Source organism: Manihot esculenta, chromosome 1 (genome assembly GCF_001659605.2).
Source record: "Manihot esculenta cultivar AM560-2 chromosome 1, M.esculenta_v8, whole genome shotgun sequence".
Taxonomy (NCBI): Eukaryota; Viridiplantae; Streptophyta; class Magnoliopsida; order Malpighiales; family Euphorbiaceae; genus Manihot; species Manihot esculenta.
In genome coordinates this window covers 28,953,054-29,095,899 of record NC_035161.2, presented here as the reverse complement: position 1 = coordinate 29,095,899, position 142,846 = coordinate 28,953,054, and the positions used below count along the sequence as shown (strand labels likewise).

Below are 142,846 nucleotides of genomic sequence, written 5' to 3'. Positions count from 1 at the left end.
CTGGGACTGCTGTTCCATCTGAGCGCAATGCAGCTTCTGAAGTGGAAGGCGTAGTAAATACAATGGATCGTGCAGCTATTGTACAGCAGAAAGGACGGACGCCGAACTGAACGATGGTAAACTTCTCGGCGGAATTTTTAGCCTTGAGGTACCGAACACCAAATCGGTCGAATTTGAAGGACTCGCCCATGAAGCACTGGTGACGCCGGTCATCTCAAGATCGATGGCCACGAGATCGGCAACACCGACATCGTTTATTTCCATGCCGACCTCACTTGTTGGAGCTCGACCAGACCAGCGACTTCCTCCTCAGGTCGGCGCATCTTTGGCAGCTCGATCTCCTTCCATTTTTGTTATTTTAACCATCCGACCTGCTTTTTCCTCGCGGACTCCTCTTATCTAACCTGTTACCTGGGAGTTCACAATAGATCTGCCCATCCAATCTCTACATATGTGTATTGTGGATCTCACAGTTTTTAACAAAGATATTCATCATCTGAAATTTCACTTGTTAAATATCAAAGAAAAGATTAGTAGTAATAAAATTTAATAAATATTAAAAATAAATTATCTAAAAGATTATCAAAATATTCTTGAACCAGCTGGGTCTTTCTTTTCAGCTGGGTTGTCTTCCCCGTCCTCGAGGTGACCGAGCTTTCTCTATTGTTGCAACGCACGGTTTCGGGCTTCGCCGGTAACACCCATGGCTGGACGCGACATTGGATCGTCACCTTGTCTTTGAGCTGGACGGCATACCGCGTCGGAGCTTATCCACCTTGCCTGGATATTTGATTATTTCCTATTATCTCCAGGTTGCTCTGATACTTGAGGGGCGTTGCTCTGCAACAGAGTTGGATGGCTATGAATCGTGTATCCTCTGACCTCATGTCCTATCCGACCTGAAATGTTAGTCCGACCTTGTCTATTTTTCATTTATTAATCTTCTCCTTAACTTGCTAACCTGGGAAGAAAATGCCGACCTCACAACTTCAACAAATATATATATATACTTCTCATTCTTCTTTCCTTTTACAGAAAAGATTAAAATCTACATTCAGAGACAAGCCTTTCGATCTGAAGTTTCACCTCATCAGATCTCAAAGAAAAAGTTAGTAGTAATAAAATTCAATAAATAATAAACAACGAGGGTAGGAAAATGAAGATTAAGAGACTGTCAAGATATTCTTAAACCAGCTGGGTCTTTCTTTTCAGCTGGGTTATCCGCTCAAACTTTCATACCTCATGTGGATCTCAATGGGTGGATCTAGAAACTTCAGAGATAGTAAAATCTCTTTCGTTTCCCACAGACGGCGCCATTTGATAAATATTTTCCTCTTCCTGGTCCATGATAGATCTGGTTTTCTTCTGGGTCCCTTCTTGCTGGGCTCCCTAGTGGATCTCTCCATGTTCTTCCTGGTGAAAGGACCTGTAAATAAGAAAGAATGGTCAGGGGCCTACCGGGTGTGCCCCGGCAGAGGCCCTCCGACGCTCAAGTCAGATTTTATGGCTCAGAGTAGTATATTTAGGCAAGGGTTACAGTAAGAATAAAAATGGTGTCCAGGAAAGAGAAGGAAGAAGAAGAGAGTCCCCTCTGCGTGGCCTCTACCGTGATATATATATCTGTCTCTCTGCCACAATGCTAGCTGTCTTCTGTCGCCTAGCTCCGTATGTACGGATGTGTCAGGCGCCTGCTCCATGCGTAACGGCCATTAATTCTCCTCTGATATGTATGATTCTCCTCTGATACGCATGCGGAAGGACCTACCAGCGGGGCATCTTGGTCATTTTCCCCTTTCCGGGCTGGGTTGAATGGTAGGGCTGAAGTTGAGCCTGGTGAGGGCCTGATTACTGGGCCGAGAGGTTTGGGCCGGTTTGATTGAGGAGTCCAGGCGGAGTCCGGCCCTGTGACTGAGCGGGCTGGACCTGGCTCTCGAGGGGAATATTGAAGCCTTCGGATTATGGACTGTTTTCATGGGCCTGGCCTTTAGACCGGGGTGAAGAAATCCAGCGATCATCATTAAGTAACTGACTCATCTATCAATATTTACTTTCTATATTAACATATTTATTTTTTATAACTTATAATACTCCCCTTCAAGTTGGATCATAGATATTTATCACGCCCAATTTGTTAGAAAAATATTTATTCGAGACTCATTTAAAGTTTGGTGAATAGATCATCCAATTGCTCTCTTATCTTCACATAACTGGTTGAAATTAAATTTTCTTTAATCTTCTCACGGATGAAATGACAATCAACTTCAATATGCTCAGTACATTCATGGTATACTGGATTGGAAGCAATGTAAAGAGCAGCCTGATTATCACATCAAAGTTTTGCGGGTGATGCAACATCCATACCAACTTCCTTCAATAGATGATTTATCTACAGAATCTCACAAGTCAATTGAGTCATGGCTCTATATTCTGACTCGGCATTGGATTTGGATACCACATTTTGCTTCTTATTTTTTCAAGACACTAGGTTTCCTCCAACAAATACACAGTAGCTGTAATTGACCTTCTATCACTTTTGGATCCCGCCCAGTCAGCATCAGAAAAACACTCAAGTGCAGTAAGTCTATGATCTCTGTAGAGTATATCAAGTCTAAGAGTCCCTTTTAAATAATATAGAATTTGTTCTAGAGCGGCCCAATATTTCACCATAGGTGCAGACATGAACTGACTTACAACACTTACTGCAAAAGCAATATCTGGCCGAGTCATCACTATAAGGTAGTTCAGCTTTCCAACCAACCTCCTGTACCTCTCTGGATCATCATAAGGGTCTCCGTTATCTTTTGTAAGACATATATTAGGAATTATTGGTGTGCTACATGGTTTAGCTTCCATCTTCCCAGTTTCTGCAAGTAAGTCAATAACATACTTCCTTTAAGACAGGAGAATTCCCCTTTTACTTCTCAAGACTTCGACTCCTAAGAAATACTTAAACTAACCCAAATCTTTGGCATGAAAACTTGCATGCAAGTAGTTTTTAAGAGAAGAGATCCTTGTACTATCATTTCTTGTAATGACAATATCATCAACATATACAATAAGGAGAATAATACCAGTATCTGAATTTCTATAGAAGACTGAATGGTCACACTTGCTTTTTTTCAACCCAAATTTTTGAATAACTTCACTGAACTTGTCAAACCATGCACGGAGACTCTGCTTCAAATCATATAAGGATTTCTTCAAATGACAGACTTTCTCATACTCCTCCTGAGCAACAAACTCTGGTGGTTGCTCCATATACACCTCCTCTTGGAAGTCATCATATAAAAATGCATTCTTGATATCTAATTGGTGTAAGGCCAATGCTGAGAAGCAGTTAGGGAGATGAACAAGCGAACTGAGGTCATTTTTGCCACAAGAGAAAAAGTATAAGAATAGTCAACGTCATAGGTTTGGACATAACATTTGGCGACAAGACGGGCTTTAAGCCTCTCTATGGAGCCATCTGGATTGACTTTAATGGCAAAAACTCATTTACAGCCTACAGCCTTCTTGCCAGATGGTAAATCAACTAGTTCCCAAGTATGATTTTTATCTAGAGCCTTGATCTCCTCAAACATTACATCGCGCCATCCAGAATGAGCCAGGACCTCTTTAACTGTCTTAGGCAAAGAAATGGAATCTAGAGAGACAATTAAGGAGGTGGAAGAAGGAGACAAGTGATCATAAGATAAAAAGTTAGCAATAAAATTGTAATACCCGGCTAGACGCCGGCATCGGAATTCTGACTTTCCAGCGGAATGTCCGTTGGAATTTGGAATGCAAGGATGTCGGAGCCGTCTAGAAGGAGTGAAAAGAGGTTTTCAAAATGTTTTTCAGTGTTTTATGGTTTTGAATGCAAAGGAATTGGGTTTTGAAAGGAAAAAGACCAAGGGGACAAATTGCAGGTTTGGCCGCCGAAGGCTAAGTTCGGCCGCCGAACATTGCATGGTTGCGCCCGCCAAAGGAAAAGTTCGGCTGCCAAACATTGTATGGTTTTGCATGCAGGTTTGGCCGCCGAAGGAGAGGCGGTCAGCCGCCTTTAAAGGACCCTCAGTCGGTGAAATGGATAAGATTTGCTTCCCTTTCACTACCAGAGGTGAGTTCTTGTTCTCCTTGGATTGTTCGCATGGTTTTTCGTCAAATCTTTCAAAGTTAAACAAGTTGTAAATAAGTTTTATGTTAGTTTTGAAGAGTTTAGAGCTTGGAGACTTTTGGAGCTTGGATCTCCATATCTTCACGTTTGGGGTCACAACAGCCTTTGATCTTTAAGAGGTAAGTGTAGATCCTTATGGATTATAGTGTTTTCTATGAGTTTTATGAAGGGAAAGAGTTAAGTTTGCATGAGTATGCATGGTTGTGCATATTAGGGTTTATGTCCCTTTGATGCATATGTGATGTGTTTGAGGTTGTTTCCTAGAGTTTAAGTGGTTGGTAAACTCCTTTATGCTTGTTGTATGAGTTATGCATGTTTTGGAAAGGTTGGATGCATGTTTGGGGAGTTTGGAGGTTTGGGAGGCTTGGTTGTGCACGAGGCTGAGTTCTGGATGAACTCAGGTTCGGCAGCCGAAGGTATGTTCGGCCGCCGAACCCCTTGAGGAGGTGGTTTTGGCTGCCTAAACCTGCCCCTGAACATTTGGACGTTCGGCTTTGGAAGAGACTTTCGGCCGCCGAAGGTGCCGCCGAAAGGGCCTGAGTTTCGGCTCTGGAGAGGGGGTTCGGCCGCCGAAAGTGCCGCCGAAGATGCCCTGTCCAGCCTTCCTTTGCCTGTTTTTCCATGCATGCTTATGATGTTTTAGGGGGTTTTTGGAGAGTTGTTTATGAGTGGTTTAGAGTTATGATAGAGTGTGTTTGGCACCTTATTCGAGTCCATCTGTGTAGGATTGGACCCGAGAGATCGAGGTGGTCAGCAGTGTTAGCTGCTTCAGAGTTAGTCCAGAGCTAGACAGAGGTGAGTGGACCTACTCCTTGTGTTTTGAATTAAAAGCACATTCAAGTATGTTCATGCATCATGAATACCATGTTATGTAATAGGTTGTTTGCATTAGAATTTCACGAATGTGATGCATTGAATAAAACGATGATGATGATGTGGATGGATCCTAAACCTCTAGCCCTCAGTAAGATGTGATATGATATGAAAGAATATGATATGACTTGCACGACATAATAGGATATGTGAAGTCCAGGTGAGGCCGTATCCCCCCTGGCATAGAGTAAGAGAAGTCCAAGTGTGGCCGTATCACCTTTGGCATAGAGTATGTGAAGTCCAGGCGTGGCCGTATCGCCCCTGGCATAGAGCATTGTTGAACTTGCTGTGATAAGAGATTTACATGTAGAGGGCTATTGGTGACACATTCATCCTTGATGTGATATGTTTGTGATGTGATGCATTTCATGAAAGCATACATTTAAATGATTTTTATAGTCGTTCCGCTCACTGGGCTTTAGTAGCTCATCCCTCTCCCAAATTTCCAGTTTTGCAGGGCCAGTCAGAGTTAGCACGGGATAGCAGCTAGGGTGAAGTATATGTAACAGTTAGTAGTGGACATGATGTAATCCAAGTGATGTATTGTAAATAATGTATAGTTTTGTAATGTCATATAATGGATAAAGATGTGCTTTGCCCGAGTGTATGATTCATCCCTTTATGCATGGATCCTGTTTTACGTTTCTTGATGAGAAATGTGTTGAACTAGGCTTAATGTATGGTATGTTTTATGAGGCTCCAGTGGGTTATGTATTGGGAAGAAAGGGTTCCAATCCCTTGACTCAGACACATAACCGAGAGGGAAGAAAGGGTGCCAATCCCTTGACCCAACCGTGAGGGATTGAATCCCTTGACCCAAAGCGGTCAGTAGTCACTGGTGTAGGCCCTGAGGGCCATTTCAGATTTGTATATCTGCGTTAGGTTAAGCCTGGTAGTTTGTTTTGTTTATGTTTGATCATGTATGGGATTTATCAGGTCCACAGAGTTCAGGATAGGCTTGCTACGGGTCCCGGCGGCCTTAAGCCGATCTGGATCCTAGTGCCAGTGGCGGTCCGATTTTCGGGTCGTTACAGATTGGTATCAGAGCGTTGGGCCTTAAAAGTACGGTGTGTTGCACATCGAAAAGAGGTTATAGGAGGGCAAGCACGAGAGGCAAAATCATGTCCATTAGGATAGGATGTGGAGTCCTGTCTTGTATGAATAATGAGATGAAATGCCATGATTTCATGCATGTGCATTAATGTGATGCTATGTATGCATGTATGTGGTAGGTTCATGTGTTTCTACCTGAACCGTATGATTGCTAATGCTTGTATGCTTGTGTGTTAGTCTTCAGAGAGGAGCTAAGATGAGAGGTGTTCGTCGTTCGGTGGAATCGACTGGAGTTCCGTTAGAAAGGGAAGGTATGGACACCTTTCCCCCTGTTCTGCCAAGAGCGCAGTCAGGTAGAGTTGAGTCTTTTGATGCAAGCAGAGAAGGAATGGATTTAAGGAGAAGAGAAAGGGAGATGAATGTGCAAAGGAGAGGTAGAGGTCTGGATGTGATCATGCTAGATGAAGGCATAGGAAAGTCTCAAGAAGGTGCTCAGACTCAGGATTCTAGAAACTCAGGTTTAGGAGGGAATGATTTCCCCACTCTGAGTACAGTCGCCACAAGAAGTAAGAAGTGGGGCAGAACCCTAAGAGGAAAGAAGAGTAAGGTTTGGAAGAGGATGACGGTTAGTTTGGGTTGTGGTGCTGGTTCAAGCTCTGGTGCAGGTCGTGTAAGATGTATGAGGTGTGGAAGGCCACACAAGGGAGTCTGCCGTTATGGGACAACAGCATGTTACAGGTGCGGACAGGAAGGACACATAGCACGTGAGTGTCCTACTGCGCCTCAGGTAGCACAGTCTCAGCGGTTAGCTGCAGGTAGAGAGGCTCAGCCAGCAGCTCCAGCAGTGTCTCAGGGCAGAGGTCGAGGCGGAGGAAGAGGGTCAGCCCCTCATTCCTCAGGTTCCCGTGGAGAATGTCCGTCAGCTCCGGCTCGGATCTTCCCTCAGGCTCAGCAAGAGGCAGACACAACACACACAGTGGTGCCAGGTATGCTCACTTTTAAGTGTTCTGCTATGTATATTTTTGTGACCCTCATGTTTCTCTTTCCTTATTGTTTAGTGAGCCGGAGTGAGGGTGGGTTTGATGACTTCTGGGCTTAGAGTGTTCTCTTTGGGTTAGTGAACCCGAGTGTGATCCATCTGTGGCAGAGTCAGTCTGCCGGTTCAGTTCAGTGTTAGTGGCGAGTAGATGCCTTCCAGCTGACCCTAGTGGTTCTCGATTTGACTGTGTGATGTCATTCTAGTGGTGGAGTGGCGAGCTACTCGAGGTACTACCTGAGTCTGCAGAGACAAGGTAGGAGAGTTCAGAGGGGATGGATCAGAGTTTGTCCTTGGAGGGGACAGAGTAGGGGTGCCTAGAGGTTTGATGTCAGCCCTACAGGCTCGTAGATTGGAGAGGTTGGCAGAGGGTTCGAGCTCTTGCTGAGAGTTTAGTAGTCAGGTTAGGGAACCAGCCTCAATGTATGTTGAGAGAGAGAGAGAGAGAGTTCTTAGAAGTTTTTCCAGACGAGCTGTCAGGTTTACCACCTGCTAGAGAGATCGAGTGTGGAAATAGAAGCGATGCCTAGCATCAAGTTCATCTCTCTTCTTCTCTACAGGATGGCACCTGCAATTGAGGTAATAGAAGCCGGAAGAGTAGTTGCTAGAAGTGGTAGACAAGGGTTGTATCCGCCTTAGTACCTCACCCTGGAGTGTTCCAGTGTGGTAGGGGAAAAGAAGGATGACTCCTTGAGACTTTGTAACGACTATAAGCGGTTGAACAAGGTCACTACCAAGGGCAGGATTTCCCATGCAGGATGGATGATCGCGTGGAACAGCTGGTAGGAGCTGGTTGTTTTCCAAGATCGATCTGCGATTCGGGTATTATCTATGGAGAGTTAGCGAAGAAGCCAATTTAGTAATGATGAAGAGAGAAGGGCATGGATCAGAGTGCATAGCGGAAGCTTGTGGAGTTCAGGCGAAGGTTGGGGTATTGTGGCAGTGCGTGTCAGATCCTAGTGAGGTTCATAAGGAACCAGAGGTGGAGATCTTAGGGGATCTCACCTATGTGAAACAGCCAGTGTGGCTCATGGACACACAAGGTAGGAGGTTAAGGAATACGGAATCCCGGTGGTGATTGTGACTCACCACAGTGTGGAAATGTACCTAGAAGACCCGGGAGTGTTTACTCTAGCGGTACCTGCATCTGTTTTTTTTTTTTTTTTGCGAGAGGTTTGAGGCTTCGCTTGCTTGCTTGCATGTTTATTGTGTGAACATTCGGGGACGAATGTTTTTGTAAGGGGGGTAGATTGTAATACCCGGCTAGACGCCGGCATCGGAATTCTGACTTCCCGGCAGAATGTCCGTTGGAATTTGGAATGCGAGGATGTCGGAGCCGTCTAGAAGGAGTGAAAAGAGGTTTTCAAAATGTTTTTCAGTGTTTTATGGTTTTGAATGCAAAGGAATTGGGTTTTGAAAGGAAAAAGACCAAGAGGACAAATTGCAGGTTCGGCCGCCGAACAATGCATGGTTGCGCCCGCCGAAGGAAAAGTTCGGCTGCCGAACGTTGTATGGTTTTGCATGCAGGTTTGGCCGCCGAAGGAGAGGCGGTCAGCCGCCTTTAAAGGACCCTCAGTCGTTGAAATGGATAAGATTTGCTTCCCTTTCACTACCAGAGGTGAGTTCTTGTTCTCCTTGGATTGTTTGCATGGTTTTTCGTCAAATCTTTCAAAGTTAAACAAGTTGTAAATAAGTTTTATGTTGGTTTTGAAGAGTTTAGAGCTTGGAGACTTTTGGAGCTTGGATCTCCATATCTTCACGTTTGGGGTCACACCAGCCTTTGATCTTCAAGAGGTAAGTGTAGATCCTTATGGTTTATAGTGTTTTCTATGAGTTTTATGAAGGGAAAGAGTTAAGTTTGCATGAGTATGCATGGTTGTGCATATTAGGGTTTATGTCCCTGTGATGCATATGTGATGTGTTTGAGGTTGTTTGCTGGAGTTTAAGTGGTTGGTAAACTCCTTTATTCTTATTGTATGAGTTATGCATGTTTTGAAAAGATTGGATGCATGTTTGGGGAGTTTGGAGGTTTGGGAGGCTTGGTTGTGCACGAGGCTGAGTTTTGGATGAACTCAGGTTCGGCAGCAGAAGGTATGTTCGGCCGCCGAACCCCTTGAGGAGGTGATTGCGGCTGCCTAAACCTGCCCTCGAACATTTGGACGTTCGGCTCTGGAAGAGATTTTCGACCGCCGAAGGTGCCGCCGAAAGGGCCTGAGTTTCGGCTTTGGAGAGGGGGTTCGGCCGCCGAAAGTGCCGCCGAAGATGCCCTGTCCAGCCTTCCTTTGCCTGTTTTTCCATGCATGCTTATGATGTTTTAGGGGGTTTTTGGGGAGTTGTTTATGAGTGGTTTAGAGTTATGATAGAGTGTGTTTGGCACCTTATTCGAGTCCATCTGTGTAGGATTGGACCCGAGGGATCGAGGTGGTCAGCAGTGTTAGCTGCTTCAGAGTTAGTCCAGAGCTAGACAGAGGTGAGTGGACCTACTCCTTGTGTTTTGAATTAAAAGCACATTCAAGTATGTTCATGCATCATGAATACCATGTTATGTAATAGGTTGTTTGCATTAGAATTTCACGAATGTGATGCATTGCATAAAACGATGATGATGATGTGGATGGATCCTGAACCTCTAGCCCTCAGTAAGATGTGATATGATATGAAAGAATATGATATGACTTGCACGACATAATAGGATATGTGAAGTCCAGGTGAGGCCGTATCGCCCCTGGCATAGAGTAAGAGAAGTCCAGGTGTGGCCGTATCGCCCCTGGCATAGAGTATGTGAAGTCCAGGCGTGGCCGTATCACCCCTGGCATAGAGCATTGTTGAACTTGTTGTGATAAGAGATTTACATGTAGAGGGCTATTGGTGACAGATTCATCCTTGATGTGATATGTTTGTGATGTGATGCATTTCATGAAAGCATACATTTAAATGATTTTTATAGTCGTTCCGCTCACTGGGCTTTAGTAGCTCATCCCTCTCCCAAATTCCCAGTTTTGCAGGGCCAGTCAGAGTTAGCACACGGGATAGCAGCTAGGGTGAAGTATATGTAACAGTTAGTAGTGGACATGATGTAATCCAAGTGATGTATTGTAAATGATGTATAGTTTTGTAATGTCATGTAATGGATAGAGATGTGCTTTGCCCGAGTGTATGATTCATCCCTTTATGCATGGATCCTGTTTTACGTTTCTTGATGAGAAATGTGTTGAACCAGGCTTAATGTATGGTATGTTTTATGAGGCTCCAGTGGGTTATGTATTGGGAAGAAAGGGTTTCAATCCCTTGACTCAGACACATAACCGAGAGGGAAGAAAGGGTGCCAATCCCTTGACCCAACCGTGAGGGATTGAATCCCTTGACCCAAAGCGGTCAGTAGTCACTGGTGTAGGCCCTGAGGGCCGTTTCAGATTTGTATATCTGAGTTAGGTTAAGCCTGGTAGTTTGTTTTGTTTATGTTTGATCATGTATGGGATTTATCAGGTCCACAGAGTTCAGGATAGGCTTGCTACGGGTCCCGGCGGCCTTAAGCCGATCTGGATCCTAGTGCCAGTGGAGGTCCGGTTTTCGGGTCGTTACAAAAATAGATAGATTTGCATTGTCGTTTACCTTTACAAAGACTAATGGGAGGTCAAGATCACTCGGTGGTGGATCTGATGGCGAAGAAGATTCTAGTATAGGACATGTATCATCAGGTACTGGTCTCCGAGAGTAAACTTGAACAACTGACGGTTCAATAGGAGGCTGAGTATTAGGAGGAATGTTACCATCAAATTGTACAGTAGAAGGCATACTCAAAGAGGTCACACCATCAAATATGATTCTATAGATGAGCCACTCATCATCATCCTCTTGATCAGGAGAGGTTTGTCCAATAGGATAAAAAGGAACTTGCTAGGAAAAGACTACATCTGTTGAGACCAAATACTTGTTGAGGTCTGGAGAGTAACATCGATACCCCTTTTGAAGGCGAGAATATCCTAAAAAAATGCACTTTAAAGCTTTAAGATCAAGTTTAGTCACATGAGGTCTAACGTCCCGAACATAGCAAGTACTGCCAAACAATCGTGGTTTGAGAGGAAATAATAGTTTCTTACGAAAGAGAACATTATAAGGAGTATTATTGTTTAGTACTGTGAAGGGCATGCGATTAATGAGGAAGCATGCAGTAGAGATAGCATCAGCCCAAAATTGCTTAGGAACTTGCATTTGAAACAACAGGACTCTAGCAGTCTCATGGAGATAACGATTCTTCCTTTCAGCTACTCCATTTTGAGCGGGTGTATCAACACAAGACAATTGATGAAGAATACCCTATTGAGTCATATAAGTCTGGAATGATTCTGACATATATTCTTTAGCATTATCACTCCGCAAAATTTTCACAGGAACATTAAATTGAATCTTGATTTCAGCACAAAAGGCAGAAAAATGAGAAAACACATCTGAACGATGCTTCATAAAATAAATCCAAGTTATTCTAGAGTAATCATCCACAAAAGTGATAAAATATCTGAATCCAGTCTTAGATCTAATCGGACATGGGCCCTAAATATCTGAATGAACTAATTCAAAAGCAGACTCAGCTCATTTATTGACTCTAGGACTTAAAGAGATTCGATGATGTTTTGCAAAATGACATGACTCATATTCCAGTAAAGATAACTCATGAAATTGAGGGCATAGCTTCTTCAAAACCGGTAAAGAAAGGTGTCCCAATCGACAATGTGCTTCAAATGGAGACACAACACTGGAGCAGGTAACAGGCTGAGGCACCCATGCATCCAAAATGTAGAGGCCCCCAGATACATGTCATTTACCAATAATCTGCTTCGTCACAAGATCCTGAATGAGACAATAATTAGGAAAAAAGGAAACACAACAATTTAGGTCTTTGATAAGTTTACTCACAAATATTAAATTAAAGGCAAGATTAGGTAAACTTAACACAGATGATAGGGTAATAGAAGGAGTAGATTTAACAGTCCAAGAATCCTCAACATTATAGCTTGACCCATCAGTTATAATAATAAGAGAATGTGCTTTATAAGATCGAAAGTTAGTAAAAATATGAGGATTATCTGTCATGTGATCCGTGGCACCAAAATCAATGATTATATAAAGAGGAAATAAGACATATTTTACATGTCTCAACCTCTATTAAAGACGTTGGGATAATTTTAATAATATGGGTCTTACTGTCAAAAACCATAACAACCAAAACTCTACTCATTTACCTTCAAACAAATGAAAGGAAGACACTACAAGATTTTTCCGGATTAAAGATTTTTCCGGATTAATCCGTTACTAATCAATGAAAAATTGGTTTACTAACCTGTTTAGTAACATATTTCTATCCATTACTATGAATCTCGTTGTTAATGCAATAGTAACCGATTAGCAATCCGTTGTTAATTTTGTAACAGATTTAGTAATAAATTTGTAATGAAATTTAGTAACGGATTCAAAATTCGTTACTAATTTAATAAAAATTTAAAAAATATATATATAAATTAAATCTATTACTAAATTTAGTAACCGATAGAAATCCGTTACTAATTTGATAAAAATAAAAAATAAAAAAAATATATATTAAATCTATATTCCATTATTAAATCTATTATTAATTTTTAAAAAATATTTAAAAAATTATATTAATTTATTTAATTATATTTTACAATAAATAATAATTTAATTATGGTACGTAAACTATTAATTTTTCATTGTATTTTACATTAAATATTAACTTTAATATTTTAAATTTTATTAATTTTATGAGAAAATTATTATAAAATTATATGAGAAAATTCTAAAAAAATGAAAAAATGTGAGAGAATGGAAAAAAAAAATGAGATACAAAAGAGAAAATAAGAAAAGAAAGAAAATAGAAGAAAATAATGATAAAAATGAAGAGAAAACAAGGAAAAAGGGAGAAATTAAAGAAAAAGAGAAAAAAGAAAGAAAAAAGAGAAGAAAGAAAAAAGAGAAAAAAGAAAAGAAAGTGAGAGAAAGATGAAGAAAAATAAAGAGAAAATGAAGATATAGAAAAAAATGAAAGAAAAAAGTTAAGTATATACATGAGAGAAAAGAAAGCACACGAATGAATAATAAAAGAAAAAGAAAGGGAAAATGATAAAAAGTGGAAGACAAAGTGGAAGAAAATGGAAGAAAATGAAAGAAAAGAATATGAAAAAAATAAAGAAAATGAAATAAAAATCAAGAGATAAAAGGAAGATTAATAATGAAAGAAAATTGATGAGGAAATTGAAGGAAATGGAAGAAAATGGAGCCAATAATTAAGAAGAAAATAAGATAAGGAAAAAATGAAGGAATGAGGAGAGAAGAGAAGAAAGAAAATGAAGGAAGATAAAATGGGTGAGTGTATAAATACGCGAATTAGTAATGGATTTAATAACATATTTAATCTGTTACTAAATTTAAAAAAACGCGAGAAAATTAAAATAAAAATGTGATATTATTCTCTAAATTTTAGTAATGAATTTCTTAATTCGTTACTAATTTTTAGATTAATAACGGATTCAGTAACAAATCTTTTTCATTACTAAATTAGAAATAAAAAAAAAAAGCGCAGTATTTTATTCTCTAAAATTTAGTAACGGATTATAGAATTTGTTACTAATTTTTGAATCAGTAACGAATTTAATAACAGATTATATTCATTACTATTTTAAAAAGAAAATATGAGATTTTAAAAAATAAATAATTAATTTTTTATTAAAAAAATAGTAATGGATTAAATTCGTTATTAAATCCGTTACTAATTATATAATAGACTGCAATTCGTTATTAAATTTGTTACTATTTTATTCATTTAATTAATTTATTTAGTAATCGATTTAGTAATAAATTTAGTAACAGATTGAGATCCGTTACTAATTTTTAGCTAATTTAGTAATGAATTTGTAACGAATTTCAAAATCAGTTATTAAATTTGTACATAATTTTATTAAGTAACAGATTTAGTAACGAATTTGTTAATCCGTTGCTAAATAATAAAAATTAGTCATGAAATACAAAATTTATTATTAATCCATTATAAATTTACAACAGATGTAAATCTATTACTAATATTCGTTATTATTCCGACAGATTTTTGTAGTGAGATAATAAAATCTAACCCAATGAACAGTATAAAAAAACGCTTTCACCAAACATCTAAACGGCAAACGAATCACAGATATGATAGGAGGTTACAAGATGACTTTGACGTCCTCTTTAGGTGAAGAGTGGGAGACAAATATTATTTTAGATGAATAAAATAAAATAATAAGAAGTTTAAGTCTCCAAAAATTTAAAGTCCAAGATATAATAGATCAAATCCCAATACTTATGAATGCTAAAGCTAAGATTTTTAGCCACAATGAACATGACCTAATTTTTCTGAAAAAATATGATTTAGAAAAAGGGCAAAAAGTGATTGCTAAGATAAAGAGTAGATTTTTCACTTTAATTTGTTTTTTTTTTTTTTAAAAAAAAAGGGATTTGAATAAAATTAGGAAAAACTTAACTTTCGCAACCACACTAAGCCCAATGCATATAAACAAACCAACCCCAATACAACCAACTTATGATTGCTATAAAGCTAAGATTTTTTCAGATCAACTCCTAGATTTTTCACAATGACCTAAACATGACCTAATTTCTCAGAAGAAGATGAAGAAGAAGAAAGAAGTGATTGCTAAGCACTGTTCCTAACATTCCATAACAGACATTATCAAATGGACAATGAGCACTAATATGACTAACGTTAAAAATATTTCTTGCAACATAATATATATAATGGTGACACAACTTGTTCTCATTAATTAATGATGTCGGTTCCATTATAATGTTGAGATGCACTTTCTTGTCTTCAAAATAATTTTATGTGAATTTTGATTTATTGATACTGAAATCATTTACAGAATTGAAAGGTTTTGGGTTTGAACTTTAGTAAGAGCCGATTAATTATATATATCAAAATAAAATTTTCTATTACAATTACTCATCAGCTTTTAAACAGGGGCACATAGAGCCGCACTTCATCTTAGGGACTGAGTAAAGAAAAAAAAATCTTAGGGACAGAGAGAGATTTGGCTCTGGTAATTAAAACTCAAATGGAACAGTAGTGGTTCAAAGAAATAAAATAATTAAGGGACGGATTAGAGAGTGGGATTTTTTTTTTTTCTATGGTTTAATTGCACTGAAGAAGTGGTCATCTCAATTTCCCATTGACCTCATCCTCCACCTCTTCTTCTTAGCGTGAGATTCAGATTTTTTGATATCTTAATTAAGTTATTCCATCTTCACAAATTTAGTGTTTAGTATTTTAACTGAATCAAAATATTAATATTTAATAATTAAAAGAATAAATTATAATTTTTTTTTAATATTTAATTAATTACTGTCTAAATAAATATACACTACTAAAATATCTAACCGTTGCTACAATAACTGGAAAAAAATATATACTTTGTCAAAAAAATTTTGTAATGTGTGTGTGTATATATATGATGGACAGATATTGAATTCATATATTTGTGTTTATTCCCTAATAAAATTATTTTTGGCTCCATCACAATTGAGAGTAGTAATATATAGTAAGGAAAGTTGAAGGAAAATAATAGTGGATGAGTTGCCAATTAATGAATTAAAGAACAAATTGCCTATTTTTTTTTGGGAGTGGAATCAACTGGGAGAATCTTTAATTACAAAGTGGCTTTTAGACTTTCAATAGAGAATGAAATTGAAGTATATATACATTAATGTAGCTTTTGGGATTTAGAAGCTACAACCTATAACAGCATTGTGGCACAATTTTTTAATTTAGTAAGATCATGGTTGTAATCTTTCACTAACCTAATGTGAACTGAGGATATATAATTGATATTAGAGGCCATGTACTTTGTTCTCATTAATTGAATTAAGTACCTAATTTGTGATATCATGTCTACGATTGGATACGATGTATGCTTTCCCAAATACACGAATCAAGAAATATTAATTAATGAAATTTATCATATGGTTTGTTATAAATACTTATTATTGATAAATTTATATTGGTCGGATATATAAACAGTTTATTTTTCTATATATACATGTATGTTTTCTTTGCTTTTTCGAAAAGAAATAAAGAAAGAGGAGCTTATTTCCCTACCATGAAAAAACCTCAATTCCCTAGCCAACAAAAGCATGATTTCATAACATGATTAGCAACTTTGATCAACTGATGAAGCTAGAAAAGTTAATTATACATGCAAACTTAAAGGTCCCCACTAAGAGACTGGCATGGAGTTACCATAGCAATCAAACCTTCTTCTCATGTCACTACTCCATAGTGATGAATCAAAGAACAACTCTTTTTCTAGCCCTAGTTATGCATTTTTGGGGGAAAAAAATAGAACTCTCCTTTACTGCACTATGCTTTTCTCAAACCCATTATGGCTTCCAGCAGGTCTAAATCCCTTTCACATGACTATCATGCTCATATTTTATGCAAGAAAAATACAGCATTTTCTTAAGGAAATGATTATAAACTTCATTTCTCCACTCATTTTTCTATGTACAAAAGCCAAAATTTAAGGATGGAGAATATAATCTAGATCCAAATTAAATAATTTCTTTCATCTTTGCAAAGCATTGATCAAATGGCCTTAGATTAGTCTCTCTATGCAAAGAATATATAAACATAAAGAGACCTAGCTAGTAGCTAGGCCAAATGTGCTGCTTTTGCTTCAGAGCTTTGTTCTTCTACTTTTTAATTAATTGAGTTGAGTGTGAGAGGCTTGCACCAGCAATCATTTCCTTTAATGGGTAATCCAGTTAATGGAATAATAACGTCATGCAAATCTACATTGTTTCCTATTTTGGATAGTGGGGTTCTTTTAAAAATCCAAGAAGTAGGAGATTGTTCATTTCTTTTAAGTCAACTTTATATAATGGAAGCTTTCTAAATGCAAAGTACACGTATACACAACTTACCACAGATAATACTTTTAAGTTTTCAAGTTGATCTTTTCTTGTTTCTTTGTGTTTTTTTTCTCTTTAATCTCGCTCGCCGATGTCTTCCATTGGCTGTAAGTATATTATTTTTGTACTCTGAAACAGAAAAATCATGCAGATCCATTACAAAGAATGACAAATAACTTTTAAAAATAGCCACATTAATGCATAGATAAAATAAAAGGTGACAAGATGCATGAACACTCAAAAAGAGAACTTATTACCAATAATAATATGCGTCTGTGTCTTTTACTAGGTTGCTTTTGTAACATAGCAAGGTAAAAACTCGATAAATGTAATATAATATAATCGAAATGGTCCTTCCATCAGTGAACAAATCAAAAGCAAAGAAGAATAAAATAATCTGGACATGATCCACGCAGCACTATATCTAATAATTTCTATCTCACATGCGTAGCATCGCCAATGAAAAGTGATATATTTGCGAGTTCTGCATGGACAAACTATATATATATATTAAAAAATTTAAAAGAAAAGGGTGTGTGTCTATGAGTGTTTGAAGCTCTACAAGAGCCATCACAATCTCTTACAATTAACCCACCAGACCTTGTTAAACCACAATACTTTAAGACAGTAAGTTGATAATAAGACAGTATTTTGGGGTTGGAAAGCACAAGGGTTAACTTAAAACATCTCTACTTGTCAGTATCTTCATCAGACTTCTTTCGGCATTCATCCACCCAGCATAAAAAGTGTAGACAACTTTACTTATTATGAACAAAATTCATCCTAAATTTACTTTTTCTTTCCACAAAAGCACCATTAACATCAACTTTTCGACCTTTTGTGGGAGACATATATTGTAAAACAGATTGGAAAAGTTTTTTTTTCTGATTTTGGTCTGATAGGTCAATATATAATGTCATTATCAATGAAATTTAATATATTAGGCTGATTGTTATTGTCTGTATATGCTCGGTGGTGTCATTGTCTGAGGTATGATTGATGATAAACACTAGCTAGATTTATAGCCTAGATGGTTAGTGTTATGATGTGGGATGTGTCATTATCTGAGGTAAACATTTATATCTGTAAAGTGGTTCAAATTTCATAAAGTAATTAAGTTAAATAAATATATATAGCATTAAAGATATAAAGTATTATGAGAATCTGTTATAATATATGATATATAATAAAATTAGAAAAAAATAAAAGAAATTTCTATAAATCTATAAGCCATCAAAATCATGTACAAAACGTATTGTGTAAAAGGATTTATGTAATAGGAATCAGTAATCGCTTCTCTTTGAAAAAAAAGAAAAGAAAAATTAAATTCCAATCTTAAGAAAAATATGTTAGATTCAAATCAAATTGGATAAAAAACATTGGAACAAAATATAATTTCAAGTATCGATGCTTAAAAAAATTAAAGAATTGAAGGACATCCACATAGAGATTAACCACCATTCGTCATCAAATTAATTAAATAAATAGCCATATTTTTCGCCTAGGTTAGCTACAAAGAAAGCTTGAAATACACCATATTAGGCAAATAAACAACTAATAAAAGAAATTTTAAACTAAAGAAAGTAGAATTTAATTATTGTAAATAAATAAATAAAAACTTCATAATAAGAAAATCTAACATCTTTACTTATTTCGAATTCATTATCTTTACTTATTTTTTAATATAAATAAAAAGTCTATATATTTCTATATTGTTAATTAATTTATTTTAAATAGGTTTTTCAATTTGAATAGATTTTTCAGTCTCTTTTGAAAAAAAATTCTTTGTCCACGTTGTTGGTGGGGGGGGGGAGGGGTTATTGAAAATTAATATAGAAAATCTTTCGAAAAAAAATTTGCTTAAGGTAAGGTAGAGCAATGCATAAACTATGCACTTATTAATTTTAAGTAATGATTTTAATAAAGTAAATTGAGCAAATGCTTTCTTTGGAAAATTCATGCCAAAAAAATATAAATAAATACTTCCATATTTTTAGTTTTTAAAAATAAAATATTTTTAAATTAAAAAAATAAATTCTTTCATAAAAAATCAAATTAAATTCAATTTTAACTTATTTCATTTGAAATAATCCATTTGGCCAGAAATTCAAATGCATTGTTACACAATCCTGCATAGTTGCTAATTCTTGTAATTAATAAAATAAAATTTATTCACTCCAAACAAAATAATTGACAAAAACAAATCAATTAACCGCAAAATTCTTAATTTAAAAGGAAAATTCACCAGAAAGTAATCGAAGACCAAAGAAAACCAAAGAACGGGAATTATGTGACATATTATGCCACTAATGATAGCTTTAAAGAAGCAATTTAATTCGAAAAGAAAAGATAATTAACTTTTTTTTTTCCTAGACACAAAAGGAGATAATGTTTATAATGATATTCCCATCCAGAGAATGCTGATATTGGGATTGGGGGCATCCAATGGAAATTGGGGAAAGCAGTGCTGAAGACAGTGGGTCGGTGGTGGTGCTTCTCAAAACTCAATTCAACCCATTTTCTTAATTTGTGGGTTGGATCCCAATTTTAACTTATAAACCCTTATAATTTTTTATTTTTTATTTTTTAAAAAAAGTTGATAATTAATATATATATATTAATTTCATACAAATTATTCTAATCAAATCACTAATGTACATAAACTATCCTCACCTTAGGTTTATTCCGAGGGCACTTTCAAACTGTCACGTGGCAGCCTATTAATCAATCTTTGTTTAATCGATCACCAACCAATCACCATAATGTTGTTGGGCTGCAAGGATGTTGGCCTTATGAAAATTTGATGATAATCTTTGATCATACAACTCAAAAGATCGTGTTAAAAGTGATTCCAAAATTCTCTAATGTGCTTCACTAAGAGGAACATCTTCATTATGTTAAACTCGGTGCAATTGATTGGCTCATCGACCACAAATTCCGGATCAAATGAGAACCCTCTGTGTTTAGACTTCTGCACTACTATTAAAATGAACCCAAGATTCGCCAAGGTTGAGAACACATTCTTGGGAGTTCTAATCCTTGGATTTGCATGCTGGTTGCTTTCTTTTAGCACATGATGGAAGACTTTTCCCAGTTATAAATAAATCAAATTTGTTTTGGTGTAATAACTTCTACTACTGGGCAAAAGAATTGCAACTATGTTATCTTTAGGACACATGGGTTGCATTCCAAAACAGAGCAAATCGTTCTCTAGTGTCCTCAAATAATGCCAAACCTGGACTTAAAGAGTGCAGGTGTGATCATATTAAAGAATCAAAAGGCTTTTGAACATGAAGGAAAATGGTCATTTGCGCCATAGGGCCTAAGAGAAAAAGAAAGTTTTGAAACCATTAATCCACAGAACAAGAAGTTAACTCCAGTTTTGATCAAACAAATCCAATCACACAATAAGGTGAACAATAGCAGTGAAAGTTTAATTGCAAAACTAAATAACAGACTTGTGATGAGGATAGAAGTTTACCTTCTTTTTCTCGCTTGCTCAAATGGACAGGAGTATTTATTGATGGGAACCTATAAAAATACAATTTTAGCTGCCTTGACAGACATATTAGTATTTTTATGGAAATACAACACAGCACACAAATGTAGTAATAACAGTCATGGTCTAGAAATTCATAGGAGAATCAATTTTCTGTAGATTGTAGCTTCAGATACTTTCCTTTCCCAATGGAAATTGTTCATGTTATATATATATATATCGAAAGTTTCAATTTTTGTCATGCATCAACTCCATCTCAAAATTACAAACAGATGCTAAAACCAGATGACTTGCCACAAGGATTCGCATTAGTTGGTTCTCAAGTTCACCGTGTTTTAATTTTTGATATGGCGAATTTTGCACTCACAATTTATGAACTCCCAGAAAAAAGTTTCTGGTAGAATCAAAAGCGACGAAAACTAAAATGTAGTTAATCAAAGTATAACTTTTGCAGGTTTGTGATTAACAGAAACTATCCAGTATCCACCGATGTTCAATAATCTTTTATTTTACAAGAGGGCAGCACGTCAATTCATTTACCACGTAAATTCTACAAGCTTGGTTTTCTGCTACCATGAGCCAGATTAAACAAGGATGACTGTTACCCATCCATCGTAATGTTTATAGGCTTTAGCAGCATGTTTACTGCTCCATAAATTGACCTTTTCTTGCCACAATCACTTAATGAAGCCCAAGAGCAAATCTTTTGTTGCATGTCATTACAATGGATTCCTGTTGACATCTTTATACAGCAAATACCGTGACCGGGTTTTACCAAGTGCAGCATACCTGAAATAGTAGTAAAATATAAATATATGCCTACAAGATTTTGGTGCATTCGAGATATACTATAATTAGCATGTATGCGCATATGAGAGAGAGAGAGAGAGAGAGAGAGAGAGAGAGAGAGAGAGGTATTTGTCTTCCTTACCACTGAGGCACGAATGGGGCCATCCAGATGACATCACCAGATTGGACTGGATACCTACCAAAAAAATATGCGCATATAATTATGCCATTAGAGCAGACTTTCTGCAGACAATGTCAGAAAAGAGAAAATCAAAAGCAGGTATATTATAAGTTTAAAAAATGTTACATCAAAGATATTCGCAAAGCTAGGCTGTGCAAAGCATGGCCATAGCATTGGGAATTTGGCACATAAGAACAGACACTAATCGCCAAGTAAGGAACTAACCCTAACTTGAAGGCATGATGTTATTCTTTTTCTTTTCCTTAAATATAAAGGCATGATATTATTCACTCTTTCCTATGCGCACCTAAGATACTTCAAAAAAATTAAATTTGATTTTCAGAAAGAGAGAATTCCATATGTGTATCTAATGTAGATATAAAAGAACTTATCATTTATGAAGTGAATCGGGTAAATACACATAGAATATGACATCTGTGCTTTCCCGCATTATGCATGTAATATTGGACAAACTTCCTAGCAGAGTAGTAAGATTTTTAGCTACTGCAGAACCAATCATTACAGAAGATTCTTCAGAAAGTAGCAGCAATACTCATGTATCATAGTTGCAACTTCAGAATAAATCTCATACCAGCTATCACCCAGACGATAAATACCATGGCCCTCTAATAGCAGTAAACCATGCTGATTATAATGGACTTCCTGTGAAGCAAGCAAACAGGGGGAGGAAAAGGTACACATCACATGGATGAAACATGAAAATAATGAGAACATGGTATGTTAAGAAATATGCTAGAATTCCCAATATACAAAATTACAAAGTGAAGCACAAGAGTTTCAAGTAAAGTTTCAGCATCATGAATTCATGATTGGCACATCACACATGGCTATGCTTCATATTCTCTTCACAAATCAGTTGTATCCAAAGAATGGCTATAATTTAATTGAATATTTTACTAACTTCACCATTCTGTGTTTATTTGTCCCTCCATTGACTTGATATTGGTCCAGGAATGAAACAGTACAAACAAAAGAAAATTTGAAATGAAGTAAGCTTGAAAAGCTAAGGTTATAACTCCAGGTGCAAGCTTTTGCTTGGCCTGTAATTTTCCAAAAGCTATTAATGGATTGTTGCCAAAAGGGAGGTAAGGCCTAGTTTTGTTTCTTGATACATCATTTATAAGCGTAATACTTGTTTTACAATCTGTGGTAGCAAGGGGACGTTGAAACCGCCTTTTTGGACATCTTGATGAGAATTTGATTATTTGGTTTGTCCCATATGAATTAAATTTGGTGAGAAAGATGCAAAAACTCTCCTTTTCCCCCCTTTTTTTGCAGCATTATGGAGTATTTGAATGGAGAGGAATATGCTTTAGAAGATCAGACTTGTCCCTTAGACTTTCACAGGACAAGATGGTTTATTTTAGGCTTCTTTGCAAGCTTGTCCTCCTGGACTTTCAGAGGAGTGTCCTTTAAGTGTTATTCCTAGAGCAATATGTTTTCAGTCTTATCCTTATCTACTGACAGTTTAGGATTTCTCATTTAAACAAGTAAAATAAAAAAGAAGATTTCAAAATGAATCCCGAGTTTCAATCAGAAAGAAAGCATACCTTCACATTAAGGTATTCACCGGGTTGAAAATCCATAATCTGCAGTCAGGAGGATCATGATATGAAAGGAGAATAAGACATCTCCAAAAGGCTCATTTGCATCAAATTTACTCAAAACTGAAAAAAACAGTTTTTAACAACTGCAAAATAATATCCCAGTAAAATACACTCTAAAATATAATCCTGAATTCCACGTTAGGTGCTTGACCATACAGCATTTAAATTTAAAAGACAATGATTAAAAAAAAGTAAAAGAAAAAACTCCAGCCCATGGAAAGCTGAGTCTCCTGAAACAGCTCCAACTGACAACCATAACAAGTTAAGCTGATGTCAGGCCCTAACTTGTACCCTTTAGCGCAGAAACTCCCATTTCAAAATGTTGGACGTGAACATTGAAATCTAGTGCATCTAGCATTATAATCAGAAGATATTTACCACTCAATCAAACCCCCATGCAGAAATACATCTAACAAACCATGACAAGAGCGAGGAGTGAGGTACAGACTGAAACTTATATTCACCCGAAAGGGTTCAAAATTCCATGTCTAGTGCAGCAACATCTAAATTCATTACCTCAATAGAAGACAATGTTAGCAACTATGAGTAAATTTATCATGAACAGAGCAGAAAAAAGTTTATTGGACTTTTCCTTTAAAACATATGGAAATAAAGATTGGATTTTGGGAAACAAGACATGGCTTACATGGATATTGAAGTCATAAGGTAATGATGGAGGAAGAAGCTTCCTAAGTTCAAAAACCTGTCAACAAGGACACTATGTCATTTGGAACACTAAACAATATTTAGTAAAATGACAACAGCATATAAGCTAAATAATCACAAAGTGCATACTCTATACCAAGAGCCGTTATTGTAAGCATAGACTCCATAGTAAAAATATTCAGTATCATAAAACTCGGATATCTCGAGAGACTAAGATATAGCTCAAAATATTAAGAAAATATTTTATCTTCAATAGCTGACAAGCAATTCAAGGAGACTCAAGAACAAATATCTGACTGAGAGATATCTATATAAATCCATGTTTGGTCCTCTAAATTCTCTTTGAAAGTCATTCAGAAGTTAAAACTATGAGCAAAATGAAACAATCATTAGCAACTTACCTCCCCTGGAGTCTCAAGAAGTGGCTGCTTGTCTGTTGAACCCACAATCAGTTCAGTACTTAGATTGTCTAGAAAAGCATACCTAGAAGGATAAAAGATGGATTTGGTGCTCAGAGTTATTAAAAATATTTTATTAACTACACTTCAGGATAGTAAGTAGGAAATCTGATAAAAGAGAAACCTAAAGCAATGGATTATGAACCAATCATCATTAGCCTTATCTTGATATCTTATCTCGATGAAAAAAATAGAGCAATCAAGCAATTTCAATGACACAAAATGCTATTGATAAAGCTGCTCTACATAGATCGTTAAACACAAAAGGAATGACAATTCTCTACGGTTAACCTTAACCATAATTCACAATGAAACAAACCTTCGTTCAAAGACAGCAAGAGTAGCAGATCCATCACACTCCACAAAGTGTTCAAAATTGGGAGGTAGATAAGCATATGAATCGACCTGTACAACCACAGCATTACATCATTTTATAAGGCACACACTAACAAACTAGCCAAGCTCAAAGATATAGCTTCACAAATACAAATGTACCCAGTGTGCGCTCAAATTCAGTTAATGAAAATATATATCAGACACTCTTACCATTAGTTTGTGACTGGCACTAGATGCATTTGTGAGAATCACAGAACCCTGAACCACGAATATGAACCTAATACACATATGAAGAATAAAATATTAGACATTATTATACTTGGATTATTCAATTGATCATGAAAAATACAAACTTAGAAAAACTAATACACCTCTCTACATCATGAGGAGGGAGCCCTGATCTTGATTTTCCTGTAGGGTGGAGCTTATGTTAATTAAAAAATAAACCAATTAAGTAGGCAGGCATAAATTGTTGTTCCATGTGTTTTACATGAACGCCACAAAACACAGATGCCTCACTTAATTCAAATCAAAAGCAAACCAAATATGTAAGGTCTATAAATATTAGAAAAATAAATAAGTAGGACCTGTGCCATCTCCAAGAAAAAAAATATTCAGCCTAGACACATCACTATTATAGCCACAGGGATGCAGCCTTGCCCTACTGATCACAGATGAAGAAAGAGATAAGAAAATTAAGAAAATGAGCCAGATTCCAGTCAAAGTTGACCACCTGGCAGATCCTCGGCCAAATTACTAATTCTAGATAAACAAAGCAAGCTTGACAACCGTGTGCACTGATTTACATGTGGTGAGTTTAAGATGTGATTGGATAACCAGGTGCAGACTCGACTTAAACAACAGTTATGTTGTTTTATCTTATTAAAGTGCAGCACATGAATCATTCGATTCATAAATCATATTAAAATCTAGAATCCATGAAGGACGAAAATAAAAAAGCAAAGCATAAATAAAATATTTGACAACTGATATATGAACAAACCTTGCATCTTTGCTAAGTACATAACAAAGTGTGAGCCCATAGCCGGTGTGATTAGATATGCCCCTAAGGTATTGGTCCTACCAAATAAATTTAAATTAGCAAACAAGTAAAGATCATATTTTCAAACAACAAATGGAAATGCAAAGCTCCAAGTACCACTCAGGTAAAGGACTGAATACATGACTTTCAGGAGTTATTAAAGCATGATCTCTTTTATAAACACTGCGCGTGAAACCTGGCAAGTCTGCCAAGAAACAAACCAAATTAAATTTCAGATGACTTAACTTCTGCATGAGCAGTCTACTTAGTGATTAAAGAAGAACAACAAAAAGGGAAATAATATGAAGCATTTGTTTTCAATTTCCAGTTCCCAGAAACATGAATATTCTGTTAGCTGAAGACCCTGACATTTACATTTTTTAAATCACTGTCAAAGAGACAGGCTGAATTGTTAATGTCAAAAGTCCACCCCATGGATCTAATTCTTCCCTAACACTGAGTAGACCTTGGTTGCTGAGTTTAAGGATGGGAAAGGGAAAACAAAACACAATCTTCATCTGCAAAAGCCTGTAACCATATAAAATCAAGCTCACATAATGGAGCCAACTCCTTGGCTATTTCAGTTAAGTCCACAGTTTTAATACTTTTTGGATAAAGAGGACTAAGTTTGAATATCCTTTCAAGTTTCTATAACCAGTAGTTCCTTCTTCCGTGATTTAACACAAATGGCAGGCGAAATTTTTCTATTTCCTGTCTTCACTCCTCCGCCTTTTAGCAATCAAAAAAATCATTAAGAAGTGTGTTTAAGGATCACTTTGAATTCCACCATTATGTTTCATATACAAATTCATACACAAAAAATTCAATGAGAATGTGGCTATTGCAGAGAATGGCATGGCAGGCCAAATTTCTCTATTTCCTTTCTTCACTCCTCCGCATTTTAGCAATCAAACAAATCATTAAGAAGTGTGTTTAGGGATCACTTTGAATTCCACCATTATGTTTCATATACAAATTCATACACAAAAAATTCAACGAGAATGTGGCTATTGCAGAGAACGGCATGGCAGGCCAAATTTCTCTATTTCCTTCCTTCACTCCTCCGCATTTTAGCAATCAAACAAATCATTAAGAAGTGTGTTTAGGGATCACTTTGAATTCCACCATTATGTTTCATATACAAATTCATACACAAGAAATTCAACGAGAATGTGACTATTGCAGAGAAGATGGCAAAAGCATAACCCCAAGATTATGACTGGAAGCATTAGATTCTCCATTTTCTTGTTTTGGAAATCATCTCCAATGCCATTGTACATGTGCATTTAACTTTATTCCCAACCAAAAACTTAGCAATTGTGAGTCATTGAGGATTTCACGCACCCAAAACAATGCTCCCGATAAATTTTTATAACTATGCAAACTGTGTTCTTAACAGTCCAAATCCTTATATTCCTCAGTTTGATCCAAAAGATTTCATAAAACATACATATTAAAAGGTCATGGACTCTTTTTTCTTTAATCTAAGTACACCCCGTGTCATTTCTTTTCATATGAGGAGCCAAGAAAATAAAATTGATAATGATTGAAATTCATTACAACTCTTAATAATTCCTTAAAGCTGCAAGAACTACATTTCTATCTGCAACAACAGTATAAAATTGAGCTTATTCCATGTGATATAAATTAAAAATAATAATAAGTGTGGAGAAAATACAAACCTTGGAGATGAGAAGGGGAAAGAGTGGGATTTGTAACTTTCCAGTAGAGAGATTTGGAAGCTTCTTCCTCATCGAATGTTGAAGGTGCGGAGCAGAACCCTCCATCAGTTGAACCTATAACCAAACCTAGTACAAAATAGCGAAAACATACAGTTAAAATCTCAATCCGAGTCTTCGAAGTTTCTTCTTCTCCTCGACACAAAAAATAAATAAATAAATAATAAAATAAATTCCCCTGTCTTGATTGCCTAAAAACCTAATAACAATCGGTTGTATCCATACTATTTCTTCCAAAATTAAAACAACTCCACTCCACTAATAATTTGAGAAGGAATCACGGGAGTAAAACTATAATCTGGAGTGCGAGCTTTCTAGGGAAAAACACAGATAGCGAGAAAATTCAGCGAGTGAAGGAACTGGCCGTACTTAACATCATAGAGATCAGTGGGAGGAGGAGAAGAGAGTGTAGCGAAGACATGGAGAGAATTGGCATTGGCTTTGATTGGGTGAGTGAGCGAGCGAGCGAGTTAGCTAACGCAGGAAGTTTGTCGCATGGCTGCGTCGGTACTAATTTAAGAAGGGGATGAAAAATTTTGGGTAAATAACTAAAATAAGTATAAAGTATATAAAATTTATTATTTCATTTTTATTTTTTTTATTAAACTATAGTAAAAGTATTTTGTTGCAAATTAAATTCTTTTATCATTAAAAAATAAATACTCAACTAATCCACTTGTTTTTACTTTAAATTTATATACTATTTAGACATCATATTTTAATTATTTATATTATTTAAATCTATAATTTTAACACTATATATAATTTAGTTTCTTTTATTAAAATTAAAAGAAATTAAGTAAAATTTTCTTTAATAAAAACATAAACGTTTTAATTTTACAAAAATAAGAATATTCTAATTGAATTTTAAAAAAATACTATTAGTTCTTTATTCAAAACATTTTAGAAAAAAACTCTTTTTAGATATTTTGTAAATTCATTTGTAGTCCTATAAAATTTTATAGGTAATAAGAATTTTAATATTATAAATAAAAATACAAAAATTAAATGGTTAATTTTTTGAAAATAAAAATTTACATATACTAATTGTGACGAATGAAATTTTATGTAAAACATAGATTATTTGCTTAAGTAATTACTTTATGAAAGAATTTTGTACAGTGATGAGTATATGATATTCTTATAAATAATATTATAAAAACTGTATTTTTGTTGTCAGAATTATAAAAACTGTATTTCAATTAACAATATTGTTATTATATTTTTATTATTAAAAGTAATAATTTAATATCTTATTGTTATTTATTTTGAAAATGTTATTAAATTAATATAAGTAACATTTTATATTTATACATTTAAAATTTATTATTATTAATTTAATATAGTTTTAAAAGTAATATTATGTAAAAGTAAAATTTTAATTATCTTAATATTAAAGATAAAATGTGAAGTTTAATTTTTACTTTATTTGAAATAAAGTTTTGTAAAAGTAGTTTTTTAAGAAACATAACGGTATTAATAAAAAGATTATTCGCAATAAAAATTTAAATTTTTTTACGTTTTGGCATTTTAATTCAATTTTTTTTTTCATACTTGATGACCGCTGGATTTCTTCACCCCAGAACAGGGGCTTGACCACAGCCAAAGGCCCATGACACAGAGGCCCACGTACTTAATACCCCCCAACAAGCCTGGCTCATTCCAGCTTCCGGGCCGGGCTCGACCAAGCTTCCTCACTCAGTCCAGCCTAATCCCTGACCAGCAGACCCCTCTCAGGCCCAGCGTCCAGCCCAACTCTCGGCCCAGCCCGGGGTCCAGAACAGTACTCACCAGACAGCCTGGCAGATCCGCTCGAACGTACGCATGAGGAGAATCAGAGGCCGTTACGCATGTAACAGGCAGCTGATACCCTAGTACACCCGAATCTGTATGGCAGAGACGCGTGGCCCAATCCTGGAGAGACCTTTACACGTCACCAGCAAGCAAGACAATGTATAAAAGAGGAGTCCCCTCCTCAGAAAGTTTTAAGCCTTATTCTGTAACACAAAACCCTTGAAAAACCCTATTCTATTGGATCTCAGATCATCAATTGGCGCCGTCTGTGGGAAAACGAAGGAGATCTTTTCATCACCGGAGTTTTCACTTTCAAAACCCACTGAGATCCACAATGGCAAACCACCAAGAAAGTAACCTTAATATTCCAAATGACTTAAGCTCCGCCCAAGAGGGGCAGCAGTTCTCTTTTTCTAGCCCTACGACGTTGAATAACCAAACACCCATCTCTCTTAATCCCTCGCCAGGCTTGGCAGGGAATACTCCCACCATGACCCTGTCTAACCAAGACATTCAAACCATGGCTCTCCAGCTACAAACCACTGCTCACTGGTTGGGGCAGATAATGCAACAAAGGGGACTTAGCACCCCAGTAAACGCACTCCCAGTAGTGGAGGAACCCAGAACCGATGAACCCCGACCTACCTCTATCCGCCTCCAAACTAACAACCACGATGCCGGAGAAGAGGAAGAACCGGAGGCCCGAATCCATGGGAGAAGGGCAAGAGAGATGATAGAAAATGAAGAGGTGGACGACTATTCTGCTGAAACAACCAGGGAAACGGGAACTGAAACAGAGGAGGAAGAATGTAGTTTGGGCAAAAGATCCAACCCAGAAGACGAGAAAATGAACCAAAAACTGAAAAGGTTGAAGGAGCAGCTCCTAGCCGAGCTAGGTAAGAAAGATCAGAGTCAAACCTCCTTGCCTACTTCTTCTCCTTTCTCAAAGGTAATGCAGCAGGAGACCGTTCCCAAAAAGTTTATGATGCCGCCGATGGCGGCCTATAATGGGGCTGGAAACCCGAGAGAACATGTCATGAACTATAAGACCTTCATGGAGTTGCAAACTCTGTCAGATGCTCTGATGTGCAAGGTGTTCCCAACAACGCTCTCAGGACCAGCGAGGGCATGGTTCAACAGCCTGGAGGCCGGAAGCATTAAAAGTTTTGGAGACCTTGCCCTCCGCTTCATCAGCCGGTTCGTAGCCGGGGTGCCAGCAGATAGGAAGACAAGCTATCTGGAAACAGTTAGGCAAAAAGCTGGTGAATCTCTCAGAGAGTATGTCGCCCGTTTCAATACGGAGGCCCTGCAGATTCCCGAGCTCGACGAAGGAAGGGCGGTAGAGGCCATGCAAAAGGGAACAACCTCTGCCGAGTTCTTTGGTTCTTTGAGCAGGAAACCTCCGACCTCACTGGCCGAGTTGATGAAGAGGGCGGAAAAGTACATAAGGCAGGATGACGCCTTAGTAACGAGTAGATTTGCCAAAGGGGTGGCAGGAAAAGAGAAAGCCCCGGAGGAAGGAAGGCTGGAGAAACACGAGAAGAAGCGTGGGAAGAGGCCTGAGCCATATAAGCAGGCCTGGGAAAGAAGGGATCAAAGGCCCCCCCCTCCTCCCAGGGCTCATGAACCACGAGTGCTCCCCCCTTGGGTTCCTGAGAAGCCTACTCCCCTCAACGCTTCCAGAGCCGAAGTGCTCATGGCAGTCCAGGATAAGGAGTTCCTCCAGTGGCCTAAACCCATGAGGTCGGAAGCAGATCAGAGGAATCCTGACAAGTATTGTCAGTACCACCGGACACATGGCCACGATACAAATAACTGTTTTCAGTTAATCGCGGAGATTGAAAGATTGATAAAAAGGGGGCATCTCAAAAATTTTGTGAAGAAACCGGAGGGGCAGAGGCCTCCGCCCAGTCCGGCAGCCCAGATGCCCAGGAGAACCGGAGCTGGACCAGTGAATGATGGGTCTAGTGGGACTATTAATATGATTGTTGGAGGAACTGGAGGACGGATGAGCCGTCGAGGAAAGAAGAGAAACCGGGAAGGTGAGATCAGCAATGGCGAGGTCATGCAGATCGTTGAACACTCACCCATGGCCATCGTTTTCTCTTCAGAAGATGCACAGGGCATTCAGATGCCCCATGATGACGCGCTTGTTATTGAAGCAGTCATTCATAATTTTCGGGTGAAGAAGGTTCTGGTGGATGATGGGAGTAAGGTCAATTTATTGCCATATCGGGTTTTCCAGCAGATGGGAATCCCGGAGGAACAGCTGGTTCGGGACCAGTCACCCATCAAAGGGATCGGAGGAGCACCGGTATTTGTAGAAGGGAAGGTGAAGCTGGCCTTTACCTTGGGAGAAGCACCCAGAGCTCGCACCCATCATGAGGTGTTTTTGGTGGTTAAACTCCCACTGAGTTACAATGCGATTTTAGGGAGGCCAGCGTTGTTTAGCTTTGAAGCTGTCACCAGCATCAGGTATTTGGCACTCAAGTTTCCAACGGAAGAAGGAGTGGGAATGGTTCGGGGCAGCCAGGAAGAAGCAAGGGCGGTATACTTGGCCACAGTAACAGAACCGAGCTTAACTGGAGAAGCACTCGACTCGGAAGTTCTGGAGGTCAGAGATGAAACAAAAGAAGCCCGGACAGAGCCAGTCGGAGAATTGGAGACCTTCCCCTTATCAGAAGCAGATGCAAGCAAGGTTTTCAGTCTTAATGCCAACCTCACCAAAGAACAAAAAGGTGAAGTCATGACTCTGATCCGAGGTCACGCGTCGACCTTCGCATGGAAGCCCTCAGACATGCCAGGAATTGACCCCAAAGTGATGACACACCGATTGAATGTCCTCCCCGAGGCCAGACCAGTGAAGCAAAAGAAGAGAGTAGTAGGAAGAGAAAAACAGCAAGCCACCCGGGAGGAAGTACAGAAGTTAGAAGAAGCAGGCTTTATTAGGGAAGTAATGTACCCACAATGGTTGGCAAATCCTGTGTTAGTCAAAAAAGCCAATGGCAAATACAAGATGTGCATAGATTTCACCGACCTAAATAAAGCCTGCCCCAAAGATTGTTACCCCCTCCCCGATATTAATAAAATGGTCGATTCAACGGCCGGATTTGATTATATGTCTTCTTTGGATGCTATGTCTGGTTATCACCAAATCCCAATGGAGAAGTCGGATGAGGAGAAAACCTCATTTATAACTGAAGACGGGACTTACTGCTACAAAGCTATGCCTTTCGGATTAAGAAACGCCGGGGCAACTTACCAACGATTAATGAATAAAATCTTTAAGAACCAGATTGGCAGGAATGTAGAAGTGTATGTGGATGACATGGTGGTTAAAAGTTCAACTTTTCAACAACACATAGCAGATCTAAGGGAGATATTTGGGGTGTTAGATCAATACAGAATGAAGTTAAACCCAGCAAAATGTGCTTTTTTCATCAGGGGAGGAAAGTTCTTGGGATACATGGTGAGTGGAAGAGGCATTGAGCCTAATCCGGAGAAAGTAGAAGCCATATTGAATATGCCAGAGCCGACCTGCGTAAGGGACGTCCAGAGATTAACCGGGAGAGTGGTGGCGCTTAACCGATTTATGTCGAAGTCAGCAGAAAAGTGTTTACCATTCTTCAAAAAGTTGAGAAAGGTACCAAACTTCGAATGGACGGAAGACTGCCAAAAAGCTTTCGCGGAACTTAAGAAATATCTTAGCTCGCCTCACGTGCTCAGCAGTCCCATAAAAGGGGAAGAGCTTCTGATATATTTGGCAGCCTCAGAACAGGCAATCAGCGCGGTACTAGTAAGGGTAGAAGGAGGAGAGCAGAAACCTGTTTTCTACATCAGCAAGGTACTTAGAGACACTGAGGTCAGGTACTCGAACATTGAAAAATTGGCTTATGCCTTGTTGTTAGCAGTCCGGAAATTCAAAGTTTATCTGGAAGGCCACCAAGGAGTTGTGATGACGAACCAACCCTTAAAGAAGATCCTACGTAGGCCGGAAACTTCAGGACGGATGTTAGCATGGTCCGTGGAAATCAGCCCCTACTGTCTGGAATACCGACCTCGGACAGCAATAAAATCTCAAGCGCTGGCTGACTTCATAGCAGAATGCTCATTCAACGAGGAGAAGGAAGAATCATCCTCGGAGATGCCTAGAAAGGAAGGAGAGCGAGAGCTTTCCCAAGAATTTAGCTGGAAGCTATATGTAGACGGAGCATCAGGATCTGAGGGCAGCGGCGCAGGGATAATGCTTAAGGGGCCGGAGGGCTTCAAAGTGTGTTATGCTTTACGGTTAGAATTCAAGGCTTCTAACAATATGGCCGAGTACGAGGCCTTGGTGAATGGGATGTTGGTAGCCTCGGAAGTAGGGGTAACCGACCTCGAAGTAAATAGTGACTCTCAACTGGTGATCAACCAGGTAACGGGGGTATATCAAGCCAGAGACCCCATCATGCAGAACTATCTTGATAAAGTAAAAGCCATAGAAGCCGAGCTCGCAGAACGGGGAGTTATTGTCAGATTTTAAAGAATACCTCGGGATGAAAATGAGGAGGCAGACCTGCTTAGTCGATTGACCAAAGAAGAATTAGAGCAGCTCCCTGACGAAGTATACATACAGCATATCCGCACACCTGCTTTCAAGAAGACAAACACGGTACTGCAGGTGGACCAGAGCCCAACTTGGATGAGCCCCTATTTGAAATATTTGGAGAAGGGCGAACTCCCTGAAGATAAAGACGAAGCCAGAAAGATAGCAGCTCGAGCTGCCAATTAACAAGTAATAAGGGGAACTTTGTACAGAAAGGGGAAGTCCAGCCCATGGCTCCGGTGTGTAAGTCCGGAAGAAGCTGCAAGGGTAATGGAGGAAATACATAGAGGCCTATGTGGGGCTCACGAGGGAGCAGAGACATTAGCTAACAAAATATTCAGGCAAGGATACTACTGGCCCACTGTTAAGAAAGAAGCAGAAGAGTTTGTCCGAAGGTGCGACGTATGTCAGAGATTTGCTAATGCCATCAGGACCCCTGCCACTCCTCAAGCAAGCATATCCAGTCCATGGCCTTTCTCGCAATGGGGAATTGACATCCTGGGCCCTTCCCCAAGACTACGGGGCAAAGAAAATTTGTAGTGGTAGCTGTGGAATACTTCTCGAAATGGCCAGAGGCAGAAGCAATAGCAACAATCACAGCCAGAAAGATGATAGATTTCGTATGGGGGCATATCATCTGCAGATTTGGCATACCCAGGGTGCTTATCTCAGACAACGGCAGACAATTTGACTGCAACACTTTCAAAACCTTCACGACGAACGTGGGCATATGGCATAAGTTCTCCTCCGTGGCCCATCCTCAGACCAATGGTCAAACGGAAGTCACTAACAGAGCAATCCTCCAAGGATTAAAAAAGCGGCTGGATGGTGCAAAGGAAAACTGGGCAGAAGAACTCAATAGTATCCTATGGGCACTCCGAACTACTCCCAGAGCACCCACTAAGGAAACACCGTTCGCACTCGCTTACGGTACAGAGGCCGTAGTTCCAGTTGAATTACAGATCCCCACTCATCGAGTTCAATTTCTCAGCGAAGACACTAATGGGGACAAGTTAAGAAGCAACCTGGATGCTCTTGAAGAAGTTAGGGAAGAAGCACAAGTCCGAACTGCTGCTTATCAACAACGAGCGGCAAGATATTATAATCAAAAGGTCAGAGAAAGAAGCTTAAAGGTGGGAGACCTGACTTTAAGAAACTTGGAAGCTACAGGAAAAAGAGCAGCCGCAGGCAAGCTAGCACCGACCTGGGAAGGTCCATTCAAGGTGACAAAAGTGGTTAAGCCCGGGGTATACCGAATTGAAGATATGCAAGGAAACCCCGAGCCCCACGCCTGGAACATCCAGCACTTAAAAAGGTACTTCCCTTGAAATATATGTAAAGAAAAATATTGTACTCTGCAAGGCACAAATAAATAAAATAACGCCATTCTTTACGCAATGATGTTATCTCCATTAAGAATGTTACTTCTCTTTGAAAAAGAAAGAACAAAACTATAAGACCGGGATCCCCAAGATCTCTCGAATGCAAGACCAGGATCCCCAAGATCTCCTGGCGAAAGAAGACCTCCTTGAGACATAGAGACCTCCTGGAGGTAGAAGACCGGGATCCCCAAGATCTCCCGGATGCAAGACCAGGATCCCCAAGATCTCCTGGCGAAAGAAGACCTCCTTGAGACATAGAGACCTCCTGGAGGTAGAAGACCGGGATCCCCAAGATCTCCCGGATGCAAGACCAGGATCCTCAAGATCTCCTGGCGAAAGAAGACCTCCTTGAGACATAGAGACCTCCTGGAGGTAGAAGACCGGGATCCCCAAGATCTCCCGGACACAAGACCAGGATCCCCAAGATCTCCTGGTGAAAGAAGACCTCCTTGAGACATAGAGACCTCCTGGAGGTAGAAGACCGGGATCCCCAAGATCTCCCGGATGCAAGACCAGGATCCCCAAGATCTCCTGGCACTAAGAAGACCTCCTTGAGACATAGAGACCTCCTGGAGGTAGAAGACCGGGATCCCCAAGGTCGTCCCGGAATTACAAGACCAGGATAGGTCGTCCCGGAATTACAAGACCAGGATCCCCAAGATCTCCTGGCAAAAGAAAACCTCCCTCAGACATAGAGACCTTAGTAAAGAAGAAGACCGGGATCCCGTAGAACTCCCGGAAAAACAAAATAAAGGATAGCCGGTGAGGCCCCAAGGTCACCCCGGCACAGCCAGGATCTCGTAAGACCTCCTGAAGGTAAGAATAGTTGGTGAAGGACTTCAGGCCCCCCCCCCCCCAAAAAAAAAAAAAAAAAAAAAAAAAAAAGAGGTCGAGCTCCCAGCTCGGACCGATAAGCCCAAGACCGAGCTCCTAGCTCGGATAGATTCATTTCTTCAAAAGATCAAGATACGAAAGCCAAAAACAAAGGTCGAAGCTCCCTCCATAGAAGAACTCATAAATCCTTAGGAGGATACTAAGGCTATAATCAAAAGCCTAAATCAGTTTATTTAAAATAAATATACAAAGTCACAACGAAGAAAGAAGGACTAGAAGTCAAAAACTAGCATGACAGTTGCCATCAAATGGGTACGAGATTTGATCTCTCAGACGACAGCTAAGAGCTGAACTCACAACTTAAGATTAATTTAGAGCTTCTGAATAAACATATGAAGTCTACATTACACATACGAAGAGTAAAGATAAATGTCAAAGAATATGAAAAACAAAAAGGAAACTAATATTCCATTAATAACTATTACAATTTATTTCTCCGGTGAGGAAGGAGGATGAATAGTCCTTAAAGGACTTACATCAATAAACCCACCATCACTATTTCTATTTACAGCCACCCCTGAAGGAAGCTCGGTGTCCTTCGGACCAGAGCTCCCAATAGTAGGGGCAATTTCTGACCCAGGGTGAAGGCCTTCTTTCACAGAATTAGGATCGTCCTCCTCCGACCCTAGCTCGGATCCCTCTGAAGAAGACTCAGCTGGCCGATCTCGGTCCCTCCGGCAATCTCCTCGGGGCAAAGGGAAATCATCCTCCCCGTATAGCACTGACTCGCCATCTGAGTCCACTTCGCGCCTACGAAGCTTGGCCAAAGGAATATCAGGAGCCTGTCTAGCTTCTCTTAAACCGCGATTGTAGCCAGTTACATACATGCGGTAGGCCTTATCAAAGATAGCCTGTTTCATTTCACTAGAAGCTTTATACTCATCAAGATGTTCTTCACAAGCCTCGGCTACAAATTCCTCAAACTCAGAAGAATCTTTGTAGTCCTGAAGATGAGCTTCACAGGCCTGCTCAATTTTCCCCTTTAGCTCATCAGACTCCTGATACTCCGCTATGTACTGATCGCGCTTCAGCTGAGCCTTCCCTTCGGCATACTTTACCACCTCAAGCAGGGCTAAACATTTACGTTCCAAAACTCTGACTTCATTTTTCAGCTGTTGTTGGCGAAGGTCGAACTCTTCAGCCGAGGAAGTCAAGTCTCTGATACGGTCAGAGCTTGTGCTCAACTCCTGCTCAAGGACCTGCACCCGAGCTAAGGCCATCTCTCTCTGAGCCTTTACTTCCTCCAGATGAGTCTGAAGTCCTTCGAGATCAGCCTTTAAGGCATCAAATTGGCGCTGGACTTCAGCTTTCTGGCTAACGGCCTCATCTCTCTCCTTGAGAGCCTCTGTCATAGAGGACAGCTGCTCTAGCACTTCTCTACAGCGAACCTCCAAGGTAGCTGCCCTCTCATCAGCCTCCTGGAGAACATTGCGAGTCCGAGACAACTCATCTTCTAAGGACGAGGTATGCTTTGCCGTCTCGGCTGTTTTCTCTTCAGCCTTTTTGAGGGCCTCCAACGCAGAATGCAATTCCACCTGGAGGGACTGGATCTGCTCCCGAGCAGCTACCAAATTGCCCCTCGCATCACTGGTGGCAGATATATTCTCCTCCAGACGTGCCTCTTCAATTCGGCGATCTACGGACTCCCGGAGGGAGCGATCACGGATATCCACCTCCATAAAGAGGCCCGTCACCTAACATGAAAACGCAACCATCAAGAAAAAGAAACAAAGCAAACTGAAAGGAGGGGGAAAAATGACTTACCATTAGAAGCATCTCCCTAATGGACGATCCGAGCTCCTCACGAGAGCGAGACTGGAAGGATGCTTGCTCCTTGGTAAAGCTGGCTAAAAGGCCGGTCAGAGCAAGAAGGCGTGGATCCGAGGCCTCTGTGGCTCCACCAAACATTTGCTCCCTAAGAAGGTCGGCAACAGCACTGGCCGGAGACTCGGATGTAATACCCGGCGTCTTTAGAGAATTGCCAGGAGAAGGCAATGACGGGTCAGCAGCAACACCTTTCCCTTTCCCAATGGGAGGAAGAGCTGGAGAAGATCCTGTTGCAACCCTGGACTTCTTCCGGACAGGAGAAGAGGCAGATTTTCCAGAAGAGGCTGGGCGCTTGCCTCCGATCTTTGCTGGAATGCCCTCAGAACCCTCAGGTTCAGTCCTCACAGGGGCAGGGGCACTTTCACCAGAAACCTCTGGACTTTGACCCCCTAGGAGGATGATCTCCATCCCCGTCCCAGAGGTCTCCTTGTCTTCAGCAGGGGACTTAAACTTTCCCCTTGACACCTCCTCAGTAGAATGGGCAGCACCCTGTCCCACTTGTTCAGTAGACTTTGAGCTCAACCCACCACGGCTAGATGGCTGAGCTGATTTAGTGCTGTGAGAGCTCGGCTTGGAAGCTCGAGAAGAAGCTTTACCAGAAGGCCGGCTGACCTTCTCGGAGGAAGCGACCTGAGCTAGCTCTATAGCAATCTCAGTTACAGAGCGCCCATCCCCGAAGGCGTCAAAAATTGCGTGCATGTTCTCCCGAGACAGGTCAAGGTTCTTGGGGAATTTGATGCCGTCCATTTTAACCTCAGAAGCTGCAAAAAATAAGAAATTATACAGAATCAGCATATTATCTGATATTCTTAACAACGAAGAAACAGAATAGCCGGACAAAGCACTATACCCGTGTCCTGGATATCCCTAAGGTTGGCCGCAAACATACACTTCTCGACATCATACTTCCTCTCAACGGAAGTCAGTCGAAGCAGCCCAACCTGCTCAATAAGACTCAATTCGGGCAGATCATTACAGCCCGGAAAGATCTCCCCCCAACTTAGGCCCACATCCCACGATCGGCAGGACCCTAGTTTCAGCTCCGCCACAAGGAAATTCTCTATCCACCCCTTTATAGAATCCTTGTAGCCCGTAAGAAGAGATAGCCCATTGCGGGGGGAAAAGTAATAGAAGTTTTGCTTCGCCCTAACCAGGCGGAAAAAAGTAACAAACAGACAGGCCGTAGGTGTGAAACCCCAACACAGACAGATAGACTCGAAACAGGACATGAATAAAATGGAATTTGGGGATAACATTCGAGGAGTTACCCCAAAGTATTCAAAGACCTCAACAAAGAAAGGGGAAAAAGGAAATGGTAGACCAAATTCTCTCTGCTTTAGGAAAAACACTATGCTACGACCCTCTTGGGGATCCACTAAACCAGGAGGGGGAGGGTAGGGAAGAACTATCCTCTCATTTGGACGAGGTGCTCGAATAAAATACAACGGAGTATCTAGAAGCCTCCGGGAGATGTGATCAGTTATATTGGAAGACGTAATACGTGACTCAAGGTTAACAACATCAGGAAGCTTTGAACTTGCCATTGAAGAACAAGGGAGCGTACCTGAGAACACAATAAGGTGAAAAACGCAAAAGGAGTCGCAGGAAGCCAGAGAGCAGAAGAGAGCTAATTTCTTCGGAAGACAGAAGGAATTCGAAATGAAAGGCAATGATGAGACGGAACGTTGATCTGAACAGTTTTGTCTTGGAGCGGCGCGATCATTAATTGCTCTCGAAGTTTACCCTCTCAACGGTTAAGTAATAACCGGAGAGAAGGTAAAGGGGCAAAAGGATGATCGCTGGGCTTGTCTACATCTATCAAGGGCCAGGTCCACAATGATAGCCCATCACTTAAAGGCCCAGGCAAGCCCAACTTGTTCAGACCTGATCTCCAGCCAAGACAACGTAACCCACAAGATTCATCACTTCACCACATCCATGGCAAGTATCAAGGAAATGGAAAGAAAAACTCAAAGATGCAAGCAGATGAAAGCACGATAAAGGTTAGACCTACTCATCACATAGAATATATAAGATTTGACTTGTTAAAACAAGGGTACCTCGGATCTATACTGAGCTGAGAGCTTAGAGTTCAACTTATCAGAAGCCGAGCTCATAGGTCGGAATAGTCCAACTCGGACAACATGACCTGAGAGCCCGGCCAGCTAACCCAGAGCTCATTTCACTAAGCGAAAGACAGAGCTCTCAAGTCGGCTAGTCTAGCTCGGACAACGCACCTGAGAGCCCGGATGAAGGAGACTCAAAGCTCAATTCATCTAAGTAGAGACCGAGCTCATAGATCGGTCAGACAACCCAGTTTGGAAATATGAAAGCCCAGTTGGCTAAATGGATCCGAAGTCCGGCTCACGAGTACAGTTAGTTCAGCTCGGAAAAAACAAATTTCAGTTAAAGCTACGAAGAAAAGCAGTTTCAGTACTCCATCCATGGTAGAGAAAGAACAACTCAAGTATGAACGAAAACGAGAACTTCATTAAAAGAAAAGCACATTACAGCACGTTACAAAGGCCTACACTACGGGACGAAAGACTATCCTTAAAGGATTTACATAGCCACATGCATCATCATCAACAATTACATCGTTATCACCTACCCTACTACTTCGGCCTTCGGTTCGGAGAAACTCTCGCAGCTCGATATGTGAGTTTGGCAGAAAGAGCTGCAGAAAGCCAAGAAGTTAATCCTCATAAGCGTTTCCCATGGATCCTCTGTAGGTCGGCATTCGGTTGCCCAAGTGTGATACGCGTGACAAACTCACATGTCATATGCTGTGTGTATATCACGCATATAAAAAAAAAAAAAAAAAACACGGGCTTCAGATTACGACCTCAGGAGGATCGCCGGGCTAACGTGTGAAGGTACCAGCAGAAGCTTGACTGAGTGTAGCAGATCTCAGTCTCGCGTAATACTGGTACTTCACATCAAAGAGACTAATAATACTGGTGCTTCACATCAAAGAAAACAACAAGCCGAGCACTTGAGCCCCTTCCATTTATATCCAAAGAAGGCAGCAACGGGGGAGGTCGGCCAGAAGATCTGGGCAAAATAATTTCAGCAACTTGCCGAATGGTCCCACCCATCAACCGCCCTACCAGATGGATCCCCAAAGCAACATTCAAACTCCTTAGAGGTAACATCCACTCCTCTGAAATTTTGAATTGACTCATCTTCGTCTCAGGTACTACGAAAGAGTCCCAAAACAGAGATAAGTTAGCACAATTTTCCGTCGAGATGATAAAAGTAAGATTAAAACAAATTCCTGGGGCAACACAGCAATGTAATATCAAGCTCGCCTTCGCCCGCTTGAAGAAGGCACCAAATGGATCCTTCACAGATAAAACAAGAAAATCTCTCTGTTCCAACAAAGTGCCTGGGAATGGTAAAGAGGTGAGGTTAATATATATATCCAAAAGTTTATGTTTTGCAGGACAAGGTAGAGCCGAATTCTCAATTAATGCTGTCAGAATCCTTCAAAGATATTCATGAGAAAGGAAAGAAAAGACATGTCCAGATAACAATGACAGGAAAGCAAAAATAACCGAGAACGCGGAGAATAAAGAAAAGTCCGAAAGAGGAAAGAGCAGATAGGATTCAGAAACTGCGCAAAGATAAAAAAATGAAAGAGTATTATAAAGACACCTGGATACGAACAGGCGCGGCCATGATGGTTCTTGATATTCACCCCCTCGGCAGTTGGAGCAATAACTCCCGAGAAGGTGAAAGGGCAATTGATGACCGCTGGATTTCTTCACCCCAGAACAGGGGCTTGACCACAGCCAAAGGCCCATGACACAGAGGCCCATGTACTTGATACCCCCCAACAAGCCTGGCTCATTCCAGCTTCCGGGCCGGGCTCGACCAAGCTTCCTCACTCAGTCCAGCCTGATCCCTGACCAGCAGAACCCTCTCAGGCCCAGCGTCCAGCCCAACTCTCGGCCCAGCTCGGGGTCCAGAACAGTACTCACCAGACAGCCTGGCAGATCCGCTCGAACGTACGCATGAGGAGAATCAGAGGCCGTTACGCATGTAACAGGCAGCTGATACCCTAGTACGCCCGAATCTGTATGGCAGAGACGCGTGACCCAATCCTGGAGAGACCTTTACACGTCACCAGCAAGCAAGACAATGTATAAAAGAGGAGTCCCCTCCTCAGAAAGTTTTAAGCCTTATTCTGTAACACAAAACCCTTGAAAAACCCTATTCTATTGGATCTCAGATCATCAATACTAATCTGAATTTTGAGAATATTTTATAATTTTTTTTAAATTTAAATTTAAATTTAAGAGGGAGTACGTATTTGTTTTTTTTTACTTTTTGATGGAATTCACAAAACACATAAAATTATCATGTATTCTTCTTTTTTGCACATCTACCTTCTCTTTCTATTATTTGTTTCCTTAAACATTTACTTACAAAACTTTATGATTAAAGTCACCTTAATATCGGTTGTCAATCTTATAAATTGCGATCTAAAATAAATATTCTTTACTTGAAAAGTTTTCAACTCGCAATTCCTTTAATAGTAATAATCATAAAAGAAGAGTTACAGTCTCGATAAATTTAAAAAAAATTAATTTTACCATCCAAAAATCCAAAGCTTAAATTGAAAACATAAAATTCATTTATTTTATGATTTACTTTAATCGTTTGTTTTTATAATCACTATCATAACTATCATTTTCTCTTCTACATTTTCTTCACCGGACTTTATATTTTTTTTTTTTGAATTCTCTATGTCAACGCTACTTTAACGGCTATACTATTAAAGTTCAACTATCTCAGAATCTACCGTCCACCAAGATTTTCATAGCGGAAAGTAAATATTATGTAACTGAAAAAATATATGAATTTTAGTTTTTTTTTTCATTTAGAAAAGTAATTGATTTTTTAGATTTCAAAAAGATTCATGGAATTGTATTTAATTTGCCTACTGAATGGATAAACACTACAAAAATGGAGGAGATCACTAACGGACTTCACCAACGAATTAAAGTTCGTTAGTGACACTAACGGATTCACCTACGGACTATTTGAAATATATTCTCCACTAACGGATGAATTCATCCGCTTTTACCGTTAGAAATCCGTGGGTGAAATAGTGAATTTATTATTTATTTCGTTTTTTCACTAACGGACTAAGCTTTCCGTTAGTGAATTGTGGAGCCAAATATACAACCCACGAGTGAATTCCTAAATCGTGTGTTTGCTTATTGATGAACCATTCAGCCATTCCTATTCTCTCACTGATTTCCACACCGCCGTCGCCTCCGTACTCCATCAGGCTGCTGCTCACCTCCCGCCAGAGGCACCACCTCCTCTCGCCGGTCACCGTCCACGACAAACGGAGCTCAAGGAACGTTAATCAAGAAACATAGGTTTGACACACGCCGTTGGTTCATTCTGCGGCCCGCTTCATGTTCTGCTGATCTACTGCAGATCCCGAGCTGCACATGTTTCTGCAGCTTGCCTCTCTTTGATTCGCTGGTCCTGATCAGGTCACGTCCTTAAATGAAATCCCTAATTCCTTAAAATCAAAATCACTGAAATCTGAAGTTGCCTCCAACCTTTCCGTCGTTCACTGCCAAGTGCATCCATCGTCCGCCGCCATCAACGGTTCGCCGCCATCGACCGTCGACAACGGAGCTTATTCTCAGCATCAATATCCACGGGCTCACTGAAATCGGAACTTGGGTCCAACCTCTCGGCCGTTCACTGCCCTGTTCATCCAATGTCCACCGCCATCAAAAGGTTCGCCGCCATCCACCGTCGAATTTCCCACTCCACGATTTCAAATTTCTTAGATTTTTTGTAATTTTTTGCTTGTTTAATTTTTTGCTTGTTTAATTTTTTGCTTGTTAATTTTTTGCTTGTTAATTTTATGATACATTTATGCTTGTTTAATTTCTTTGCTCAAGCCATTACCATCATAGATTTTTTTTTCAAGCCCTTTTTTTTTTCCTTGCATTTTGACATTGCACCTGCTGGTGCACTTGGCAAGTGCACCAGCAGGTGCACAATTGGAAATGCCCCTGCTGGTGCACTTCGCAAGTGCACCTGCAGGTGCACAATTGGAAATGCACCTGCAGGTGCACAATTGGAAATGCACCTGTTGGTGCACTACGCAAGTGCACCAGCAGGTGCATTTTGAAATTGCACCTGCTGGTGCACTTCGCAAGTGCACCAGCAGGTGCACAATTGGAAATGCACCTGCATGTGCACTTCAAATTGCACCTCTGATGAGTATTGATATTATTGATATTATTGCACCTCTGTGGGTTAAATTATTGATATTATTGTTCTCTCTGATGAGTATGGATGTGTTGACTTAAGTAAAGGTATCTTTGAGCAAATCTTTAGAATTAACTAGGTGAATTGGAGTAGTTATTTAAATTATTTATTCTTTTTTTATTCCATGCAACTGTGATATTTTAATTTTTCTGCATTTTTTTTTTTTGAAGGTTTTCCAGCACAACTGTGACTTAAGTTTTCCAGCAGGTGCACTTGAAGTGTTTACACTGTTATGCTAATTTGTTAATCTTGTTCTTTGATTTCGTAAAGCAAAGTAAAAGTTAACTTCTGGAGTTATTAATTCTTCCACCTGTTCACTGTTTATCTCAACTTACTTTGTTCAGATTGGTGGAGGTGAGGCTCCTGATGAAACAACACTCTTGTGTTCCCGAGGTTCAGACAGGTATGCAGGACGACAATTGCATTGCTTTGCCCTTATCTTGTATCTCATTGGATTTCAGTTTAACTAGGACAATCCGTACATTGCATGTAAGTGACCATGAACTGGAGTTTAGGGATGATGCATTTATTCCAGTATACCAATAGTGAAGGATGATACTTCCTGCATTCTTGACCTTATGCTATGAGCAATATCTTTCATGCTTATTGTGCCTGTTATAGCATCATAAAACATGTTGAAATTAGTTATTATCATAGTTAGTAGCTATCACAAAAGTACCCATTCAATATCATCCTATTACCTTAAATATCAATATTAAGGCTCTGACATGCATGCAATTCTTGAGTAATTGAGATGTGGTTGTCTGCTGCTTGGTTTATCAGACTGATAAAGATTTACAGATTTCCATGCCTAGCTCTTCACTGCAAAATTTCGTTCTCCAACATCTTAGAGTAGACTCTTACAGGTCACTATCCTTTAATTTCCATCACAAGACATAATTGGTACTGTTGTTATTGTTTTTGCAGTGCATTGGAGTTCCTGTCCACTTGCAAATTGGCGAACCTAACAGTGAAGGCAGAGCTTGGTTGTTGCTTGCTTCATAGAAGTGGAAGGCTAACTATAGATGGCTGCATCCTTCAATGTGAGTCAAACCCTTTGGACTATCTCTCATGCCCAATCGTGACTACAGCTGGGGGAGTGAGATTTTCTCCTCCTCTGTGAAGACTAGTTGTGATGGTGTTTCTGTTTCTCAAACTCGGATAAAAGGGGGTTCCAAGGATGTTGTTACAAGTGGGAAGCTGGCTTTGCAGCGAGTTCGAGTCATCTGTTCTCGAACTTGTGTTTATTTCTGGTTTGATGTAGAAGATAACTGATGACATCTCAAGCTAGCCTGTAACATAATGAACCTAGCTTTTTATTTATTCTCATTGTTGAATTGATTCTGAATATAAATGCTTTCATTCAAGATAATTTCAGGGTTTTAAGAATGACCAGGAGTTACTTTGATGTCTACAAATCAGAGTTTATCTTCATAGTTATTGATTGCCAGGTTTAGGAGGCCAAGTAACGTTACCGGGAACACATAATAATGTATAAAAATAAACGGGTTTTCAATTTTATGGATCACCAACGGATCACCTACGGAATTTCCGTTGGTGATTTCCGTTGGTGTCACCATCGGAAATTTCCGTTGGTGTTCCGTCACTGTCACCAACGGAAATTTCCGTTGGTGTTCCGTCACTGTCACCAACGGAAAATTCCGTTGGTGTTCCGTCACTGTCATCAACGGATAGAAATTTCCGTTGGTGAATAATTTACCAACGAGGATTTTGCAGACTGTCACCAACGGAAAATTCCGTTGGTGTTCCGTCACTGTCACCAACGGATAGAAATTTCCGTTGGTGAATAATTTACCAACGAGGATTTTGCAGACGGAATGAATCCGTTGGTGATCCGTTAGTGATATTGATCACCAACGGATTTTCAATGTTTACCAACGGAAATATCCGTTGGTAAACATCAAAATTCTTGTAGTGAAAGGTGTTTGAGTAGAGAGGAAATAAATTTTTAGGGAGGTTATTGTATGTGTATGGTTTAATTACAGAGAATGATCTGTTTTGGGTTTTTGATTAAACACAAAGAAAAAGAAGAAAATGATCACAGAAATCCTACCTGACTTGTGAGTCCTATTATAAAATATTAAAAAAGAAAATATAAAATATATCATATTATTCAATTACACATGCTAACTTGAATTTAAATTTAAATAAAATTATAAAATATTTTTAAAATTTAAATTATTATACTAAAAAAATTTAAATTAAAACGTAAAAAAATAAAAAAAAATAAATTTTTTAATGTCAATAACCCTAATAAAAATATATTAAATCTAATATAAAAAAATTTGACTTGTTATCGGAAGGGAGTGGCAGTGGGAGTATGGGACTGGTGGGAAAGCAGTGGGGACAGTTGTAGTGGAATCCTCCAGGTACCGACTCAAATCTGTAACAAAACGGAAACGTGGCACAACAGCTTAAACCTTTTTTCGTACAATTTCTGTTTTTTCTTCCTGGAGATAAGTTAGTGATCATCCGGATTAACCATTGCAATCCTGAGCCTAAAGCACACAGATTTGATTATTATATAATCATAAAATTTAGAAATTAATATCCATAAAAAGATGTTATTATTTCAACACGTTAATAAAAATAGTTAATTTAATATAAAATATATATTTCATAATAATATTTTTAAAATTTTTTAATATGTTTTTATTTAAAAATTAAATTTTAAATAATTAAATTTTAAAAAATTAAACTTATTAATAAAAATATATTTTTATATAATTTATTAATTAAAATATATAAATTAAACAGATTTAAGTACTCTTTTATAATAATTATATTATTGGATTTGAAATTAAATTTAAGTAGTTTATAAAATTAATGGGTTGGATTTGAGTATAATGATTTTCAAATGAGAACTGTGTATTTATTGTCATAAGAAACGACATGGCGTTGTGAAAAAAGAGTGAAAATTACCAAATTAGTTTGGGGGTGGGTGTCAACAGACCATGACAAATCAAATGGGCTCAAATTGACAATCTACAAATCAATTGGCAAGTGGAGTTTAACGGGGCCCATCGATTCAGGGAAGTGAAAAACCCTAGGGGTTTATCACAGAAGTTTGAATCAAACGTCTTTTATTCTTGCATTGAAGGGGAGGGAACGACGATCTGCCATTCTATCGTCATTTCAGTGGAGATGAGTGCAATTGAGAGCAGTTCAATGGACTCTTTAATCTCTTCTCTGTCAAACAGCTTCAAACAAGTCCCTTTGGCTGCTATCCCTGCAATGCTTGATTGCATTTTAACGTCCACAGGCATTTCTCCTTCTTCCCTTTACGCTTCGCTTCTTGATTCGTTCCCTAACCTCAGCAAGGTAATTTTGTCATTTTATCTTGCAACTTCTTGGAGATATTCAAATTATGTTGCCTTTTGTTTTCCATGGAAAATGAAAGGACAAAAGAGTTGTATACTTGTATTGGCATTGAGTATTGTTTGAATTGGTTTGTTAAGGTGGCTTTTTAGAATGCTTTTAGCGTGAGGTAATGATGCTTTGAATTCTATTTATTTAGCTCTGTTTTACACGCAAGTGAATGCAGGATGGTTTTGTTGTTCAAGTAATTTTCAGTGGTTTTCTTTGATTTGGAAGAATTACCATAAGGAGCACTTGAATAATATATTAAGTATCCCAGAAGAAGAACAAGAAGAAGAAGCAAGTGTATCTTACACTGTTTTTTGTGGGAATTCATTTACGCACTTTTAAGTTGCTGGGAAAATGCTAGAGTACTGAATCAATGCTAACAGTGTTAAGATGATAGTTTCAATTAATGTAATCTTATATAATAAATGAAATTGTGTTTATCGTGCTGTTTTTCTCTTTATCCCTTATTTTTCTCATTAACTATATGCTGGTTTAGACATTAAGTTCACTCTTTAGTCTGTTTTTCTTTCCTAGGATCTTATCAAGGAGGATTCTGGTCAATATGACTATCTTTTGTCAATGCTGGGAGCACTTTGTCATCTTCTGAAGAAGCTCAGTGAGTTATGGTCATTGGTCCCAATATAGATATCAGTTTCCTTTCTTTTCTCCGCTTATCATTGTACTTGTTATATAAGATCTTACAATTATCATTAAGTTGCTTCGGTGCTCCGTACTTCCCCGGTTCCCCCTACATTTGATGTGCAAACACCATTTGTTTAATACTTTAATTGTCGAGAACTTGCTGGAAATGAATATTTACAGGGTGTACTTATAAACTAGAAGAGAACAAAGAATCAAGTTACCAACCAAATTTTTTTTTTTTTTTTTTTTAATTTTTTTTATGGAGGGGGGGTGTGGTTGAGGGCAATGGCAATTAACCATTGGTTGTTCTTATCTTCTTAAATCCAAAACCCTTTTTACCAATATTTTATCCAGGAATCAGATTATTGTAGGTCTTCTCAAAGTCAAATACAACTTGGAAATTCTGTTGGTTACTGGAGATCATTAAAAAATTTGCCTCCCTCAAAGAAAAGTTCTTTGAGTAAACTTGTGGGTAGGATAGTATTGCTTGGCATAAGATTTGATCTGCAGGACGGAAAGATTTTAATGAGAATCTGATACCCACATTTCATCATAAAACAGGCATGAAATCCTTCATTGCAGTGGATTGATCAATAATTAAAGTAAAAGGACCATGACAATTTGGTACCGATATGTTATACATGTCTACTTTTTCCCTTTATTTCCTTTTTTGGGATAACAACATTCAAAATCCTAGAAGTATACTTGTGTTTAAAATTAAATCTCCAAAAGCTAATTCTTTTAAAATCCCTCAGTGTTAGCCATATCCATTAGTCAATCTAGATTCTATTAATCAACAGTAAATATTATTTTTTTAATACATTTTAGTCCTAAAGGTTCTAAAAAATTTTCATTTTTACCTTTTTTCTTGTGCATTTTTTTTTTCAATTCTTTTTTTTTTTTTACAGAAAAGATAAACTTTCAAAACATATGTAATCACATGTAAAGAAAATAAATTTAGATCAATACAAAAGTAACAAATTTTAGATAAAATTTACTTCCTCAAACAATAGATCAATACATTTCCACAACTAAGTCCTAAAATCTTGTTTATTATCATTTTATCTGATAATTAATTTGAAATCATATATAAAGATAATAAATTGAAATACTTTTACTTAATTTTTTTTGAAATATTACGATTTGTAGTATGAGGAAAGACATTTCATTGAAAAGAAAACATTTCTTTTTCAATCCAAAATCTATCACCTTTTTCTTATGATTGATATATTTTGTAAGTTAATTACAAAAATGAAGACAAAATTGCATAGAAGGAAACAAAATATACGTTTTAAAACTCTTTATCATATGCAAATGAAAAGTAGAATCTTTGTTGTTGACTAACGGACAGGACCTATTGTAAGAGATTTTTATTGTGCCTTTTGCAAAATTTTATTTTTATTGCACTTGCAGTTAATGCATGATTGATCACCAACATCATCATTATCATGATAATAACATCATTTTCATCAAAATTATTGTTGTTGGTATTATTGTTTGAACTTGGCTGTTGATATGTAAGTGGAAAAGGTCACTTCCACAAACATGTCTATCTTTTGCTGATTAGAGTTTATATTCAGGGATTAATCCTAATATCGTTCATTCATTTATCTGGAAATGTTTTATTCCATTAATGAAGATGGTTCATGCATTTGAACGTGAGATGCTTAACCAGGTAAATGATCAGTGGCCATCATATTACTGGTTCTTCATATTGCACTTCTATTTACTAGTTGCTAACTGATTTTTGCATGCTGTGAGTGATTCTGAACTCAGATTGCAGACTCATTCTTTGATGTTGTGAACTCGACTAATTGCTGGGGTGTTTTAGAAGCAACTTTAGTGCCTTTTTTTCTGAGATCAGCAGGCATTTCTATGGGCATGGTTCAAAATGAAGAATCAGATATCTTTGAATGGGATCAGGATTCAGTTTTGCAGGGTTTAAATGGAATGACAGATGATTTGCATCTGGATAAAGAGTCCTTGCTGTCTCTATCTGAGCCTTTTCCACTGTCCACATCATGCCATGTTTTAACCTTAATACTGGATTCTGCTCTACGAAGTTTCCAGGCTGCTACAAGTGCAGAATTAGTGTTGGAAAATGGGTCTGGTAATGCAGAAAAGCTGTTCATTAAATTACTTTGGGATTTAAGTTATATGACTGGGCGAATGTTTTCACAAAGTTTGGAACACCGGTCCTGTGCAATTAGCTTTCTTCTTCCTATCCTTTTCAAAGTTTTTGCTTCTCATCCCTTTTTGGAAATCTCAGTTCATGGGAGGGCATGTGTTCTTTCTAGGTGATGTTCTACTAATCTACTTTGTCTAGTTGTATGAGAATACTGTTCTCTAGTTACCTGAAATCTTCTCTTACTGCATGATTCTAATTTTGCGTACTGAGTCCATTTATATCAATTCCAGGAACCTTTTCTCTAGGAATATATGGAAGTGCTGCAGATCACTGTTTTCTCTTGGACCTTTAGAGAGAAGAGATGCCTATCGTGCACTTTCTCTATGCTTGTCCTTTTCCTCTTGTATGGAAGGATTTGAAAAGTCTGATGCAAGCGTTCAAGCAGAAGAATTTGACGTGAAAGCTGAAACAGAGTTTTGGGATGAAATAAAAAGAGGCCTGGTGCTTGAGCATAACTTTTCACTATTTCCCACTATGATATGTCGGTCAACTTAGCTGTTCATAATATGTTGGGTTTTTTTTTATTAATGGTCTTCTCAGGTTGATGAGGAAAGCTTAGTGAGGAAGCAATCGTTACATATATTGAAAAGCATAATGCAAACGAGTGGAGAAAGCCAGAGCGACTCTTCTGTTTCAGATAAGAAGTCAGGAAAGAAACATTCAGTTCCTCCTGGTATGACAAAGAGGGCAATGTGGGCTGACAAGGAAGCTAAATCACTGGGTGTAGGGCAACTTTATAATTTGGTTGATTCTCCTTTAGACAGCCAGCAACAGTGGGAGGCATTTATACTCCTATATGAAATGCTTGGAGAGTATGGTACTCATCTGGTAGAAGCCGCTTGGGATCATCAGGTGCTTAATAAACTTCTCATTCATGTATTGAATTTATTTGTGTTAAATCTCCTTACTTCAACATACATTCCTCCCTCTCCCTGACTTATAATGTGGAACATCTTTGTTATAAACTCTTACTCTCCCTTCTCCACCCTGGAGACAAAGAGAAGTTGATTTTATCATTAGCTAATTTGTGAGGAATAATTTTAGAGAAACAACACATATGAAACAATGATGTTCTGTAATAATGCTACATACGGCTAATTTAATAATGTAGATACTAACACAAATGGTTTCTTGCAGATAAACTTGCTGCTTCAATTTTCTGTTTCATATGATAATTTTGCTAGCTCTATTTGTCGAGTAGTCTGTCAAAATCAGATTGAAACTTCAAGCGAATTGTTCAGTTGGTTAACAATTTTATGGCGACTGGGTTTTGGCCATGATAATCCCCAAGGTATTCCTGATTTGTTAGCATACACTATGGTCAAATTAATCAATTTTCTGTGTTTTATTTTTATTTTTTATTTTTAATTTTCATTTTGTATTTCATACAATTGGTCCCTCATATTCCTGGGATGATCTCTTTTTGTTTGTAATGCAGTTAGGTGCTTGATCATGCAGTCATTTTTGGGCATCGAGTGGATGAAGTACGGAAACATTGCAAAATCAGTTCCAAAAAGTTTTATTCTTGGTCCATTACTTGAAGGATTAAATGACCCTGTGCACCACAAAGATTTTGGTTTGCTCCTGATTTAATAAGTCATGAGTGATTTCACTAAGCATATTATAGCTTAAAAATGTTATGGTTCTTTTTAAGAATGTTGACTTATTTGCTAATCCTAACTGATTCTAGGAATATGATTTGATTAGGATCCTTAATTATCTTTGTAATTATTATTTGATTATTTGCTTCCTGTTTAGATATAATTCTTTGCGTATAAATAGTCATATAAACCAATTGTAAAGATTAAGAATGAAATACAAGAATTCTCTAAATTTTCCCAAAAATCTTCATGGTATCATAGCCTTTTCCTGATTTTAGGGTTCAAATTTAATTTTTTCCTCTTTAGGGTTTCAAAATCCTAGATCTACCTTTTTTGGTACTAACCCATCTAGGAGCCTTTCCTCCTCTCACCGCCGGCACCAGGACTGTCATCGGGCGATCGCCCAGCTCCGACGCCGAAAAAGCCCGCACGTGAGGCTCACGCGCCTCCCTTTCCCGGCATGTGACCAATCGCCTGACGCTGCTTCGCTGCTCCGATCACTTCAGCGACGATTCCGACCATCTTTCCGGCCTTCTCGTGCCGCTACCTGGTCCTTTGGTGAATCGATTGGGCTCTCTTGTGTGTACAACCTTGGGTACCTCCTATTCTTTCACGGTTCACAAATCTTTACCATGGCAGAAGGTAAAAGGATCTCGATTTCTAACTCTGATTCCTCGTCCTCCGGTGCCACATCTAACTTTGTAAGGTCAGGTAATGCTTCCTCTCTTAATAATGTTCCATGGATTATCGATTCTGGTGTGAATAGACACATGACAGGCTCTTCTAAAGGCTTTCTCAATTATTTTCCTTCTCTAACCAAAGATAGTGTCAGAATTGCTGATGGCTCTTTTACTCCCATATCCGGAACAGGTTTTGTTATTTGCACATCCAACATTAAATTATCATCTGTCCTTCATGTTCCCCACTTTCCTGTCAACCTTTTATCTGTCAGTGCTATTACCAATGCCCTTAATTGTAAAATTGAATTCTTTCCTGATCATTGTGTTATTTAGGATCTTCACACAGGAAAGAGGATTGACAATGGTAGGCTGCATGATGGCTTATATATGTTGGAGGGTGATCCAGGTTCTTCGATATCTCAGGCCTGTTTTGGAGAAAATAAGGATGTCAATCAGGAAATAATACAGTGGCACAGACGGTTAGGGCATCTATCATTTTTTGCCTTAGAAAAACTTTATCCTAATTTGTTTGCTAGAACTCAGTTTGATTCTCTATTTTGTGATGCTTGTGAGTATGCTAAACACGCTAGAACATCCTATCCTTTGAGTCATAATAAAAGTCAAATTCCTTTTGTGAATATTCATTCTGATGTTTGGAGGCCTACTCAAACTGTCTCCTTGTCTGGTAATCGATGGTTTGTCACCTTTATTAATTGTTGCACTCGAATGACTTGGGTCTCTTATGTTCAAACTGAATCTGCCCAAAGCATATTGGTTTGTCACCTTTATTAATGGTTTGTCATCTATTGGAGGTAGCTCGATCTCTTATGTTCACCATGAATCTACCCAAAGCATATTGAGGAGATGCAATTCTTGCATCTGCTTATCTTATCAATAGAATGCCTCTCAAGACCCTTGACTTTATGAGTCCTTTGGCGGTTCTACAAGAGAAGAATTCATACGTTGTTCCACCAAAAGTATTTGGGTGTGTTTCTTTGTCCATACTAGGACGGCAGGAAAACTGGATCCCAAGGCCCTTAAATGTGTGTTTGTTGGGTATTCTCCAACACAGAAGGGATACAAGTGTTATCATCCTCCCTCTAGTAAAAATACTTAGTTAGTATGGATGTTACCTTCCGAGAAACTGAATCCTACTTCAGTACCACCCACTCACCTCTTCAGGGGGAGACTAATGAGCAAGAAGAGGTGATCTCGAATTCTGTGATTCCGAATGATATGGTTCAACTAGAAAGTTTGAGTTCTAGTAGACAGGGGGAGATGTCCAATCAGGGAGAGAGAACTGATCGTTTGGACAAGCCAGATTTGAGAAGGTATTCGAGGAGAGACAAGGCAGAAGAAGCCATTAGCAGTCTACTCAGAGTCAAGAATCTTCTCCTGGTGAGTTACCCAGCCATGAATCTTCTTCTGGTGAGGTACCCACAACTCTTGAATGTTTCAATGACTTAGATAAACCTATTGCACAAAGAAAAGGGGTCAGATCTTGTACTAAACACCCTATTTCTAACTTTGTTTCTTATGAATCTTTATCTCCTTCCTATAGAGCCTTTGCCTTGTCTATTTCCTCTGTGTCTATTCCGCAGGATTGGAAGAAAGCTCTTGCAGATCCTAAATGGAAGAAAGCAATGATTGAAGAGATGAAAATATTGGCTAAAAACGAGACTTGGGAGCTTGTCACTCTCCCACGTGAGAAGAAACTCATTGGCTGTAAATGGGTGTTCACAGTGAAACACAAAGCTGATAGCACAATTGAACGGTTTAAGGCCAGATTGGTTGCTAAAGGATTCACCCAAACCTATGGAGTGGATTACCAAGAGACATTTGCCCCAGTTGCAAAAATGAACTCAATCAGAGTTTTGTTATCCTGCGCAGCCAACTTGGACTGGGACTTGCAACAGTTTGATGTGAAGAATGCTTTCCTCCATGGAGATTTAGAGGAAGAAGTGTACATGGAAATTCCTCCTGGGCTTGCTGATGAGAAGATACAAGGAAAGGTGTGCAGGTTAAAAAAGGCTTTGTATGGGCTAAAACAATCTCCTAGAGCTTGGTTTGACAGGTTTAGCAGAGCCATGATGTCCTTTGGTTACCAACAAAGCAATGTTGATCACACTCTGTTTATCAAACATCACAAGGGTAAGATCACCCTTCTTATTGTTTATGTTGATGATATAGTGGTGACAGGCAATGACAAAGAGGAAATGACTCAACTAAAGAGGTTGTTAGCTCAAGAATTTGAAATCAAAGATCTAGGAAAACTGCAATATTTCCTAGGTATCGAGGTGGCTAGATCAGAAAAAGGAATTTTCATCTCCCAAAAAAGTACATTCTGGATTTGTTGGAAGAAACTGGTATGATGGGGTGTAAACCAGCAGAATCTCTCATTGAAAGTAATCACAAGCTGGAAGCGGGAACTGGTGAGTCCGTGGATATTGGAAGATACTAGAGATTGGTAGAAAGGTTGATTTATCTCTCACACACTCGACCGGATATAGTCTATGCTGTTAGCTTAGTCAGCCAATTCATGCATGACCCTCGCGAGACTCATATGCAAGCTGTACTTCGCATCTTAAGATACCTAAAGTCTGCGTTAGGAAAATGACTTCTTTACTCCAAACATGGTCACCTTCGAGTTGAAGCTTTTACAGATGCAGATTGGGCGGGATCTCTCAATGACAGGAGATCCACCTTTGGCTACTGCATAGTTGTGGGAGGGAACCTTGTCACCTGGAGGAGCAAAAAACAAAGTGTTGTTGCTCGGTCAAGTGCTGAAGCAGAATACAGAGCAATGACCCAAGGTATGTGTGAACTCTTATGGCTACAGAAGTTATTGGAGGAGTTGAGGTTGCTCGAGAGAGACATGATAACTTTATATTGTGACAATAAAGCTGCCATAAGTATAGCACAAAATCCCGTCCAACATGACCAGACGAAGCACATTGAAATTGATCGGCACTTCATTTAAGAAAAATTAACAGACGGTGTCTTGAGCCTAGTTCATGTGACTTCTACGGGGCAACTTGCGGATGTGTTTACTAAAGGGCTTAACAACAAGATCTACCATAATCTGATTTGCAAGTTGGGCATGTGTGACATCTTTGCACCAACTTGAAGGGGAGTGTTGACTTATTTACTAATCCTAGCTGATTCTAGGGATTTGATTTGATTTGATTTGATTAGGATCCTTAATTATCTCTGTAATTTTTATTTGATTATTTGCTTCCTGTTTAGATATAATTATTTGTGTATAAATAGTCATATAAACCAATTGTAAAGATTAAGAGTGAAATACAAGAATTCTCTAAATTTTCCCAAAAATCTTCAAAGAAGAATCTTATGAAGTATTAAATATTATTTTAAAACATTTTGTTTCTGTTCTTTTTTAGATTTGGTAAGCTGGGATCAAATGTAAGGGCATTTCAGGCTTTCTGAGTTCTGACATAATTTATTTGAAAATGGTTGGCATTGTATTAGTTGTTACTATTCTTTTGGTGAGGACTGAGGACTGAGATACTCATTTGTTTGTATGAGTGAGAGAGAGAGAGAGAGATGAGGGATGAGGGGATGGAGTAATCAGGGAAATGTACAGGTATCGGGAGTGGGATGCAACTGATTTATTTTTAATGTATGTGGATTTTGGAGAAGTGGGATCAGTTGCTTTTTTAATAGTGCCGGTGTTCACTTTTGTTTTGAGCATTTTGATAGGAGTCATTGGACAATATTTTGTACTCCAAGTTGTACTCTTCTCTCTGTTTTATATCAAGAAAAAAAAAAAGTAAAAGTAAGGACGCATTGTGGGTTGCTTAGCTATTAAAGTGATTGATCCTTCTCTGTTGGTGGATAGAATAGGTCGAGTATCCTTCTTGTGCTTTCAATAGAATGGGTTGTATAACCTTGTTATACCTTCATTAGAGAGCGGGAGAGTTCTCTTTAAGCTCTTCATATTTCCTGTTCAATCTACAATATTGAGAGGGAAGGTGGGGTATATTTCTCTAAACTTCCAGTCAATTACCCAGATTTACAATTCTTCTAGTTGAGGCCAGTTAAACTTAACTTTTATTTCTTATTTATGTCCAAGCATTTATGTTTGTTTACTTTTTCATAAATTTTGCAATTATAATAGAAATTCTCATGACAGTCAAATTTTAGATGTCTTTTACATTTCCATACTGAGCCACTCTGTGATCTGTATACCTTCCAATGAGATTGTTTAACTTCAACCAGAATTTCCATTTCACTATCACTAATTTCGTGAGCAAAAAGTATAGTTGGAATATCACGTTGCACTGAATCAACTTCCAACATGTTTTATTTTTCTTTTAGGTGTAAAGGGAGTTTACACTTCAAGGACTATTGGAGGTGCAGCCACATTTTTGTTTCAGTATACTAGACACCTAAACTTGAGGTATGTTACCATGGCATATTGTATTGGCAAGGGGGTGGGTGGATTGAGCAATCTCCTGTCTCATCCCTGCCTATATATATGTGGGTGTATATGTATATATATATACACACATTCCCACCTGATGCAGTATTGGAAGAGAATAAAAAAGTTAGGAATCTTATTTATTGTAAAATTAGGAAGTGTAGAGTTCTATTATTTAGTAATTCTATTATTATTAGGTTTAGTATTTTGTTTAGGGAGTTTATTTTAATTTAGTATTCCTAATCACTAATCAGAATTGAATTAGGATTTTTCTAATGTGATTACGATTGAAAAACTCTATAAAAAAAGGTTGACAATTTGTTTCTCTTGAATTTCTCTGTTGTCTTTGAGAATTTGTTTCTCATTGTTCTTGGTTTCTTCTTGTTCTTGGTTTCTTCTTGTTCTTGGTTTCTTCTTGTTCTTGGTTTCTTCTTGGTTCTACATACACCCCCCCAAGTTTTTGCATGTGTTCAGAAAAAGAGCATGGCCCTTCATTTGTTTCCAGACAATGGTTTTTTTTTTTATTATTATTATTTGCTTTCGTAGCTAGTAGCTTCTAGTTGGGGGAGGGGAGATACATGGATTTTTTTTTGGGAGGATACATTCTTCTTGTTAAATCAATTCTTAAAATCTGTGATTTGAGTGCTTTTAAATGGACTTTTAAATCCTACTGCTCCTTGCAGTGATTGGTTGGGGCACAAGGAGAGAAACAACCTTCTTTGTGGAATTAGTTGGAGTGATCAGTATTTAATTGCTGCTTGGAAAAGAAATTGCTCTGATTGGTGCAACTGATCTTATATGGTTACAGGAAAGGAATCATCTTTTTGCATAGTTTAGCATCCATTGCTAAACATAAGTCTTTTGGGAGAGCTGGATTAATGGCCCTTGCTGAATGTATTGCTTCAGCTGCTTGTGGAGTAGGAATACAGGATGACAAGAAAGCTGAATGGAGCGAAGATGCTTTTCCTCATGAGGCTCAGCTGGAATCTTCTTCAAAAATTTTCAATGACATTGATGAAGCGGACTTACTAGATGTTTTGAGATTTGTCATTGAGAGCAGCAAACAGCATTTCAACCCTAATTATCGTCTTCGAGGTCTCTGGATAGATTGTGATATATCATATATGTATTATTTTAAGATTTACACTGCAACATCAAAGGCTATGGCAATTATTTTGGTAAACTTTTTGGCATTTGCAGTTTGCGAGAAAGTCCTGGAGGCTGCTGCTTCAGTTGTCAATACATTTGATATGCCTCTTGAGATTCTCTTGCACTTTGTTTCAACAGTGCCACGGGAATTTACCGATTATGGGGGTAAGCAAATAGCTGTTGCATGGATTCCTTCCTTGTGGTTTGCTCCTCAAAATACTTTCCCCTTGTTATCTTTCTTTTTTTTTTTTATTGATCTCCCGTCGTCTTTTTTCTCCTTATATTATGTTGTTATTTTGCTTGTGTGGCTTAACAGTTGACACTAATAAGGAATTCCAATAATAAGTATGGAATTTATATGATTTTGATTGTTTTCCTTTTTAATTTGTTATTAAGATTAAAAATTTTTGGAATTTAGTTTGCTTTTTGACAATAAAATGCTACTTCATATTTATTCTTCAACAGAAAGCTTGCTTTTATTTTTTCAAATAAATGTGTAGATTTCATGATTCTATTTGACGTTACATTGATGAAGAGTGTTGTCCCACATTGGTTTGGTTTGGGACATGGATCTAATACTAAATGTAAGGACTTGCCGACTTGGGCAATCCTCCTCCTTTGAGCTAGCTTTTGAGGTAGAATTAGGCCTACTTCTATTTTGGGCACCAGCAGATGTGTATGCTTGCAAACTTTATGCTCTAGATGTTCATGCCTAGGCGTGAGGAGGGTGTGTTGTCTGACATTGGTTTGACGCATGGATCTAATACTAAATATAAGGACTTAAGTAATTTTTCTACCTTGAGCTAACTTTAGGGGTAGAGTTAAGCCCAGTCCATTTTATCGACAAAGAGAAAGTCATGTTGATTAGATTAGATGCCTTATAGAGGATTTGTATGATTGTCTTTTGATTGCTTGTACTTTTGGCCTGTTGCACTAGAGGTCAGCTTCCTACTCGTCAAAGAGATGAGATCCTTCTTGGAGGAGTAGGGAACCAATTTTTATGAAAGTATGAACCATTTTTTATGGAAGTACATGCAATAAAATATAAAACTGTTAAACCTAAATTTCTTTTAAAAAGATTCGTGATTATAAGGTTGGATAATATATTTTATGGTGGCTATCAACTGATTTCTTTCTTTTTCTATTAAATATCTCACATTGGTCTGGTATGTGAGTAATATGCCCTTTACAAAAATTTGGGTAATCCTCCTTTGTTGACCAAGCTTTTGTGGTTGAATTAGGTACAAGCCCATTTTCTTAACATGGTGTTAGAACCTCCCTAACTGATGTTGGCCTCTCATAAATTTTTCACGCTCTAAGTGTTATCCTCAAGCATGAGAGAAATGTGTTCGATGTCCCAAGTGGTTAGGCATGTGGTAATGTGCCCATATGAAGACTTGAGCAATTCTTTCCCTCTGGAACTAGCTTTTGGGGTTGAGTTAGGTCTATATCCATTTTTCTTAACAATGTCAATGATTTGGAAGCATGTGATGAATATAAATAGTTATTTTAATGTTGTTGTGAAATCAACTTATGGGTTACAGCTATGAAGTGCAAATTTTTCTAGTAAAATTTATTGTATCAATTCTCATTAGTTGTGTGAGTTCTTGTTTTTATGGCTTATGATGTGTTAGAATCTTGTTAGTTCTATTCATTTTCTCTTTCTCTAGTCATATCTCCCCAGCTTTGTAGGATTTTCTTATAGATCTCTCTTCTCTCTCCGTCTCGTTGTCTTGTAGGTTCCTTAAGGGTAAAAATGCAAGAATGGCTTTTGGGGGCTGATAAGGAACACCACAGTTCGCATAACTGCAGTGCTAAGCTTCAGCTTCTGAAAAGCCTTCAGGAATTCCCAGAAAAGTTTTCAAGTTCTCAATTCTCGGATGATGCTTTCTTTAGTTTTGATGATGAAGACTTAGATGTATGGGAATCTGAAGTGAAAAGATGGGCAAGAGTGCTTTTTCTTGTAATGCTGGGGGAAGATCATTTAGTTCCTATATTCACGGTTCGCATACACCGTCTTATGCTTTCTGCTCATTGATTGCTTCATGTGACATCATACGTGTTTATTTGTAGGAAAGAAGCTGAAAGATTCTCAAATTGTATTATTAGGCCTTTTGCCTAGTGTCTTTAAGCATATGGTTATTGCTATGGAAAAATGTTGACCGTAACAAGTATGTGTTGCTTGTAAGATTGAGCGTGGATAACAATGTCAAACTTATTGGCGCTTCTAATTATTAGAGCTTTAGATAGGCTAGCACCTAATTTTGAAGGAACTGGAAAAGCCTTCCTCATTATGTACGATGAGATAATAAATTGAACTCACTCTGCCTTTTGTTTTTATTTCCTTATTGTTTTGACACCTTTTATTTATTTATTTTATTGAGAACAAGGGTAGTTGTGCTTGTCTTTCCGAACATTTATACGTAGATTTCAAAGATGTCATTTGCTGCATTAAATTGCATATAAAGAACCTAGTTTTCATGCAAAACTTTTCCTGTCAACTGTCAAGGTGCTGCTATTGCTTTATTGCTTAATGAGGACCCCTTGAGCTTTTCTCCTCTCATCTAATTGTGGGAAAGACATAAAAGGAAAAAAGACGATTTGTAAGTGTGAGAGAAGGAAAGAAATGGAGCTGCTTATTTGAGAAAGCAGTGCAAATATAATCTGCTTGTTCAATTGACAATTGAACTATGAGCTAATAATTCTTATCTTGTTGGTCATTTATTTGAGAGTATATTATCCAAATGCAAATTTGCTACTTGTTGCCTATTGGCCTATTGCTAAAATTTATCATTTTTATTTGTCTATTCTTACTCTTGTTTTGTATTGTATGTCCAGTTTGTTCACAGTTGTGGAATTAGCATCTGCAAACACTACAATCGTGTTGGTTGGACACCTGTGAAGTTTCTTGTCCTTACCATTAACCTGGTTGTAGAGATTCAAACTATGCAAGAGATAGCACTTGAACGTCGTAGCAGAATTAGATCTCAGTCAGAAATTAGCTCGGTTGAGACAGTAGATCAGTTGGAATATGCAGAAGCTTCTGTAGTTTGCAGAAAATTTTCTGATCTCTTTCTGTCAATACTAGTACTGAGCTAACTGCTTCTCTGTATTCAATATGTGATTCTACATATCATTGATTGAAAATCTTATGTCCTCTTTTGCTTTCTGGTAGGAGGAGCTGATCTCTTTTGCTAGCATGTCTTGTTCCATTTTCTGGACGAGTGTTGTGAAGGACACAACTTTACCAAGTTCTTTGAGAGGAAAACTTGGAGGCCCTAGTCAACGTCGATTGTCATCTTCTACCACCACTGCTGTGCTGGAAGCTGTAGGTTTTTTTCCCCCTATTAAAATATTTTAAAAACTTGTTCTGTTATTGAAACATAAGATGTATCTGAACATCCACAAGGCCTGATATTTTCTTTGCGCCCTAGTATAATTGTTGGACTGTGCTTATGCTAATTATGGGTTATGGTTTTAAATCGCGGTTGCTGGTAACGGAAACAAGCGTGACGGTAACGGCTCTAGCAAATTTTTCAAATTAATTTGCAAAATTTATAAAATGAAATGTTATTGATTAGATTTAATTCAAAATAATGTATACTGTTGACTTATTTGCTGATCCTAACTGATTCTAGGGATATGATTTGATTTGATTAGGATCCTTAATTATCTCTGTAATTATTATTTGATTATTTGCTTCCTGTTTAGATATAATTATTTGTGTATAAATAGTCATGTAAACCAATTGGAAAAATTAAGAGTGAAATACAAGAATATTCAAAATTCTCCCAAAATCCTTCATGGTATCAGAGCCTTTTCCTGATTTTTGGGTCTAAATTCAATTTTTCCTCTTTAGGGTTTCAAAACCCTAGATCTACCTTTTTTGGTACTAACTTATCTAGGAGCCCCATCGCTTCCCGGCGCGTGACCCATCGCCTGTCGCTGTTTCGCCGGTCCGATCACTCCGGCGACAATTCCGACCATATTTCCGGCCTTCCCGTGTTGTTACCCGGTTTTTTTGGTGAATCGATTGGGCTCTCTTATGCATACAACCTTGGGTACCTCCTATTTTTTCACGATTCATAAATCTTTACCATGGCAAAAGGTAAAAGGGTCTCGATTCCTAACTCTGATAATCCTTCCTTGCAAATTAGTCCTATAAAACTTGATGGAACCAATTATCTTGCTTGGTCAAGGTCTTGTTTGTTGTTTATCAAGGCTAGAGGACTGCAGGGCTATGGCACTGGTAATAAAAAGCAACCGGATGAGAGTGATCCAGATTTTCCTCAATGGGACTCGGATAATTGTCTTGTTATGACATGGTTACTTAACTCTATGCAATCTCATATCTCAAAGTCCTATTTGTTAATTGATACTGCTGCAAAAATATGGAAGGCTTTGTCCTTAACTTATTCCAAGATTGGGAATGATGCCCAAATTTATGATATTCAAAATAAGATTCATGGTACTAAGCAAGGAGAAATGACTATCTTCCAACTTTATTCTGAGTTATGTGGCTTATGGCAGGAACGTGATTACTATCAAGACTTCCAGGCAGACTGCACTGGAGATGCAGTCAAATTTCGGAGAATGATTGAAAAAGAGCGGGTCTATGATTTTCTTGCAGGGTTGAATAATGAATATGATCCAATTCGGGTCCAAGTGTTGGGAAGAAATCCTTTTCCTTCTCTAGAAGAGACCCACGCCCATGTTTAACAAGAGGAAAGTCATCGACATGCTATGCTCTATACTGCACCAGTTGAAAAGGCTGGGTTGACTACTAGTTTGAGCATACCACAACCTCCTACTTCTGAGAAAGATCACCTACATTGTGACTATTGTGGGAAACCGAGGCATACCAAAGAGACTTGTTGGAAGTTACATGGTCGTCCCACTAGAGGCCGTGGAGGAAAATGAGGTATCTCCAGAAATCAAGTTAATTTAGCAGAAACTGTGGAGGAGCCCTTTAAGTAGACAACAACGACTGATTTCCTTTCCCCTAATGAACTTTAGAGTCTCAAGCGCCTCTTGTCTCATATTGACACCTCTTCATCCTCTGGTGCTACATCTAACTTTGTAAAGTCAGGTAATGCTTCATCTTTTAATAATGTTCCATGGATTATCGATTCTGGTGCGAATAGACATATGACAAGCTCTTCTAAAGGCTTTTTCAATTATTCTCCTTCTCTAACCAAAGATAGTGTCAGAATTGCTGATGGCTCTTTTACTCCCATATCCGGAACAAGTTCTGTTATTTGCACATCCAACATTAAATTATCATCTGTCCTTCATGTTCCCCACTTTCCTGTCAACTTTTTATCTGTCAGTGCTATCACCAATGCCCTTAACTGTAAAATTGAATTCTTTCCTGATCATTGTGTTATTCAGGATCTTCGTACAGGGAAGAGGATTGGCAATGGTAGGCTGCATGATGGCTTATACATGTTGGAGGGTGATCCAGGTTCTTCAATATCTCAAGCCTGTTTTGGAGAAAATAAGGATGTTAATCAGGAAATAATACAGTGGCATAGGCGGTTAGGGCATCTATCATTTTTTGTCTTAGAAAAACTTTATCCTAATTTGTTTGCTAAAACTCAGTTTGGCTCTTTATTTTGTGATGCTTGTGAGTATGCTAAACACGCTAGAACATCCTATCTTTTGAGTCATAATAAAAGTCAAATTCCTTTTGCAACTATTCATTCTGATGTTTGGAGACCTACTCAAACTGTCTCCTTATCTGGTAATCGATGGTTTGTCATCTTATTGATTGTTGCACTCGAATGACTTGGGTCTATCTGATTAAAGCTAAAAGTGACGCCTTTTCTTGTTTTCAATCCTTTCATAAGATGGTTTGTACTCAATTTGATACTAAGGTGAAAATTTTGAGAACTGACAATGGAACAGAATACATGGATAGTAACTTTTCTGCTTATTTGGAGAGTAATGGGATAGTACACCAGACTAGTTGTCCTTGTACTAGTGCTCAAAATAGCATTGTTGAGAGGAAAAATAGGCATCTATTGGAGGTAGCTCGATCTCTTATGTTATCCATGAATCTACCCAAAGCATATTGGGGAGATGCAATCCTTGTATCTGCTTACCTTATAAATAGAATGCCTCTCAAGACCCTTGACTTTATGAGTTCTTTGACAGTTCTACAAGGGAAGAATTCATACGTTGTTCTACCAAAAGTATTTGGGTGTGTTTGTTTTGTCCATACTAGGATGGTAGGGAAATTGGACCTCAAGGCACTTAAATGTGTGTTTGTTGGGTATTCTTCGACACAAAAGGGATACAAGTGTTATCACCCTCCCTCTAGGAAATACTTAGTTAGTATGGATGTTACCTTCCGAGAAACTGAACCCTACTTCAGTACTGCCCACTCACCTCTTCAGGGGGAGAATAATGAGTAAGAAGAGGTGATCCCGAATTCTGTGATTCTGAATGATATGGCTCAACTAGAGAGTTTGAGTTCTAGTAGACAGGGGGAGATGTCCAATCAGGGAGAGAGAATTGGTCGTTTGGAGAAGCCAGATTTGAGAAGGTATTCGAGGAGAGACAAGGCAGAAGAAGCCATTATGCAGTCTACTCAGAGTCAAGAATCTTCTTCTGGTGAGTTACCCACAACTCTTGAATGCTCAAATGACTTAGATAAACCTATTGCACAAAGAAAAGGGGTCAGATCTTGTACTAAACACCCTATTTCTAACTTTGTTTCTTATGAATCCTTATCTCCGTCCTATAGAGCCTTTGCCTTGTCTATTTCCTCTGTGTCTATTCCACAGGATTTGAAGAAAGCACTTGCAGATCCTAAATGGAAGGAAGCAATGATTGAAGAGATGAAAGTATTGGTAAAAAATGAAACCTGGGAGCTTGTCACTCTCCCATCTGGGAAGAAACTCGTTGGCTGTAAATGGGTATTCACAGTGAAACACAAAGCTGATGGCACAATTGAACGATTTAAGGCCAGATTGATTGCTAAAGGATTCACTCAAACCTATGGAGTGGATTACCAAGAGACATTTGCCCCAGTTGCAAAAATGAACTCAATTAGAGTTCTGTTATCTTGCGGAGCCAACTTGGATTGGGACTTGCAACAGTTTGATGTGAAAAATGCTTTCCACCATGGAGATTTAGAGGAAGAAGTGTTCATGGAAATTCTTCCTGGGTATGAGAAGACACAAGGAAAGGTGTGCAGGTTAAAAAAGGCTTTGTATGGGCTAAAACAATCTCCCAGAGCTTGGTTTGACAGGTTTAGCAAAGCCATGATGTCCTTTGGTTACCAACAAAGCAATGCTGATCACACTGTTTATTAAACATCACAAGGGTAAGATCACCCTTATTGTGTATGTTGATGATATAGTGGTGACAGGTGATGACAAAGAGGAAATGGCTAAACTAAAGAGGTTGTTGGCTCAGGAATTTGAAATCAAAGATCTAGGAAAATTGCAATATTTCGTAGGTATCGAGGTGGCTAGATCAGAAAAAGGAATTTTCATTTCCCAAAGAAAGTACATTCTGGATCTTTTGGAAGAAACTGGTATGATGGGGTGCAAGCCAGCAGAATCTCCCATTGAAAGTAATCACAAGCTGAAAGCAGGAGCTGGTGAGTCCGTGGATATTGGAAGATACTAGAGATTGGTAGGAAGGTTGATTTATCTCTCACACACTCGACTGGACATAGCCTATGCTGTTAGCTTAGTCAGCCAATTCATGCATGACCCTCGCGAGACTCTTATGCAGGCTGTACTTCGCATCTTGAGATACCTAAAGTCTGCGCCAGGGAAAGGGCTTCTTTACTCCAAACATGGTCACCTTCGAGTTGAATCTTTTTCAAATGCAGATTGGGCAGGATCTCTCGATGACAGGAGATCCGCCTCTGGCTACTGCACAGTTGTGGGAGGGAACCTTGTCACCTGGAGGAGCAAAAAATAAAGTGTTGTTGCTCGGTCAAGTGCTGAAGCAGAATACAGAGCAATGGCCCAAGGTGTGTGTGAACTCTTATAGTTGCAGAAGTTATTGAAGGAGTTGAGGTTGCCCGAGAGAGACAAGATAACTTTGTATTGTGATAATAAAGCTGCTATAAGTATAGCACATAATCCAGTCCAACATGACCGGACGAAGCACACATTGAAATTGATCGGCACTTCATTAAAGAAAAAATTAACAAACGGTGACTTGAGCTTAGTTCATGTGACTTTTATTGGGCAACTTGCGGATGTGTTTACTAAAGGGCTCAACAACAAGATCTACCATAATCTAATTTGCAAGTTGGGTATGTGCGACATCTTTGCACCAACTTGAGGGGGAGCGTTGACTTATTTGCTGATCTTAACTGATTCTAGGAATATGATTTGATTTGATTAGGATCCTTAATTATCTCTGTAATTATTATTTGATTATTTGCTTCCTGTTTAGATATAATTATTTGTGTATAAATAGTCATGTAAACCAATTTTAAAGATTAAGAGTGAAATGCAAGAATATTCAAAATTCTCCCAAAATTCTTCATATACAAATGCATAATAAACATAAATACATTAAATATAGATTATTTAACTTAAATTAAGCATCATATAGTTTAAAATAAGAAAAATCAATACAATCTTTATAGGTCGAATAAACTAACATCTTAAAGTATAATTTTAATTCAAAATTAACACCTTAATTCATAAAAAAAATTAAAAAAAAGGGTAAAAAACAGCAACTAAATCTAAGATACAGAAAATTTAACTAATCTTTCAGAAGAAATAAGCTTGGAAATGCAATAGTTTATGATTGATCTAAGCTTGTATGAGAAATACGTAGGGAATATTGGAATTTGAAAGAGAAAAAAAAAAGAGAAAACTTGAAAAATGTTGCCTTTGAAGCTGTCGGAAAGTGTGGAAACTAATAAGAATGAGAATAGGAGCAGAAGAGGAAGGATATAAAAAAATTTCAATTATTGGTAATGGCTGTTACTATTACTTTGCGGTCAGTAACGACCGTTGCCATTACGAAACGGTTGTAATGCCTGCAACTAGGGGGCTGTTGAATAATGGGGTAATGGGTAATGGCCCCACAAAATCCATTACATAACGGATGTAATGTTACGTAACGGCCATTTTTTAAAAACCATGTTATGGGCAGTTTTCTACCATTTCATAGTTAACACACCATGTGTATTGTTGCATGGGAATAGCTGGAAATTTTGATATTCATTTTCCATATTATTTGGTAAATTTACTGTAGTGTTCTGTTTGGAATTTTAACTGCATTAGAAGGAGAGGATAGCAAAAGAAAGGAAAGGTTGCACTGAGACAGTTTTTTAGGTTTGGATGCCTTGAAATGATAAGAAACAATATTAAGTATTCCATATCTATAAACACTTCATGAGAATTATGTTCGATCACATACTAACAGCAAACATCATTTTAGGTATAGTTGTCAATATCAACAATTCTAGTAGCATAACCAGGATTTTGACCCAAAAAAATATGTGGAGAATGAAGATATAAGCTACATTTACTATTTTTTGCAAGAGAAGAGAGACAGAAAGAAGAAAAACAATTTTTTTCCTTGGGTCTGGAGCCAATGCTGAAGAATAGCTGCAAATTAAGAGAAGATTGAATTGAAAATTGAAATATAGAGTTATAGACACAAGTGAATGGTAGTACGGTTTGGTGCTATTACAATGGATATTTAAGAGGATCTATTATTTTATCAATGGTAGATTTTTGTCACTAAAAAGTTATTGTTGATCATAAAGAAAGGCAATTTTGAAGTGAAAGCAAAGCGGAGTTTGTGGGTATAGCTAATCCCTCTTATACTTTTGTTTCCACTCTTTAACATCAAAAGAGGAGATAACTTTTATCCATTTCCATTATCCTTTCCCTTTTTATAGCTCCATTTAAACAACCTTTAAAAGTTTAACTTATTAAACTTTTTCTGTATTGTTTATAAAAATTTCTTCTGGATTCTTCATAATTTATCTTATAAATTTCTTTTCCTATCATTTTTTTTTTTATAAATATGTGATGGTAGTTATTTTTGCTTTTCTTTAATCATATACTTTGCAAATTTGCCACTGAGTTAACATATTATTTTATAAAAAAGCTTCTTTAGTTGTGCATGTTTTATGTTTATTGCATTTTAGGCCAAATCAGTTATCAATGAACTGCCACTGTTGGCTGGAATAGATCTTGAACCTTGTGTGGATTGTCATCAGCTCAGCATCTCAAGTTTTCCCTCCATCATAGGCATTTTGTTGGGATTGTCTTTGAATTTTATGTTTGGTAAACTAATCTTTGTGAAGATTGGCTGCTAGTCTGATGGCTGTACAGTTCCACACATTTGTTGGATTTGTTTGTTTGACTGTGTGTAATTTTCAAACATTAAGATTTAAGATGTGCGTTCCCGCATGGGGTTCATTCATTCTTGCCATGGTTGTATTTCTGTTGGGCTGCTGTTTATCAATTGCGTGTCCATTAACAATTATGCTTTAATTGAAGATAACATCAACTCGAGCAGTTGCATCTATCACATCATGGTGTGCACAGTTTAAAAGTGATGTTCAGCTCAAGTTTGCCAGGACGTTTATGTGGAAATTCTTTTGGAAGACTGTTTCATCTTCATTCTCTGATTCTGAGGTGCGTTCTGATTTAATCGTCTTTACTTACTAAAATATTGGCAGGTTAATCAGTTCTTTTGCATTTTGATTTACTTCCACTGATTGATCCAAGTGTGCCAAATCAGAGTGGAGCAGAAGTTTTTGTAGCAGCATATGAAGCATTAGCTCCCATTCTGAGAGCACTAGTATCCACATTCTCTCCTCTAGATTTGGATCCTATTAGAGAAAATGACAAATCATCATCTTCTGCAGAAGGCAAGGCTTGGTTAGATCCTTTGCTTCTCTCTTTCCTTCAAAATATCAACAATCTTCTTGCAGTTGGAGTACTGGTGCGGACAAGAAGGGCAGTTCTGCTGAATTGGAAGGTGATCAACATGATTCTCTTCTTCCATTTTCAAATTGTTATCGGTACTTGAATCATTTTGGTAGTCCCCTAAGTTGTTTCATTGACCTTTATCTTGGTAACTGGATAAAGGAGTTGCTTATGTGAAATATGTTTACACTGGATAAATGTGTTCTTATGTATAGCTTCTGATTATTATCCATTGTTGCACTGGCATGAGTGATATTCTTAATAAATAGCAATGCCATTAATGTGATATGAATGTTTATAAATGATGACGACGAATTCCCGACTGACATGTCATTACTGATACAGTGGCGTTGCCTGGAATCTCTGCTGTCTATCCCTTGCTATGCTCTTGAGAATGGGATTCTTTTAGAGAATAATAGATCATTGTTCTCAGATGCAGCAGTCAGATGCGTTTTTAGTGATCTTGTTGAGAGGTAAGATGACTCACCGCTAGTAGTGATTTTCTTGAGCTTGTTTTCATTTTCATTATTTGGCTGCAAATTTCTTATGCTTGTGATGGTTATTTAGTAGGCTGTGCTTGACACCTTTTCTATGATTTGCACCAATGCTTGAAATCTCTTGGGCCTGCAAAGTATTTTGATACACCCAGGCTTCCAAATTGGACCTGTAGTTGATTCTACTTTTACGATAACAGAATACTGAAATAGATTCTTATTCGTTGTAAACTTTATCCCGAATGATTTTCAGCCTCGAGAATGCTGGGGAAGGTTCTGTTTTGCCAATGTTGAGATCCATAAGATTGACCTTGAGCCTTTTGGCCGCTGGAAAGTCAGGTTCACTTGTTTCCTCATGCAATGGTGTGGATGCCCAGGTACTATTCTTTTGTCTGTATGTGTTTGTTTACAAAGCCTTTGTGGGTTTTAGTTATCAGAATTAGCTTGCCTGATGCAAGGTATTAAATGATCATGAACTGTTGTTGCCAATGATATTCGGTTCACTCCATAATGCTCGCTGGAAGTAATGTTTGCTTAAATGCTTTTAAGGGAAATGAAATAGGATATGTTAGAGCATCCAAACTGAAAGATTATGTGGAGGCAGTGTTGTTAAGGGTGATAAAAGGCAAGGTGAGAGGCGAGGTGAGGCATCACCCCCTGGCCTTGCTTGACTGAGGCGAGGCGCCTGCACAAAGGCGATGTCTCAGTCCACAAAGGTGCCAGGCGAGAGGCGTTAGAGGCGACGCCTCACTGAAGCAAGCCTTTTTAAAAAAAAAAAAAAAGCTTTTAAACAACAAAAGAGAAATTCTAGTCTCTTCCAAGTTCCATCTCTTTCAAATAGCAGATAACACTTCCACAGCAACTAAAATGCAAATTTCTTACTCCTTTTTCTCCAAATACCATCAACCAGGTATGTCTCTCCTCCTTTCTCTCTTCTTCTTCTTCTTCTTCTTCTTCTTTCTCCTTTCTTCTCTCTCTACTGTATCTGCATAGCAGCACGTCTTCTTTTTTTAATTTTTCTCTCCTCTTCTCCTTTTTCCTTCTCTTTCTCATCCTCTCTTCTTTCTTTGCTAGATCTGGCACAACAACAAATCCTCTATTTCTTTTCCCTTTTTTTTTTTTAAATTTCTCTCTTTCAAATAATATTTATATTTCATTTGAACATGTAATTTTTCCTTTAAATATGGGTGTTCATTGAAGTGTTTATATGTATATATATGTATATTTAAAATATAAAACGAAATTTTGGCTTTGTCGTCTTTTTTAAAAAGGGTCGCCTCGCCTCTCGTCTAAGGTGATAGGGACCCTGTGGCCTTAGTGTTGCCTCTCACCTTGATAACAATGTGTGGAGGGCTCCACAATGACACTATATAAGATCATAGTAAACTTTATACTGAACCAATACTTGTGATGAAGGGCCTGCAAATGAGGTGAGTATAAGAACAAAACAAGTACAATTTTGGCAGGCTTTCATAATATGTTGTGGTATTTGATTTAAAAGTTTAAGCCAGCAGATGAGGAGGCACTTGTGCCAAATAAGGCCATACTTAAGTTGGTCTTTTAACAATATAGTGCCTCGTGAATATGGGAATCTTCAGTAACTGGGGGTTGTTTTGGTGGAGAGGAGTAGAGTTTATTATTTGTGGCAAATATTAGTTACTCAGTTTTTTGAACCAAGAGGAATCCTGCAATATTCATTTGTAACTGCATACCTATTTTGTTTGTTGGAATTTGAGGTGGTGTGGTTTTCAGTTCAATTTCTTGATTTTCATTTTGTGGAATTCAATATGGTTATATAATTTGTATCAACATTGATGGAATGAGCAATTGAATACCACGATACTTAAAACTACAAAAGCTTATTAGACTAAAACACTGTCCCTCGTTTTATTCTCTCTCTCTCTCTCTTTCTCTCTCTCTCTCTCATGATGCATTTGGCATACATATAAAACATAGATTTAAGTTGCAGTCATGGCAATGATAGACATTGTGGTTGCTTTAATAGAAATGGAGCCATTAAAGGTTACAGCCTGTCTTTATGCATTTTCTGTTTTACAAATTCTTAGACAAATAGGGATTGAGTAATATAACTGATGAATCAATACGATACACTAGAGACACATTCATTGCAAGGCTTATGCAAGACATGGGCAGCAGAAAGAAGGAAATGACAACCAAAATGGCATCAATAACTATTAATTGAAGATTTCATAGACAATATCAAATTAAGATATTATCTTGATTTTAGTAGCCTTGATCAAGGCCTCGAATTTGGGCTTTTTTGGGAATTTATTTCCACATGTAGTCATGTAATCTAATAAAAGGAGAATGCATTCATGAATACAACAAGCAGAAACTTTTTGCGAATTCTAAATGGTCAAGGCTCTCCCCATAGAGCTTCCATTCTCATTCACCGTAGGTCATTCAAGGAAAGGCTGAAACACCAACAAGGGAAACTCTGCCAATTGCCAATGCTGAAGAAGATTTTCTGGTCCAGCGAGCCATGGCACAATTCTAGTCAGGGCACATAACAAAATACATCAAATGCAGACATTGAATCCATATGATTTATAGTTATTATTTTGATCAACTTTAGTAAGTAGCACAAAACAAAATTGAGATCAGAGATCTAAGCTTACTACCAATTAAAGAGTGTCAACAAGAGTACAAGGCATTGGGGGTCTTGACATTGAGTTTGGGAGTTTTCCCCTGTTATGAAAAGTAATCAAGTCAAAATTTCTAGTAGCAAGGTTTTCGAGGAATTTAGTGTGAAGAAGGCCAAAGAAATACACAAGGAACAGTTACTGGAGAAGTGGGGGCTCTGGGGAATGAAAAAGAGAGAGAGCTCCTTTTTTTTATGCTTGTATGACGGTTGCAGCTGTTATTGTATTGGTAATAACATGATAATGGGCAGTACTGATGCATTTTTTTCCTACTTTGTATAAGTAACATCACAGTAACAGGACACTCAAATTCCTTTAATAACTGCTGTTATTTTATGTGGTAGCCATCATTTGAGACCATGATATGAAGGGATTTTCAGGAGCCTAGTCTTGGATTGGTTCTTTGTTGCTTCTAAATTACTTGTTCAGTTGCGTGCAATTGAGTGCTAAATACTAATATAGTATACCAAACATGAAAAATTATCTGCAAATTCAATTTTCATATGTAGTTTTAATGCATTTATATGATGAGTCCTTTCACTTCTCTGTGAGCCTGCATTTATTCCTGTTTCCTTATAAAATGTCTATTGTGATTTAATTTTGCTATGTAAGGCCAACATATAGTCACAGTTTGGTAGTACTCATGTATTATTGATGAAGTCTTAGTAAATTGTCAGAAACAGAAGAGATAATGAAGTTTCCCTGATTCTCTATTGGGCCATAAATTTTGTATATTACTTTTTGTTGGATGTTTTCTATTGCTCAAAGAAGAAAGTTCAATATAATTTAAAAAAAAAGCTCAATTCTAATGTAGATGATGTGGCGTTTGGTTCGTTCCTCTTGGATATTGCATGTCAACAACAGCAAGCGGAGGGTTGTGTCTATTGCTGCACTTTTATCGTCTGTCTTGCACACTTGTGTGTTTGCTGATGAGGGGATGCATTTAATTGACGATGAACCTGGACCTCTTAAGTGGGTATGCAATTCCTCATGTGTGAATGTGTTTAACAATTTCCCTTGTGTTGTGACTATATCTGGTCCACCTTATGAGGATAGCTAACTGTATTTGTTATCTGTCGATATCACTGTTGCAGTTTGTTGAAAACATTCTCGAGGAAGGTACAAAAAGTCCTCGTACAATTCGTCTTACGGCATTGCATTTAACAGGGCTGTGTCTTTCACATCCAAGGATAATTAAATATTACATAAAAGGACTAAAGCTGCTTACACTTTATGGTTCCGGTGTGTAACATGCTTCTGTTCTTTGTATCATACCTTGATTAGTTTTATTTTCCTTATATATAGAAATGCATTTGATTTTGAGATTTTTTCCAACAGTTGCATTTGATGAGGATTTTGAAGCTGAATTGGCTGAAAATCGTGATGCAAGGACCGAAGTTTCATTATTGGCTAAAAGCCCTGATCCTGAACTGACTGAAGTAAGCTGTCCAATTTGTCATTTTCTTTATCTTGCATGATGTTTTATTTAGTGAAGAATTCAATTTTAATATTAATTAATTAATAATTTGTGCCAGAAAATCATATTATGGTTATTCTTGGATGAGGATGTCTAAGGGAAAAGTTATCTGGATTCTGGAAGCAACTTGCTTTTGTCCATTACTCTGTTCATACTTCATAGGGATAAGTAAATGTTTCATAGTGGACAATATTACTTTAATAATAATAATAATAATAGTAATAATAATAACTACGTTTATTCACCTACATGAATGATATTAAAATCAATTAGTTAGTAGTGAAACGCTTCAATATATAATGGACAAAAATCTGTTTTGTGCGATAATGAGCCTAAGAGGAAACCATGATCTTACCTCAAAGCAATCCAATCTTCATAAACCCTGACAAATAAGCTTTTCTGATAACTTAGTTGTAGAATGTAGATGCTAACGGATTCAAGAATTTGTTAGCATGACTAGAAGCTGCATCAGAAATCAAATCTCTTGTCTAGTACTTGTGATGCAAATAGTGATGTGAATGAAGGTTATACTTTGCTTTGTCATTTTTTAAGCTTGTGAAAGGCATATAGGGATAGATATCTGTTGAGGAATCATTAAGCTTGAGTATCCCTGTTTCCGTACTATGTTGTTTATACGCCTTGAAGTTGACTACTCTCTTAGAGATTGAGCTGGTAGGCTGGGAAACATTTTCACTTCAATATGGTAATAATTTGCTCATGATGATCATGATTCATACCAAGTGCCTCTCAAAATTGCTATATTATGTTACTTTCTAACTCGTGACTTTTCTCATAGGCATTTATTAATACAGAATTGTATGCACGTGTCTCTGTTGCTGTTCTATTCTACAAGCTGTCTGATTTGGTGGGGTCACGAAATGAAAATGGAGATTGCTGTGCTGCTCTTGAATCCGGCAAACTGTTTCTGCTAGAGCTTCTTGAATCAGTGGTACTGATTAGAAATCTTTATCATAATACAGAGGATGAACTTGGTAACTTAATGTTTTTGAAGAAAAGGTGCCTCATAATGTTGGATTTGTGTTTAGATATTTTTGTTTTTGGATCCTGATTAGATGCCTTTCATATGTTTATGGAGCGCTTTTAAATTGTAAATATGCATTCTTCTTAGTCTTATGTTGAAATTTATAACATGCAATAGATATGCAATTTGAAATATGCCTTTTGTCTTGCATTAGTGACTGTATCAGACCGATGCTGGGTTTTCAATCAACTGATGTTAGTTGGACTGTCCTATGATGATACTTAGAAATCCACTCAAACCTAAAAAGCTCAAGTAGTAAGTTGGGGCTTAGAAGAGGAATTATTCTCTAACGTGTCCCAGGATGCATATGGTTGTGGGCAAGTACACACACATCTTAATTTAACTATGCTTTAATCCCCAAATTGGGGTTGGTTCCTACCTCCAAGTTTTGTTGACATTTATTGATAGGAATGGGATGGCCAATATTTGCACTATGGACTAAATGGCCATTGAGGTTTTGACACCTTAGTTAAAATCATCATTATAAAAAGCTTAAACTTGAAGGTAAAGAGCCTGATAATATGTTTTATTGATATGGATCCTTGTCCCTGAAGGGGATATATAATCTTTGTACAAAATTAAAGGTGGTTTTAAACTTTAAACCTGTCAAAAACTGTATTATGCAAGTTTTAATTAAAGGTCTATTGCAACGTGTAGATTATATAGAGGGAATAAAAGTTTATGGTTAATGTAAGCTTGGACCATTACTTCAATTTATTCTCTCCAAATTGGTGATGCTTGAACAAAATACATGAAATAAATGAGTCTCTTGGGAGCTCAAATTAACAACTTAAAGGTTAATAGCCTTGTTCTCTACTAAGCTACATGCATTGGTGCTGCATCAGTATTGGTTTTGCAAGCGCCATAGTATAGAAATGTGTTGCTGATGGTGCGGCATTTGCAGAAGTATTTTACTTGTTACTTTGTTTTTTGTTAGTTTTGTTTCTTGATAAGAGCCCAAAACTTTGTTTCTTATATCCTTGGGTTTTCTTGGCATTTTTTAGCCCAAAATTGTCAGAATTCATGTCATAACACTTTGTAAATGATATACTTTCAGATAAACAGCGAATTCTTTAGATTGGTCAAGCGGTGCATATCTGTTTCCTTCATATAGGAATATTTTGTGTTTCATTATGTAATTGTAATGTGTAATAGTCTTGACAGCATAAACTGTTAATGCAGGTAAATGACAAGGATCTTGCAAAGGAGTTATACAAAAAGTACAGTGGGGTGAGTAATGATACGGTTTTTGGTTCATAGTTGGAAGCTCAGAAACATGAAAAACCGGAATTTATTTAAAATAGAAGCTACTGTGGTAAAAGCAAATAAATAGTTAGTGGTTAATTATGATTCTTAGTGCTGGAATACAATTACTGCAATTTATCATGAATTTGCTTGCTTTATTAAAACCACAAATAACTCTAGAACAGTTGTGAATAGTTTGAATGATTAGAAAGTTCAAAATTTTTCCAGTACTCTCCTCACTAGGTCCATGCTTTTATTGTTATACTGATCACTGATGTCTACAACAGATCCATAGGCGAAAAGTACGTGCTTGGCAAATGATATGTGTTTTGTCTAGATTTGTTGATGATGATATAGTTGGGAGAGTGACAAGCAGCTTGCACATAGCCCTTTATGTAAGTGTTGCTAAACTGCATATCACATCTGCTATTCTCTTCCACAATAAATTTCTATATTACAAAATTGTGAAATTTCATTTTGTTACTGAGAATTTCTGCATGCTTCCAACGTATTGCTAGACAGGCTTTATTTTAGGCAGAAATTATGCATTAACCATTGTGTTTTTTTGCTTTGTCTTATTGCAGAGAAACAACTTGCCTGCTGTTCGGCAATACTTGGAGACTTTTGCAATTAATATTTACTTGAAGTTTCCTTCATTGGTGAGAATTTATTTGGTTAATTAGTTTAGAGAAAATTCAGTCTCTTTGTGCTTTCATTCATTGGATTATATGGGCAAATCCAGCCTGCCTTTTTGTTTTTTTCCTTAAAATTTCATTTGCTTCTCCTTATTCTGTCACAAAGGGACAGATGTTATGTGGAGAAAGCATGCAGCAGAGATCCTAAGAATCTACGATGTAGATGACCTATAAGTAAGAACTTGAGTGGAATAGGCCTGTGAGGTGTGCATCATCTTTTTTTTTTCCCCAATCAGCAACACTGTATAACCCGCTCCTTTTATATTTCTTCTTATTCTTCTTCCTTTCTCCCCCTTTTTCTACCGATTTTGTTTTTTTTTGTTAATTGCTTGAAAGAGAAAAAAATGGAAAATGCAAGATATACAAAACGGAGCAAGCATGAGATGGAAACCAGAACATAGGAAATTGGCATCTATAATTGATTTAATTGGACAGGAAGAGGAATTGATCCTTTTTGACAATTGAATGCTGAAGAAAAAGGCAAGCTATGCATGTTTAGGTTTTCTGCAAAGTCTCACGCTGGTAACTTCCTAGCTATTTCTCAGGATGCATTCCAGGTATGGAGAAATTTAAAGCATACTTTCTAGAGAGAAGAAAGTGTGGAGATGTTGTTTGATATTCTAGGAGTGTGATCAGACGGTTCCATTCCGAAATGAATAAACCAAAAACCAAAATCTACAAATTATGACAACTGAACTGAATCAAAACATCAGAAAACTGAATTGGATCAAACTAGTGATTTTCAGTTTGATTTGGTTTGGTTCATTGGTTCAAAATTCAATATCAAAACAAAAACGAAGGGCCAGAGCAAGAACCAAAAAAACCACAACAATTCTTCCACTTTCAGCGGCAATTGCTGAACCCAGATAAAAGTACTCTAGATTATGCAACATGAACAACATCTATTCACAGTCCAAGGTCAGCAAATACAAGCATTAATGAAAAATTAACAAAAAATTAACACAATGTTCATTATATTCCACGTTCAGCAGTAGGTCAATTAATGAAAAATTAACAAAATGCCCATGTTTATGGTTCTGTGTTAATCCATTGTCCATGACTGCATGCTCATCCACTACCTGGTACAAAAGATTAACATCTATAGGTAAGGACATAACAAAGAGTGATAGACAAACATCAATAGGTAAGGACTGAGATTGAGAGACGATGCTGCTTTTGGGACCATTTTCCTCACAAGACCATGAAGGTAGCTCTGCGCTCACGTCTCCAGGTTGATCATCAGTACTTAAATCTCCAAATCTCTAAACTAAAACTAAATTATATCTTTGCAAATCTCCAATATTTAAATTGAAATTAACTACATCTATTGCAAATATAGAATAAACCAATTATTGGAATAAGAAGAACTTGGATGACTTCACCTCATCCTCAATCTTGACCTTCAACAAACAGCACTGGCTATGAGGACCTTGGATGACATCACGATGATGAGACGAGAGAGAGGCGAGAGGGGCTGAGGGATTGAGGGAGAAGGATTTGAGGATAGAAATGAGGGGAAATGCAACGTGACTGATGCGGAGAACAAGGGAATGGGGAATAAATATCATAACCCTAAAGCTTAAATGAAAAAAAAAATGCAGTGTATTGAGAATAGTGGTTATTTTCAGTTTTACCAAAATTGTATTCTCCAATGCCTAACTAAACCAATCCAATTTACTCTATAAACTGAATCGAATGACCGATTAAATTGGTTTTGGCAATTATTTCGGTTCAAATCACGTAGTACTTCCCTTTAGATATTTCTTCCCCTGGTTATGAAACAATGTGACCATTGCTTTTACTGCTAAGAATAGCTAATTGGAGTTTTGGACTGTATTATTGAATTTGAAAATCTGCTATAAGCCTATTTAGAAGCTTCCTAAACAATTGAAACAAGGGAAGCTACTTTTGGAGGGGATCAAGTTTCTGGAAATGTCTGTATGAGAAAAAAAGGTCTATAGTAACAGCTTTACAGGGGCATCATCAGTTTACCAGCTATAGTGACCGCTCTGTGAACTTCAAATTAGATTGCAGTGCTGTCTTACTGAGAAAAAAATGATGGTTCCAGTATTACTTTGTGAAAATGTGCACCTAAACTGGAAGGTAGAATGCAAAGAGATCGAATGCAATTATACCAACAACAACAAAAAAAAAGAACATCTCAATTGTGTTTACTGTAGCAACCTAAGCTATGTAATAGACCATAATACCCAGGAAGTTGCATGTATAGCTACCCACAATGCCTATATAAGTTTAGCACTGCAAATTTGCAGCTACATTTCAAACTTAAACTGTTCGACTGTGGTCATTGCAATTGCAACATGATTTATGACTCTTAAACTATGTGAATAGAGGCCATTTGTGGTGATTTGAAAAGGTGAGATATATGTTTTGCAATTATCACGTACTAATGCTATGTTATGATTAGCATGCTTTACATTCATAATCATACTTGGGGGTAATGCTTGCTGGAATTTTTTTTTTTTGAGTAGTTATTCATTATTTGATCATTTATAATCTGTTTTTACCAGTTTATTTGCTTTATTCTTATTTCAGGTTGGGGTACAATTGGTTCCTATATTAAGAGATTATGACATGAGGCCACAGGTAAATGTTATATGGTAAATTCTCTCCATTTAATCCCTGATTATAGTTGGACATTTGTAGGTGATATCACTTGTAATCCAAGATTATATTCTTTTTACTTGATTGTCCATCCTGGAATCACTTTTTTCTCGTTGAAGCACTTATGCAGTATAAGTTTCTCTTTGATGCTTAGTTTTGTTTCAATATGAAATTGTCCACAAGATCAGATAACACATACCTTTGTATAATTTCTTTGTCTCTAATCTATTAATGAGAACCCACACTTGCTGGCTTTCCTGATCATCTAATCCATTGGACATAAGAATTTGGAATGACAATGAGAATAATCTACCAAACCACACTTTCTTTTTGCAAATACAAGCCTACAACCTTAAGCCCATACCTCATGTTGCTCACTGGATATCACTGTTGATAAATATTCATGTGATATGAGTATGCTATTTCTCTCTGAGCCTTTTTTTGTAATTTTTTCCCCTTCTACCTAGGAGGATTATATCTAAGTATCAACTTCCATTTTAAGTGTCCAATATGTGTCAACAGAGGTACTCTGGAATAAAGTAAAGAGTTAGAGCAACAGATCTCATGTATTTTCAAGTTATCCTTAACTTGGAACATCTTATTGTTGCTTCTAGATATTGTGGTTAATTTGTTGAGTGCTTAGCCCAAAACTGAGGAGGTTTTATCATTATGAGGAAAACGAAAAAAATAGGCAGAAAAGAAAGAATGAAAGAAAAAAAGAAAGTGATGTGGCCTTGTGTTTTGAAAGGAGGAAATTGATATATCGCTATGGTTTGAACATGCATACCTCTAGAGATAGTGATGTGGCAGTTAGGGGATCCTTTGAAATGACATGGTAATTTTTGGATCTATTTCTTTATCATCCATTGCGAATGCATGGTGCTGATATTCTATTACAAGACTGATACATAACATAATGTTGTGTTAGAAACACAAGAATAAGGAGAAGGGGAATGAAGCGGTTGAGATGCACATTCCACCATCTCCACCACCATCAGCTCCAAATGTTCTGGCCCTAGTATGCCAAGCGTTCAAGCAGGATAGCAAATTTGAGAACCCATAATTGCTATATCTAGATGTTCATGAAAGTTGACAATGATGTCCACATGGTCCTAGCAAAAGGCTTGCATTTGTTTTCCAAGGCATTTGGACTCTTCATTTGGAGCTTAGTATGTGGTCTTGCCTCCATGCTGAGTAGAACAAGTACACGACTTTTTTTTTTGCAATAAAATTGTCATTGGTGCAATATAAGGTGAAAGGGAGAGAGGGAACAAGGGTGGGAAAAGTGATTAACAGGAGCAGGAATTGGGATAGGGGAGAGAGGAATGGAGAAGGTGAAAAGAAATGAACAAATTAATTTTTGGTTTGAGGCACAAATTTTTGTAAAAACAATGATAATAAATACATATGAGTTTCTTATAACAATTATTTTAATAGACTTTTGAGTCTATATACTTGTTTATGTTAGTTATGAATGTGCTAACCAATCGTAATCAAGACGATATCTCATGGTGTATGTTATTTGTAGATGATGTTATCTTAGTTGATGAAATTAGTGGAGTTGACCTGGAGTTGTGGAGGACACTTGAGATTAAGAGTTTTAGGCTAAGTAGAAGTAAAATAGAATATACACATTGTAAGTTTAGCTCTTTTAGAAAATGGAGGTGAGATCCAATTGGATGAATTTTGATGTCAAAATGCACTAATTTAAGTATTTAGGTTTTCTATTTAAAAGAACAAAGTAAATTTGAGAACATAACACAGAATCAAAACAAGATGGTTGAGATGGAAGAGTGCAACTGGTGTGCTACACAATCTTATGATTCTTGACAAGTTCAAAGGTAAGTTCTACAAAATTGTGTTCAAGACTAATTCGTTTTATGGGAGTGCATATTGCGCATCCAAGTTACAGTATACCCACAATATAAGTATGACAAAAAAATATGAGTGCTAAAGTGGTTGTTGGGGAACAAGGTAATTGATAATAGTAGAAAAGATTAGAGAGTCAATTTAGATGGTTTGGCAATGTAATATAGAGTATCAAATGTCCCAGTGCAAAAGTATGATATATCAATGGTGGAATGAGTGGAGGTACCTAAAATGACCTGGACAAAAGTAGGATGAAAATGCTCTATAGTGAAAAAGTATCCACATATATAGCTGACTAACTAGTTGGAATTAGGTTTAATTGTTGTTATTGTTGTTGTTTGTAATTTAATTTTCTCTTCAATTTGAGTTGGTGCTACATGAGAGGACTTCATGGAATGATAAAGGATGTGTGGTATTTTAATATTTTTGTAACTAATTTGCCAGCAATTTGCGGTGGATTTAATTTGATGCATTCAATATCTTGTTAATGAGTTTTATTTTGTGAATGAGTTGATGACTACTCGATGCCATTTACTATGGTTCACGAGATCTTATGTTAATTAATATGTCAAATGCAGGCTCTTTCTTCCTATGTGTTTATAGCAGCTAATATTATCCTTCATGCATCTGAAGAATTTCAAGCCAGGCATTTGGATGAATTACTTCCTCCTGTAGTTCCATTGTTAACCTCACATCACCACAGCTTACGGGGTTTTACTCAGGTCCTGATTGTTAGATGCATTTTTTCATCAATATAAACTCTATTGCTGTCTATGCATAATAAATGTCTGCTGTCTTTCTGCAGTTGCTTGTTTACCAAGTTTTTTTAAGATATTTTTCTCAATTGAACTTTCAAGCCTCTGAAGCCATGTCTTTGGAGAAAAGGTGCTTTGAAGATCTGAAATCGTACCTGGAAAAGAACCCTGATTGTAGTCGGTATGATATTCTCTATTTCTCAGGGATGAAATTTTGAGGAAAAAAATTATCATGGAACTTATAATTGTTATAATTCATTTGTCCTGGTCCCATTTAATAGCTCAAATCGAAGAAATATCTTTGATGTTTTTATCACTTTTCTTTATCAACTCTGTTAGAAATTCCATTTAAAATGCTCAAGTATCTTCTATGTTTGTGTTCCCATGTTAAACAGGGTAGATTATGAGGCTTACACATGTTGGTTTAGCACATAGCTCTCATCATGACTATTTGATATATATTGGAAGCTAATCTCACTTTCTTGCTCTCTGTCTGTGTTTATGTATGTTTTTGTAGGCAATGGACTATATATTAAATATTGATATAAGATACCAAGCTATTCTTTTTAATTGGCATAAGCAACTACTAGATTTTGAAAGAGCAATTTTGATAGAGAGTTCTCTTCTAAGGCTCCACTTATTATAATGGCCAAACTGATGGCAGCCTAAAATTTACTTGAAAGCAATGTTGTTCTTTTTTTATTTTCTGACAAATTTAAATGTTGTCCTACTTAATTGATGGTCACTGGTTAGTGAATTTTATATCTTTCCAGTGTGATTATTGGCTGATGGCAGCAGAGCTAGAGTCATATGCCCATTGTGTTCTGTACTATCAAATGTAACTTATTTAATCCATATTTGTCTTTTTCCTTTTCAGATTACGAGCATCAATGAAAGGGTATCTTGATGCTTATAATCCTGCTATCTCCAGTACTCCTGCCGGAATTTTTGTCAACCGCGTTGAGGTTAGTTACACTTTCATTTGATTATTTTCATTTAGAGCTCTTTAGAGTAGAATTTTAACCGGGAATTTCATTTCATTGATTTAGGAAGCACATGATTATTTTCAATTAAAGTTCCATTTGGATTCTCTTTTTAACATTTCTTTTTCTAATTTTATTCTAAAGAATAAAAGTTAGGCAATGAAGAAAAATAAATAGAATGTATTTTCTTATCCTTTTCCATTTTTTACTTTTTATTTTTCTCTTTTTTACCCTAATAGCTAGAATGGATTATAATCAAAGATCATTGGCATAGGTCTATATTTGCGTCCTACCATTTAGGGTTTTTTGTCAAACATACTGATTGGTGCATCTTTCATGGACTGGCAAATTTTGATATTTTTTTTTGGGTTGTGCATAAACTTATTGTAGATGTGATGTGATTCTAATAGTATTTCAGTTATTTTTAATAAAAATTCCTTATTTCTCCTTTAGTCACCTATTCTTGAAAGTTTTTGAGTTTTTAACTTTTTGGTTACTATTTTTTTTTCATTCCTTTTATTTTTTTACTTTCTTATTTTGTTGTTACTGGTTTCTTATACTTTTTTTTTGTTTGAAACTCCAAAATAGATTTTTATTTCTTAGATATGACAGCTAAGTTTATTGAGCTATTCCCATGTGACCAACTTCAGTTGGATTAGCGTATATTCTCTTCACGTTATGGTATTTTGGGCTGCTGACTTGTTTGTATTTTGTTACATTGAAGGAAATTGAGTTTGAATGCGTTCCAACGTCCCTCTTGGAAGAAGTTCTAAACTTTCTAAATGTAAGTGGACGGTTGTTTCTTAATGCTTTATCTTGAGTGGCATCTTATTTTCAGAGTTCCAGGATGTCAGGGAGGACCTTAGATGTTCAATGGCAAAAGATGTTGTAACTATCAAGAATGAGAGCTTAAACATCAGTAAAGATCCCGACTGCAGGAGTATATTACCTAGTGCAGCACCAAGTAAAGAAACATCGCTTGATTTTCAGAAGAAAATAGTTCCTGCTAAACATGAGAAAGAACAGGCTGATTCAAGTTCCATTTTGGCGCACACTGAAGAACATAAACTGTTTATAGGTATGTAAATTCAGAAGTTAATTGAAGGGCTAAAAGCAGATATTTAAGTTCTATTGCTAATGTACTAGCAGATGTGCTGTTGTTTTCTGCAATCTGTTCATCTTCATAGTCAGATCAGATGTGGTTATCATCTGCACATATATTTTACTGATCAAGCTATAGAAGTTCACAAACACTTTGTGCTATCGCTCTATATTCCGCCACAACACTTGATCAAGCTAACAACACTTTGCTTTTTGCTTTTTCAAGTGATAAAGTTTTCTCTCGCGAGTGTACAGTAACAACTGGTGGTATTTGTGAATGAATGTATGCAAAGATGATCGTGTTTAGAGAATAAGAGACCTTTTTCACGAGCAGACTTCAAGTATCGCAAAATGTGAAAAACTGTTTGTATGTGAGACTCACGAGGATCATGCATAAACTGACTGACTAAATTGACTGCATATGCTATGTCTGGTCGAGTATGTGAAAGATAAATCAATCTGCCTACCAACCTCTTATATCTGCCCATATCCACTGATTCACCAATTCGTGCTTATAATTTGTGATTGCTCTCGATGGGAGTTTCTATTAGTTTGTAACCTAACATATCAATTTTTTCTAAAAGATTTAGAATGTATTTTATCTAAGAAATAAAGATTCCCTTCTTTGACCCGACAACCTCAATTTCCAAGAAATATTACAGTTTTTCTAGGTCTTTAATTTCGAACTCCTAAGTCAAAACCTTTTTCAGTCAAGTCATCTCTTTAATGTCATCCCTTGTCATTACTGGGTCATCAACATAGACTATGATGTCTGATAAATAGGGTATGGTCATCATTGCTCTGTTGATAGCCAAAAGAAATCATAGTTCTACTGAAGTGATCAAATCAAGCTCTGGGTGACTGTTTTAACCCATGCAAAGCCTTCTTTAGCCTACACACTCTGGGTGACTGCTTTAACCCATGCAAAGTCTTCTTTAGCCTACACACTTTTCTTTGTGTTTTTTCATCAGCAAATCCAGGAGGAATTTTCATATACACTTCATCCTCTAAGTCTCTGTGGAGGTATGTATTTTTCACATTAAATTATTGAAGATCCCAGTCAAGGTTGACAGTGCAAGATAGAAATATTCTGATTGAGCATAAGATAGCAATACTCTGATTGAGTTCATTTTGTCAATAGCAGCAAATGTCTCCTGGTAATCCACTCCATAGGTTTGAGTGTATCCCTTGACCACTAGTGTAGTATTGAATCTTTCAATTGATCTATCTGCCTTGTGTTTCACAATGAACACCTATTTGTAGCTAACAAGTTTCTTTTTAGGTAGGAGAGTGATAAGCTCCCATGTCTCATTTTGTGCCATTACTTTCATCACTTCAATCATTGCTCCTTTCCATTTAGGATTTACAAGAGTTTCCTTCTAATCCTGTGAAATAAACACAGAGAGGAAATAGACAAGGCAAAGGTTCTATAGAATGGAAACAAAGAATCATAAGAGAGAAAGTTAGAAATAGAGTGCTTTGTGTAACATCTAACTTCTTTTCTTTGAGCAATTGGTTTATTTAGATTATCAAAGAGTTAAAGATTTAGGGATGACTTACTAGATGGAGAATAGGAAGATTCACGACACTGAGTAGGCTGTAAAATGGCTTTTTTTGCTTTTGTTTTGTCTCTTCTTGAGTATCTTCTTAAATTTGGTTTATCCAAGCGCCCAATTTGGTCACTAATAGTCTACCCCTGTATAATAATCTCGTAATCACCAATAATCTCCCCTGTATAGTAATCTCCACTAGAATAAAATGTTCTAGAGTTATAGAACTAGAAATCATATCTTCTCTCTTATTGTCCTCCTCTGAAGAGGTGATGGGGTAGTACTGAAATAAAGTTCAGTCTCACTAAATATAACATTCGGTAACACTCGTAACCTTTCTGTGTGGAAGAGTACCCAACAAATACATATTTAATAGCCCTCAGATTGAGCTTCCTATCTGTCCTAGTATGAACAAAACACATGCATTCAAATACCTTTGGTGGAACAATAGAAGCATTTTTTCCCTTGTAGCACCTCTAAAAGGCTTTTAAAGGCAAGAGTTTTGAGAGACATTCTATTAATGAGATAAGCTGTGACTGAGACTACATCTCCCCAATAGGTTTTTGGAAGGTTCATGGTAAAAAGGAGAGATCGGGCTACTTCTAACAGATATCTATTTTTCCTTTCAGCAACACCATTTTGAGCACTAGTGTAAGGACAACTAGTTTGATGCAATATTCCATTAGATTCTAGATGAACAGAAAAATGGCCATTCATGTACTTTGTACTATTATCAGTTTTCAAAACTTTTATCGTAGCATCAAATTAAGTGCAAATCATCTTATAAAAAAATTAAAAGCAAGAAACCATCTTTGCCTTTATCAAATAAACCTAAGTCATGCGAGTGCAACAATCAATAAAAGTAACAAATCAATGATTACCAAATAGTAAGACCATTTGAGTAGGTCCCCAAACGTCAGAATGGATGGTCTTATTATTACTAGAGGGATAAGAGGATTTTGTATGCTTAACATACTCACAAGTATCACAAGCTAAAGAATCACATTAAGCCTTAAAAAATAAATCAAGATAAAGTTTTTTCTAAAATAAAGAAAGATGGGTGTCCTAACTATCGATGCCACTGTATGTATGATTTCTTGGTTGACATTGACATTCTGATTTCTTCTAAAAAGAACCTAAGTTGAATTCTCAGATTCCCTTTCAACATATGTAAGCTATTGTGCAGTCTACCGTTGCCAATTCTTTTTCCAATTTGAAGGTCCTAAATAACACAATAGACAGGTAAAAATTCAACTTCACAATTAAGTGTTTTAGTGAGAGGACTAATAGATAAAAGATTAATAGGAAAATAAGTAACGTGAAGAACAGAGGATTGCTTGATATTTGGAGTACAAACTGAAGAATTTTGGGGAAAATTTTAAGTATTCTTGTATTTCACTCTTAATCTTTACAATTGGTCTACATGACTATTTATACACAAAAAATCATATCTAAACAGGAAGCAAATAATCAAATAATAATTACAGAGATAATTAAGGATCCTAATCAGATCAAATCAAATCCCTAGAATCAGCTAGGATTAGTAAATAAGTCAACACTCCCCCTCAAGTTGGTGCAAAGATGTCACACATGCCCAACTTGCAAATCAGATTATAGTAGATCTTGTTGTTAAGCCCTTTAGTAAACACATCCGCAAGTTGCCCCGTAGAAGTAACATGAACTAGGCTCAAGACACCGTCTGTTAATTTTTCTTTAATGAAGTGCCGATCAATTTCAATGTGCTTCGTTCGGTCATGTTGGACTGGATTTTGTGCTATACTTATAGCAGTTTTATTGTCACAATACAAGGTTATCTTGTCTCTCTCGGACAATCTCAACTCTTCCAATAACTTCTGCAACCATAAGAGTTCACACACTCCTTGGGCCATTGCTCTGTATTCTGCTTCCGCACTTAACCGAGCAACAACACTTTGTTTTTTGCTCCTCCAAGTGATAAGGTTCCCCCCACAACTGTGCAGTAGCCAGAGGTGAATCTCCTGTCATCGAGAGATCTTGCCCAATCTACATCTGTAAAAGTTTCAATTCGGAGGTGACCATGTTTGGAGTAAAGTAGCCCTTTCTCTGGCGCAGACTTTAGGTATCTCAAGATGTGAAGTACAGCTTACATATGAGTTTCGCGAGGGTCATACATGAATTGGCTGACTAAGCTAACAACATAGGCTATATCCGGTCGAGTGTGTGAGAGATAAATCAACCTTCCTACCAATCTCTGATATCTTCCAATATCCATGGACTCACCAGTTCCTGCTTTCAGCTTGTGATTACTTTCAATGGGAGATTCTGCTGGTTTACACCCCATCATACCAGTTTCTTCCAAAATATCCAGAATGTACTTTCTTTGGGAGATGAAAATTCCTTTTTCTAATCTAGCCACCTCGATACCTAGAAAGTATTACAGTTTTCCCAGATCTTTGATTTCAAATTTCTGAGCCAACAACCTCTTTAGTTGAGCCATTTCCTCTTTGTCATCACCTGTCACCACTATATCATCAACATACACAATAAGAAGGGTGATCTTACTCTTATGATGTTTGATAAACAGACTGTGATCAACATTGCTTTGTTGGTAACCAAAGGATATCATGGCTCTGCTAAACCTGTCAAACCAAGCTCTGGGAGATTGTTTTAGCCCATACAAAGCGTTTTTTAACCTGCACACCTTTTCTTGTGTCTTCTCATCAGCGAATCCAGGAGGAATTTCCATGAACACTTCTTCCTCTAAATCTCCATGGAAGAAAGCATTCTTCACATCAAACTGTTGCAAGTCCCAGTCCAAGTTGGCTGCGCAAGATAACAAAACTCTAATTGAGTTCATTTTTGCAACTGGGGCAAATGTCTCTTGGTAATCCACTCCATAGGTTTGGGTAAATCCTTTAGCAACCAATCTGGCCTTAAACCGTTCAATTGTGCCATCAGCTTTGTGTTTCACTGTGAACACCCATTTACAGCCAACGAGTTTCTTCTCAGGTGGGAGAGTGACAAGCTCCCAAGTCTCATTTTTAGCCAATGCTTTCATCTCTTCAATCATTGCTTTCTTCTATTTAGGATCTGCAAGAGCTTTCTTCCAATCCTGTGGAATAGACACAGAGGAAATAGACAAGGCAAAGGCTCTATAGGAAGGAGATAAAGATTCATAAGAAACAAAGTTAGAAATAGGGTGTTTAGTGCAAGATCTGACCCCTTTTCTTTGTGCAATAGGTTTATCTAAGTCATTGAAACATTCAAGAGTTGTGGGTAACTCACCAGAAGAAGATTATGACTGGATAACTCACCAGGAGAAGATTCTTGACTCTGAGTAGACTGCATAATGGCTTCTTCTGCCTTGTCTCTCCTCGAATACCTTCTCAAATCTGGCTTGTCCAAACGACCAGTTCTCTCTCCTTGATTGGACATCTCCCCCTGTCTACTAGAACTCAAACTTTCTAGTTGAACCATATCATTCAGAATCACAGAATTCGGGATCACCTCTTCTTGCTCATTATTCTCCCCCTGAAGAGGTGAGTGGGTGGTACTAAAGTAGGGTTCAGTTTCTCGGAAGGTAACGTCCATACTAAGTATTTCCTGGAGGGAGGATGATAACACTTGTATCCCTTCTGTGTTGGAGAATACCATACCCAACAAACACAAATTTAAGGGCCTTGGGATCCAGTTTTCCTGCCGTTGTAGTATGGACAAAGCAAACACACCCAAACACTTTTGGTGGAACAACATATGAATTCTTCCCTTGTAGAACCGCCAAATGACTCATAAAGTCAAGGGTCTTGAGAGGCATTCTATTGATAAGATAAGCAGATGCAAGAATTGCATCTCCCCAATATGCTTTGGGTAGATTCATGGTGAACATAAGAGATCGAGCTACCTTCAATAGATGCCTATTTTTCCTCTCAGCAACGCCATTTAGAGTACTAGTATAAGAACAACTAGTCTGGTATATTATCCCATTACTCTCCAAATAAGCAGAGAAGCTACTATCCATGTATTCTCTTCCATTGTCAGTTCTCAAAATTTTCACCTTAGTATCAAATTGAGTACAAACTATCTTATGAAAGGATTGAAAACAAGAAAAGACATCACTTTTAGCTTTAATTAAATAGACCCAAGTCATTCGAGTGCAACAATCAATAAAGGTGACAAACTATCGATTACCAGACAAGGAGACAGTTTGAGTAGGCCCCCAAACATTAGAATGAATAGTCGCAAAAGGAATTTGACTTTTATTATGACTCAAAGGATAGGATGTTCTAGTGTGTTTAGCATACTCACAAGCATCACAAAATAGAGAATCAAACTGAGTTCTAGCAAACAAATTAGGATAAATTTTTTCTAAAGCAAAAAATGATGGATGCCCTAACCGTCTGTGCCACTGTATTATTTCCTTATTGACATCCTTATTTTCTCCAAAACAGGCTTGAGATATCGAAGAACCTGGATCACCCTCCAACATATATAAGCCATCATGCAACTTAGCATTGCCAATCCTCTTTCCTGTGTGAAAATCTTGAATAACACAATGATCAGGAAAGAATTCAATTTTACAATTAAGGGCATTGGTGATAGCACTAACAGATAAAAGGTTGATAGAAAAGTGGGGAACATGGAGGACAGATGATAATTTAATATTGGATGTGCAAATAACAAAACCTGTTCCGGATATGGGAGTAAAAAAGCCATCAGCAATTTTGACACTATCTTTGGTTAGGGAAGGAAAATAATTGAGAAAGCCTTTAGAAGAACCTGTCATGTGTTTATTCGCACTAGAATCGATAATCCATGGAATATTATGAAGAGATGAAGCATTACCTGACTTTACAAAGTCAGATGTGGCACTGAAGAATGAGTAATCAGAGTTAGGAATCGAGACTCTTTTTTTTACCTTCTGCTATTGACACCCTTTTATCTTTTGTCATTGACACCCTTTTACCTTCTACCATGGTAAAGGTTTATAAACTGTGACAGAATAGGAGGTATCTAAGGTTGTACACACAAGAGAGCCCAATTGATTCACCAAAAAGACCGGGTAGCAGCACGGGAAGGCCGGAAAGATGATCGGAATCGTCGCCGGAGTGATCGGAGCGGCAAAGCAGTGACAGACGATGGGTCACGTGCTGGGAAGCGACGGGTCACGCGCTGGGAAGGGGTGGCGCGTGAGCCTCACGCGCAGGCTTTTCCGGCGTCGGAGCTGGTCGATCGGCCGACGGTAGTCCGACGGTTCTCCTGGTGCCGACGGTGAGACAATGAGAGGCTCCTAGATGGGTTAGTACTAAAAAAGGTAGATCTAGGATTTTGAAACCCTAAAGAGGAAAAATTGAATTTGGACCCAAAAAATTAGGAAAAGGCTCTGATACCATGAAGAATTTTGGGGAAAATTTTGAGTATTCTTGTATTTCACTCTTAATCTTTATAATTGGTCTACATGACTATTTATACACAAAGAATCATATCTAAACAGGAAGCAAATAATCAAATAATAATTACAGAAATAATTAAGAATCCTAATCAGATCAAATCAAATCCCTAGAATCAGATAGGATTAGTAAATAAGTCAACACAAACAATAGAACTGGCTCCAGATATAGGAATAAAAGAACCATCTGCGATTCTGACAGTGTCTTTTTGTAAACATGGAAGATAATTAAGGAAGTGTTCAGAGGAGCTCATCACATGTCTATTTGCACCAGAATCAATAATCTATAAAGCAGAATCAAGAGACGAAACAAAAGTATTATCAGAAATCCTTACATTACCCACATAAGTCACTACTGTTTCAAGAAAAAACACCACCCTTTTTCTATAAAAAAAACAGCGAAAAATTATTGTTACTGAAAAAAGAATTACTGTTCACCGACGAAAAAGGCCTGGTTCACCAGATTCGAAACGCGACTTGAATGTGAGTCTGTCGGAAAAGATCACTGCCGGAAAAATCATCGGAAAATGTCTCTCATGCCGGAAAAAGGTGAACCAAGTTACGGGTCCACACAAGTTAGAGGTGCGAGTTGAAGGCGACTCTGCCGAAAAGGATTACCGTCGAAAAAAACCACTAGAAAATATCACACGCGCCGACACATGGGAAAGACACAGAATCTTGCGAGGGCGCGTGAGCTTCAAGCGCGTGGCTTTTCAGCATCGGAGCTGGACGGCGATGGTCCGGCGACCCTGCTGGTGGCGGTGGTGACGGCGGTATGATGAAAAAAGATTCCTAGATAGGGTAGCACCAAAAAAGTAGATCTAGGGATTTATATCCTAAGAGAAAAATTGAATTTAAACCTTAAAATTAGAAAAAAAAAAAAAAAGCTATGATACCATGAAAAATTTTGGAATTAATTTTTTTATTTTATTCCAATTTAATTGATTTTTTTATTTTATTCCAATTTAACTTAAATTAGGAATATTTACAATAAGAATAAAATTCCTTAAATAAAGCCTAATTAGGATCCAAAATTTGAATCCTCCGAATTAGGAACCTTCTATGTTGGTCAACATTTATCTTCTCTTTCCATTTGCATCTTCTCTCTTCAAAATGTATTGCTTTTTTTTTTTTTAACTTCCTCTCTCTCTCTCCCTTGACTAGCAATAGGAAAAGTATATTACCATCGGCTGTTCACCATCTGTCCCTTCTCAGCTTTCTCTCTTTCCCCTTCTGTTAGGAAAATTAAGTTTTATTAACAGAGAAGTTATGGAAGAAGAAATTGAAAACCATCATTACTAATTGTTGAATCCCACATCGGTTGTGTAAAGGGGTAATGTGCCCCTTATATGGGCCATAGGCACTCCTTCCCCTTGAGCTAGCTTTTGGGGTAAGTTAGGCTGGCCCAAATTTAACATGATATCAGAGTCTCTCATCCGATGTTAGGCCTCTCATAAATATGTCACGCACCAGTAAAACTTCTGAGCGTGAGGGAGTATGTTGAATCCCACATCGTTTGTGCAAAAGGTAATGTGCTCCTTATATGGGCCATAGGCACTCCTCACCCTTGAACTAGCTTTTGGGGTGAGTTAGGTCTGGCTCAAATTTAACACTAATGACCAGAATTTCTCTCTCTCTCTCGGGACTTATACATCTCAATAGTCAATAGTGACTCTTGACAACCTCCTTCCTTGTTACCCATCTATTGTCTGTAACCTGTAACAGAAGCAGAACCAAAAACCTGAAAGAAGAGCCTGGAAATTATTTTTTACAGGAAGATGAGGCCAATATAGCTGATGAGGTGGAATGGAGGAAAATGATATGCATGCATGGCCCAAATTAGTTCGGGATCAAGGCTTAGTTGGGTTTAGTAGAGAGAGTGCAAAGCATAAATCTAGGACTTTATGCCAACTTAATTATGATGCCTTGGGGAATAACTATTTCAAAAGCTTAGGTTCTAAGAAACATGACCTTGATTCATATTGAGTACTTCATTTCTTAACAGACATTTTAACTAAAGATTATGATGAATGCAGAAATGGAAAAGGAGGATGAACTTCTCGATCAGTCATTTCAATATAGAATTTTGACCATGAAAAGAATAAGAGAAAGCCGACAACATCTTATCCTTGTAGCTTCTTTCCTTGATCGAATACCTAACCTAGCTGGTTTGGCACGAACATGTGAGGTATGTGTTTGGTGTGCATTCTGGTACTTGTATAAACCTTGACTAGTGATTGCTGCATCTCAGCTAAGCATTTATCATTTATATTTTTCTCTTCATTCCAGTTATTATTCCTTGCAGGTATTTAGGGCATCGGGATTAGCCATTGCAGATGCAAGCATATTACAAGACAAACAATTCCAACTCATCAGGTTTTCATAATAATTGGCTATTATTCTTCCTTTTATATTTTTATATTTCTTCTGGATGTTCAGTTTATTCCACAATTTATCCACAAGGCTAACAATAATATGCAATGCAAGCTATAGTTGTGTACATATGCACAGACATGTTTCTGTGCAGAGGCATAGACACATTTTTGTTTAGTCTTCTTTCCTCAAGTATAAACTATATGATGATAAGGCTTTTAAATGGTTTGAGAATAATTATTTGCCTCAAATCAGAGTTCAATAACAGTAGAAATGGGGTTTGATTCACACACACACAAAAAAAAAAAGAGTTCTGCACAGAGGTATTGCATATCCAAAGTTCAAGTGCAACCAATATTGAAAATTTATGTGATTATAGTCTATGTTTTAGCTATACTAAATCATGATTCAGATTTTGCATCTCATCTCTCTTATGATTGAGGTTGAACCAATTGCCTATTGTTGCCAATCTGCATATCGTGTTTATTGATTTAGATGGCTATGATAGCTGTTGGGGTGATTTTTCCTTCTTGTGAATATTTTGATTATATGTTTAGAAATTGATATTAGCGGTCTTTGTTCATCAATTGTTTGCATGCGTCTTGTTTTTTCAGTGTGACAGCAGAGAAGTGGGTGCCCATCATTGAAGTCCCTGTAAATAGCGTGAAGCATTTTCTAGAAAAAAAGAAGCAAGAAGGCTTCTCTATCTTGGGATTGGAGCAAACAGCAAATAGTGTGCCCCTTGATCAGTATGTCTTTCCTAGAAAGACGGTGAGTTACTCTTAAGCTTACCTTGTTGTAGTTAATTCAACATTAATTTGGTTTAGTCTTTATTTGTTTGGTAAATTTAGATATGATTCTATAATTACATGATTATGGATATAAATGTTGAGATATTCTATAGATTGTTGTGATCCAGTAGTTATTGGAGCTAATTTTGTGCAACAAACAAGAAATATAGTGGATCTCTTGTCAAGGTTTTTGAATATGAGAATGTCTTCATTATTCATTCATTAAAAAACACTTCTTCTTAGCTTTTTTTTTTCTATATATATAATGTTAAAACATAACTTGCCAACTTACATGATTGGCAAGTGAAAGAAGGTTTTTGCTTATTCTGCCCATGCTTATTTAAGAAATAAGTCCAAAAAGAAATCTAGGCTTAAAATAAGATTAAGAACATTTCCATCTTATATTTCTTCAAAAGGTGAGGTGGGGAAATTGTGTTTCCTTCTGTACCTCTGTGGTATGGCACCATCTTTTTACGGAGATTTATCATATATTTTCATGAAAACTACAAAAAGTGTGCTTATTTGACTGTTTCGCTAGGTCCTGGTTCTTGGGCGTGAAAAGGAGGGCATACCGGTTGATGTAATCCATATGCTGGATGCTTGCGTTGAGATTCCACAACTGGGAGTTATTAGATCGCTCAATGTTCATGTCAGTGGAGCCATTGGGCTTTGGGAGTATACTCGACAGCAAAGATTTCAATAGTTACTCAATTTTGACAGTATTTTATCTCAAATGTATGTCTTAAAGCACATTTACATGATACCTTCAGTGCTTACGAGCTGGAGGCTGAATTTGTTGCTTCTGTAATTCATTTGTTTAACATGTCCAGTTGCAATGTTGTAGAATCAGATCAGGCTGTCTCCTCTTTGTTGCCCTTCTTGTTTAAGTGTATGAAATGGGGCTAAAGAAAAATTGTATTATATTCTAATAACAGAGTTTCATTTTTGGTTCTATCAATTTGAATTCCATGTTCATTTTGAGAAAGTTGCATGGACTTTACCAATACAGACCTGAAATTGCATTCTTTGGATCAAACTATTCAATGTTATGCATTGGGATAAAAACAGGGAAGAACCACAATGCAAGCTCATCACTTTGAAGGTGGCTTTTTGAGAGCATATGCTACGGGTTTCCAAGGACCACAAATGCTGTGTTTTTTTTTTTAATTATTATTATTTATTATCCTTTCACTGTTTCTTCCCTTGGAGAGGGGGCTGGGAGGGAGGAAGGAAATGGGTTAAACCACGTGAATCAAAGTTGGTAGAAAATGAGAAAGGCATGCTATCAAATTTGTGTAATGGGAGGAAGATTGATAGATGAAATGAGCTGCATTGTTTCAACCTTGCACCTACAGTAATTTCTCATCAAATTTGCCATGTCATGAAGTCTTGATCTCCAGCTTGTGGAATCTGAGGGAAAGCAAAACAATAAGATTTTTTCCAGTTTCTTCACATTCTACTTAAAGAGAAGGCTTCTCTCACTGAAGTCATCGAATCAATGGCTTCCACCTTCACTTTAGTTCTCTTCACTTTTATCATCACACTTCTAGACCCCTTACCTGTTGAAGCCAAAGTTTTCATGATACTAATGGATGATGAACCTGTTCTCTCTTTCCAATCCAAGCAAACAAAAGCCAGGTTTCATTTTTTTTTTTTTTTTTGGCATATGCCTCTGTTTTGTGAAGCCTGTCCTCATGCAACTGGCTATATGTTAATGTTATGTAGGATTGAAGAGGAGGGTATGGCGCACAAAGAAAGATTGAGTAATAGACATGACTTGATTTTGGAATCTCTACTCCAGAAAGGCACCTATACCAAACTCTACAGCTATACTTACTTGCTTAACGGGGTTGCCGTTCATGCCGAGTCGGAAGAGGTAAATACATGTGTAGCAAAATACTTGCTTGACGCTAATTTATGAGCATGATTAGATTGACAAAAGTACAAGATATTTTGTAGATATTCAGCATTCTGAAGAATGCAAAAGGAGTCAGAACCATACATGAAGACGTCAAAATGGAAAAGCTTACAACACATACGCCTGAGTTTCTGGGGATTCCTGCTGGTGTTTGGCCAGTTTTGGGAGGCGCAAAGAGCTCCGGTGAGGGGGTAGTAATAGGTTTGATTGACACTGGAATAAATCCTCACCATCCTAGTTTCACAAATAATTCGTTCTTGGGATCTTTACATAATACCAAATTCAGAGGAAAATGTGCCACTGGAAAGAAGTTCCCTTCAACAGCATGCAACGGAAAAATTGTTGCAGCTCATTATTTTGCTCGTGCAGCGATTAATGCTGGCGATTTCAATGCCACAAGGGATTTTGCATCCCCCTTTGATGCTGATGGTCATGGAAGGTTAGTCACTTGATATTTATTGATGTTTTAATTCTATTTTAATTTTTGGGCTGATAATTTTTATCTTTTACCATCAATGAGATCCTTGTAATTGGATGGCTTTACTTAGCTTATGATCTCTATTCATTTACATCAATTTTGAGTTGATTTTCTCAAACTGATGCCTACAGCCACACAGCTTCTACAGCAGCTGGAAACCACAAAATACCAGTGATTGCCAATGGCTTCAACTATGGAAATGCAAGTGGCATGGCTCCTGGAGCAAGGCAAATTACAACTTCAACTTCTGTAATCTTGGCAGGCCTAATTAATATATCTAACTATAATATAAGTTTCCACTGTAAAACTTTTCAGAACAGATTTTTGGCAAGTCATGTTCTACATCTCATTTGAGCTGTGTTGTTTCATTTTTCCCCCCTTCTCTTCGTGTAGGATTGCTGTGTACAAAGCTTTGTATACCTTCGGAGGTTATATGTCAGACGTTGTGGCTGCTGTTGATCAGGTTTGTTTATGTCATACAAATAGAAAATGAATTGTCCATTGCAACAGAATTTAGCATATGAGAAAATGATCATTACACTTCAGTTGGCTTATATTTTGTTATATTTTATTTTAAGCCATTAACAGTTTGCTTTAGGCAGTCGAAGATGGAGTTGATATACTAAGCCTCTCCATAGGGCCTTCAAGCGTTCCTCCTGGTCCTTCTGCCTTCCTGAATGTGCTAGAAATGGAGCTTTTATTTGCTACAAAAGCTGGCATTTTTGTTGTTCAAGCTGCTGGCAATGGAGGCCCTTCTTCCAGTTCAGTACTTTCTTTTAGCCCCTGGATCACCAGTGTTGCTGCCTCTGTCACTGATCGCAAGTATAACAATACAATCATCCTAGGCAATGGACAAAGCTTCTCTGGCACTGGCCTTGCCCGTAATTTTTCAACTCTCACAATTTGTCCTTATTCGCTAAAAGTATAAATGAACAAACCAGATATGTTGTTGCTGTCTAAAGTTTCTTATATTCAATCCTCACAGTAAATAGCAATCAAAATTTTAGAATTATTTTGGTTATAATTTGTGCAGCCCCAACAGCAGGAGAAGCACCCTTCCCAATAGCTGCAGCAATTGATGTCTCACGTAGGAACATCACCAATGTAGTAGAAGTTGAAAGCTGTCAACATCCAGAACATTTCATCAGATCGTTGGTCCGGGAAAAGCTAATCATTTGCACGTATACCTTTGAATATGAGGATGTAAACATAGCAACTGTTGAAGACACCATTAAAAAGATAGGGGCTGCAGGGTTTATAATCACAATGGATCCTGATATTGGTTCTGAGCAGGTCAAGGGTACTACAATGACCATGCAAGTCCCTGCAATAATCCTCAACAATGTACAAGCTTCCTCGGTATGACATTATCAATTAATGTATATTTCAATAACAACAACAAAATTACACTTGAGTTATTCTGGCCTTCTCCCAAAGGATTCTTGCTGTAAGTGTAAACCACTATGGTTGTAAAATGATGATCTTCCTCTTTCATCTTTCTTATCTTTATTCTTTATTATTATACCACCTTAAAATATCATTTATTCCCTTTCCATGGCTAATGAATGGTAATTCTCATTAACATCATCTATTCCTAATTGTTTATGACAGTGATGCCTTATGACGGCTATGACTTTGTTTCAAACTCGGTAATATGGATGTATTGTAACTCACTTGATTATTGAATGTGAATCATTTGCTATGCAGGCTTTATGGGAGTATTATAACTCAAAAACAATCAGAAGCAGGAGTGGACAAGCAGTGGTTTTTGCTGCAAGAGCAAGAATATTGGATGGAAGGCAAGCATTCTTTACTGCACAAGCACCAATAGTTGCATCCTACTCCTCTAGAGGTCCTGATGTGAACAATGCACTTCTGCAAACTGCTGATGTCCTCAAACCAAATGTCATGGCTCCAGGATCCTCTATTTGGGCTGCATGGAGCCCAAATAGTGAGGGAGATCCTAACATCAAAGGTACTGACACCTTATAAATTCAAATATTTGCTTGAAGTGAAAGTAGTGACTACTTTCTGAGACTAAGGAATTCCCAAGTATGGAAAGCACCTCACTTGTGTATTGGTCGTGGAATTGGAATAGAGCTACTTGCCAACCAAGCCAACATTGCAGGTTCAATAAGTACTATTTTAAGACTAGAACATTTCAGCCAAACACTGCTGCATCTGCTACCAAACTTCTTCGAATGCATCATATGTTTTGCCTGCCTAGCAGAAAAGCTCCCCTGTTAACTTTAAGAAATTGCTAAGTTGTACATTTTCATTGATTTCAGGGAAAAACTTCGCACTTGTGTCTGGTACTAGCATGGCAACTCCTCACGTAGCTGGCATTGCAGCTTTGATCAAGCAAAAACACCCGAAGTGGAGTCCTGCAGCTATCACCTCGGCAATGATGACAACTGCTGACACAACTGATCATGTTGGCTCTCATATTTTAGCACAATCAACTAACCAGCTAGCTCCTGCTACCCCATTTGATATGGGGGCTGGATCAATTAATCCAGCCCGGGCCATTGACCCAGGCCTCATATTTGATGCCCAGTTTGAGCACTATGTTGAGTTTCTTTGTGCTGTGCCTGGGGTGGATGATGATTCTGTAAGACGAGCAGTAGGAATTGGGTGCCCAACACGGAGAAAAGCATGGTGTTCAGATTTGAACACAGCAAGTGTGACTGTTTCAAATCTAGTTGGGTCAAGAAAAGTGGTTCGATGCGTAACTAATGTGAGTAGAAGGAATGAACTATACAGAGTGAGTGTAAGAGAACCTTTGGGTGTAAATATTACTGTCTCACCAAAAGTTTTCTGGATAAGAGGTAATGCCTCAAGGCATCTTAGGATTTTGTTGAAGGCAACCAGGGCCACAAGAACCCACAGATTTGGAGAGATCGTATTGCATGGAAGTAGAAATCATGTTGTTAGAGTTCCTGTAGCTGTTTATGTTAGCACCACTTTGAAGTAATGAGTGCCCTATGTTTTCAAGCATCTCAAATATCTGGGACACTTTCCTGAGCCAAAGTTTTCTCATGCTATAGATCTTTTTTTTCTCTTAGTTTGTGAATATGCAAATAGGATACTTTGATTACCACTGAATCACTTTTCCAAATGCAGTAATTTTTGGAGATAAATATTCTCTGCTTTATTTCACCATATTCTGGAAGAAAAAAAGATCACAGATATTGTGAACTATAGGGAAATGTAATTATGAAGAAACTGAAAAAAGAATCTGCTAGTAATCACATTTCATGATTTTAATTTGAATACTTAAAATGCATCTAGAAATTGTCTTTATTTGCTAATGACATGATATCACGAGATACTATTTTAATATAAAATTGAATTACAGACTCTGAAACTGAAATATATATATATATATATATTTTACTTCTCCCATTATTATAAATGCATCATTTTCCAGAATCAGCATTTCCTTTCATGGATGTCAAAATCCTCTCAATGAAACCCTATATTGAAGCTTTACCTATGCTTCTGCAGCATTGAAAGCAATTTTGTAATGAAACCCCTCTTCTTTTGCACCTGAAGGAATTGGAAACATAAGATCTTTGTCTATTACATCAAGAAAGCAAGAAGAAATTCTCAGACTACATTATTATTACACCTCTGGGCTTTTCATGACACCTTTCATGGCATTGCTTTTAGGACCAGTTTGCTTCTTTTTCCTCTTTTCTTTCTTGGCTTGGACACTTGTCATAGATCTGCAGAACTTGAGACTCAAGATTTTCCAGTTGCCTAGACAGTGTGGAGTCCTTTTATCTTTTGGTTTTCTTTGGACAGCAACAGCCTATGAGGCAACCAGCAATTAATTTTCGTTGATAATTGGTTCCTTATTAATTTCATGCATATTACATAACGAGGAAAGAAATTTGTTTGATACAGGAGCATAAACAGAAGATATTATTCTTACATTAGGGTGTTTCAACTACTGCAATCAAGGATTCAAGCTGTGCCAGACGCGACAAAATCATATCATAATTGCAGATTATTACATACCAAATTTTTCAAAGCATAGCATTAAAAAGAAAGGTAATTATATAAGAAATTTATTAATTGATCTCTCGATTTTTAAAATATATTAAAAGGTTTATTAATTAATTTTTTTTGTTAGTGTTAACCGTTAAGAACAAAAAAAAGTTATTAGTTGATCTTTTAGTTTTGTAAAATTATATGCTATTTATTCTTTCAGTATTTATTTAACATTTAATTATTAAAATTAATAGAATGACTAATTAGTAAATTTCAAAATTATGAGAGGTGTATTTTTCAAAACCAAGAACACTAACTAATGCCCTACAATGGGGACCTAGTAATTTTCCCTAAAAAGAATGTATTTGAATACTTGATCATCACAGTATCACCACCTAAAAACAAGATTAATTAAAACTAAAGAAAAAGAAGAACAAGAATATAAAGAAATTTCAATGGTTGAATGAAATTTTCTTCTGATTATATATTTATAAAGAATAGAGTTATCGTTTGATACCTTGACTGCAGGTTGCTGGATGTTGGAAGAGACTGGCTTTGGATCCAATAGGTGAGAGGATTCTGCAGGACGAACAGACAGCCTGAGGCGTTGAGAGTAGAGAAGAAGCTCAGCTCTTCTATTGTATCCTTTACCAGTAGGCTGATCACCACCCTTGTCTTGTTGGATGCTATGATAGACGTAATGGTGATGGTGGTGATGCTTGTGGCGGTGGTCCTTTGTCTTCGTTGGTTTCTCCTCATATACACTTATTAGCACTGCCTTCTTCAGACACAACTTTGCCTGAAACTTAAAGACGTCAGCCTGAAACTTCTAAACATAAAACACAGACAGACATAGAGAGAGAGAGAGTTTACCATAATTTAGACAGAGATTTGTTGGTTTTGTTAGGAGAGATCATCATATGTGTACACATTCCTTCCTCTATATATATAAATGTGTGCTTAACATATATAGCGACTGTTGCGTACTCTTAATCTTGTATGGAGCCAATGGAGTCCTTACATCATTAATCCAGACATTTTATCTCATTTGTTGTACGATGTGTTAGAGAAGCTAAAGGAGATTGGTGATGCCTGGCCAAACCGACAACTCCAATGCTAAGCCTTCGCCCATTCTTTATTGGATGAATCGATTTATACAAGAAATTTTTATAAGTTGCTCGTGTTACATCATGAATCAAATCTTGATAAGTATCCTTAAACCTTTAAATTATAAATACGAAAAAATATTATTTAGTTTCTATAATATACAAAAATTTACGAATAGTTATTCAATTTAAAAAATTATATTAAAATATTTCTAATATTTTAAAAATTTATTAATTATAATATTACTATTAATTATTTTAATATTTAGATCCTATAATTTTAAAAAACTTATTAATTGATTTATAAAATTTTTAAAAGATTTATTGATTAGTCATTTTTTAAATATTTTTATAATACTTAAATTAATAAAACTAGTAGATTTTTTATGATATTAAAAATATTTTAATATATTTTTTAAAATCGAGATCTTATTAATAAATTTTTTTATATTATAAAGATTAAATTATAATTTTTTATTATAGATATTTATTTTATATATACCACTTGATTAAGTTGAATTTGTAGTCGATATTGAGAGTCATAAAAAAATAAAGGGAGATTTACTATTTAATTTATGGATATTACTATTATTAATAAGTGAATTCCTGCATTTTTAGAAATATATTAAAACGTCATTATCTTTTCTTTTCGTCAACCAAATAATGTTTTTGTAATACCCGGCTAAACTCTGGTATCGGAATTCCTACCGTCCGGTGGAATTTCGGGTGTCGGAGACCTCTAGAAGGGTAGAACCATGTTTTTATAAAATGTTTTAATGTGTTTTATGTTTTAAACATGAAAGAAAATGAGTTTTTGCATGAAAATAGCATTAGAGGAAAACTCAGGTTCGGCCGCCGAAACTCAAAGTTCGGCCGCCGAACATGCATGCTTTTTGGGTGAGCCTTAGGCCCCCAAAGGCATAAGTGAGGGAAGTCCAGGTTCGGCCGCCGAACATGGCATGCATGCGAAGGCACGTTCGGCCCCCGAACGTGGCCTGACCAGCCACTATAAAAGGGTCCCTTAGCCGAAAAGGGCGAGCTTTTTCTCCATTTTCGGCCAAGGTGAGTTCTCCGCCGTCCCTCACCAATCTTTGATGTTCTTCCTCTAGATCTTTCAAGATTTTCATTTGTTTTAACTTTGTTTTGAAGATTTGAGCTTTTGAGCAAAGTTTTGGAGCTTGGAGGTTCAAGAACCCAATCTCTTCCACCTCCGAGTTTTAGGTCATCTCTCTCTCGGTCTTCAAGAGGTAAGAGCCGATCTTAAGCTCATTGCATATTTTAAGTAAGTTTTAAGTAGATCTATGGGGGTAGAATGCATGTTTAGGTTATGGTTATGTTTATGGGTTTAATGTGTGTTCTTGAACAATGTGGATGCTTGATGTGTTGTAGCTGGGGTTTATGATGATTTGAGGCCCCTAGGAGCATGTATGCTTGTGTTTGTGTGTTGTAGAATAGGTTTGATGCATGTTTGGAAGGTTTGGAGATGAAATGTGCAAAAGGAGCCAAGTTTCTGCCCTTTGGCAGAAACCAGGTTCGGCAGCCGAAGGACTTTCGGCCGCCGAACATGGCTGGGGAGGCAAGCCTTTCGGCTGCCGAAGCCTGCCCCCGAAAGGAGACTTTCGTCTCTGTCTGGCAGTTTCGGCCGCCGAAAGTGCCGCCGAACATGCATGAGTTTCGTCTCTGTCTGGGAGTTTCGACCGCCGAAGGTGCCGCCGAACCTGCCTGACTTTCGGCTCTGGAGGGACTTTCGGCCGCCGAACCTGCCGCCGAAAGTGCCCTGTCCAGGCCTCCCTTGCATGTTTTTCTATGGTTATTTCATGATGTTTTAGGGGGTTTTTGGGAGTAGTTTAGAGGTATGTTCTAGTATGTTTGGTCCCTCATTTGAGTCCACCTGTGTAGGTTCGGACCCGAGGAACCGAGGACCCCAGCAGTGAGTTCAGCTGCTTCGGTGTTGTCAGAGTCAGCCAGAGGTGAGTGGAACTAAACTTAATCTTTTAAATTGAGAAATCAAATGTTTCTATCATGTTTCATGCATCATGATTATGCAATAGGATGATTGCATTAGTTTTCACGAATATGCCGCATTGCATCATTTGTTGTTGATGTGGGTGAATATTGGATGACCCAATTAGTCCCTGACAGGAAGACCAGGACCCCATTCTACGGCCTGACACAGAGTAAGGAAAGACCAGGACCCCATTCTACGGCCTAGCACGGTTATGGGACTCGAAGACCAGGAGCCCAGAGGAGGCCCTGGGGTAATGGTAAGTAATGTATGTTATGACAGGAAGACCAGGACCCCATGCTACGGCCTGGCACAGAGTTAGCTGGGACTAATTGGTGACAAGTTCACCCAACCCTTATGTGAATTTTCTGTGTTATGATGCATTTCATGGAGCATAGTGTTAATATGTTTTTATAGTCCTACTCACTGGGCTTTTAGCTCACCCCTCTCCCTTTACCCCCAGGCTTGCAGGTACAGGATAGAGCAAGAGTCCGGATAGAGTAACGAAGTTTTGTTTATGTAATAGTTAGTGTGGACATGATAAATGATTATGATGTAATGTAAAAGTATAGTTTAGATATGTAATGAGATGATGTTTATGGATGTTAGAGGTGTGCTTGACCATAGATTGTTGTTATCCCTTTTAATACATGATCTTAGAGATTTTTATGATGTCTATGTAAACCAACTCAACACATGTTATGTCACCCATTTGGGGGCACTGTTAAATCTCACAGAGGGATCAATGTTTATGATTTATGTTATGTACAGTGCATGCACAGGTTGAGCTTGGTGTATGAATGGAAAGAAAAGTTTAAAATTTTATGTATGTTGTTGATTATGTATGGGATTATACAGGTTTACAAGTTATATGTTAGGCTTGCTACGGGTCCCGGCGGCCTTAAGCCGATCTGGATCCTAGCACCGGTAGCGGTCCGATTTTCGGGTCGTTACAGAATGGTATCAGAGCCCTAGGTTCATATGGTCGGACCTAGAGTGTCGGGCTCATAGATGTTATAGAAGGTCAAGCACAATAGGAAGATCATGTCCACTAGGATAGGATGTGGAGTCCTATCTTGCATGATGATGTGAAATGCCATGATTATATGCATGTGCATTAATGATATGTGATGATATGTGATGAGGGTTCATGTGTGCCCACATGAACCATATGATGCTAATGTTTGCTTGTTATGTGCTGTCTTTCAGAAAGCAGGATGAGGGGAACTCGTCGATCTGCACGATTGACTGGAGTGCCACCTGAGGATGAGGGCATGAGCGCCCGTCCTCCTACATTGCCTAGGGCAATGTCTAGTAGGTCTAACAGAGAAAGGGCAGTAAGGGACCCTAGAAGGTCTCTGGATCTGGGTAGGAGCAGATCAGTGAGGGGAACAGTTCAGGGAGGAATGTCTGAAGACTTGGGGGATGATATGGATGTAGAGCAGAGGAGGGATGGCAATCTGGGAGTTAGCATGTCAGAAGAGGGAATGGGAGAGTCCCAAGGAGGCACTCAGGCCTCGGGATTTGTTCAGCCACCCCACTACCCACACTTCTCACAAAATCCCGGGTATTCGATGGGAGGTACATCGGATTACCCTAGCTTCACCCCCTATCCCACACAGATGCCATACCCACCCTACTACCCACCATATTCACAATACCCAATGTATCCACCCCCACCTTACTATCCAAACCCAGCAAACCCTGCCTCAGAAAATGTTGCACCACCTCCACCACCTACAGAACCAGCAGCCCCAGTTACTCAACCTTCTAGACCTAGTTCAGCCAGTGGGAGCAAGGTCAAGATGACTGACTACATGAAACTGGGTGCTCCTCAGTATGAAAAAGGGGATGACCCATTTGTGTATCTTGAAAGGGTTAAAGTGATCACAGATGAGATTGGGGCTGATGATAGTAGAGCCATTCAGATGGCTGGGTTCACGCTTAAGTGCAAGAAGGCACGAGAGTGGTTCAAGAATTATGTGAACCCGAGAGTAGACAGCATGTCTTGGGAAGAGTTTGCAGGATGGGCTTTCCCAGATAGTTCAAGGGAGCTGAAGATGATAGAGTTTGAGCAGTTGAGGCAGACTGATGAGATGAGTGTAGAGGAGTTCACCGACAAATTCTTGGAGCTGTTGCCTTTTGCTGGGCAGAGTCTGGATACAGATTCGAAGAGGTCAAGGAGGTATGTCATGAAACTTCATTCCAGGTATTCCTCCTTGATTCAGTCAGTGGACAGGGAGAGCTTCCATGCCATAGTAGATATGGCCAGGAAAATGGAGGCCAGTGCCATCGTTCAGGGGACAGTTAAGCAGTCAGTGGCACAGTCTTCTGGTCCTAAAACTCCGGGTGGGGGAAGGTTAGATCCCTCTACCCTGAGTGCAGCAGCTTCAGGCAGTAAGAGATTGGGTAAGCCCAAGGGTAAGAAGAATAAGTTCTGGAGCAAAGTCAAGTCCAGTCTAGGATTTGGGAGTGGCTCAAGCTCTGGTGCGGATAATGCAGTTTGTGCGAGGTGTGGTAGGCCACACAAGGGAGTATGTCGGTTTGGGACGAACGCCTGCTTCAGATGTGGTCAGGAGGGGCACATGGCTCGAGAATGTCCAAGAGCAGTCCCGATGGCTCAGTCCCAGCAGACAGCTTCAGGCAGTGTAGCGCAGCCAGCAGCTCCAGCCATGACTCAGGCCAGTGGCAGAGGCAGAGGGAGAGGGGCAGCCTCTTCTTCAGCGGGTTTCAGAGGTGAAGGTCCATCAGCTCCAGCTCGGATCTTCACAATGACACAGCAGGAGGCAAATGCATCTAACACCGTGGTGGCAGGTAACTTAATCATTGGTTGTTCAGATGTGTATGCCTTGATGGACCCTGGTGCATCTCATTCTTTTATTGCTCCGAGAGCCGTGGGGAGGCTGGGTCTGATGACTTCTGGGTTAGAGTGTCCTCTCTGGGTCAGTGGACCCAAGTGTGATCCATCAGTGGCAGAGTCAGTCTGCCAGTGTAGTCCTGTGTTTGTTGAGAGAAGATGCTTGTCCTCCGCCGACCTAGTGGTTCTAGATTTGACAGTTTTTGACGTCATTCTAGGGATGGACTGGTTATCTACCCATGGTGCTACCTTGGACTGCAGGGACAAAGTAGTCAGGTTTAGAGGTCAGGATGGGTCTGAGGTTGTCTTCAGAGGAGACAGGAGGGGTACACCTAGAGGTTTGATATCAGCTCTTCAAGCTCGTAGGTTGCTTAGGAAGGGATGTCAGGGGTATTTGGCTCATGTGAGAGAGCTTAGCAGTCAGGTTAGAGAGCCCGCCTCGGTGCTAGTGGTTAGAGAGTTCTTAGATGTGTTCACAGACGAGCTGCCAGGTTTACCACCTGCTAGGGAGATAGAGTTTGAGATAGAACTGATGCCTGGAACCCGACCGATCTCTATCCCTCCTTACAGGATGGCACCAGCAGAATTGAAAGAGTTGAAGGAGGAGTTACAGGAACTGGTTGATAAACGGTTGTCGAAGCCGTCAAAAATAAACCTATTAAACAATCAACAATTAACTTGTAGATAGTGGCAATAGGGTCGAACCACAGGGATTTGACACTACGGATTTTCCTACTAATGACTTGGACAAGTGAATAATAAGAAATTAAAAGAGGGGGGTTTTGTTTTGATGATTAAAACTAAATAGCAAGAGAAAGCGATAATTTAAATAGATGAGAATTTCAATAGGAGAAGAATTCTAGTTGAAGAATGGATCTATTTCAGTTTGTTTAGAATTGATCATTGATCTTTTCGATACTCCTATTTATTTCAATAAATTAGTTTAGGATGTGGAAGACGCTTCTCACAATCCAAATTCCTCCTTAGTTCTAGTTTGATTAGGAAACGTTCGCTAATCAAACACTAATCAACAAGTTGCCAAGGAACGTCCTTGGGGCATTGTAGCATCGAACAACTGTCAACTGCATTAAGACTTAGAGAAACCTAATTCTAACCTTGCCAACCGCGTGGTCAAGTTTAGATTATGCAACTTGATTAAATGTGTGTTTAAATAATCTAAGCAATTACGGACCTAAATTATTCAAACAATTGTTACTTAAGCAATTAAAAGCAATAGGCCTAAATTGATTCTAAAAGCAAAGCAACAATTATAGAAAGATCAAATTGCATAAATATTGAAAATAAATAGAAGTTTAATAATGGAGATTTAAATCTCCCAATTCATCACAAATCTGAAATTCACCAACTTCAACTAGAAAAGGTTGGATTTAGCCACTCATGGTGGACAAAATCACAAAAGGAAGAAGAAAGAAAAGAAGGATAATTTCTGCTGTGTTGCTGGAGAATTTCCGAGGATGGCAGATGCTGAAAGAGATGATCAGATGCCTTTGATGCTGCCCTTTTATAGCTGGAGAGTCCCAAGTCCAATTTGATTAGGGTTTTGTAATCTTAATTTGATTTGGTCTTCTTTGTAGTCTTTGATTCCTCTTTGAATTTTGTGTTTGATTGAGAATGGAACTCTCTAAATGAGGGGCGTGGCTCTTGGGACTGATCTTGTGGTGTTTGAAGTGGACTTGGACTTCTTTCCTTTGAATTTGGATTTTCTGCTCTTTTCCCGCCTCTGCTGTATTTTCTGTTATTAAAGTGATTTGGGCAGATTCTGCAAGTGATTTGGGCAAATCACTTGCTCATTTTGCCCCAATCGCTTCCTGGGGTTTAGTCCAGTTTCTGTCTTTGTTTCTGCGAGCGACTTGGCCAGTTCCTGCGAGTGACTTGGGCAAGTCACTTTGACCCAATCACTTTTCCAGCTTTTTCTTCACTTTTTCTCTAACTTTCCAATTTCTTCCTTTTCTGTAAAAACATATCAAAAACACAAATTAAGCTAGAAAAATGTGTAAATAAACAGTAGAAAATATAATAAAAATGTGGCTAAATTATGCTTGATCACTGGTAGACAAGGGCTTCATCCGATCGAGTACCTCACCCTTGGGTGCTCCAGTTTTGTTTGTGAGAAAGAAGGATGGATCCCTTAGACTTTGTATCGACTACAGGCAGTTGAACAAAGTCACTACTAAGAATAGGTACCCATTGCCAAGGATCGACGATCTATTCGACCAGCTAGCAGGAGCGGGTTGTTTCTCCAAAATAGATCTGAGATCTGGGTATCATCAGCTGAGGATCAGAGAAGAAGATGTGCCAAAGACAGCTTTCAAGACCAGATATGGGCATTTTGAGTTCCTTGTGATGCCGTTCGGGTTAACCAACGCCCCTGCAGCATTCATGGATCTCATGAATAGAGTGTTTAGCCAGTACCTGGATCACTTCGTTATTGTCTTCATTGATGATATCTTGGTGTATTCCAGGAATGCAGAAGAGCATGCCCATCATCTGAGGTTGGTTCTGCAGACCTTAAGGGAACATGACTTGTATGCCAAGTTCTCTAAGTGTGAGTTCTGGCTGAGGAGCATTTCATTCTTGGGGCATGTGGTGTCAGAAAATGGAATAGAGGTAGACCCCAAGAAGGTAGAAGATGTGGCTAACTGGCCTAGACCCACTTCAGTGACAGAGATTAGAAGTTTCTTGGGTTTGGCAGGTTACTACAGGAGGTTCGTTCAGGACTTCTCAAAAATTGCAGCTCCTCTGACCAGATTAACCAGGAAGAATCAGAAGTTTGTGTGGACCGACCAGTGCGAAGAGAGTTTTGAAGAGCTTAAGAAGAGGTTGACTTCAGCACCAGTGCTAGCTCTGCCAGCTAGCAATGAGGACTTCACAGTGTTCTGTGATGCATCCTAAGTGGGATTGGGTTGTGTGCTAATGCAGAATGAAAGGGTGATTGCTTATGCTTCTAGACAACTAAAGAAGCACGAGTTAAATTACCCCACACATGACCTAGAGATGGCAGCAGTAATCTTTGCACTCAAGATGTGGAGGCACTACCTCTATGGGGTAAAATGTGAGATCTTTACAGATCATAAGAGCCTGCAGTACATCCTGAGTCAAAGAGATTTAAACTTGAGACAGAGAAGATGGGTAGAGCTGCTGAGTGACTATGATTGCAAGATTCAGTACCATCCGGGTAAGGCGAATGTTGTGGCAGACGCCCTAAGCCGGAAGTCACTAGGCAGTCTATCCCACATCACGGCAGAGAGGAGACCAGTGGTGAAGGAGTTTTACAAGCTCATTGATGAAGGTCTACAGTTGGAGTTGTCAGGTACAGGTGCTTTGGTTGCTCAGATGAAAGTGACACCCGTGTTTCTGGAGCAGGTGGCTCAGAAACAGCATGAGGACCCAGAGTTAGTGAAGATTGCCAGGACTGTTCAGTCAGGCAAGGACAGTGAGTTCCGATTTGACAGTAAGGGGATCCTCCGCTATGGGAGTCGACTGTGTGTACCAGATGACATAGGGCTAAAAGGAGACATTATGAGAGAGGCTCATAATGCAAGGTACAGCGTTCACCCCGGAGCCACCAAGATGTATCAAGATCTGAAGAAAGTTTATTGGTGGCCAGCTATGAAGATAGAAGTGGCACAGTTTGTGTCAGCCTGCGAAGTATGTCAGAGGGTGAAGCTGGAATATCAGAAGCCGGCTGGAATACTTAACCCGCTACCTATTCCAGAGTGGAAATGGGAGAATATAGTTATGGACTTCGTAGTGGGGTTACCGGCAGTGTCCAACAGATTGGACTCCATATGGGTGATTGTGGACAGACTCACCAAATCTGCTCACTTCATCCCTGTCAGGAGTGGCTATTCTGTGGACAAGTTGGCGCAGGTATACGTTGATGAGATCGTCAGGCTGCATGGGGTTCCTGTTTCTATAGTGTCAGATAGAGGACCCCAGTTCACCTCCAGGTTTTAGCGGAGTCTGCAAGATGCCATCGGTACCAGGTTGGATTTTAGCACTGCTTTCCATCCTCAGACAGACGGACAATCAGAGAGGACCATCCAGACCATAGAAGATATGCTAAGAATGTGTGTGCTGGACTTTGGCGGTTCTTGAAGGCAGCATCTACCTTTAGTGGAGTTTGCCTACAATAACAGCCATCATGCTAGCATCGGGATGGCTCCATATGAAGCTTTATATGGAAGGAAGTGCAGATCACCTGTTTGCTGGGAAGAAGTTGGAGAAAAGGCCTTGGCAGGGCCTGAGCTAATAGAGATCACCAGCAGGGTGGTACCCTTAATCAGAGAAAGAATCAAGACTGCTGCAAGCAGACAGAAGAGTTATGCAGACATCCGCAGAAGACTAGTAGAGTTTCAGGAGGGGGATTTGGTATTGCTCAAGGTGTCTCCTATGAAAGGAGTGGTTCGCTTTGGAAAGAAAGGTAAGCTGGCTCCACGGTACATCTGACCCTTTGAAGTCTTGCAAAAGATTGGGAACGTATCGTACAAGCTGGATTTACCTGCTTCAGTGGAAAGAATCCATCCGATTTTCCATGTTTCTATGTTGAGAAAGTTCGTGTCAGATCCGGGCAAGGTTCTTAGTGAGCCTGATGTGGAGATCCAAGAAGATCTCACCTATGTGGAACAGCCAGTACGGATCCTAGACACCCAGATCAGAAAGCTAAGGAACAAGGAAATCCCGATGGTGAAAGTCCTTTGGAACCACCACAATATGGAATAGTGCACTTGGGAGACATGGGAGTCTATGCTCCGGCAATATCCTCATCTCTTTTAAGGTTAGTCTCTATATGTTTTATGTGTATGATGTGATGACTCTATGCATGTGCTAGTTGAGGAACATTCGGGGACGAATGTTCTTAAGGGGGGAAGAATGTAATACCCGGCTAGACTCCGGTATCGGAATTCCTACCGTTCGGTGGAATTTCGGGTGTCGGAGACCTCTAGAAGGGTAGAACCATGTTTTTATAAAATGTTTTAATGTGTTTTATGTTTTAAGCATGAAAGAAAATGAGTTTTTGCATGAAAATAGCATTGGAGGAAAACTCAGGTTCGGCCGCCGAAACTCAAAGTTCGGCCGCCGAACATGCATGCTTTTCGGGTGAGCCTTAGGCCCCCGAAGGCATAAGTGAGGGAAGTCCAGGTTCGGCCGCCGAACCTCAAGTTCGGCCACCGAACATGGCATGCATGCGGAGGCACGTTCGGCCCCCGAACGTGGCCTGGCCAGCCACTATAAAAGGGTCCCTTAGCCGAAAACGGGCGAGCTTTTTTCCCATTTTCGGCCAGGGTGAGTTCTCCGCCGTCCCTCACCAATCTTTGATGTTCTTCCTCTAGATCTTTCAAGATTTTCATTTGTTTTAACTTTGTTTTGAAGATTTGAGCTTTTGAGCAAAGTTTTGGAGCTTGGAGGTTCAAGAACCCAATCTCTTCCACCTCCGAGTTTTAGGTCGTCTCTCTCTCGGTCTTCAAGAGGTAAGAGCCGATCTTAAGCTCATTGCATGTTTTAAGTAAGTTTTAAGTAGATCTATGGGGGTAGAATGCATGTTTAGGTTATGGTTATGTTTATGGGTTTAATGTGTGTTCTTGAACAATGTGGATGCTTGATGTGTTGTAGATAGGGTTTATGATGATTTGAGGCCCCTAGGAGCATGTATGCTTGTGTTTGTGTGTTGTAGAATAGGTTTGATGCATGTTTGGAAGGTTTGGAGACGAAATGTGCAAAAGGAGTCAAGTTTCTGCCCTTTGGCAGAAACCAGGTTCGGCAGCCGAAGGACTTTCGGCCGCCGAACATGGCTGGGGAGGCAAGCCTTTCGGCTGCCAAAGCCTGCCCCCGAAAGGAGACTTTCGTCTCTGTCTGGTAGTTTCGGCCGCCGAAAGTGCCGCCGAACATGCATGAGTTTCGTCTCTGTCTGGGAGTTTCGACCGCCGAAGGTGCCGCCGAACCTGCCTGACTTTCGGCTCTGGAGGGACTTTCGGCCGCCGAACCTGCCGCCGAAAGTGCCCTGTCCAGGCCTCCCTTGCATGTTTTTCTATGGTTATTTCATGATGTTTTAGGGGGTTTTTGAGAGTAGTTTAGAGGTATGTTCTAGTATGTTTGGTCCCTCATTTGAGTCCACCTGTGTAGGTTCGGACCCGAGGAACCGAGGACCCCAGTAGTGAGTTCAGCTGCTTCGGTGTTGTCAGAGTCAGCCAGAGGTGAGTGGAACTAAACTTAATCTTTTAAATTGAGAAATCAAATGTTTCTATCATGTTTCATGCATCATGATTATGCAATAGGATGATTGCATTAGTTTTCACGAATATGCCGCATTGCATCATTTGTTGTTGATGTGGGTGAATATTGGATGACCCAATTAGTCCCTGACAGGAAGACCAGGACCCCATTCTACGGCCTGGCACAGAGTAAGGAAAGACCATGACCCCATTCTACGGCCTGGCACGGTTATGGGACTCGAAGACCAGGACCCCAGAGGAGGCCCTGGGGTAATGGTAAGTAATGTATGTTATGACAGGAAGACCAGGACCCCATGCTACGGCCTGGCACAGAGTTAGTTGGGACTAATTGGTGACAAGTTCACCCAACCCTTATGTGAATTATCTGTGTTATGATGCATTTCATGGAGCATAGTGTTAATATGTTTTTATAGTCCTACTCACTGGGCTTTTAGCTCACCCCTCTCCCTTTACCCCCAGGCTTGCAGGTACAGGATAGAGCAGGAGTTCGAATAGAGTAACGAAGTTTTGTTTATGTAATAGTTAGTGTGGACATGATAAATGATTATGATGTAATGTAAAAGTATAGTTTAGATATGTAATGAGATGATGTTTATGGATGTTAGAGGTGTGCTTGACCATAGATTGTTGTTATCCCTTTTAATACATGATCTTAGAGATTTTTATGATGTCTATGTAAACCAACTCAACATATGTTATGTCACCCATTTGGGGGCACTGTTAAATCCCACAGAGGGATCAATGTTTATGATTTATGTTATGTACAGTGCATGCACAGGTTGAGCTTGGTGTATGAATGGAAAGAAAAGTTTAAAATTTTATGTATGTTGTTGATCATGTATGGGATTATACAGGTTTACAGGTTATATGTTAGGCTTGCTACGGGTCCGGGCGGCCTTAAGCCGATCTGGATCCTAGCGCCGATAGCGGTCCGATTTTCGGGTCGTTACAGTTTTCGTTTTCTTTTCCATTAAAAATAGATGAGAAATGAAATAGAATATTTTTAAAACTCAATTTTGCTCTCAAATAAAATTCCTTATTTAGTCTTTAGGTATTGCTATTATTAACAAGTTAGTTCCTATATTTTCAGAAATATATTAAAACGTCCTTATTTTTTTCAGATATATTAAAATGTCTTCATTTTTTTTCAAATCTATTAAAATGTCCTTATCGTTTTTCCCATCAATGAAATAGTCCATCCTCCTCCTCTTTAAAAAAAAAGAAAAAGAAAAAAAAAAGAAGAAAAAGAATGAAAAGGAGAAGAAAATGTGATAACGAAAAAAAGAAGAATCGCCTCGTTCTCTTCTTTTATAAAAAACAAAAACCGAAGAAAAAGAGGAAGAAGTGAAAAAAAAAAAGGAGAAAGAAGAGAAAAGGAAGCGTAATTTAATTTTTTATTATATTTTTAATAGTAAAAATATATTAAAGAAAAATTTTATTAAGGAAAAATTACTTTGTAGTCCCTGAGGTTTAACGTAATTAACACTTCTGTCCCTCTATTTTGGCGACCCAACACTTAAGTCCCTCACTTTCTCTTCCGTCCAAATTCGTAATCCTTCTGTCCATTTAAACCGTTTGGTCAAAGAGTCAAAAGTGAGATGTGATGATTTTTTCCAAAAATGCCCTTCTTTCAACGTGAAATTCCAGAAGAAGAAGAAGAAGAAGAAGAAGAAGAAGAAGAAGAAGAAGAAGAAAAAAAGAAGAAGAAGAAGAAGAAGAAGAAGAAGAAGAAGAAGAAGAAGAAGAAGAAGAAGAAGAAAGAGTAGGAAGAAGAAGAAGAAGAAGAAGAAGAAGAAGAAGAAGAAGAAGAAAAAAGAAGAAGAAGAAGAAGAAGAAGAAGAAGAAGAAAGAGTAGGAAGAAGAAGAAGAAGAAAAAGAAGAAGAAGAAGAAGAAGAAGAAAAAGCTGCAGAAAGAGTAGGAAGAAGAAGAAGAAGAAGAAGAAGAAGAAGAAAGAAGAAAGAAGAAAGAAGAAAGAAGAAGAAGAAAAAGTTGCAGAAAAGAAGAAGAAGAAGAAGAAGAAGAAGAAGAAGAAGAAGAAGAAGAAGAAAGAGTAGGAAGAAGAAGAAGAAGAAGAAGAAGAAGAAGAAGAAGAAGAAGAAGAAGAAGAAGAAGAAAAAAAGAAGAAGAAGAAGAAGAAGAAGAAGAAGAAGAAAGAGTAGGAAGAAGAAGAAGAAGAAAAAGAAGAAGAAGAAGAAGAAGAAGAAAAAGCTGCAGAAAGAGTAGGAAGAAGAAGAAGAAGAAGAAGAAGAAGAAAGAAGAAAGAAGAAAGAAGAAAGAAGAAGAAGAAAAAGTTGCAGAAATGGTAGGAAGAAGAAGAAGAAGAAGAAGAAGAAGAAGAAGAAGAAGAAGAAGAAGAAGAAGAAGAAGAAGAAGAAGAAGAAGAAGAGGGTTAATTTTGTCAATTCACATGTCCCAAACGGCTATTTTGGACGGAAGGACTACGAATTTGGACAGAAAGAAAAGTGAGGGACTTAAGTGTTGGGTCGCCAAAATAGAGGGACAGAAGTGTTAATTACGTTAAACCTCAGGGACTACAAAGTAATTTTCCCTTTTATTAATAAAATTTTTTTTAAATATATAAAAATTAAATTATTAATAATAGATAATATTTCATCACTAAATTATAAATTTCTTAAAAGTAAAACACTCACTTACAAATTTTAAAAGTAGTATGTATAATAAGAAGGAAAGTATAACGTCTTCTTTTACGAACTTTGAATGATAAATTTTTTAATTAGTCAATTTCTTTTCTCCTCTCTTCCACGTGGCACTCCATCAGTCAAAAGACGAAGTGCCTATTGTACCTAATCCACTTATTAAAGTTTAAGGCTTTACCTAATCGGGATATATCCATAAAGGAAAGGTGGTGACAGTCGTCATCGATCTATGTATACTTTGTTTTTTCTTTAAAAAAGAAAAAAAAACTTAACATTACGAAGGTAGAAAATAAGATAAGAAAAAGGAAACGCATGGAGAATAAATTCAATCTAAGAATTTATATTTTATTAAAAAAATTTAGTATATTTTAAACTTTTTTATTAAATTAATTTATAAATTTTAATTCAAAACTAAGTTCAATAAAATTAAATTTTCTAAATTAAATTTCTTGATTTAAATCAAAATTAAAAAACTTAACTTTCTTAAAGTTAAATTTCTTGAGTTCTTGATTTAGTCTAAAAATTAAAAGTTTAGTTTCTTGATTTTCTTAATTTTAGAATAAATTAAATTTAAATTTTAGTTTCTAGGTTAATTTAAACAAAAACAAGTTGAAAATAACATTATAATCAAACTAATAAGGTAACAAGATAATTAAAAATAAACACTAAATCTGATTCTTAATTTATGTTTATTAATTTAAAATTATTCCAGGAGAAATATGCATTAATTAATTTCATTTTGGTGGTCCATCAACCTCATGCACGAGGCTCTTTCACGTCAGTTGAAACTATAAATAAGGATATGGTTTCAGGGTTACTCCACAGTCTCGTTCGCTGTTTTTGGATGACTTTGCCATCTTTTCTGACGGATTATCTGTCTCTCTCCATCTCTTTTCCAGGTGGGTAGATCTTGGTAAAAAAAAGAAAAAAAATTAAATAAATGATTTAAAGGTGGGAGCATGAGATTTCTTGATTCTGGATGAATATTCCAAGTCCCATGGCCACTCACCTGCTAGTTCAATGAACGTAATGTACTACATTGGATCCCAGCTCCGACGAAGCACTGGGAGAACATTACTTTTTTTAGTTTTTCTTGTAGCTTGCATAGAAATCTCGAGAAAAACTTGATTGAAGTGGGATAAAAATTAAAACCATATTATCATCCGCAGACAATTACACACAGCATAGAATGAGAATCAAATACTACAACTAAAGCTTAAAGCACAAATCAACTTCGAGCTACTCTGTTTTGGAACTACTAGGGATCTCATCCTGCCAGGTTGCTTGCCATTGCTTGTCATAAAAGGTTGTCTCCTCTAGCAACTTTTTTAGAGTTTCTATGTCCTCATTCTTTCGGATTAGAAGTACTCCTGCCACAGCCATGAACAATAAACTCTTGCAGAAGAAGTTGTTCGTTTGATCAACTAGACCAATACCAGTTAAACTATCTACAAAGTAGGCCATAAAGAATCCAATCATCGCAGCCCGGCCTGTGCAGAAGTCATAAAACTGCGTTAGTTAAAAGCCAATGTGCCAGAAAGGCAGATATTTGATTCAGATTGCAAAGGAAGAGATATTAACAAACCATTAAGTAGTTCTGCTTCAGGTAGATGGGATCTTTTTATCCAAGCCCACCATGGAATGATTGAGGTGTCAAAAACTACAGGGTCATCGTTGCTGGATGATTCTGGATTTTCCTCGAGCCATTTTCTCCTCCTAACCTCTGGAAAAGATCATTAACGAAATTAATGAGAAACCAACAAGTCTAATCAGGAGCAGTAAAAGAAAATCCATATCAAAGAAACAGAAAAAATGATGTCCCTATTCAATGCTTGAAATTGGATAATTTGCTCAAGCTTGGACCCAAGTGGGTTGATTTTTAAGTAAAAGTACAGCGAAGTACATGTCTGCCTAAATTAGGTCTAATGTGATAGTTACTATAGAAATTGCATGTTATGTGTCTATTGGCTAATCGAAACATACTTTGAACTCATCCTATTCCCTTCCCTCTCATTCCCAATCCACGAATTGATAGTGGTCAATTCTGATGTTACTGCACCAAAATATAAACCCAAATGTTCAAGCTAATTTGCACCCCCAATCGATTAAGCATAAATGATGATATCTAATTTCGATTTACTATACCATTTGGGATCAAAATTTTCAGCTATTATTACCTTCCTTCAAATCATTGCACTCTCAAATTCTACCCATATCATCCAAACACAATCAACAAAATAATTTTTTTTGTTTAGAAGAAGAGCAATAATAGAGAGTAATTGTGGAGCAGATAAATAATCAAAACCCAGCACCTCACCTGCATCAATTACAGCATCCCAATCAGTTTTCCCATCTTTCTGAAACTGCTTCAAGTCCCAAGTACCTCCAATCCATCTGGGTTCCACAAATTTACTATCCAGCTTCACATCAGCATCAGCCACAGCAACTTTGGGAGGCAAAGAGGTCTCTTCAGCCTCCGCAGCAGATCCAGAATTCTGAGCAACATTTTCCTCCGGTTTTAGTTCTTCTACAGCAGCTGAAATTCCAGCACCATTGTCAGTGGAGGATTTTGGAAGGGAGAGGAGAATGAAAGGAATTTTGGGTCCGAGAAAGAGAGTGGGCTTATGAGTGAAATTGGGTTTGGAGGAGAGGAATCGTAGGAGGTGGGTAGGCGGAGGAGGAGAGAACAAGGCCATTGAAATAGACATTGTTTCTGTAGATGGAGGTATCAGTTCATGGACTCTGTTTGATCAAGTTATCTTCGGCCTCAGAAATGGGTCTCTCTTCTCTTTGTACTTACTTGAAGGTCTAGAACCGAATTGCAACAGAACTGAATTTGATTATAGTTTGGTAAATTCACTAGTTTTTTAATAAAATATTCCTTTTAATAAAATATTTACCCCTCATTTTTATTTTTTTATATGTATATCATAGATTAATAAAAATTTAAAATATAAAGCAAAATAAATCATTTTATTTTATTTAATATTATTAATAAAAGTAAAATTTGAATAATATCCAAATAAGTTGCAATGATGTTAAATATAAATTTTAATGAAATACTTTAATATAATAAGACTTATATATGCTATTTTATGCAATAAAAATCATTTGTAATAAATATTTATTATATAATATACCTATTATTATATATGCTAAATATAATTTTCCACCCATAACTTTTACAACATACTTAAGAATCTAACTTGAAATTAAATTTTTCTCCCCAAATCTTTTATAAATTATATTTTCATTTTATAATATATATATATAGAAAACTATTATTTCTAAATTCGGAATGTTACAATGATTACGGTCAATCGATGAAAAAATTTTAATATTTTGTATTTTAATTTAAATTTTTAAATCTTAAATAAATTAACCTAACATTTAAATTCAAATATAATTTTAATCTACATGAAAGTTGAGATGATATATTAAATGTAATATTTTATTATTTTTTAATTATAAATTAATTTTATATATAAAAAAATATTAATTATATTTAATTGATATATACTATTATTCTCAATTAAACAATATGTCTGATATAAAATATTTATAATTATTGATATAAAATAAAAGTTTTTACTATGAAAAATGTAGATAAAATATTTAATAATTAAGTTATTTACCTTTAATTTTAACTTTTAAAATTAATTAATATAAATGATTTGACAATTTATTAAAAATTTAACCATTTAAATTATAAAATACAAAATTAAGCAAATATTTAATTTGTTCAGACGATTAACCTTGATACAATGATGTTGTTTATTGAGAGCTTCCTCCAGCTCGTTCTTGGGCTGCCTAGTACTCCAACCTTGCAAGAAGAACACAGCCGCTCTTGATCAGTTGTTGAAGTCAGTGTTTCCCCGACCCCTCCGCATGCCCATACGGTTTCATTCACATATAGGTTAAACAGCAGTCAGCAGCAAGCTGATTAATTGTGACGACTCACGTTGATAGTTTTTTAATTTTTTCTTTGTTAAGCAATAAAATAAATTTATAAAGTGAATAACGTTAACAGTTGCCAAAAAGGATAATCATGATTTAAAAAAAATGTTTAATTAAACCCAAAGATTACGTATCCAGTTGATGGCCAGTCCAAATGCTCTTCATCACGTATAGTGAAGCCGTAATTTTAATTAGAAAGCAAGCAATCCATCATACTTGTACGCGTAGCAGCTCTTTGTGTTCGTATCTGCTCTCCGCCGCAGCTTTCTTTCACTTGATTTCCATTTTTTCAATTAGCTACCTTAAGCCCTACTTTTTTCCTCCTTATCTCTATAACCACCATCTATTTAAGCACTGAACCTCCTTCAACTTCCCCCATCGAACTCACTTTCAACTTACCACTACTATTCTCGTAACCACCACCCTCTTATTAGCTCCTCTTTAACTTCCTTTCTTTAAATCTTCTCATTTCAGCAAATTAACATGGCTAGATTAGTTATCTTCATGTTCTTCGTCTCTTTTGCCTTGCATATCAACTCTTCATTCGCCAGATCAACCTTTAACGTCTTAAGTTATGGAGCCAAGCCAAATGGGGCAACCGATTCAACAAAGGCCTTCCTCGATGCATGGGCTGCAGCTTGTAGCTCTGTAGGCTCAACCATGATTTACGTACCCAATGGAAGGTATTTGCTTGGCCCTATCATCTTTAGAGGTGCCTGCAAAAGTTCTGATATCACCATTCGGATTGATGGGACGCTGGTAGCTCCAGGAGATTATCATATTCTGGGTCAAGCTGCCAACTGGCTTAGCTTCGAAGGAGTTGCCGGCGTTTCCATTGTTGGTGGGGCGCTTGATGCTAAAGGGTCACCCTTGTGGGCTTGCAAAGCCAAAGGCAGCAACTGCCCAAATGGTGCTACGGTACTACAGCACAAAATCCTTTTCTTTATTTTGTAAATTAACCTAAGATTTTATTGTCATTAGATTAGATTAATTAGCAGTTGTTTTTTGCAGACACTGAGCTTTACCAACTCAAACAACATAAACATCAATGGCTTATTGTCACTAAACAGCCAGATGTTTCACATTGTTATCAATGGATGCCAAAATGTGAAAGTTGAAGGGATCAAAGTGATAGCTGCCGGAGACAGTCCAAACACAGATGGTATCCATGTCCAATTATCCACCAATGTTGAGATTATAAACTCTTCCATTAAAACAGGAGATGATTGCATCTCTATTGGCCCTGGAACTAAAAACTTATGGGTTGAAGGAGTTAAATGTGGCCCTGGTCATGGCATTAGGTCAGTTATATCATATTAATTCTTGATAATATGTATTATATATTCTCTATCCTATAATTAATCTTATTTCTTATTATTTTCAGCATTGGAAGCCTAGCCAAGGATGCAGAAGAAGAAGGGGTTCAAAATATTACCGTCAAAAGAACAATATTTATAAACACTCAAAACGGATTTAGAATCAAGTCATGGGCTAGACCAAGCAATGGATTTGTTCAAAGAGTTCGATTCTTAGATGCAATTATGCACAATGTCCAAAATCCTATTATCATTGATCAGAATTACTGTCCTCACAATTTAAATTGTCCCAACAAGGTAAATAACTAAAAAAAATCTCATAAACCATTAATTAAATAATGTGTTCTTTGTTAATTAATGAATTTGCTCTTATTATATCTATAGGTATCAGGCGTAAAAATAAACGATATAATATATCAAGGTATTAGAGGAACGTCAGCTACATCAGTTGCTATAAAATTTGATTGCAGTCCAAAAAATCCGTGCAGTGCGATCAGATTACAGAATGTAAATCTAACCTACTCAAATCAAGCAGCTCAATCATCTTGTGTAAATGTGGTGGGGAAGACAATTGGGCTTGTTAAACCTGATAATTGTTTGTGATAAGGAAAACAAAACTTTCTGTATATTATAATTGCCATAGAGAAAAGATATTATTCTTTATTTTTTTATTCCATTAATTGTAAGAAATATTGGATTATAGAACTTTCTTTTTATTCAAATCTACGTGGTGTATATGGAATTATTTTTTTATTATGTGGATATGTGGATGATTAATTCGGATGCTTTAATTGGTATTTTTTATAATTTTTAGAAATCTTATAATTGGAATTTATTTTTTACAAATCGATTCGAAAATTTATAGAATAAATTATAAATATATTAAAATATTTTCAATTCAAATCTTATATTTTCGATTTAATTTCACATTTCATTGATTAAATCTATATGATCTATATATGGTGAATAGCAAATATATGTAACTTGTAATAAAATGAAAAAAATAATAATAAATTGGATGGATCAATATCAATCGATAAATATTTACTCTATTTAATTAATTATTTGTAAAGAGTTTATAAAATCATTATTTTTTCAAAATTGAAGTGTGATTCATTTTTACTATAAAGGATATATATATAAAATTAAATATTTTCTTAATTATTTTCCTTCAATTAACCAATTTTTTCCTTCTCTTCTCTTTTTATTATTATTTTTAGTTAATTTACTTAACTAATCATAATTATATAATTTATATTAATAATTTTTTAACCTATTTAATTATTTAATTAAATTTAAATAAGAATTTTGTATAACTGTTACCTGCAATAATAACCCAAAAACAGGTCCTATATGCGCAGGATAGCGTAAAAGTATTTCTTCAGTTGCAAGAATGTTCCGCATATCCCTTACGCCCACAACCTGTTCAACCTAATTCCCATGACAATTGTGTTTCATTCAAGCTTATTCTCTCAAAACTAATCCTATTGATGGCCAAATGCATTTCAAAAAGTGCCTAATAAATCACTACAAAAATTTTCTAAATTAGTACATTATTCCAATTAGCAACGCTTTTAATAACGAATTTAAATTCTTTACCAATAAATTTATAATTTGTTAATAATTTCATCATAGATGATGAACGAAATTCAAAAATTTATTATTAATGTGGGAAAAATTAAAAAAATTAAAATATCAAATATTAAAGTTATTAGTAATTTTAGTAATTTGTTAATGATTTTTTTAAAAAAAATCTGTTAAAACACAATTTTTTTATTTTTTTATTAAAATATTAATTTTATTATTTTTTATGAAAATATTTATGATAAAATAAGAGTAAATTCCATTTTAAAAAAAATTAAGAATAAATTATTATTTAATCCCTAAATTTTTACAAAACTTATTAATTTATCTCTATTTCAAAATCACTCAATTAAAACGTCACTATATTTTATAAAATCTAACCCTTTAATCATTTTATTAAAAAAATTATTAATTATTTTAAATTATTTATATTGTTTAGTTTATTTAATTCTTAAAATTTATTAAAATAAGTTGATTAACAGTCTCTTTAATAAAAAGGATTAAATAGTTTGATTTTACAAAATATATGTGATGACCGCTGGTTCCTTCATTCCGGTCCAAGGCCAGACCCGTTGGAATAACTCATAATCTGAAGGCTTCTAGACCCCTTCCAAGAACCAGGTCCAGTCCATTCTGTTCAAAGACCGGGCTCCAATCAGTTCTTAAAACAGGTCAGCCTGTTCTTCTAGCCCAATGGATAAATTCCTTCTGGCCCTAATTGTAACCTCATCCTCCGGCCCAGTTCAGAACCAGGAAGGAGTTCAGCCCCTTCACCTTGTAGGACCATCCGCATGCGCACCCGGAGAGAATCAGGAGTCGTTACGCATGGAATAGAGATCTGATTCTCTCGTACGTCCGTATCAACGTAGCAGGGACAGATGGTCCAATGATACACGTTCTGTTAACACGTCACTAGCAGATAAAAGAAAATATATAAAAGGAGAAATACTCTCCTCTAAATCTAAGCTTTTTCAGTTTTACAGAACTCATTGTAAAACTCTATTTTCTAGATCTCATATCATCAATATGTATGTTTTAATTGAGAAATCAACCACAAAAATTTTCTAATAAATCACTATAAAAATTTAATTTTCTAATAAATCATTTCAAAAAGTGTCTAATAAATCACTACAAAAATTCTCTTTAATACTCCCAAATGCATTTCAAAAATTGTCTAATAAATAACTACAAAAATTTTCTAGATTAGTATATTAATCCAATTAGTAATGCATGAATTTATAATTCGTTAATAGTTTGTAATGGATTATGAATGAAATTAAAAAATCCATTACTAGTAAAAATTAAAAATAAAAAAAAATTAAATATCGGATATTAATTTTATTAGTAATTTTACAAATAAATTTCATATTCATTGATAATTCGTTACTATTTTTTTTAAAAAAAAAAATCTGTTAAACACTAATATTTTTTACTATATTTTTTATTAAAATATTAATTTTACTATTTTAATTTTATGGCAATATTTGTGATAAAATTAAGATTAAATTGCTATTTAATCCATGAGTTTTTATTAAACTTATTAGATCACCCCAATTCCAAAATCACTTAATTAAAATATTCCAGTATTTTATAAAATTCAAATTTTTAGTCTTTTTATTAAAAAAACTGTTAATTACCTTAAATTATTTATATTATTTAGTTCTTATAGTTATATATTTATTTAGTTTTTATAATTTACTAAAATAAGTTGATTAACTGTTTTAATGAAATTTTTAAAAATTTTATACAAAATTATCTCTGGGAGATTTCTTTAAAAATAGTGGAAGAAAATGAGAGAGAATAAAAAATTTTAAAAAATAATGTGAAGAAAATAGAAAAATAAGAAGGAGAAAATGAGAGAAATGATATAAAATGATAGGAAAAAGAGCAAATTATTCGAAAAAGATAAATAATTAGGGGAGAGTAAAATAAAATGAGAACAAATAAAAAAAATAGAGAGAAAAGAGAAAAAAAAAAGTTTGGATAAAAGAAAATAGGGTGTTTATTTAGAAAAAATTAAAATAAAAAAATTATTAATTATAAAATTAGTTTAAAAAGTAATGTGCTATGCTTCCCTTCAACCGGGAAGCAGCAAATCCTTTTAACTGATTTCTTGGCAAAGGATTGGGCTAGAGTTGAAGACTTACAGCTTTTCTATGAGTTCGGATTTTCGAGCTGTAGCGTGTGGCAGAGCGATTGTATGTTCAAACATGGTTATTATATATTATTTTAAATTATTTTTTAATATTTTATAATTAATATATTTAATAAAATTACCTTTTTTAACAACAATTTAAAAAAAAACATTAAATAGTAAATATATTAGTCAGATTTTAAAAGAATATACAAAAATTATCTAATGATATGAAAACGAAAGCTAGATTATTAATAAATTCACTGTTCCATTAATTTTGCAAGCTATTTAATTCAAAATTCCTATACGGACAAAATGCTGTTCATATAAAAATCAGTTGTCTACAACCGAATTCAAAAGAAATTGCAAATGAAGCAATACGTGCATTTGAGGAGCTATTTGTTTCTGGCGCAGCTTTCTTTGGAAGCTAGGGGGCTTCTTACATGGATCTAAAGAACTCTGCATGCATTGATTCATTGTCACGTTAACAGCCCTCTTTAATATTCAACATTCCTCCATTGACTATTAAGATAATGTTGATAAATTCATTATTCCATTAATTGCAAGCTAATTAAGCAATGAGAAGTGGTGGCCGGAGGCAAATGAAATTGACTTCTCTGCAATGGTCTATCAGAATTGCAAATGGAGGAAGCAATACATGTACTGCAGGCGCAGCTTTCTTTGGATTTCCATTTTCGAATTAAAAAAGCTCTCTTAGTTAACCGTTAGACTGTCTTCTTTATCTGCAACAGTTGCTCTTAAGGAATCTTCTACTTATAAATAACTTCCCCACCACAGAGCTAACTCATCATCATTTTTCCAACTTCCCACTACGAATTGCTCTCACAAGTCTTAACTCATAACTACCACAGTTATACATTAGCTTCTCTCCTTCCGCTGTTTCTTGATCCAGTAAATTAACATGGCAGGATCACTTTTCTTCTTCTTCTTCTTCTTCTTCTTCATTTTCTTTGCCTTGCATGTCAACTCATCATTTGCCGCAACAAACTTTAACGTCTTATTTTATGGAGCCAAACCAAATGGAGTAACCGATTCAACCAAGCCCTTCCTCGATGCATGGGCTGCAGCTTGTAGCTCTACAGGCTCAACCATGATTTACGTTCCTAAAGGAAGGTATTTGCTTGGCCCTATGATCTTTAGAGGTGCCTGCAAAAGTTCTGATATCACCATTCGGATTGATGGGACGCTGGTAGCTCCAGCAGATTATCATATTCTGGGTCAAGCTGCCAACTGGTTTAGCTTCGAAGGAGTGGCCGGCGTTTCCATTGTTGGTGGGGCGCTTGATGCTAAAGGGTCACCCTTGTGGGCTTGCAAAGCCAAAGGAAGTAACTGCCCAAATGGTGCTACGGTACTACAGCACAAAATCCTTTTCTTTATTTTGTAAATTAACCTAAGATTTTATTGTCATTAGATTAGATTAATTAGCAGTTGTTTTTTGCAGACACTGAGCTTTACCAACTCCAACAACATAAACATCAATGGCTTATTGTCACTAAACAGCCAGATGTTTCACATTGTTATCAATGGATGCCAAAATGTGAAAGTTGAAGGGATCAAAGTGATAGCTGCCGGAGACAGTCCAAACACAGATGGTATCCATGTCCAATTATCCACCAATGTTGAGATTATAAACTCTTCCATTAAAACAGGAGATGATTGCATCTCTATTGGCCCTGGAACTAAAAACTTATGGGTTGAAGGAGTTAAATGTGGCCCTGGTCATGGCATTAGGTCAGTTATATCATATTAATTCTTGATAATATGTATTATATATTCTCTATCCTATAATTAATCTTATTTCTTATTATTTTCAGCATTGGAAGCCTAGCCAAGGATGCAGAAGAAGAAGGGGTTCAAAATGTTACCGTCAAAAGGACAATATTTATAAACACTCAAAACGGATTTAGAATCAAGTCATGGGCTAGACCAAGCAACGGATTTGTTCAAAGAGTTCGATTCTTAGATGCAATTATGCATAATGTTCAAAATCCTATTATCATTGATCAGAATTACTGTCCTCACAATTTAAATTGCCCCAACAAGGTAAATAACTAAAAAAATTTTCATAAACTGTTAATAAAATAGTGTTTTCTTTGTTAATTAATAAATTTGCTCTTATTATGTCTATAGGTATCAGGCGTAAAAGTAAATGATGTAATATATCAAGGAATTAGAGGAACGTCAGCTACGCCGATTGCTATAAAATTTGATTGCAGCTCGAAAAATCCCTGCAGTGCGATCAGATTACAGAATGTAAATCTAACCTACTCAAATCAAGCAGCTCAATCATCTTGTGTAAATGTGGTGGGGAAGAGAATTGGCCTTGTTAAACCTGATAATTGTTTGTGATAAGGAAAACAAAACTTTCTGTATATTACATTAATTGCCATAGAAAAAAATATGTTATTCTTTCTTTCTTTATTCCATTATTTAATTGTAAGAAATATTGGATTATGGAATTTTTCTTTTTTTTTATTCAAATCTAAATGGTATATATGGAATTAACTTTGATTGTATGCATATGTGATGATTAGTTTGGATGGTTTAATTGGTATTTTAAGAAGCCATTCCGTCCTCTTCCCATTAACTTTCATTTGCAAGAATATTGTTCCAAACATCCCTTATGCCCACAACCAGTTCAATCTTACTCCCAGTACAACTGTCCTTCTCTGCAACAATTCCATTCAAGCTTGTTCTCTCAAAATTAATCCAATTTATGTCCCTACTCTCAAATGTATTTCAAAAAGCTCCTAATAAATAAGAACTTTCCATATTAGTATACTAATCTCATAAAAATCGGTTAGTAACACCTTCAATATGATAACGGATTTAAATCCATTACTAAAAATTTCATTATTAATATTTTTTCAAAAAATTTATAATTTTTTAGTAGTTTTATTAATTTGGTAATAGAATTTCTAGCTTTTGTAAGAGTTTGATCTTTTAAGTGTGGTGTGTAGTAAAGCCTTTTTTTTATTTGAGTTGTGAATTTCTCTAATTTTTATATGCCTTTTTCATTAGATTTTTTCATTTTAACATGTTATGTAATATCCGGCTAACATTAGAATTCTCGCTTTTCGACGAAATCTCCATCGAAATTCAAAATCTCGAAATTGAAATCCTTAAAAGGGTAAAATATAGTGTTTTTTAAAATAAATTTGAAGTATTTTTAAATGTGTTAAAAAAAGAGTTTTATAAATGTTTTAAGGTTCAGTCGCTGAACCTTCAAGTTCGCAGCCGAAAGAGGCTCCTCCAACCACTTATAAAAGGCCTTCAGCCCAAAAATGTGAGAACTCTTTCTCCATTTTTGGGGAGATAATTCCATGCACTCTCCTTGATGTTTTTGTAGAGCTTTTTCAATACTCTTAAAGAATTTATGAATTTTTATTTTTATTTTGAAGATTGAGCAGTGTTTCAAAGTTCTAGCTCTTGGAATCTTTTAAGTTCATCTCTTTTCCTTTCCCAAAATCTCCTCTTTGTTGTTGTGTTTGTGATCCTTCAAAAAGGTAAGTTTGACTTCTCTAAAACCTTTTTTTTTTAACTCAATATTAGTTATATCTAAAACTTTTTTTTTTAACTCAATGTTAGTTATATTTAAAATCTTTTTTTTAAACTCAATGTTAGTTATGTGTTATTGGAGTTGCTATTTTGAGAATGCATGCAAAGGAGTGTGTCTTTTCCCCTTTTATGTTTTTGAGTTTAAAATTCTATTTTTGGAGTAATGAAACATTCTTCTTGTATTGTTGATAATGCATTATAAGGATTAGGCTAGCTCTAGATGTCCCCTATGCGTGTTGAGTGTGTACGGTTGTAATAGGTTATTGCATGTGAGATTGGTAGTATTTGGTGGTTGTATATTTATGGCAGAATCGGGTTCTGCCTTGCTGAAGAACCCATGTTTGGCTACCGAAATAAGATTCAACCGTCGAACCTGCTTATGGAAGCAGTTTTTAGGCTGCCGAACTTACCCCCAAAGGTTTTGACCTTTGGATCTGTGAGGGACCTTTGGCCGCTAAACCTGCCGCCGAAAGTTTCCTACCCAACTTTTTCCAGCTCGTTTCCTACGTGTGTTCTTATGTGTTCTTAGGGGTTTCTTGGGGGGTTGTTTTAAGTATTGTAAAAATTATGTTTGGTCCCTCATTTAAGTCCATCTATGTAGGATCGGACTTGGGAGACTGAAGAGGCTTGCAGTAAGATAACTGTTTTAGTATTAGGTGAGCGTCAGCCAGAGGTAAGTAGAACTAAACTGAATCATTATTTAAAAAACTCAAACTTTTTAAGCATGCTCATGCATCACGAATGCCATGTATATGTAATTAGGTTGTTTTGCATTAGAATTCACGAATATGATGTACTGCATAATTTATTGAATGACCTATTAGCTCTCGAGTATGTTATGATATGTTATGATGGATACAGAAGTTCAAATCGAGACTCATTCTACGCCCCTGGCAATATGTAAGAGAAAGTCCAGGTCGAGACCTATTTTATACCCCTGACACTATAAATATGTTATGTTATGTTTAAGAGGAAGTCTTGAGGAGCACCCGTCGTGGGCCAGACACTATTGGAATCTGTAGAGACGCATTCATACGATCATATGTTTTATTGAACTGTTTTTTTATATTCTGCTCACTAAACTCTTGTAACTTATCCCTTTTCCCCTAATCCCATGTTTGCAGGATCAGAGTTAGCTTGAGAAGTCGGTTGAGTTGCTGGTATAACCTGTTGTAATAGTATAGCTATAGACATATATTAGTTTGTGGATTAGAATTGTGTTTTGTCCGGATTCCTTCCTTGTAATCCATGTTTCATGATTCTTATATGTAAAAGTTTTAAGTATGAGTTATGTTTGAACTGAGTTTGAGGCATATGTAATATTGACCACACTGAAGTATTTGATGAGGGGTCTAGTATGGATTTAATATTTTCAGTTATGATGCATGCACAGGTCGAGTCTTGGTTCATGAGATGAATATGTTTTTGTTATTCATATGATCATGTATGAGATTATATCAGGTATAACAGAATATATAGTAGGCTTGCTATGGGTTCCGGCGACCTTAAGCCAATTTGAACCCTAGCACTAGTAGCGGTCCGGTTCCCGGTTCGTTACATGCTATATATAGATTAGATGAATTTAGAGAAATCTATTTGCTGAGGTACAGTAAAGTGCTCATTTTAAATTTTTGCTTATTGTTAATATAATTTTATTTTGTGGATTAGGGTATTTAAAATATATTTAAATTTATTCTACACTATTCAAATCAACAGCAAACCTAATTTCTTTTTTATTTTTTAAAAAATATACATAAATTATATTAATAAATTCAAAGTACGTATGTCTTAGAAAAATACAGAAGAAGAATCACTCCAAGAATTTGAGCTTGATACAAAAATAATTGTTCTAGTTAATAAATAATTACACTGATTTGCAGACCGTTTAATATAAAAAATTGAAATATCTGTAAAACATGACATAAAATTACATAGTCAAATCAAACACCTTCTAGATGTGTATTATTCTCTATTGAATGTAAAAGAATTGAATAACTTGCAAAGCATTCGACTCCAGTTGAATACGATCAAAACCAGAATTTTTTAACCAGTTTAAGACCTCTCTAATAGCCATTGCTTCTGCAATTGTAGAAGATAGTACCCAACTCGACAAACCATACAAGTATAAAGAAAACAACTAAACTGACTAGTATAATGCACCCAAAACTAATACTATCACCTTGTAAATGAACTACAACATCCACATTGTGTTTAACATAATCAACAAGGTGAATTATTATCTAGATAGATATGAAATTGATGCTATTCATACGAATAACCGTAAATTATGTTATGTAACACATCGATCCTCGTAATAAGAAAATGCAAAAAAATTAATTTGAATAGCAATACATAACTTAAAATTTCAAATCAAATTATTACGATTCCACCATAAACCCATAAAAGTATAAAAATCTTAGCAATACCCTCTGATGAACAGTGCATAAGGGAAAAAAGTATCCAGTCATCAACAAAATATAATGGACCTCAACTAAAAGATGAGTTAAGAGACCAAACTTGAGTGGCAATATCACAATTAAAAAATACATGCATCAGGGTTTTTGCTTCCCCATGACAAACTATACGATCAATAGATACATCAATTCTTTGAGACAAAAGTTTAGTATTAACAGGAAGAATATCCTAAATTAATCTCCATACTAACAGTTAACCTTTTCAGGAACCTTAACAGTCCAGAATCTTTTCCATAAATCAACAGACAAAGGAGGTAATGATGATGTCTCATATAGTTGAGGGAATAAAAGATAATACCCAATCTTGATTGTATAAGTACCCTTCCGAGGTGCAGACCAATACCAAGAATCAGATCCCATAACTATACTCAAAGAAACTTGCAAAATAAACTAAACATCCTGAGCTTCAAAAGAAGCAGTCAACACATCCAAATTCCATTGTCGAGTTTTCGCATCAATAAGAACACTAATAGGCATGCTTATAACACCAAGATTACTGGGAGAGTGGATATGAGGGTACTTAGCAGAAGGTAACCATAGATCACTCCGTTGAACGACCATTTCCAATACACTGTCGTGATCCAGCTTTCAAAAGAAATCCAGCTTGCCAAATGCTTCGCCATATAAAACTTAGATTGGAACCCAATTGAAATTTCAAAAATTAAATAATAAATTAATAGGAATATTTTTAAAATTTTAAAAATATTTTAATATATTTTTTTAAAAAATGAAAGATACATTAATAAATTTTCCAGTATCATAAAAATTAAATAATAAATTTTTCTTAACCAATACTCGCTTATTAATTTAGTATATCTAATCTTTTTATTATATTGTATATAACATGAAATACTAAAAATGACTATTTACCCTTTTTTTTTTTTTTTGAAATGGTATTTACCTTTATATATACAATAAATAGTTAGCAATAACTTTCTCAAACATTTTTATACTTTGGATGGATAATTAAATATTGGGTTGAGTTTGAGAAAGGATAAACTTGAAGGGATCAGCTTAGATTGTACATATCCTATGGTTTCTTAATGCATCAATTATCGAGTATTTCATTTTTTTAATATGAATGTATGGACGTGGAAACAATAGATTACAGGACGGCGACCGTGTCACCATGCTTAGAAGTTTGTGAGTTTCAATTTATAGGATATGAATAACGTTTTATTCTCAATTAATAAATTAAAATATATTTTTTTAAATTATTAAAATAAGTAGAATAACAATCAATTCACTAAATTATTTTCATGTATGTATCATAATATAATTAAAGATTATCTTATTATACTACGTAGTACTCTGGCCTATTGTATAATTTTCTACTATTACAAAGGAATTCTCTATATGTATTGTTTCATGGCCACGTTGGCAGCTCTTTAATTTAACATTCCTATATTGACAACTCAGATTATATTAATAAATTAATTGTTCCATTAATTTTGCAAGCTATTTAATTCAAAATTCCTATACGGACCAAATGCTGTTCATATAAAAATCAGTTGTCTACAACCGAATTCAAAAGAAATTGCAAATGAAGCAATACGTGCATTTGAGGAGCTATTTGTTTCTGGCGCAGCTTTCTTTGGATTTCCATTTTTGAATAAATAATCTCTCTTCATTAACCTTCACACTATTCCTCTTTATCAACAAGAGCTGCTCTTCAGGATTCTATACATATAAATATCTTACTAAATCTAACTTCCTCACCATCTAACTCATCATATTTCCAGCTTCCCACTGCCAATAGCTCGCAAGTCTTTAGCTTCTCTCCTTTTGCTGCTTGTTCATCTGATCCAGTAAATTAACATGGCAGGATTATTTTTCTTCTTCTTCATTTTCTTTGTCTTGCATTTCAGCTTATCATCCGCCACAACAAACTTTAACGTCTTAAGTTATGGAGCCAAACCAACTGGATTAACCGATTCAACCAAGGCTTTCCTCAATGCATGGGCTGCAGCATGTGGCTCTACGGGTCCGACCATGATTTATGTGCCTAAAGGAAGGTATTTGCTTGGCTCTATGGTATTTGGAGGTGGCTGCAAAAGCCCTGATATCACCATTCGGATCGATGGAACTCTGGTGGCTCCAGGGGACTACCGCATTCTTGGTAAAGCTGCCAACTGGCTTAGCTTCGAAGGTGTTGCTGGCGTTTCCATTGTGGGTGGAGCACTTGATGCTAAGGGTTCAGCTTTGTGGGCTTGCAAAGCCAAAGGCAAAAATTGCCCCAGTGGAGCTACGGTACTATTAGATTACTAACTCTCTCGCTAATATCTAAGCTCATATTTATCAAATATAGTAGAGCATTGGATTAATGGGTAGTTGAATTTTTGTATGGGTGCAGTCGCTTAGTTTTACCAACTCCAACAACATAAAGATTAAGGGATTACTGTCATTAAACAGCCACATGTTCCACATTGTGATCAATGGTTGCCAAAATGTGAATGTTGAAGGGATCAAGGTAATAGCTGCTGGAGACAGCCCAAACACAGACGGCATTCATGTCCAATTATCCAACAACATTGCTATCATCAACTCTAACATTAAAACTGGAGATGACTGCATCTCCATCGGTCCTGGCACTCAAAATCTGTGGATCGAACGAGTCAAATGCGGCCCTGGTCATGGCATTAGGTTGGATTTGATTCGGTTTTCTTAATTACCATATGCATATATGACATAGAATGAAATAACATTTAATTTAATTATTTATAATAGACTATAAACACAAAATTTTTTTCTTGCTATTTGTGTTAACAGTATTGGGAGCTTAGCTAAGGAATTAGAAGAGGAAGGAGTTCAAAATGTAACGGTCACGAAGACAGTTTTTGCAGACACCCAAAACGGATTGAGAATAAAATCATGGGCTAGACCAAGTAAAGGATTTGTTAGAAGAGTTCGTTTCATAGGTGCTATTATGAAAAATGTTCAAAATCCTATTGTTATTGATCAGAATTATTGCCCTCATAACCTAAATTGTCCTAATAAGGTAATCAAATGGTTAACAATTTCATTGAAAAAATTATTTTAATAAATAATTATTTATTAATCATTAACTTATTATTTCATGTTATTTGCAGATGTCGGGTGTAAAAATTAACGATATACTTTATCAAAATATCCGTGGTACATCAGCAACAGAAGTAGGAATAAAATTTGATTGTAGCTCAAAAAATCCATGCAGCGACATTAGATTACATAACATAAATTTGACCTACTCAAATCAAATAGCTCAATCATTATGTGTTAATGTGCTTGGAAAGACAATTGGTCTAGTTAAACCTCATGGTTGCTTGTAATTGCAAAATTCTTTCTTGTATAGTGCCATTCTTTCTTGTATAGTTGTCTATGAATTGCAAAATTCATTTAGTAAAATTAATCTTTAATAAAATATCAAATAAATTGTAGGCAATGTTCCATGAGGCTATATAATGCTTTATTTCTTTGTCCCTATATCCTGTGCAGGCCATTCACCTCATCTGCATTATAAAATGAACATATTCAGTTGGTGCATGAGAGGATTTAATTCCTTTTAATTTAAAAAATTATATTTGATTTTGTAGAAATTTATTTGATTTTTTTAAATGAATTGCTCTAAATGAAAAGTTAAGTTTTTTTGTATTTAATTCAAAATGTTTAGCTCTAAACACGTACAATTAGTCAAATTTTCAAAGACGTCCTTCAAATTTAGCTTATTTTCGTTAATCAAATTATTAACTTTACTTTTCAACTTGTTTAAAATTACCAATAAAAATCTAATTTTACCACTAATTTTATTTTCATAATCAATAAATATTCAAACAGTGATGAGATTTAGTATTAGTGATGGAGAGAGTGTGTGTCACTCAAACTATTTTATTTAAGTAAGGCTAAGAATTTTAATGCACTATAATAAGGTTGGATCAACTAAAATAATTGGAAAATACAAAAATTTAATTAATTATTTAATAATATTTTTTTATAAAAAAATAAATGTATTCAAAAATCTCAAATTTATACAAATACTCATTAGAGTACTTTATCTTTTAGTGGACTCAAATGCAAACAGAATAATATTTGCAAACTATAAAAAAAAAAAAATCAAATTTATGAATAAAAAAACAATACCAAAATACAAAATAAGCTAAGACACATATTAAAGGAAAGTTTTTCATACACTGCATTAAAAAAAATATATTCTTGCTTTTATAAAATTCTCCTTTAATTTATTGAAAAAGAAGAAGAAAAGAAAAAAGGAAAGAAGCTGGAGCCATCCTGGGCAGCTAGCTTAGCAATGGCGCCGGGCATTACTGCTCATTGAGCTGGGGTATTATATAAGTATTACATAATTAATAGACTGTCCATATCCAATGATTTCTTAATGTTTTTTATATTTTTTTTTCCTTTTTTTTTAATACGAGAGTACGGACATGGGAACAATAAAGGCCAGCCACGTTGCCAGTCTTGGAAGTTAGGGGGCTTCCTACATGGATCTAAAGAACTCTGCATGCATTGATTCATTGTCACGTAATATTCAGCATTCCTCTATTGACTATTAGGATAATGTTGATGAATTCATTATTCCATTAATTGCAAGCTAATTAAGCAATGAGAAGTGGTGGCCGGAGGAAAATGCTCTGCAATGGTCCATCTGAATTGCACAAGGAGGAAGCAATACATGTACTGCAGGCGCGGCTTTCTTTGGATTTCCATTTTCGAATTAAAAAAGCTCTCTTAGTTAACCGTTAGACTGTCTTCTTTATCTGCAACAGTTGCTCTTAAGGAATCTTCTACTTACAAATAACTTCCCCACCACACAGCTAACTCATCATCATTTTTCCAACTTCCCACTACGAATTGCTCTCGCAAGTCTTAACTCATAACTACCACAGTTATACATTAGCTTCTCTCCTTTCGCTGTTTCTTGATCCAGTAAATTAACATGGCAGGATCACTTTTCTTCTTCTTCTTCTTCATTTTCTTTGCCTTGCATGTCAACTCATCATTTGCCGCAACAAACTTTAACGTATTAAGTTATGGAGCCAAACCAAATGGAGTAACCGATTCAACCAAGGCCTTCCTCGATGCATGGGCTGCAGCGTGCGGCTCTGCTGGTTCAACTATCATTTATGTGCCTAAAGGAAGGTATTTGCTTGGCTCTATGATCTTTGGAGGCGGCTGCAAAAGTCCTGATATCACCATTCGGGTCGATGAAACTCTGGTGGCTCCCCGGGATTACCGCATTCTCGGTAAAGCTGCCAATTGGCTTAGCTTCGAAGGAGTTGCTGGCGTTTCCATCGTGGGTGGAGCACTTGACGCGAAGGGTCCAACCTTGTGGGCTTGCAAAGCCAAGGGCAAAAATTGCCCCAGTGGAGCTACGGTACTACTCAATTTACCTCTCTAGCTAATTAATATCTAAGATCATATATATTCATCAATTCTAGTGGCATTAGATTAATGGGTAGTTGAATGTTCGTGTGGGTGCAGTCATTGAGCTTTACCAACTCCAACAACATAAAGATAAAGGTGTCGGATGTCCAAATTAATGATATAATTTATCAAGGTATTCGCGGTACCTCAGCAACAGAAGTAGCAATAAGATTTGATTGTAGTTCTAAATATCCATGCAGTGGGATTAGATTACATAGTGTAAACTTGACCTACTCAAATCAAGCAGCTCAATCATTTTGTGCTAACGTGCTTGGAAAGACTATCGGTCTAGTTAAACCAAGTAGTTGTTTGTAATTACAAAATTTTACACTTTCAATGAATATATGTGAAAAGATTTTTTTTTTTCTTAAATGTGCACTTGCCCATTTATATGCATTCCTCATTGCATATCTAAATTTATAAGATACATAAACCATTTTTAATTTATTCTATTAGTTTGAAAGTTGGATTGTGAAATTAAATTTCCCCTCACTACAAGGAATCGTTGGATTATCAATGAATTTTACTAATATATTTTAATCCATTTAACAAATTTATTAATAAAGTTGAAAATCTGTTAGTAATTCTAAATATAAAAAAAATTTTATAAAAATTTATTAACGAATTTAAAATTTATTGATATTATTAATAAATTTTAAAATTTATTGATAATTTATAAATATATAAAATAATTAGTGTTGAAATTTACTAACAGACTTAAAATCCATTAGTAAATGCGTTGATAATTCACTAATAGATTTCTATATGTTAATAAATTTAAAAAGGTATTTAATTAAATTACTGGGCTTTTTGCAAAATTAGAGTTGGGAGACGAATTATTTGTGGATTTAGGGTTGGAGATAAATTATTTGTGGATTTGGGGTTGGATTGTCAGGTGGCAACCGAAAAGAGAGCCTGGCGCCATTCTAAATGGCGCCAGCCATTATTTTTTTCCTAATATACGAGTGTATAAATATTTAAAATTATAAAAATTAAATTTATTTTTATTGGATTGCTATTATACAGTCGTACATAATCACAGAATAATATTAATGTCCTAATATTTTGGAGAGTTATGAATTATATTATTATATAATTTAATAACCGCCGGACTTTTCCCACTCTAGGGGAAGCTAAACCCGAAAAAGTGAAATAGGCCTAAGGTCTCAGAAACCCACTTCATTTAACCGATCCAGCATCTTCAGTCCTGACCTAGACAGACACGGGGCATATCGGACTGCCCGCGAGTCTGGGTCCAGCACGAGGAGTCCAGTCCGGTGATGTGACTTGAAGAAGAACAGCAAACCCAGTCAATTCGCAGCTCTATCCGCATGCGCGCTGGAGGAATTAAATGGCCACCTAATGTGAAGAGGGGTCTTGACACTTCCGTACTAGCGATCTAAGCACCTTCGGTTGTAATTAGATAATATTAGATATTTTTATAATAATAAATATTTTTTATAATTTTAATATATTAATATTTAATAAATTTTATTATTAATTTTTAAATAAAAATTACTGTAATATATAATTTCATAATTATAAAATTAATATTATACTGCGATTAGATATATAAAAACAATTCGGTTGTAATTAGATATATAAAAATAATTCATTCATGTTGTATATATTTATTTAATGATTAAACTTTTTATTATTTTAATAAATTAATACTATAATATTATTGTTAAATAATATCAGTAATTTTTAATTATATAATAATATTATTTTATAATTCTATAAATTACTAAAATTTTATAAAAAAGATAAATAAAAAATAAAAAAATAAATAATGGTCTGGCGCCACCCAGGCCATTCTTAAAAAAAAAAAAAGAATGGCGTCTGGCGCCAGACTCCAGCGCCTGTCAAATAGGCGCCAGATTCTCTTTTCGGCTGCCATCTGGCAGTCCAACCCCAAATCCACAAATAATTTTTCTCCAACCCTAAATCCACAAATAATTCTTCTCCCACCCCTAATTTTGCAAAAAGCCCTAAATTACTAATATACTCTAAATCCATTAGTAATTTGTCTAAAAATTTACTAACGGACTTAGAAATCTGTTACTAAACTTTATCATTAAAATAATAAGTAAAAAATTATTGAATTTACCAATAAATATAATTTGTTAGTAAATTTATTAGTAAATTTAAAATGAAATTTTGACTTCTTTTTTTCAAACCTACATTTTTCGGTTACTAATAGATTTACTAACGAATTTAATAATATAAATTTTTATGTTATAAAGTGAAACAGTCCGGTCCAAACTGGTTCAAATAACTTTTGGATTCACTTTTCACTTGGTTCAAAATGGTTAACCCAAGTTATTTAGTAGTTTCGTGCAAACTATTATATACAATTCCAATTTTCCATCATCTTCCGATGTAGGCGTCTTCCGCACCGGAAGCAGGCAGCTGACCATTACACTCGGTCCCGCTAAATTTGCGATGTTCTCGTCGCAACTGAATCAGTTACAATTGCTAATCAGGACCGGACGCTTGGGTATTGTGGTTCGCTAGTACCTCGGGCGGTTCCACCTCGTCTCTCACGAGTAGCCCTTTCCTCGCAGGCCCACTAGCTCTGCACAATTTGTCCGACCCAGAGTGGCTCTGATATCAATTGAAACAGTCCGGTCCAAACTGGCCTAAATAACTTTTGGGCCCACTTTCCACTTGGTCCAAACTGATTAACCCAAGTTATTTAATAGTTTCGTACTAGTTATTATATACAATTTCAATTTTTCATCATCTTCCGGTGTGGGACGGCTTCCGCACCGGAAGCAGGCGGTTGACCGTTATATAAAGGTGATTATAATTTACAAATAAAATCAATAATGGATGACTTACTGGTTAGTGTTAATGATAGAAAACTTCCGTTATTGAGATTTAAATCCCTAAAATAATATATCGCTGACTAAAAATCCCTCTCTCTCTTTGTATCGCAATCTCTCTCTCTTTGTATCACAATCCCCAAAACAATAGAAAGTTACAGACTGCAGTTCATCGAATTCCCTCTCAAGCTCACAGATTAGGATCTCACTACCTATTATCGGCACCTCCCCCCTGCTCCCTTCCTATTATCGGTGCCTCCTCATTATTTCCTTCTCAACCTCGATCAAGAACGATAAGTAGAATTCTCTCTCACACTCGCAGTTCATCGAATGAATGTGTGATTTTGTGTTTTCCTATATAATTCATAGTACTTATATTTTATTTGTGACAAAAATGTGAATAATCATGTTTTGGGTTTAGTCTATAGCGGCAGAGATGATATTTGTTTGACCATAGCTGATTGTTATCAAAATACTTGAAGAAACAAGCTAGTTATTAATAATATGCACAATTATGCAGCTTTAATATTACAAAATACTTAGATATTGAGTTTATTGAGTTTATTTAGTTCGATTAAGAAATGTTCGCTAATCAAACACTAGTTAACAAGTTGTCAAGGAACGTCCTTGGGGTTTTTTACTTTTTAACTGTTAACTGCATTAAGACTTAGAGAAACCTAATTATAATCTTGCCAACCGTGTGGTTAAGTTTAGATTATGCAACCAAGTGTACTTGTGTTCAAACAATCTAAGCAATTACGGACCCAAATTATTTAAACTAACAATATATTACTTATGCAAGTAAAAACAACATGCCTTAATTGATTCTAATAGCAAAGTAATAATAGCATGATATTGAAAAATAGAAACTTAACAATGGAGTTTTAAATCTCCCAATTCATCACAAACTGAAAATTCTTCAACTTCAACTAGATAAAAAGATGTTTAGCCAATCATAGTGGACAAAGAATACAAAAAGAAAGAAGAAAAGGGGAGGAAGATTTGCTGCCGAAAATCTGAATTAAATCCGAAGATATTGTGATGACTGGTTGCTGTCCCTTTTTATAGGTGAAGAGTCCTAATCCCTTTTAGAATTGAAATCCTAATTTGACTTTGTATCTTGATGGCCTTTTAATCCTTCCTTTGTCTTTGTATTTAATCATGAGTAGAACTCTTTTGGTGAAGGATTTTTTTTGGTGTGGCTCTTGGAGTTGTCATAGGATTGGTCTTGTGGTGTTTGAAATAGGATAGGTCTCTTATACTTTTAGATTTTGAATTTCCTTATTTTCCCGCGCTGCTGGACTCTACTGCGTCAGTTTGATTTGAGCAATTGATTTGGGCAAATTGCTTGCCCAAATCGTTTCTGCAAGTCAGTTCTAATTTTCTGCTTCAACTTTTTGCAAGTGATTTGGCCAAATCACTTTGGCCAAATTGATTTTCCAGCTTTTTCTACAGATTTCATCCAAGTTTCCATTTTTCTCCTTTTCTGCAAAAACATCATAAAAACATAAATTAAACTAGAAAAATGCATAATGAAACATCAATAATGATAATAAAAATGTGGCTAAATTATATTTGATCAATAAGGGATAGAGTCATATTTGAACTCTAATTTCCAGACAATCTGTGTTATGGACTACGTTATAGGTACAAATATACTTGACGAACAGAACCCAGCTTTAAATCCGGGAATTAAACAGAAAGCTCTCATCTGCCAAGCTATACTCGATTTTTTATTTTTGATTTTAGCTACTTGTATTTAGGACTCTTAACACTATAAAAAGGAGGCATTCTTATGTATCTGACATCTCATCTTATCTTTCACCTCCTATTTTTAGCCATGAACTTGTGTGGCTAAGTTCTTCTTTTCAGTTAAATGATAATTAAAAGTTCCAGTTAAATCAGTTGTGAAATTTATGTGATTTTATAGTTCTCTCAATTCTTGGTATTTATATTATTCATGTGTTTATTGCTTAATATCATTCTGTGGGTTGTTGCATTAAGGCTCTAATAGAATGGTAGAATGCTATTCAGTTAATTGAATCCGTAATTGTTTAATTAACTTGAAATAAGTAGTGAATTAGGTTGCGTAAGGCCTTCTTAAGGAATAGTATAATCTAACTTAAATGAACCGAGCGTCTCACGTTTGTTAGTTAAAATTATGTCCTTTTAATTCTTAATGCAATAATTGGATTAAATTCTAGAAGCGTCTCGTACGATTGTCCAAGAGTTAGAACTAGTTAACGAGCGTCTCTTAACTAGTTTAAAATTAATAAAGGATTGGATATCTGAAGCGGCTTCGATATCTATAACTGATTTATTAATTAAATTGAGATTATTTTGTATATGTGATCAACCCATAAAAACTGAAACTAAAATTATTCCTTTAAGTGAATGTATTTCATCTTGATTCTCTCTTTTAAATTTAAATTGGTTCTTCTTTTAAATTGATTTTATTTATTCCTCTATATTCAAAATCCCCCATTTTATTTTATTTTATTCAATAAAATTAATTTATTTATCCGTCTCTGTGGATCGACCATACTTATCATTATCACAAGTTTTATTTTAAAGTACGAATTTATTTTTTGCGGTTTTAACGCCCATTAATTATGAAAAATATTTTAATAACCTCTTTTATTGAATTGATCGTTGTCTCTTGCTAATTAGATACGTCAAGAATTTTTGCATTTACTCTTTCTTTTAATAATTCTTGGTGCTAATTGTGTAATCTAGATCTCTTTGAAAATTTTATTGCATCCTATTATAAGTTCAACTTCTTCTTAATATTAATTTAGTTCATTGTCAATTAAACTTAAATTAAAAAGAAAAAATGAATAGAAGTTATTATAAGGTGAAACCAATAGTGCTGAGATATATAATTATTCTAAATTTTGCTTGAAAATGAACATGAATAGAAAAAATGCACAAAAGCAGCAGCAGTTGTTGTGCAGAGAGCGCAGCAGCAACAGTACATAAATTTTCTTTGTTTACTTAAAGTCATTTGGCTGTTTTTGAATGAATACTTAGCAGATTATATTGTAAAATGGGTATTCTAGGAGAGATTTACTAATACATTCATGATATTTTTCTTCTAAATATTAATTTTAATATTAAAATATCAATAGAATTATTTTGCTTATAAAATATATGGTGAAAATTAAGTGTCTCTAGTTTCCATAAAATTATTTGTGAAATTAGATCTAGTTTCTATGAAATTATTTGTGAAATTAGTTGTTGCTTGCAGTTAAGTATACAAACACAACAATTCCCAAAAAGAAATGCTCAAAGGAATTTTTTTACCATGTAGTGTCAAAAAAAGTGTTATTTATAAGAAAAAAACCCAAATTCCATCCATCTCCAACAAATCTGAAACCTTTCAAGTTTAATTTTAAACTTTTTCTTCAAATTTTTATAATTTTACTCACAGTTGGCAAATTTTTATAATTTTACTCATAGTTGGCGGGCAGAAGAAAAGTCAGATTTATGGACTAGGGTCTCAGACTTCTGCATATTTCCATAGTTTTTTATATTATTATGTCTCATTATCCTCCACACCCATGTAAATGTTGCTGTGAATGAGCAAATGAATTTAATGATGACTAAAATTGATCAGTTCGAAATAGAAAACAATAGACTAAACTTGATTGTGGAGTGGCTGTAAGAGTTTATGCCTAGGATGATGGCACAGCAAAATAGCGGGACATTCTCTCAGACATATGCTCCTACTCCTTGCTCCACAACAACACTATGAGGCCTGTTCGATCCTGATCAGTATGCAGACAGCGATGAAAATACAGATGATGAGCTAGAGAGTTTAGTTTGATATGCATTACAAATGATGATGTGATTTTTTATTTTAACTTGTGGAACTTAGTATATATTATACTTAAATTAGATATTACTAATGTAATGTTTAATATTTTAAAACACTTTTAGTTTAATTATAATTTTAGTAATTAAATTA

General features: G+C 36.8%; 9 protein-coding genes and 2 pseudogenes across 13 annotated transcripts; 7 read left to right on the top strand and 4 right to left on the bottom strand.

Moving 5' to 3' along the window:
• Positions 1-21,019: 21,019 nt before the first annotated feature.
• LOC110629761 ((S)-ureidoglycine aminohydrolase) lies at positions 21,020-27,959 on the bottom strand. Of its 2 annotated transcripts, XR_002490279.2 has the most exons (14): positions 27,798-27,959; positions 27,372-27,497; positions 25,807-25,894; positions 25,651-25,727; positions 25,019-25,058; positions 24,858-24,924; positions 24,631-24,716; positions 24,255-24,336; positions 23,834-23,890; positions 23,131-23,169; positions 22,152-22,222; positions 21,785-21,874; positions 21,521-21,574; positions 21,020-21,378 (listed from the first exon to the last, which is right to left on the bottom strand). XR_002490279.2 is itself a non-coding variant. In XM_021776873.2 (13 exons), the coding sequence occupies exons 1-13, from the start codon at positions 27,862-27,864 to the stop codon at positions 21,309-21,311; spliced, it is 924 nt and encodes a 307-aa protein (XP_021632565.1). In that variant the 5' UTR covers positions 27,865-27,959; the 3' UTR covers positions 21,020-21,308. The 2 variants fall into 2 exon arrangements, 1 of the variants encoding a protein (XP_021632565.1); XM_021776873.2 differs by lacking the exon at positions 21,785-21,874.
• Positions 27,960-36,389: 8,430 nt separating this feature from the next.
• On the bottom strand, positions 36,390-38,609 carry LOC122724322. Its single transcript, XM_043958741.1, has 4 exons — positions 38,207-38,609; positions 37,911-38,104; positions 37,283-37,777; positions 36,390-36,422 (listed from the first exon to the last, which is right to left on the bottom strand). The coding sequence occupies exons 1-4, from the start codon at positions 38,607-38,609 to the stop codon at positions 36,390-36,392; spliced, it is 1,125 nt and encodes a 374-aa protein (XP_043814676.1).
• Positions 38,610-43,472: 4,863 nt separating this feature from the next.
• On the top strand, positions 43,473-45,588 carry LOC122724321 (annotated as a pseudogene).
• Positions 45,589-47,218: 1,630 nt separating this feature from the next.
• On the top strand, positions 47,219-95,269 carry LOC110629722. Of its 3 annotated transcripts, XM_021776825.2 has the most exons (35): positions 47,220-47,558; positions 48,138-48,219; positions 49,826-49,920; positions 50,022-50,542; positions 50,664-50,874; positions 50,974-51,285; positions 51,571-51,724; positions 51,872-52,009; positions 57,053-57,134; positions 57,964-58,250; positions 58,356-58,469; positions 60,044-60,306; positions 61,143-61,391; positions 61,480-61,632; positions 68,798-68,935; positions 69,042-69,281; positions 69,575-69,702; positions 69,977-70,100; positions 73,201-73,362; positions 73,481-73,628; positions 73,725-73,825; positions 74,660-74,812; positions 76,088-76,135; positions 76,438-76,545; positions 76,735-76,809; positions 79,402-79,452; positions 81,918-82,061; positions 82,145-82,275; positions 82,972-83,059; positions 83,802-83,861; positions 83,924-84,155; positions 93,190-93,341; positions 93,459-93,529; positions 94,141-94,297; positions 94,856-95,269. In XM_021776825.2, exons 1-35 carry the CDS (start codon positions 47,382-47,384, stop codon positions 95,018-95,020), a joined length of 5,514 nt encoding a protein of 1,837 aa, XP_021632517.1. In that variant the 5' UTR covers positions 47,220-47,381; the 3' UTR covers positions 95,021-95,269. The 3 variants fall into 3 exon arrangements, with proteins under 3 accessions (XP_021632510.1, XP_021632517.1, XP_043812569.1); XM_021776818.2 differs by having other exon boundaries at positions 47,219-47,558; positions 57,964-58,469; XM_043956634.1 differs by lacking the exons at positions 47,220-47,558; positions 49,826-49,920 and having other exon boundaries at positions 48,202-48,219; positions 57,964-58,469.
• Positions 95,270-95,417: 148 nt separating this feature from the next.
• On the top strand, positions 95,418-99,775 carry LOC110629752 (subtilisin-like protease SBT2.5). Of its 2 annotated transcripts, XM_021776864.2 has the most exons (9): positions 95,418-95,955; positions 96,043-96,193; positions 96,277-96,674; positions 96,845-96,940; positions 97,107-97,176; positions 97,312-97,594; positions 97,747-98,072; positions 98,421-98,688; positions 99,002-99,775. In XM_021776864.2, the coding sequence occupies exons 1-9, from the start codon at positions 95,816-95,818 to the stop codon at positions 99,685-99,687; spliced, it is 2,418 nt and encodes an 805-aa protein (XP_021632556.1). In that variant the 5' UTR covers positions 95,418-95,815; the 3' UTR covers positions 99,688-99,775. The 2 variants fall into 2 exon arrangements, with proteins under 2 accessions (XP_021632556.1, XP_043812573.1); XM_043956638.1 differs by having other exon boundaries at positions 95,418-96,193.
• Positions 99,776-99,939: 164 nt separating this feature from the next.
• LOC110629744 lies at positions 99,940-101,833 on the bottom strand. Its single transcript, XM_021776851.2, has 4 exons — positions 101,583-101,833; positions 101,227-101,508; positions 100,345-100,527; positions 99,940-100,262 (listed from the first exon to the last, which is right to left on the bottom strand). The coding sequence occupies exons 1-4, from the start codon at positions 101,583-101,585 to the stop codon at positions 100,203-100,205; spliced, it is 528 nt and encodes a 175-aa protein (XP_021632543.1). The 5' UTR covers positions 101,586-101,833; the 3' UTR covers positions 99,940-100,202.
• A 14,880-nt stretch (positions 101,834-116,713) lies between these two features.
• LOC110620850 (light-harvesting complex-like protein 3 isotype 1, chloroplastic) lies at positions 116,714-118,409 on the bottom strand. Its single transcript, XM_021764780.2, has 3 exons — positions 117,907-118,409; positions 117,175-117,312; positions 116,714-117,079 (listed from the first exon to the last, which is right to left on the bottom strand). The coding sequence occupies exons 1-3, from the start codon at positions 118,295-118,297 to the stop codon at positions 116,829-116,831; spliced, it is 780 nt and encodes a 259-aa protein (XP_021620472.1). The 5' UTR covers positions 118,298-118,409; the 3' UTR covers positions 116,714-116,828.
• A 1,620-nt stretch (positions 118,410-120,029) lies between these two features.
• Positions 120,030-121,465, top strand: LOC110614534 (polygalacturonase). Its single transcript, XM_021756092.1, has 4 exons — positions 120,030-120,464; positions 120,558-120,847; positions 120,931-121,159; positions 121,247-121,465. The coding sequence occupies exons 1-4, from the start codon at positions 120,030-120,032 to the stop codon at positions 121,463-121,465; spliced, it is 1,173 nt and encodes a 390-aa protein (XP_021611784.1).
• A 3,954-nt stretch (positions 121,466-125,419) lies between these two features.
• LOC110612992 (polygalacturonase) lies at positions 125,420-126,973 on the top strand. Its single transcript, XM_021753886.1, has 4 exons — positions 125,420-125,949; positions 126,043-126,332; positions 126,416-126,644; positions 126,732-126,973. The coding sequence occupies exons 1-4, from the start codon at positions 125,503-125,505 to the stop codon at positions 126,948-126,950; spliced, it is 1,185 nt and encodes a 394-aa protein (XP_021609578.1). The 5' UTR covers positions 125,420-125,502; the 3' UTR covers positions 126,951-126,973.
• Positions 126,974-132,451: 5,478 nt separating this feature from the next.
• On the top strand, positions 132,452-133,941 carry LOC110613895 (polygalacturonase). Its single transcript, XM_021755296.1, has 4 exons — positions 132,452-132,883; positions 132,987-133,276; positions 133,403-133,631; positions 133,723-133,941. Exons 1-4 carry the CDS (start codon positions 132,452-132,454, stop codon positions 133,939-133,941), a joined length of 1,170 nt encoding a protein of 389 aa, XP_021610988.1.
• A 1,543-nt stretch (positions 133,942-135,484) lies between these two features.
• Positions 135,485-136,033, top strand: LOC110609600 (annotated as a pseudogene).
• The last annotated feature ends 6,813 nt before the right edge of the window (positions 136,034-142,846 follow it).

Coding starts and splice junctions, on each gene's coding strand:
- LOC110629761 (XM_021776873.2), bottom strand. CDS start 27,864: ATGCCAATTCTCTCCATGTCTTCGCTACACTCTCTTCTCCTCCTCCCA. Junction 25,895..27,371: donor TTCCCCTTCTCATCTCCAAG/GTTTGTATTTTC, acceptor GTTTCTTGGCAG/ACTTGCCAGGTTTCACGCGC. Junction 24,717..24,857: donor GTGCCAGTCACAAACTAATG/GTAAGAGTGTCT, acceptor GTGGTTGTACAG/GTCGATTCATATGCTTATCT.
- LOC122724322 (XM_043958741.1), bottom strand. CDS start 38,609: ATGCACGCAATTTTTGACGCCTTCGGGGATGGGCGCTCTGTAACTGAG. Junction 38,105..38,206: donor CATTCCAGCAAAGATCGGAG/GCAAGCGCCCAG, acceptor CCATTGGGAAAG/GGAAAGGTGTTGCTGCTGAC. Junction 36,423..37,282: donor TGGCCTTAGCTCGGGTGCAG/GTCCTTGAGCAG, acceptor TGTGTAATGTAG/ACTTCATATGTTTATTCAGA.
- LOC110629722 (XM_021776818.2), top strand. CDS start 47,382: ATGAGTGCAATTGAGAGCAGTTCAATGGACTCTTTAATCTCTTCTCTG. Junction 61,633..68,797: donor CCACTGCTGTGCTGGAAGCT/GTAGGTTTTTTT, acceptor CTTTAATTGAAG/ATAACATCAACTCGAGCAGT. Junction 73,363..73,480: donor AACCTGGACCTCTTAAGTGG/GTATGCAATTCC, acceptor TCACTGTTGCAG/TTTGTTGAAAACATTCTCGA.
- LOC110629752 (XM_043956638.1), top strand. CDS start 95,816: ATGGCTTCCACCTTCACTTTAGTTCTCTTCACTTTTATCATCACACTT. Junction 96,675..96,844: donor GATGCTGATGGTCATGGAAG/GTTAGTCACTTG, acceptor TGATGCCTACAG/CCACACAGCTTCTACAGCAG. Junction 98,689..99,001: donor GGGAGATCCTAACATCAAAG/GTACTGACACCT, acceptor CATTGATTTCAG/GGAAAAACTTCGCACTTGTG.
- LOC110629744 (XM_021776851.2), bottom strand. Junction 100,528..101,226: donor TCCAGCAACCTGCAGTCAAG/GTATCAAACGAT, acceptor GTTGCCTCATAG/GCTGTTGCTGTCCAAAGAAA. Junction 100,263..100,344: donor GTGTCATGAAAAGCCCAGAG/GTGTAATAATAA, acceptor CAATTCCTTCAG/GTGCAAAAGAAGAGGGGTTT.
- LOC110620850 (XM_021764780.2), bottom strand. CDS start 118,297: ATGTCTATTTCAATGGCCTTGTTCTCTCCTCCTCCGCCTACCCACCTC. Junction 117,313..117,906: donor GGATGCTGTAATTGATGCAG/GTGAGGTGCTGG, acceptor GATCTTTTCCAG/AGGTTAGGAGGAGAAAATGG. Junction 117,080..117,174: donor TGAAGCAGAACTACTTAATG/GTTTGTTAATAT, acceptor ACTTCTGCACAG/GCCGGGCTGCGATGATTGGA.
- LOC110614534 (XM_021756092.1), top strand. CDS start 120,030: ATGGCTAGATTAGTTATCTTCATGTTCTTCGTCTCTTTTGCCTTGCAT. Junction 120,848..120,930: donor GGCCCTGGTCATGGCATTAG/GTCAGTTATATC, acceptor TATTATTTTCAG/CATTGGAAGCCTAGCCAAGG. Junction 121,160..121,246: donor ATTTAAATTGTCCCAACAAG/GTAAATAACTAA, acceptor TTATATCTATAG/GTATCAGGCGTAAAAATAAA.
- LOC110612992 (XM_021753886.1), top strand. CDS start 125,503: ATGGCAGGATCACTTTTCTTCTTCTTCTTCTTCTTCTTCTTCATTTTC. Junction 125,950..126,042: donor ACTGCCCAAATGGTGCTACG/GTACTACAGCAC, acceptor TGTTTTTTGCAG/ACACTGAGCTTTACCAACTC. Junction 126,645..126,731: donor ATTTAAATTGCCCCAACAAG/GTAAATAACTAA, acceptor TTATGTCTATAG/GTATCAGGCGTAAAAGTAAA.
- LOC110613895 (XM_021755296.1), top strand. CDS start 132,452: ATGGCAGGATTATTTTTCTTCTTCTTCATTTTCTTTGTCTTGCATTTC. Junction 132,884..132,986: donor ATTGCCCCAGTGGAGCTACG/GTACTATTAGAT, acceptor GTATGGGTGCAG/TCGCTTAGTTTTACCAACTC. Junction 133,277..133,402: donor GGCCCTGGTCATGGCATTAG/GTTGGATTTGAT, acceptor TTGTGTTAACAG/TATTGGGAGCTTAGCTAAGG.